General features: G+C 44.1%; 4 protein-coding genes across 10 annotated transcripts; 3 read left to right on the top strand and 1 right to left on the bottom strand.

Annotated features, from left to right (window-relative positions):
• The first annotated feature begins 62,866 nt into the window (after positions 1–62,866).
• trh (thyrotropin-releasing hormone) lies at positions 62,867–67,872 on the top strand. 2 transcript variants are annotated; one of them, XM_036947428.1, is made up of 4 exons: positions 62,867–63,222; positions 65,506–65,708; positions 66,522–67,117; positions 67,459–67,872. In XM_036947428.1, the coding sequence occupies exons 2-3, from the start codon at positions 65,516–65,518 to the stop codon at positions 67,103–67,105; spliced, it is 777 nt and encodes a 258-aa protein (XP_036803323.1). In that variant the 5' UTR covers positions 62,867–63,222; positions 65,506–65,515; the 3' UTR covers positions 67,106–67,117; positions 67,459–67,872. The 2 variants fall into 2 exon arrangements, with proteins under 2 accessions (XP_036803323.1, XP_021422424.2); XM_021566749.2 differs by lacking the exon at positions 62,867–63,222 and adding an exon at positions 65,108–65,256.
• Positions 67,873–69,747: 1,875 nt separating this feature from the next.
• Positions 69,748–73,504, top strand: si:dkey-93l1.9 (Ninjurin domain-containing protein). Of its 2 annotated transcripts, none has more exons than XM_036947431.1 (3): positions 69,748–71,131; positions 72,536–72,779; positions 72,990–73,504. In XM_036947431.1, the coding sequence occupies exons 1-3, from the start codon at positions 71,069–71,071 to the stop codon at positions 73,100–73,102; spliced, it is 420 nt and encodes a 139-aa protein (XP_036803326.1). In that variant the 5' UTR covers positions 69,748–71,068; the 3' UTR covers positions 73,103–73,504. The 2 variants fall into 2 exon arrangements, with proteins under 2 accessions (XP_036803326.1, XP_021422425.2); XM_021566750.2 differs by having other exon boundaries at positions 70,120–71,131; positions 72,906–73,491.
• A 1,115-nt stretch (positions 73,505–74,619) lies between these two features.
• LOC110492434 (rabenosyn-5) lies at positions 74,620–89,382 on the top strand. Of its 5 annotated transcripts, none has more exons than XM_036947429.1 (14): positions 74,622–74,878; positions 75,289–75,405; positions 75,545–75,826; positions 75,952–76,086; positions 76,325–76,425; positions 76,545–76,590; positions 76,745–76,906; positions 77,041–77,312; positions 77,384–77,454; positions 77,566–77,652; positions 85,186–85,288; positions 85,484–85,588; positions 85,751–86,014; positions 86,156–89,382. In XM_036947429.1, exons 3-14 carry the CDS (start codon positions 75,607–75,609, stop codon positions 86,966–86,968), a joined length of 2,379 nt encoding a protein of 792 aa, XP_036803324.1. In that variant the 5' UTR covers positions 74,622–74,878; positions 75,289–75,405; positions 75,545–75,606; the 3' UTR covers positions 86,969–89,382. The 5 variants fall into 5 exon arrangements, with proteins under 5 accessions (XP_021422428.2, XP_036803324.1, XP_036803325.1 ...); XM_036947430.1 differs by having other exon boundaries at positions 75,346–75,405; XM_021566753.2 differs by lacking the exon at positions 75,289–75,405 and having other exon boundaries at positions 74,620–74,878; positions 76,745–76,867.
• mrps25 (mitochondrial ribosomal protein S25) lies at positions 89,381–96,586 on the bottom strand. Its single transcript, XM_021566756.2, has 4 exons — positions 96,344–96,586; positions 90,846–90,952; positions 90,549–90,636; positions 89,381–89,790 (listed from the first exon to the last, which is right to left on the bottom strand). Exons 1-4 carry the CDS (start codon positions 96,475–96,477, stop codon positions 89,601–89,603), a joined length of 519 nt encoding a protein of 172 aa, XP_021422431.1. The 5' UTR covers positions 96,478–96,586; the 3' UTR covers positions 89,381–89,600.
• Positions 96,587–105,291: the final 8,705 nt, after the last annotated feature.

A 105,291-nucleotide genomic window follows, 5' to 3' on the forward strand; every position in this document is an offset into this window, starting at 1 on the left:
CAGCCTATAGGGATGAGGTCAGTGACCTGGCAGTGTGGTGTTAGGGCAACAACCCCTCCCTCACCATCAGGAAGACAAAGGAGCTGATTGTGGACTACAAGAAACGGAGGGCCAAGCACGCCACATAGACGGGGCTGTAGTGGAGTGGGTCGAGAGCTTCAAGTTCCTTGATGTCTACATCACTAAGGAACTATCATGGTCTACACACACCAAAACAGTTGTGAATTAGGCATGACAACACCTCTTCCCCCTCAGGAGGCTGAAAAGATTTGTCATGGGCCCTCAGATCCTCAAAAAGTTCTACAGCTGCACCATTGAGACATACTCACTAACTGCATCACCGCTTGGTATGGCAACTGCTTGGCATCCGACAGAGGGTAGTGTGTACAGCCCAGTACATTGCTGGGGCAGAGTTTCCTGCCATCAATTGAAATAATTTGAAACAGTGTTCTTGTTTTACACTATTTTAGGCGACCTGAAAAAAACACGTTGGCGGTCTGCCCAAGGATTTCAATGGCAGAAAAATCCATAGAAGAATACTGCCTGGAAGGTTTGAAAGATCAGACAGAGAAGATGATAATGTCCTGGTGGAATTTTGTATTGGGTTTGGCCTTCAGTGTCTGTCTGTGGAGTCAGGATCGAGGAGAGGTGTGAGGTGTTCTTCGGAACATCTGCTAAACTTTAGCTGTGACTGCTACTGGAAAATAAGGATCTCATTCAGATTTCGGATGGCACACTATAATAACTATAATACCACCTGCACACTTGCACACTAAATACAGCACTTGTCAGCCATCATCAGTGTTCTCATTGTGGAAGTAATGCTCTCGATGTTGAGCATCTGCTTAAGGCTTGAGCCCCAGTGAATAACTCAGTGAATACATTAGTGATTTATATTCAGCCAAAACAATTCTCTCTTGAATACGGCCTGTTTTGGTAGAGGCACTGATTGATCCAGTTCCTTCATTTGTGTTCTGTTCCCTGAGATGGAGCCCTTTTGGGGGGCTAATTGAAGCTGCGGTGTGGCAGAGGAACAGTGAGACAAAGAGTGGGTCCGATGGTTCCACATCTGGTTCTGTGCTAACAGAATCCCCGCATCACTGCAGTACCAGGCCTTTTGTTGTGGTCAAGTCAGAGAGAAGGTAAGCTGATTTCAGTATAATGGAAACCAGAGGATGGACAATAAGATAGAGATTACAGGGGTAGAGGTGTCCCATATATTGCTTTGTCATTGTACATACAGTACACTCAGAAGATAGGTCCACAAATTCACAAACACACACATGCACACTAGCACACATACCCCCACACACCACAACCTCCTACTTTTGATAATGTACCTCCCAGTAAGTAGAAATTCACTCTTCAATAATATCAATTCAGTTATTAAATGAAATGATGTAATTACTAAAAGGTAACTGTCTCTGAAGACTTATTTACCTGTCAATGACGTATTCTTCCTGTCTTGGCATCATACAGTTATTCCCTTATGCAGAAAGTTCAAATGTCATATTAGAGACGTGCTCTCTGCTTGATGGAAGTGATTGGGTACGTCAGCCATCTCTACCTTCATGACCCCCCCCCCCCCCCCCCCCCCCCCCCCCCCGTTTGACATTCAGAATAGACTGATTAGGGAATGATTACCATTCTTCAGGAGACAAAGGGATACCTATGGGTCTGATGGAGCAAGGTTAGGTTAAGGTTTGCCTCTATGACAGTACAAGTGAGGGACGAAACTCTCTCTACCTTTACCTTTGTATTTGATTCTCACCCCATCTGCAGAGTAATCTTTTTTCCTTAGTTAAACTTCTACTACTCTCTCTGATTCTCTCCCTCTCTCTATTTCTCTCTCTCTTTCTATTTCTCTCTCTATTTCTCTCTCTGTTTCTCTCTCTGTTTCTCTCTCTGTTTCTCTCTGTATTTTTCTCTATTTCTCGCTCTTTGTTTCTAAGTTCAATTTCAATTTAAGGGGCTTTATTGGCATGGGAAACATATATTTACATTACCAAAGCAAGTGAAATAGATAATAAATAAAAGTGAAATTAACAATAACAATTTACAGTAAAAATTACACTCACAAAAGTTCTAAAAGAATAATGACATTTCAAATGTCTTTATACAGTTTTGTAATGATGTACAAATAGTTAAATAAACATAAATATAGGTTGTATTTACAATGGTGTTAGTTCAACACTGGTTTCTCTTTTCTTTTTTCATAAATCTTGCTGCTGTGATTGCACACTGTGATATTTCACCCAATAGATATTGGAGGTTAATCTGTATAATCTGAGGGAAATATGTGTCTCTAATATGTTCATACATTTGGCGGGAGGTTAACACGTTTTTTTTATAATTCTTTCCAATGTGTCAAGTAACTATCTTTTTGTTTTGATTGGGTCTAATTTGTTTTGATTGGGTCAAATTGTGTTGCTGTCCTGGGGCTCTGTGGGGTATGTTTGTGATTGTGACCAGCTTGCTTAGGGGGCTCTACTCCAGGTTCATTTCTCTGTAGGTGAAGGCTTTGTTATGGAAGGTTTGGGAATTGCTTCCTTTTAGAATTTAATGGCTCTTTTCTGGATTTTGATAAGTAGCGGGTATCGGCCTAATTCTGCTCTGCATGCATTATTTGGTGTTTTATGTTGTACACAGAGGATATTTTTTGCAGAATTCTACATGCAGAGTCTTAATTTTGTGTTTGTCCCATTTTGTGAATTCTTTCTTGGTGAGCGGACAAACAGATCTCAACCATAGGTGGGTTCTATAACTGAGTCAAGTATATTTTGGGGGGGAGGAATGTCGAAATGTATGTTCCTTTTGATGAAATAGCTTGTCTCTCAGATCGTTCACAGCTTTGTGGAAGTTACCTGTGGCACTGATGCTTAGGCTGAGGAATGTATAGTTTTTGTGTGCTCTAGGGCAACAGTGTCTAGATATATATATTATATCTATTATATAAGTGGCATTGTTTAAAGTGACTAGTGATACAATTTTTTATTATTAAAATGGCTAGAGGTTTGAGTCAGTATGTTGGCAGCAGCCACTCAATGTTAGTGATGGCTGTTTAACAGTCTGATGGCCTTGAGATAGAAGCTGTTTTCAGTCTCACGATCCCAGCTTTGATTCACATGTACTGACCTCGCCTTCTGGATGACAGCGGGGCGAACAGGCAGTGGCTCGGGTGGTTGTTGTCCTTGATGATCTTTTTGGTCTTCCTGTGACATCGGGTGGTGTAGGTGTCCTGGAGGACAGGTAGTTTGTCCCCGGTGATGCGTTGAGCAGACCTCACTACCATCTGGAGAGCCTTACGGTTGTGGGCGGAGCAGTTGCAATACCAGGTGATGATACAGCCCGACAGGATGCTCTCGATTGCGCATCTGTAAAAGTTTGAGTGGGGTCCACGTCCCGCGCCAGAGCCGCCACCGCAGACAGACGCCCACCCAGACCCTCCCCTATAGGTTCAGGTTTTGTGGACGGGGTACTGTCACGTCATGACCTTAGTTCCTTTATTATGTCTTTGTGTTAGTTTAGTCAGGGCGTGAGTTGGGGTGGGTAGTCTATGTTCTTTTTTCTATGTTGTGTTTATGTGTTTGGCCTGGTATGGTTCTCAATCAGAGGCAGTTGAGGTGCGAGTCGCGTTACATCCAGATTTTGCAGCTCTTTCAGAACATCAGCTATCTGGATTTGGGTGAAGGAGAAGCGGGGGAGGCTTGGACAAGTTGCTGCGGGGGGTGCATAGCTGTTGGCCGGGGTAGGGGTAGCTAGATGGAAAGCAAGGCCAGCCGTAGAAAAATGCTTATTGACATTCTCGATTATTGTGGATTTATCGGTGGTGACAGTGTTTCCTAGCCTCAGTGCAGCAGTGGGCAGCTGGGAGGAGGTGCTTTTATTCTCCATGGACTTTACAGTGTCCCAGAACTTTTTGGAGTTTGTGCTACAGGATGCAAATTTCTGTTTGAATAAGATAGTCTTTGCGTTCCTAACTGACTGTGTATATTGGTTCCTAACTTCCCTGAAAAATTGCATATCACGGGGGCTGTTCGATGCTAATGCAATACGCCACAGGATGTTTTTGTGCTGGACAAGGGCAGTCAAGTCTGTAGTGAACCAAGGGCTATATCTGTTATTAATTCTACATTTTTTGAATGGGGTATGCTTATTTAAGATGGCGAGGAAAGCACTTTTAAAGAATAACCAAACGTCCTCTACTGACGGGATGAGGTCAATATCCTTCCAGGATACCCGGGCCAGGTCGATTAGAAAGGCCTGCTCGCTGAAGTGTTTTAGGGAGCATTTGACAGTGACCACGGACCCATTATGTACGCAGGCAATGAGACAGTGATTGCTGAGATTCTGGTTGAAGACAGCAGAGGTGTATTTAGATGGCAGGTTGGTCAGGATGACATCTATGAGGGTGCCCGTGTTTACAAATTTGGGGTTGTACCTGGTAGGTTCCTTGATAATTTGTGTGAGATTGAGGGCATCTAGCTTAGATTGTAGGATGGGCGTAGTGTTAAGCATATCCCAGTTTAGGTCACCTAACAGTACGAACTCTGGAGATGAATGAGGGGCAATCAATTTTCATATGGAGTCCAGGGCACAACTAGGGGCTGAGGGAGGTCTATTGCAAGCGTAACAGGGAGAGACTTGTTTCTGGAAAAGTGGATTTTTAGAAGTAGAAGCTCGAACTGTTTGGGCACAGACCTGGATAGCAAGACAGAACACTGCAGACTGTCTCTACAGTAGATTGCAACCCGACCCCCTTTGGCAGTTCTATCTTGGCGGAAAATGTTGTAGTTGGGGATGGACATTTCTGAATTTTTGGTGGCCTTCTGAAGCCAGGATTCAGACACGGCTAGGACATCAGGGTTGGTGGAGTGTTCTAAATCAGTGAATAAAACAAACTTAGGGAGGAGGCTTCTGATATTAACATGCATGAAACCAAGGCTTTTACAGTTACAGAAGTCAACAAATGATAGTGCCTGGGGAATAGGTGTGGTACTGGGGTCTACAGGGCCTGGATTAACCTCTACATCACCAGAGGAACAGAGGAGGAGTAGGATAAAGGTATGGCTAAAAGCTATTAGAACTGGTCGTCTAGTGCGTTATGAACAGAGAATAAAAGGAGCAGATTTTTGGGTGTGGTAGGATAGATTCAGGGCATAATGTACAGACAAGGGTATGGTGGGATGTGTTTACAGTGTAGGTAAACCTAGGCGTTGAGTGATGAGAGAGGTTTCGTCTCTGGTGGGACCAGTTAAGCCAGGTAAGGTCTCCACATCTGTTGGGGGTGGGACAAAAGAGCTATCTTAGGCAAGGTGAGCGGGACTGAAGGCTCTACAGAACAATAAAACAATAAGGACTAGCCGAGACAGCTGTAGACAAGGCATGTTAGTTAGCTGGATAGCTCCTGACAGAGGTTCCAGTTATAAGGAATAAAAATAGCAGTTCCATACCACATTGGGTGAGGCCGGGTTACAGGAAAGTATATTTAGTTTGTAGATAGAAAGTGAGATTAAAATGTATATGAGAAAATATTTTTTTAAATGGCTATTTACACGGGATAAGACAAAGACAAACACTACACACGACCGACTGCTACGCCATCTTGGACTGTAACTCTGAGGGCACTGAAGGACGAGGTCAGAAAGCTGAGGTGTGACAGAGAGCAGGACACTCCCCCAGACGGACCACAACCTCAACACCACAATGGGACAGACAACACAGGACCCACCAACTCAACAGACCCACACCCTCCTAAGGGCCCTCAAATGGTAAACACATTCAAGAGGATAAACTTTTTCCCAAACACAAAGTGGCTAAACTCTGGTGCCCAAACATTAGGCATGCCTTGGAGCTTTTGTCAGAGGACAGACTAGGGTCCCTGTAACGGCTGTCTAAGGTAGAAGGAGAGTCGGACCAAAATGCAGCGTGGCTATTGCAATCCATGTTTATTTAATAATAAAGAACCACGAACTTTACCCCCCCCCAAAAAATAAATAAAAAAAATAAAATAAAATAAAAATAAAATAAAAAAATAAAAAATAAAAAAACCAGCCTAAACTGGTGCAAACTGACACTAAGGACAATCACCCACAACAAACTCAAAGAATATGGCTGCCTAAATATGGTTCCCAATCAGAGACAACGATAAACACCTGCCTCTGATTGAGAACCACTCCAGACAGCCATAGACTTTGCTAGATCACCCCACTAGCTACAATCCCAATACATACACACCAAAACCCCAAGACAAAACACACCACAATACAAAAACCCCATGCCACACCCTGGCCTGACCCAATACATGAAGATAAACACAAAATACTTCGACCAGGGTGTGACAGTCCCCCAGCCACATCATAATTCACACGGGCACAAATGACTTGTGGGCCGAGCAGGAAAGGGTGGCAACACTCAAGGGAGTGATTGAAAAAACTTATTCCGCTTTCCCCAAAGCAGAATTGGTTGTCTCCACCCTGCTATCATGAAAATACTTTCACTCTGCCACCATACAGCTGGGGAATGCAAGCATTTCTCCAGTCTGTCTCAAAACCTAATATATACCTGGCCCACCACTCCACCCTGGACTTGAAAAGCCTTTTACGACCAGGTCCACCTCTACAACTTTTGCCATTACCCTGAAGGACATCACGGTCAACCGTAGCCCCAGCATCTCACACAGGAGAAACAGAGAAACGGACACCCCGCCCAGACCAGCAAGACAGCCTCTCTGTTTCTCTCTCTCTCTTTCTCTCTCTCTGTTTCTCTCTCTCTCTGTTTCTCTCTGTTTCTCTCGGTCTCTATTTCTCTCTCTCTCCATTTCTGATTCTCCCTCTCCATATTTCTCTCTGTTTCTCTCTGTGTTTCTGTTCCTTTCTCTCTGTTTTTCTGTTTCTCTCTCTATTTCTCTAGTTAATGTGTTTTGTGATTTAAATAGAGAAGTCTTCTTTCTGAGTCATAGTTACTAAAAGGTAACTGTCTCTGTAGTCTTATTTACCTGTCAATGACATATTCTTCCTGTCTTGGCATCATACAGTTATTCCCTTATGCAGAAAGTTCAAATGTCATATAAGAGATGTGCTCTCTGCTTGATGGAGGTCCTTGGGTACGTTGGCCATCTCTACCTTCATGACATTCAGAATAGACTGATTAGGGAATGATTACCAATGTTCAGGAGACAAAGGGATACATATGGATCTGATGGAGCAAGTGCCGTGGAAATTCATCTATACTGAGAGAGACTTGGACAATTATTTAAACAATCAATCTTTATTTAACATTGATTAATTATTGCAATAATGAAGCTGGTCGACTGCACACACTAAAGTGTGTTGCCGAGAGCTGAACCTTACAGAGGAATCCTGGTTCTTATATAGCTGACACTAAAACTGATTAGTCATGGCTGGTTCCACCCCTCCCATGCAGATTGGGAGGCATCATGAGCCACCTTGGGTTCATCTTGTGGTTATCTGCAGCTGGTGTTGCTTTAATCCCCAACCTGGCTTAGTTTCCCAGATGGCAGGATGATTTGGAACAATGAGGGTTTTGTTCTACTCCTCCAGGCTATCTCTACCTCGGTTACACCTACCACATCTTAGGGAATGCAGTCTTTAGGTTTTATCACCAAGTCAACAGTCAACTCAAGCCTCAGAGGCCCAACTCAGTCACACAGACTCATACTCATCGAAGCTATTTGATGCATAAACAGTATTATAACATAATCTTATAATTTTTCTATCACACAAGGTTACAGTAGGTTAGGGTTTGCCTCTATGACAGTACTGGTGAGTTACGAAACTCTCACTACCTTTACCTTTGCATTTAATTCTCACTCCGTCTGCAGAATCATCTGTTGTTATTTAGTTCTACTTCTACTACTCTCTCTTTTTCTCTTTCTGTCTGTTTCTATCTCTCTCTATTTCTCTCTCTCTGTTTCTATCTCTGTTTTCTCTCTCTGTTTCTCTCTCTCTGTTTCTCTCTCTATGTTTCTCTCTCTCTCTCTGTTTCTCTCTGTTTTTCTCTCTCTTTCTGTTTCTCTCTCTCTTTCTGTTTCTCTCTCAAACTGTTTCTCTCTGTTTCTTTCTCTGTTTCTCTCTCTGTTTCTCTTTCACTGTTTATCTCTTTCTCTCTCTCTTTCTGTTTCTCTCTCTCTGTTTCTCTCTCTATTTCTCTCTCTGTGTTCCTTTCTATGTTTCTCTCTCTGTTTCTTTCTCTCTGTTTCTCTCTCTCTCTCTCTCTCTCTGTTTCCCTCTCTCTATTTCTCTCATTAATTTACTTTGTGATTTAAATAGAGAAGTCTCCTTTCTGAGTCATAGTGGTCTGTAATGTATGAGGGTAGGTAGACAACTAGAGGTAGATACTAAGTGACACACTGTGGTTAGAGTTTAAAGAGGAGTAACTCAGAGCAGAGAGAATTGTTTTTGTTGTGGTCATGTCCAGTGCCCCAGAGCAGACCTCCAGTCAGAGAGATGGATCTCCATGCTCAATCACCAGAGAGCTGCTCGCTGCGGGCACCAGGGAGAATGACTCTTTGTTCCCTATCACAACTCAGACATCACCCTGGTTGAGGGCCCACTGGAGTGAAGAGTTCCATAACTACTTTTTGCAATGCTACAGGTAGTTTACCAAAGTAACCAGAATCTTCAGTCATTTTGGTAATTAACAGACCCAAAAATTATTCATATATAGTATGTTTGTTATATCTGTGTCCATCTTTTCCTCATCGACCATATGATTCAAGAGAAAATATCCAAATTATTAAAAAAAGCATCTAATCAACAATGGCATTATTTTCAACTAACTCTGCAACTCTTCCAACTATTGACATTTTTCACAACTGCCACCAGTTTGATGCCAAAACATTGACAAAAAAATAAGTACTGATATAGTAAAATAAATACAAGTGTGTAAAAAGGATATTTCATGCTGAAACCCTCATTCTAAACATCAATCATATTCACTAAGTTGATGGTTTATATTTAGGATAACATTTTACAGTTTTGTCGTTCTATATACAGTACCAGTCAAAAGTTTGGGCACACCTACTCATTCAAGGGTTTTTCTTTATTTGCACTATTTTCTACATTGTAGAATAATAGTGAAGACATCAAAACTATGAAATAACACATATGGAATCATGTAGTATTCCAAAAAGTGTTAAACAAATAAAAATATATTTTATATTTGAGATTCTTCAAAGTAGCCAACCTTTGCCTTGATATGGCAGCTTTGCACACTCTTGGGATTCTCTCAACCAGCTTCACCTGGAATGCTTTTCCAACAGTCTTGAATGAGTTCCCACATATGCTGAGCACTTGTTGGCTGCTTTTCCTTCACTCTGTGGACGCATTAGACCAAAGGACAGATTTCCACCAGTCTAATGTCAATTGCTCGTGTTTCTTGGGCCAAGCAAGTATCTTCTTCTTATTGGTGTCCTTTAGTAGTGGTTTCTTTGCAGCAATAAAACCATGATGGCCTGATTCACACAGTCTCCTGAGATGTCCTGTTACTTGAACTCCGTGAAGCATTTATTTGGGCTGCAATTTGTGAGGCTGGTAACTCTAATGAACTTATCCTCTGCAGCACAGGTAACTCTGGGTCTTCCTTTCTTGCGCTTGATGGTTTTTGTGACTGCACTTCAAGAAACTTTCAAAGTTCTTGAAATGTTACGTATTGACGGACCTTCATGTCTTAAAGTAATGATGGACTGTCGTTTTTCTTTGCTTATTTGAGCTGTTCTTGCCATAATATGGACTTGATATTTTACCAAATAGGGCTGTCTTCTGTATACCACCCCTACCTTGTCACAACACAACTGATTGGCTCAAACTCATTAAGATGGAAAGAAATTCCACAAATGAACTTTTAATAAGGCACACCTGCATGAAATGCATTCCAGGTGACTACATCATGAAGACTGATTGAGAGAATGCCAAGTGTGCAAAGCTGTCATCAAGGCAATAGTTGGTTACTCTGAAGAATCTAAAATAAAATAAACATATTGTGTCCAAACTTTTGACTGGTACTGTATATATTTTTGATTGCCTTTGTCTTATGTAATTATTCCATATATTTTTACATGTGATAAGGTCACACAGAGGACCATAGATAATTACAGACACCTGTGATCATCTAAAGTACCCAAAAGGGCCACTAGATGTCCTGTGATAGATTACATAAAATCCTTGAAAGATACCAACATTCTGGTAGTTTACTGGTAAACTTAGAATGTTTTTAGTAATATACCCTCCCTTTGCAGCCCTAGCCACAAGACATGAAGATTATTTTCAAAATAATTTAGCAAAATTCACTTCAGTAGCACATCAAAGGAGTCTGACGACAGAGGGAGCTCCCCCATCCTCCCACTCCCTGCTTTGGTGCTCTACTGGAAGTGACCAATATGAATGATTTTCTTTCTGGTTTCCCTCATGCGTGACCAGGGACGGAAGGCACTCTACTCTCTGCTGCTTTGGTGTCCCTTGTTCCCTGTCAGATCCCTGTCAGATGTCCCTGTCACAGACAGGTCTGCTGCTAACAAGATGCCTTCTGCCTGGCCACAGAGTGATGAAGCTGAGAAGCTGACAAACTGACAGTCAGCGTGACTCACCATCATCAACCAGGCACAGCACTGGAACCAACACACACTCCAAATACACGCCCTAAATACACAATCTGAACACACACTCCGAATACGGGGGAAAGGACCACAAGATATGAGTATCATAAATAAAATCTAGTAACAAACTGTGCTAAAATGAGAATAAGATGTATTGTAAACAAAAAAAGTGAAAAGTTAAGCTACAATCTGCATATAAGTGTGAGTGATCGACACATCAACATGTGACTGATATCCACAGTATCCTGGGCCTAATCTACTTGGATTCAATCTGCTCTCTCTCTCTCTACTGCTGTGGGGTGGTTCGTCTCTGCAGGGAGCTGGGTGCAGGAGACACTCCAGTCAGCCTTGATCAAACACAAGTAGGCAGGTTTGTTCTCACTTCCCCTCACTCCCACACAGCTGAGAGCTCTCTGAGAGACAAGGCCAGATGTGGCCAGCACTGATCTCTATCTGAGGGGGTCTGAAATCCTAGATGGGTGTTGTACATTTTCCCCCAAAGTGTTGTTCCGCCTCGGATGTAACGCATGGACTTCTTATAAGATCTGTGGAGAGTATTTTGGGTCCTGACCCTTCTTTGTGATGAAGGCTTGTCTGTAGTATTGATGATGCTGTAGCTACATATGTTCTGGACACAATCTATTACAGTGCTGGTAGTACTGGGTTTATAGTCCAGAAAGTACTGGGTTTATGTGTGATTCAAAACTTGTAAAAGCGGCACATGATTTAAAAAATCTTTAACCGAAGTTATGAGATTTAGCATCGAAATCACAGTGCATCTTGGGTAACTTCCCAAGCAACTTTAATTATATGGGTTTCCTGACGGCAGGAACTGACACCGCTTCCACCACCTTCCTTCCCTATTTACCTGACAGAGTGGGGGGATTTGTCATAGGGAGATGGTGAGAGAGAAGGAGGAAAAGAGAAAATGAGGAGAGTAGGGAGATAATACAGTATGTTGGTATGAGAGTAGGGAGATAATACAGTATGTTGGTATGAGAGTAGGGAGAAAATACAGTATGTTGGTATGAGAGCAGGGAGAAAATACAGTATGTTGGTATGAGATTGGGGAGATAATATATTATGTTTTTATGAGAGTAGGTAGATAATACTATAAGGGCACAAGGCGAGACCCAAATGCAGACACAGGAGGCAAATGGTAGAGCTCCGATATGTATTATAACAAAAGGAGTAGGCAAAGGCAGGTCGGGGACAGGTGAGAGTTCATAAATCAGGTCAGAGTCCAAACAGTACCAGACGGCCTACCAGGCAGTCTCAAGGTCAGGCCAGGCAGGGGTTAGAAGCCAGATCCGAGTCCAAAACAGTACAAATTGATAGGCAGGCTTGTAGTCAGAACAGGCAGAGTGGTCCGGCAGGCGGGTTCGGAGTCAGGACAGGCACGGGTCGAAACAAGGAGGCTGGGAAAAAATAGGAGCAAGGAAAATCGCTGGTTGACTTCGCAAACAAGACAAACCCAGCACCTCTCCTCCAGGCCGTAACCCTTCCAGTCAACCAGGTACTGGAAACCCCTGCCCTGTGGTCGAACACCCAGGCCCACTCCCCCTCCCTGTGTATGCTGGATGGCCATCAATGACACAGGGAGGGGGGGGGGTGGCAGAAGAAGACAAAGGACCGTGAGATGCGGGCTTAATCCTAGACACATGGAAAGTAGTGTGAATAGGTAGGGTACTGGGTAACAAGAGACGGACAGCAGTGGAACTAAGGACTCTAGAGATGGGAAAAGGACCAATGTAATGGAGGGACAGTTTGCATGGACTCTACCTGAAGGGGCAGGTCCTGTGTGGACATCCATACCCTCTGCCCAATGCAGTAGCGGAGAGCTGGAGTCCAACAGCGGTCCCCTTGTTGACGATACCTGGAGTTGGTCTTGAGAAGTGCTACCCGAGCTCTTCTCCAGGTACGTTGACAGCGGCAGATGAACATCTGGGCAGACGGTACGTTGACTTCTGGTTCTTGTTCTGGGAAGTGTGGAGGCTGGCACCCCTTGGAGCACTCAAAAGGGGAGAATCCCATGGCTGAACAGGGAAGAGTGTTCCGGGCATACTCCACCCAGACCAGTTGTCGGCTCCAGGTAGTGGGGTTGGTTGAGATCAGGCATCTTAGCGTGGTCTCCAGGTCCTGGATAGCTCGCTCCGACTGGCCGTTAGATTGGGAATGGAATCCGGAGGATAGGCTGGCCGACGCCCCAGTAATGGTGCAGAACGCCTTCCAGAACTGAGACGAGAACTGAAGACCCCGGTCGGAAACCATATCCACCGGGAGTCCATGGATCCGGAAGACGTGCTGCACCATGAGCTGGGCCGTGTCCTTGGCAGAGGGAAGTTTGGGGAGAGGGATGAAATGAGCGGCCTTTGAGAACCGATCCACCACCGTCAGAATGACAGTGTTGCCATCAGACGGGGGAAACCCAGTGACAAAGTCCAGAGAGATATGGGACCTTGGACAATGTGGCTGAAGAAGGCCAGAAGGAGCTTACCATGGAGTCTCGTTCCGAGCACACACCGTGCACACGGTGACATCAGAAACCATTGTGAGCAACGAGAAACGTTGTCGGAGGAATGTTAGGGTATGGCGGGAACCTGGATGACAGGTCAGTCTGGAGGAATGAGCCCATTCCAGGACCCTGGACCGGACTGGGTTAAGGACAGCCTGTTAGCTGGGCCTTCTTCAGGTCCAGGCTGGGAACGTTGGGCCTTGCGAACCAGGGTCTCATTCCCCCAACCCACTGAAGCTGCAAGGCATGAGGTAGGGAGAATGGTTTCGGAGACCAAGGGTGTAGCAGATGAATTGTAGAGGTGGGAGAGGGCATCAGGCTTCACATTTTTGGACCCTGGCAGGAGGAAATGGTGAAGTTAAATCTTGTAAACAAGAGAGCCCACCGGGCCTGACTGGAGTTAAGGCACTTGGCTGAATGGAGATATTCCAAATTTTTATGGTCGGTCCAGACCAAGAATGACTGTTCTGCTCCTTCCAGCCAGTGCCTCCACTCTTTCAACGCCATCTTGACCACCAGGAGTTCTCGGTTGCCTACGTCGTAGTTCCTCTCTGCAGGATTGAGACAATGGGACAGGAAGGCACAGGGATGAAGCTTTTGGTCCTGGGCAGATCGCTGGGACAGGATGGCCTCCACTCCAACGTCAGAAGCATCAACCTATACCACAAATTGACGGGACGGGTCCAGATGGATGAGGATGGGGTCTGTGGTGAACCGATGCGTCAGGTCCACAAAGGCTCTGTCGACAGCTGGAGACCATGTGAGCGGTACTTTGGGAGAGGTGAGTGCAGAGAGGGGGCCGCCAGGGTACTGTGTTGAATGATGTCTTCCACTCATCTCCTTTGCGTATCCGAACCAGGTGGTAGGCATTCCGAAGGTCCAGATGGGGAAAAATGGTGTCCCCCCTGGAGAGGTTCTAAAGCCGAGGAGAGGAGTGGTAGGGGGTAACGATTCTTAATCATAATGTCATTCAGACCCCGGTAGTCAATGCACGGACGCAGGGTCTTGTCCTTCTTCTCCACAAAGAAAGCCCTGCACCGGCAGGAGATGCAGATGGATGGACGTCTCCAGTAGCCAGAGACTCCTCTATGTATTCCTCCATGGCCTTGGTCTCCAGGCCGGATAGAGAATATAGCCGACCACGAGGTGGTGTAGTGCCAGGGAGGAGATTAATGGCATAATCATAAGGACGTTGCGGGGGAAGAGAAGTAGCACGTGCTTTACTGAAAACTTCCAGGAGGTCATGGTATTCAGTGGGAATGGCAGAGACATCCAAAGCCTTGCTAATGCCCTGAGGAGGACGTCTTGGGGACGGCTGCTTTAAGACAGTGGGAATGGCAAAATTGGCACTCGGAGAGACTTAGATTGGTCTCCCCACAGCAAAAGCACAAAAAAAGGAGTGCGGGTGATGGGAATTAGGGAACTCCCAGTCTGGCTCACCAGAGTACTTGTACCCACTAGAGACAAGGGTTTCCTACCCGGTCAGGTAGCTATATAATGTCCTGCCCCTCCACAGTACAGACAACAGTTTGAACTCAGCCTACGTGAGCATTCCCCAACCGATAACCTAGCTCTTCCCAGTTGCATAAGCTCAGGAGTATCCAACTCACCCGTCATTGATGATTCTCAGGGAACCTCAAGTGTTTTCAGCTCTCCTCGGAAATACACACTTCAGGGATTTCCAGATTCCTTAGGACCATTGCCATCATCAGATGAACGAGTGTTCCCGAGGCCCGACCTCCTCTCACACCGGCGTTCTCGTAGACGGCCATCAATCCTAATTGAAAGGGCGATAAGGGAATCGAGGTACAGTGGTATTTCCCGAGCTGCGAGTTCGTCCTTTATCCCCTCCAACAGTCCATGGAGGAAGGTGTCGAACAGAGCCTCCGGATTCCAGGAACTCTCGGCGCCAATGTGCGAAAATCTACTGCGTAGTCTGCCACAATACGGAAGTTCTGATGTTCCTGCAGTAGTTTTCGAGCTGCCTCCCTCCCGGGCACTGTAGAATCAAAAACCTTCCTCACTTCTGCCATGAATTCCTCCAAGCTCTGGCACACAGTGGTTTGCTGCTCCCACACAGCTGTTGCCAAGGAGAGCATCCTTCCAGACATTACTGTGATTAAATACGCTATCTTTGATCGGTCCGATGGGAATGAAGAGGGCTGGAGTTCGAAGATAAGAGAGCATTGGGAAAGGAATGCCCGGCAGGTACCAGAATCGCCTGCATAACATTCCGGAGGAGGTAAGTGGGGCTCTCGGGGAGCTGGGGTAGGTTGAACCAATCCACCACGAGTAGGGAGGTTACTGGGTGGTTGGGAGGTCTCAGATGTGGCGTGCTGCCTATGAGCTGATTCACTGATTTGCTCTATTATCGCCTTGAACCCTTGATCGTGGCATTCCGTCCTGGAACGAAGCCCTTCCAAAAGGTCACGAAGTAGCTCCTCATGCCTCCCAATGGTGGCTCCCTGCAGGGAGACAACATGATGGAGCTGGTCCAAGTCTGCTGGGTCTGTCAAGGCAAGACCCAAATGCAGACACAGAAGGCAGATGGTAGAGCTCCGATATTTATCATAAAAAGGGAGCAGGCAAAGCCAGGTCGGGGACAGGCGAGAGTTCATAAACCAGATCTCGAGGTCAGACCAGGCAGGGGTCGGAAACCAGATCCGAGTCCAAAACAGTACAAGGGGATAGGCAGGCTTGTAGCCGGGATAGGCAGGCTTGTAGCCAGAACAGGCAGAGTGGTCAGGCAGGCGGGATCGGAGTCAGGACAGGCAAGGGTTGAAACAAGGAGGACTAGAAACAAACACTTGACGCGTCTGACAAACGTGTCAGACGCGTCTGAGGCTGGGATAGGAGCCGTACTGTCTCAGCGCTCGGCTACGTGTAACTATGACGTGGGGGATCGGGAGCTGTTGGCTGTCGTCAAGGCTTTGAAGGCGTGTAGACATTGGCTTGAGGGGGCTAAACACCCTTTTCTCATCTGGACTGACCACCGCAATCAGGAGTACATCCGGGCAGCGAGGAGACTGAACCCTCACCAGGCAAGTGGGGCCATGTGTTTCACCCATTTTGTTTTCACCCTTTCTTACAGACCAGGTTCGCAGAACGTGACGGCAGACGCACTGTCCTAGCTGTATGACACAGAGGAGTGGCCCATGGATCCCAACCCCATACTCCTCGGCCTCATGCCTGGTGGTGCAGGTAGTGTGGGAGCTGGACACGGACATTGAGCAGGCGCTACGTGCAGAGCACACTCCCCTCCAGTGTCCCGCTGGGCATCTGTACGTTCTGTCTGCTGTCCGTGACCGGCTGATATATTGGGCCCACACGTCACCCTCCTCTGGTCATCCAGGCATCGGTCGAAAGGTGCGCTGTCTGAGTGGGAAGTAGTGGTGGCCCACTTTGGCTAAGGACGTGAGGGTTTATGTTTCCTCCTGCTCGGTGTGCACCCAGTTAAAGGCTCCTGGTCACCTGCCCAGAGGCAAGCTCCACAACGTCCTTGGTCGCACCTGTCGGTGGATTTCCTTACCGATCTTCCTCCCTCACTGGGTAACACCACAATCCTGGTTGTTGTGGACCATTTTTCTAAGTCCTGGCGTCTCCTCCATCTGCCCAGTCTCTCTACAGCCCTACAGACTGCGGAGGCCTTGTTTATGCATGTCTTCTGGCACTACGGGGTGCCTGAGGATACAGTGTCTGATCGGGGTCCCCAGTTCACTTCGAGGGTCTGGAGGGCTTTCATGAAATGTCTGGGGGTCTCGATCAGCCTTACCTCTGGTTTTCACCCCGAGAGTAACGGGCAGGTGGAGAGAGTGATCCAGGATGTGGGTAGGTTTCTGAGGTCTTATTGCCAGGACCGGCCGGGGAAGTGGGCGGCGTTAGAGCCCTGGGCAGAGATGGCCCAGAACTCGCTCTGCCACTCCTCCACTAATCTCTCCCATTCCAGTGCGTACTGGGGTACCAGCCGGTTCTGGCGCCTTGGCATCAGAGTCAGATCGAGGCTCCTGCAGTGGACGTGGTCTGTCACCGCAGTGAGGCCCCAATGTTCGCACCGGTGGACCGGGTCTGGCTCTCGAACCGAAACCTCCCCCTCCACCTGCCCTGCCGGAAGCTGGGGCCGTGGTTTGTGGGGCCATTGAAAGTCCTGAGGAGACTGAACGAGGTTAGTTACAGGTTACAGCTTTCCCCCGATTACCGTATTAACCCCTCGTTCCATGTGTTGCTCCTCCGGTGACACAGCCGGTGGTGGCTGGCCCGCTCTAGGAGTCTGAAGTTCCTCTGCCCCCTCTGGTCATTGAGGGGGCCCGGGCATATTCCGTTCGCTCCATACTGGATTCGAGGTGTCGGGCGAGGGGCCTTCAGTACCTCGTGGAGTGGGAGGGATACGGTCCGGAGGAGAGATACTGGGTTCTGGTGGAGAATGTGTTGGACCCTTCAATGCTGCAGGAGTTCCACCGTCTCCGTCCGGATCACCCTGCACCTCGCCCTAAGGATCGTCTCCGATGCCGGTGTCGGCTCGCTGCTGGAGCCGCGCGTCAAGGGGGGGGGGGTACTGTCACAACTTCTGCCGAAGTCGGTTCTTCTCCTTGTTCGGGCGGCGTTCAGCGGTCGACGTCACCGGTCTTCTAGCCATCGCCAATCCACCTATAATTTTCCATTTGTTATGTCTTGTTTTCCCACGCACCTGGTTTACATTCCCTCATTACTTGTTGTGTATATAACCCTCTGATCCCCCCCCATGTCTGTGTGTGAAATTGTTTATTGTCAGGTTGGTACGCTTCCGGCTGGTGTACGCCGGGTTTTGTTATGTACCCATGCTTTGTGGCAGCCGATACTTTGTACTTGGTTGTGTATACCTTGTGCTGCCTCACTTGTTCTTTGGGCATTTGTTTTTTTGTGACGCGGTTGTTTCCTGTTTTAATAATTGCCTGAGTAAAGTCCACTCGTCTCTGCTCTCCTGCGTCTGACTTCCATGCACCAGCTACACCCACCCATTGACAGTATGTTGGTATGAGAGTAGGGAGATAATACAGTATGTTGGTATGAGAGTAGGGAGATAATACAGTATATTGGTATGAGAGTAGGGAGATAATGCAGTATGTTGGTATGAGAGTAGGTATGAGAGCTGAACATTTAAATAAGGAAGAAAAGGAAAATGTGAGACAAGGAGGAGATAACAGTGTATGTGTTTGTGTGTGTGTGTGTGTGTGCATGTGTGTGCGTGCGTGCATGTGTGTGTGTACGTGTGTGTGTGCGTGTGCGTGTGTGGTGTGTGTGTGTGTGAGAGAGAGAGCATGTGTGTGTTAATAGGGCTTGCAGAGGAACAGGCACACAGAGCTCCCAGGCAGCAGCTAGATGTAATATAAATCCACAGAGCCTCCTTCTGTTGTAATCAGCAGTGTGATGGTGCGATCACACCTCCTCTCTAGACCTCACAAACAACTCCTCCTTTTCTCCTCACGTCTCTCCACTCCCTTGTTCCTGTTCCTGTTCCTGTCTCTCTCTCTCTCTCTCTCTCTCTCTCTCTCTCTCTCAATTCAATTCAATTCAATTTAAGGACCTTATTGGCATGGGAAACATTATGGTGGAAAAAATTACAAACTGTCTTGAAGGAGTTCCCACATATGCTGAGCACTTGTTGGCCACTTTTCCTTCACTCTGCGGTCCAATTCATACTAAACAATCTCAATTGGGTTGAGGTCGGGTAATTGTGGAGGCCAGCTCATGCGATGCAGCACTCCATTGGCTGTAAACTTTCAACCAAACGTGTCTGTGCTTCAAAACATTTGTGGCTGCCCTGGCCTGCCATTCACCAGAGTGTCTGCATGTGGCAACCATTCCAGTACCTGCAAACTGAGACAAGGATATCTTTTGGCGATATCGCACAGTGTTTCACCAGTTGGAGTCACCGGGTCCATGGCGGGACTGACGCCGTTAGTTGCATTGTAAGGAGTTTCAGCCCCCCTCTGAATGTTAATGCTTTGTTTCCTGAGACGGTTGCGGTGCTTGCGGAAGTGTCTGAAGGACAAGATAAGTTATTCTTAGCTACAGTATCACATGACTCCAAGGAGGAGGGAAGTTGCTCACTCACAGAGACTGCTGGCACGAAGTCATGAAAAGAATAGTCTATCAGGTTTGCTGATTGTATGTGGCAAGATATCGTAATATCTGCTTGAGTCAGATTCTGCTCCAAGAGGTATTGAAACGTATTTTCCCCAAGGGGTTCTGTCGACACATACTCCTTGTGGATGACTGTGTTGCAGCTAGCGTTAGGAGAAGAAAGTGTGATCAGTGGAGACGGCACGGTTACTTGTGATGACAATTGGTTGTTTTTTGGCGCCTCTGTGCTTCTCTTAGCAGAACTTCTAGAGAGCATTGGTCTACGATTTGATTGTCATTGAACCCTTTGTTACCTTTGTGTCCTGACCCTTTGTGTGGGTTGGGTGCAGGAACGAAGCGATCAGGTTGATTGTAGTGGAGTCGTTTCGCTGGTAACGTTCTTTATAGTTATTTTGACCGTGGTGGTTATTGGTATTGTGGTTTAGTGGTAGATTCCTGTCACGTCCTGATCATAGAAAGCCTGTATTTTCTATGGTAGAGTAGGTCAGGGAGTGACTAGGGGTGTTTAGTCTAGTTTATTATTTCTATGTGGGGTTCTAGGTTTATTTTTCCATGTTGGTGTTTGTGTATGATTCCCAATTAGAGGCAGCTGGTAATCGTTGTCTCTATTTGGGGATCATGTTGCATTTTTTCTAACTGTGGATGATGGGATATTGTCTATGTATAGTTGCCCGTTAGCACTATTGTTAGCTTCGAGTTTCGTTTTGAGATTTATTGTTTTTGTTTTGCTTTGAGCTTCACCTAGTAATAAAAAAATGTGGAACCCAGATCACGCTGCGCTTTGGTCCACTCATTATGACGATCATGACAATACCGTTGTGGTGCGTCCTCTCTCACTGCTCCTATCCCTGATGATGCACCCGCTAACTGGATTGAGTGCTTCTATTCAATATTGAAAACCAAGTTGTCAGGGCTCTTAGCCCGGCTCACTTTTGATGCCACAAAAGCTGTGCTCGTAAGCTCTCTTGAGTTCTGAGATTGGCAAACCAACGTGGACTGTAGGGCCCAAGTAGTTAATGAAGTTGGGATACATGTTCAACAGAAGTATTTGTTTGTATCACGTTTCAGGTAAGACCCAAATGCAGACTGTGTCAAAGTAACAATGTTTATTGCAGCAACAGGGGCAGGCAAACGACAGGTCAAGGCAGGCAGGGGTCGATAATCCAGAGTAGTGGGGTAAAAGTACAGGACGGCAGGCAGGCTCAGGTTCAGGTCAGGCAGAGGTTGGTAATCCAGAGTAATGGGGCAAAAGTACAGGACTGCAGTCAGGCTCAGGGTCAGAGCAGGCAGGAGACGTGAGACATGGGTTTAACTCTGTTTAACTTTGGGCACATGAAAGATGGGATGTATACGAAGGGTACGGGGCAACAGAAGACGAACATCAGAGGGGCTAATCATTTTGGAAATGGGAAACGGGCCGATAAACCGGGGGGAGAGTTTGCGGGATTCCACCCGGATGGGCAGATCGTGACCGTGAATCGGTGTTTGAGGTCCCGGAACATCCAGTCAGCGGCAGAGGTCCACGTCAACGAAACCGTAGTAGAGGTGAGTGCAGACAGGGAGGAAGCCAGGGTGCTGTAACCCCGGACAAAGCGGCAATAAATGTTGGCAAACCCCAGGAAACGTTGCAGCTGCACCCTGGGCATAGGCTGAGGCCAATCCACCACTGCTCTCACCTTCCTAGGATCCATTTGGACACTCCCAGCAGAGAAGATGTAACCCCGAAAGGGGATGGTGGAGCGATGGAACTTGCACTTCTCCGCCTTCACAAACAGCTGATTCTCCAGAAGGCGTTGAAGAACCTTCTGGACGTGGAGCACGTGTTCTTGGGGGGAGCGGGAGAAGACGAGTATGTCATCAATGTAGACAAATATGAACCGGTTCAACATGTCGCGGAGACCATCATTTACCAGAGCCTGGAACACAGCAGTGGTGATGGAGAGGCCAAAAGGCATGACCAGATACTCATAGTGGCCGCCGGCCCCGTTGAAGGTGGACTTCCACTGGTCCCCCTCTCGTATCCGCACCAGGTGGTAGGCGTTCCATAGATCCAGCTTGGAAAACACAGTGGCCCCCTGGAGCGGCTCGAAGGCCAAGGAAATTAGTGGTAGTGGGTAACAGTTATTAATACTAATGTCATTGAATCCCCGGTAGTCAATGCACAGGGTCTTGTCCTTTTTCCACACGAAGAAGAACCCTTCACCAGCGGGAGAGGAAGAGGGATGGAAAAATCCTGCAGCTAGGAAGTCCCCCATGTAGGCCTCCATAGCCTTGGTCTCCAGTCCCAACACAGAATACAGACGTCCCCGGGGCAGTGTGGTGCTAGGGAGAAGGTCAATCCCGCAGTCATAGGGTCTTTGTGGTGGAAGCGAAGTTGCCCGGGCCTTGCTTACCAGTGACTTACCTCCCGGAGGTCCTGGTACTCCGCAGGGAAGGCGGAGAGGTCCAGGGCACCTTCCAAGTCCCCAGGAAGACGTCTCGGGGCAGGTTGCACTAACTTCAGACAATGGGCGTGGCAGAATGGACTCCAGCCCATGATGGCACCCGTAGACCAGTTGATGAGGAGATTGTGTTACTGAGCCAGGAGAATCCCAAAACCCCGGGAATCTGAGGAGACTTGATGAGCAGAAGTTGAATAGTCTCGTTTTGATTCCCTGACACCCGTAGGTTGATGGTAGTGGTATTATGTGTGACCCGCGCCCATCCAGCACTCTAACATCCATGGGAATGGAGCGGGGCTGAGTGGGGATGTTCAGCTCGGAAGCCAGGGTAGTGTCCAAAAAGCTCTCATCGGCCCCAGAGTCAATGAGGACCTGGAGAGACTTAGACTGGTTTCCCCACAGCAAAATTGCATGAAAAGGGATGCAAGAAAGGGAAGCAGAAAGGTTCTCCATATGGCCCACCAAAGTAATCGCTCCTACTGGTGAGCCTAGGCTTTTTAAAGGACAAGAGGACACAAAATGATCAAGAGTTCCGCAATACAGACAACTGTTCATGTTGATCCTGTATTGCCGTTCCGGTAGCGACAGCCCAGCTCTACCTAGTTGCACAGGCTCGGGAATCGCTGACTCGGCCATCTTCTGTGACTCTCAGGGAAGGTCGGGAAGCCTCTGGTTCTCTCGGCAATGGGACCGTCGGGACTTCCGGGATGACTCGGAAACAAAGTGGAATCTCTGGATGTGCGGCGAAATCAAATTTCCTCTCCCTCCGTCGTTCCCATAATTGCCCATCAATACAGATGGTCAACATGATGGGGGAATCGAGATCTGTAGGTAACTCCCGAGCAGCAAGCTCGTCCTTGGCCTCCTCCGAGACACCGTGCAGGAACATATCAAACAGCGCTTCCTGGTTCCAAGCACTCTCCGCTGCCAATGTGCGGAAATCCACTGCATAGTCTGCCACACTGTGTGAATCCTGCCAAAGCTGGATTAGCTTCCCGGCAGCTTCACTCCCAGAGAACGGGGCATAAAAACCTTCTTCACCTCTCCCAAGAACCCCTCCAGACTAACGCATATGGCCGGCTGTTGTTCCCATACAGCAGTAGCCCAGGTGAGAGCCCTCCCGGACATCAGCGTGATGAGGTAGGCTATCTTGGAGCGATCCGAGAGGAAGGAAGAGAGCTGAAGCTCAAAGACGAGGGCACACTGAGCTAGAAATGCCCGACGGGTGCTCGGCTCTCCATTGAAGCGTTCCGAGGGAGGTAAGTGGGGCTCCCGAGAAGTGGAGTGACCGATGAGACAATGCTGCTCACAGCTGAGTTACTGAGGTGCTGTGGGGTTACCACCGTGGTAAGCTGCCTCCCAGACAACCCGCAGAATTGCTCCAGCAAAATGTCCAACTCCCGGTCATGGCGTTCAGCCAACGATTGGACCCCCTTCATAAGGCCACAAAGCAATTCCTTGTGCCTACCGATGGTAACTCCTTGGGTGGAGATGGCGTTGCACAGCTAGCCCGGGTCTGCTGGGTCAGTCATGGCCAGTTTGTACTATCATGTTTCAGGTAAGACCCAAATGCAGACTGTGTCGAAGTAACAATGCTTATTACAGCGACAGGGGAAGGAAAACGACAGGTCAAGGCAGGCAGGGGTCAGGTCAGGCAGAGGTCGGTAATCCAGAGTAGTGGGGCAAAGGTACAGGACTGCAGGCAAGCTTATGGTCAGGGCGGGCAGAAAAGGTCAAAACCGGGATAAACAGGAACAATCAAGAGACAGGAACAGAGGGAAAACGCTGGTAGGCTTGAAGAAACAAAATGAGCTGGCAACAGACAAACAGAGAACACAGGTATAAATAGACAGGGGATAATGGGGAAGATGGGTGACATCTCGAGGGGGTGGAGACAATCACAAAGACAGGTGAAACAGATCATGGTGAGACAGTTTGAATGGTAATAGCTCTTCCATTCCTGTTTCAGTGAGTAGGCCAAAGTAAGCTGAACGAAGCCTATGATAGTATGCTTGTGGCTGTTCATTCAAGAGCTTGTTTGACAGTGTTAGCCAGCGATCTGTCATGTTTGCATTTTATTTTCAAAGACGTGGCAAGTTTTGCGTAGTCGTTTTGCACGTGTAGCTGTTGTTGACAGATGAACCTTGTCAAGTGTCTATTTGATGTTCGCTTAAACAGGTAAAGCCTGTCAGTACGCGTAATGTTTGGGTAGCCATCCAAGGTGTCCTCTATGTCTGCTAAGTACGTCTCAGTGTCGTTTGGCTTCCCTGGAACAGGGTCGAAGGTGTGGAAGTTCTTGACGATTATGTAAAGGCGTGGAGAGGGTTTGCTTCATCCTGTGGGGAAGTATGGGCCGAAAGGAAAAGAGGAGAAGCCAAGCTTTGGCTTTGGTGGCGAGGAGGCACCATATTTTTCTGTGCCAAATGGCCAAAAGGAAAAGACTGTGGGACACCTGAGAGAGGTAAAGTCTGAAACCTTCTGTCGTCTTTACTCCTTTGTGTACCGAGCCCCGGTTGCAAGCTTGTTTGCTTGGTTGGGTGTTCACTCTGTAGGACGTGACTGTTCTGGAGTTAATTTCGGTGATACCTAAGGGTGGTATTCTGCTGCATAGCAGAGTCCACTTGGGCGTTTAGAGTACACATTTTAGAAACATGAGTGTCACACTTGCTCCATTCGGCCTCATACTTATCTGTCATGGTTTGCAGGTAGAGGTCTTGAGTGCGGAGCGAGAGATTCAGTGATGAGATTTCCTCCACTTGCTTAGAGACAATTTTGTCCATATTCCTCACCTGGGTTCTCTCATCATTCATTTGGTCAGTGACTTCAATGAGTTCCTTTGTTTTGTCATCCAACTTGGTCATTGTGTTCATTAACTTTATTGGGATTCGTTCTCTTTCTATTCTAATGAAAACGGTATTGTCCGGTTGAAATATTATTGAATATTTATGATAAAAAGATCCTAAGGTGTAACGATTGTCTGTGGTGGAAGAAGGTGAGGACCAAAGCGCAGCGTGGTAAGTGTTCATATTTTTTATAAAATAACTGAACACTGAACAAAACAATAAATGACAAACGAACAGTCTCGTAAGTTGAATGGAAAAAACACTAAACAGGAAATAATCACCCACAAAACACAGGTGGGAAAAGGCTACCTAAGTATGATTCTCAATCAGAGACAACGAACGACACCTGCCTCTGATTGAGAACCATACCAGGCCAAACACAAAACCACAACATAGAAAAAATAACATAGACTACCCACCCCAACTCACGCCCTGACCAATCTAAAACAAAGACATAACAAAGGAACTAAGGTCAGAACGTGACATAAGGTTTGATTATAAACATCGTTTGACATGTTTCTACGAACTTTAATGGAACTGTTTTTACTTTTTGTCTGGATGTTGGGAGCGCGGTTTGTGCCTTTGGATTACTGAACTAAACGCGCAAACAAAATGGAGGTATTTGGACATAAAGAGAGACTTTATTGAACAAAACAAACATTTATTGCATAACGTGGTGTCGTGTCTCTGGCTATGCCGGATTAAGTGATATGACATGCTATTCTGTAAAATCCTTTCTCCGTAATTAATATTACCTGATTGAGCTAATCATGTAAATGTAATAAACTAGAGAGTCGGGGCACCACAAAATAATATTTATAGAGTTGTTATCTTCCGACTAAACTCTTAACTTTTTATGGCTGCAGGAGCAGTATTGAGTAGCTTGGATGAAAAGGTGCCCATTGTAAACGGCCAGCTCCTCAGTCTCAGTTGCTAATATATGCATATTATTATTAGTATTGGATAGAAAACACTCTAAAGTTTCCAAAACTGTCCAAATATTGTCTGTGAGTATAACAGAACTGATATTGCAGGCGAAACCATGAGGAAAATCAAAACAGGAAGTGGCTTCTATTTTGAAAACTCCATGTTACATAGCCTCCCTTTGCTCCATTTAAAGGGATATGAACCAGATTCCTTTTCCTATTGCATCCTCAAGGTGTCAACAGTCTTCAGACATAGTTTCAGGCTTTTATTTTGAAAAATGAGCCAGAACGATAACATCGCGTCAAGTGGTCACATGAGTTTTGCTCGCGCAACAGAATTTGGACAGCCATTGTTTTCCCCTCTCCTACTGTAGAAGACATTTGCGGTTGATATATATTATCGATTATATATTTTAAAAACAACCTGAGGATTGATTATAAAAACATTTGACATGTTTCTGTGGAAACATACAAACTATTTGGAATTTTCATCTGCGTTGTCGTGACCGCTCTTTCCTGTGGATTTCTGAACATAACGCAACAAACAAACAGAGGTATTTTGGATCTAAAAATAATCTTTATGGAACAAAAGGAACATTTGTTGTGTAACTGGGAGTCTCGTGAGTGAAAACATCCGAAGATTATCAAAGGTAAACAGGTAATTTGATTGCTTTTCTGATTTTAGTGGCCGAGCTACCTAATGCTAAGTGTACTTAATGTTTATCGTGCGATCGATAAACTTACACAAATGCTTGGATTGCTTTCGCTGTAAAGCATAATTTCAAAATCTGACACGACAGGTGGATTAACAAAAGGCTAAGCTGTATTTTCCTATATTGCACTTGTGATTTCATGAATATAAATGTTTATAGTAATATTTATTGTATGTAGCGCTATGCTATTCAGCAATAATATTGTTGATGACACTTATCCCGATATCAGGATTGCAGCCATAACAAGTTAAAGACCTAGTAATATTTTACATCAATATCAGTCAATATTAATCGTCACCTTAATTCAGTCTCATCTGAAAGTTGTAAATTATTGGTTATCTTCACGAATCGTGGCTAACAAGTTGAATCAGCAATAAAAAATTGGGTTTAATTATTTATTTACTAAATACCTAAGTAATCACACAGAATTACATATACAAAGAATGAATCCTACCTTGATTACAAATGACGTCATAAAGGAAAACGTCCCTAGCGGGCGGAACAGATATAACAGCTGGTCACACAAAAGGAAAGGGACTGGGTTTTGAATGAAAGCGCGGGAAGACTGAGGACCAAAGGAATTTGGTCTCTGATCGGACCTTGTAAAGCTATGCTATCGTAAATACAGAATCTCATGCATTTTAAATAACCGCCCATTTGGAAAAGGAAAATGCAATAAATATTTACTCTGAGCAGTGCTTCAATAGGTTGATCGTAGATGGAAGGCAGTGTTGCCCAACAGAGATCTCCCATGTCCTTTTAAGAATATGTCTTGTGGTTGAATGGATACGTTGTTGTACCATCGTGTGTTTGGTAGAGAGATACTTTGTCCGTCCTTTCCTAACCCACGTCTACAGCTGCTGCTGCTCACTCAACGGCTAGGAGGTATCAATTCTTTAGTGAATAAGAGTTCAAAGTTCATACCAAGTTGCCATACTCTGATAACTATAATGTGTAGACTTTCCAAGATACAGTTTATGTCATCCTATCATCAGAAATAACGTCTCAGATGACAACTGATCTGAAATCATATTCCTTAAGTACCAACGCATATTTTCAACTGGTTGGATTACCGAAATATGGTTCTGTTAACCACCCTTTTGATGTTACCCGACTCTCTATGTTAACAAAGGGCTTTCCAAGAGTCACTCTGTAGAGTAGAGCGAGGAAAGGGATTTATGGGGGTCATAAACCTCACCAACATGCCAACGTCATGGCACCGCTAACTAGCTAGCCATTTCACATCGGTTACACTCACCCCCCTTTTGACCTCATCCTTTTCTGCAGCAACCAGTGATCCGGGTCAACAGAATCAATGGAACAGTTTTGCTTCCGTCCATCTCCTCGCCCCTACCTGGGCTCGAACCAGGGACTTTCTGCACACATCAACAACTGACTGACATCCACGAAGCATCGTTACCCATCGCTCCACAAAAGCCGCTGCACTTGCAGGGCAACGGAAACAACTACTTCAAGGTCTCAGAGCAAGTGACGTCGCCTATTGAAACGCTATTAGCGCTCACCCTGCTAACTAGCTAGTCATTTCACACAGGTTACACTCACCCCCTTTTTTACATGTGTGTTTATTGAAACGACCAATGTATTTACCAATTGACCCTGCCCACAACTACAGCAAATGCTGACAAACAACTTCAACTCAAAAGATACACTATATATACAAAAGTACGTGGCACACATTCAAATTAGTGCATTTGGCTATTTCAGCCACACCCGTTGCTGAAAAGTGTATAAAATAGAGCACACAGCCATGCAATCCTCATAGGCAAACATTGGCAATAGAATGACCTTACTGAAGAGCTCAGTGACTTTCAAGGTGGCATCGTCATAGGAGCCACCTTTCAAACAAGTAAGTTCGTCAAATTTCGGCCCTGCTAGAGCTTCTCCGGTCAACTGTAAGTGCTGTTATTCTGAAGTGGAAACATCTAGGAGCAACAATGGCTCAGCTGCGAAGTGGTAGGCCACACAAGCTGACAGAACAGGACCACCGAGTGTTAAAAATTGTCTGTCCTCGGTTGCAACACTCACTACCGAGTTCCAAACTGCCTCTGGAACCAACGTCAGAGGGAGCTTTGTGAAATGGGTTTCCATGGCCAAGCAGCCGTACACAAGCCCAAGATCACCATGCCCAATGCCAAGCATCGGCAGGAGTGGTGTAAAGCTCGCCGCTGTTGGACTCGCTGCCATTAGAGCAGTGGAAACAGGTTCTCTGGAGTGATGAATCACACTTCACCATCTAGCAGACAAATATGGGTTTGTGGATACCAGGAGAACGCTACCTGCCTGAATTCATAGTGCCAAATGTAAAGTTTGGTGGAAGAGGAATAATGGCTTGGGGATGTTTTTTTATGGTTTGGGCTAGGTTCCTTTGTTCCAGTGGAAGGAAATCTTAATGCTACAGCGTACAATGACATTCTAGATCATTATGTGCATCCAACTTTGTGGCAGAAGTAAAATCCATACAGAAATTGTTTGTAGTGATTGGTGTGGAAGAGCTTCAATTGGCCTGCACAGAGCCTTGACCTCAACCCCATCGAAAAACATTTGGAATGATTTGGAACACCGACCAAGTCCCCACAGCAATTTCCCAACATCTAGTGGAAAGCCTTCCCAGAAGAGTGGCTGTTATAGCAACTAAGGCGTGACCAACTCCATATTAATGCCCATGATTTTGGAATGAGATGTTCGTTGAGCAGGTGACCAAATACTTTTGGCCATGTAGTGTACATAGAATTGCAATACATATCGTATTTGCAGCTAAGTATTGTGATAACATTGTATTTTGAGGTCCCTGGCAATTCCCAGCAATAGTAATAATGTGTACCCTCCCCATCCCACTCTCTCCATCCTTCCATCCCTCTTTCCCTCTATCTGTCTCTCAGTCCGTATCTGTTGACTGGTCTGTATTAGGGAGTAACTCATCTCTGAGCTAACACAAGTCTACTGGGCTCAGTTAAGGATCCAAGCCATGAATAAATGAATAAAACAAATGATAATAAGATAGTTAATTTTATTTAGAATGCTCACTGTGTGTGTTTGTGTGTCTGCCATCAGAACGTGCCATTACAATTTTAGCACTTCTTGTGAAATCGCTAATTTAGTCCATCGACCACTGAATTTGCATAGTCTGCATTCATATTTCATATATTAAATGATAATATTAAATGTGTTGGTTCGATAGCACAGTTGAGTAGACACTATGCATAAACCTTCCGGTTTTTGGCAGTGCTTTTCCAATCAGAGTCAGGAGGACAGGAGTGTTGCAGATTAATAATTCTGTCTGCCTGTTTATTTAGATTTCACAGCGCTGGTGTCTCACTGCACAGAGCGTCATATCAAGGTGGCTGTACTGGTACTTTGCCCCAGGGTTTCAATCTTAAATCAGGGCTGCGTATTCCTCTCCTCTACGCCCCTCTCCTTGTCATTATTTATGTAGTAGACTGCTAGTCTGTCTCTGTTTTAACATTTGGGTAGATTGTGCTCTCACTTTTACAATTCATATCATATTTATTTTTACTACCCCAACACAGACACACTGGAGTTATGACCAGAGAACCTGCGTACACACTCTTTCTCTCCCCCTTCTCTCGCTTTCCCTCTCTCCCTCTGTTTCTCTCAAGCAGTGATCATGCTACAAATCCTCCTCCACTTCGGTCACTTTGTAAATCTGTCTCTGTCCATCTATCTCTCGATCCTCCCCCTAGATGTGGGAATGTGATTCAACAGATGTCAGTGTGATTGAAACAATCAATAGAGATTAGTACGACACTCATATCAGCCGTGGTGGTATAGATCTGTACTTCATTAGTCTGATAAAACACATACACTTAAAGTTCTGTCGCTCTGTGCTCCTGTCTCATGTCTTTAATTGTACGAGTGATTAGGTGGCGCAGGTGCTCCCCTGCCGTCAGAGGGAAGGTCAGAGATGTCTTGTGTGTGTGTGTGCGTGCGTGCATGTTTGCAAGTCAGTGAGTGTATGTCCCTGCACAAGTCTGACGTGTCTGGATTGATTAAGACAGAGCCAACGAGTTCAGCCATACCAATGAGCCCAGTGCTGCTCCTCACTCAATCAGAGGAGACATATAATAGACCAATCCTCAGAGGACAGATTACACAGCCGCTAGGCCTGGCTCTCGCTCTAACGCTGGGTGAGAGGGAACATACACACTGGCACAGTCATGCACACACACACACACTTACACACACAAGCACACACAAACTCACACACACACTCACGCACGTACGCATGCACACACACTCAAAGGTCCAGTCCCGCACAGCTTCTTTACCAGAGATTATATGAGTCATGCAGTTAGTTATATGGGCCATACATAAACACAATGGATTGTCTTAACTCCATAACACTTAGTGAGTATTGAGATCTCAAAGTGTGTTACATGTACAGGGATTCTCTGTAGTACTAAACAGTTATAGCTACTCATATGGTCATATATTTGTCGATTTTGATGTGATAACCTGAAGTATTGGGACTCTCAACACATTGTTTCATCAATGGAACATTCATGAGCTCAATGTTTATCTCATCTGTCACTCGTGTATGTACTGCTTGGATCTTGAACAAAGTGAATATGTTTTGAATGAATCTATCACCTGTCTAGTTTATGACTACCTCCTGCAGGTATCTTTAGTGCTATCAATCAACCACACTGATGGAACACCCTCAGTACAATCAACTCTCAGGTTGTCATAGTGAAGCTGCTGATGCACCTATTGCCATGGACCCCTGCCCCCGCCAGAGTTGTGTGAGTAGAGGCTTGTTTGTCGGGTGTCTGGAGTACAGTGTCAGGGATAGGGCAAGGGTCACTGTCACGTATTCCCCCAGTACTGCTGCTGATTTCATGCACCAGCTCCATCATGCACCAGCACTGGAGGTCTACATCACCAGCTTCTAGGAGTCATTGAACTTTTTCATTACGCACATCTGGTTCCCATTCCTCCTGATTAGCAATTGTATATATGTACCCTCTGTTCACCATTGTTTTGTTGGTTATTGTTCCCATGTCCGTTGGTCTGTGAGTACCTGTGCTTTGTTATTTCGACTTACGTGCTGCGTGTATTGTGCACTTGTTAGTGCGGGTCTCACCCGTGTAGTGCATTGCGGGTCTCGTCCTGTGTATTTATTAGAGGTTTTAACTCACATTTTTGTTTGGGTTACATCCCTGTGTTTTTGTATACGTGTTTGTTTTGGACTTCGTCCCCGTGCCTTTTCATGGCATGTTGTATATTTTGCGTGGAGTATTAAACCACCCTATTACAAATTCCTGCGCCTGTCTCCAATCATTTATACAATGTGACAGTCACCCTGCAGCTGTTATTGCTAATTGGTTGTGATGAGTACAGCTCTCTCATACTGTGTCAGAAGTGTTCAAATCATAAATGCATTTCTTAATATGCATTTAGGAAAATTTTATTTTTGGCCACATTTGTCATTACTGTATGCATCCTCATGCATTTCCTTATTCCTCTTTCGTGGCTGGCTACATTATTTTCCACAGTAGTGTAACAGTCAGTATGATTAGAATGGAGAGAATAGAACATAGACATTGGTATAAAGAGGGGGTGAGTTATTGCGGCGGCCATTAGGGTCTACCTGGATGTGGGAGACTTTAACAGAACTCATTAATAAGAGGGAAAGTAGCTGAGACTCAAAGTGGCGTGTCCTATTAGTGGAACTTAAACAGTAGGAGAATCATCGTTTATCCAACGGGGGCTTTGGCCTGGCTATGTGACTGTCAACCTGCCTGCCTGGGGAGACACTCAACGGAGAGAAAACCGCCAAGAAACAAGTATTATTCCTCCACACTGCTAATTTTCCCAGACTCATCCTATTTGCATTAATCAGTTCCAACTAAAGTTGACTTGCTCTTTCACACGGTGTGCAGTGCCATGCAAAAGTATTCATCCCCCTTAGCATTTTTCCTATTTTGTTGCATTGCAACCTGTCATTTAAATTTCATGTAATGGACATACACAAATAGTCCAAATTGGTGAAGTGAAATTTAAAAAAGAACTTGTTTCAAAAAATAAAAAATAAATAAATGGAAAAGTGGTGCGTGCATATGTATTCACCCCCTTTGCTATGAAGCCCCTAAATAAGATCTGGTGCAACAAATTACCTTCAGAAGTCACATAATTAGTTAAATAAAGTCCACCTGTGTGCAATCTAAGTGTCACATGATCTCAGTATATATACGGCTGTTCTGAAAGGCCTCAGAGTCACCACAAAGCAAGGGGCACCACCATGAAGACCAAAGAGCTCTCCAAACAGGCCAGGGACAAAGTTGTGGAGAAGTACAGATCAGGATTGGGTTATAAAAAAATATTCCAAACTTTGAACATCCCACGGAGCACCATTAAATCATTATTAAAAAATAGAAAGAATATGGCACCACAACAAACCTGCCAAGAGAGGCCCGCCCACCAAAACTCACAGACCAGGCAAGGAGGGCATTAATCAGAGAGGCAACAAAGCGACCAAACATAACACTGAAGGAGCTGCAAAGCTCCACAGTGGAGATTGGAGTATCTGTCCATAGAACCACATTAAGCCATACACTCCACAGAGCTGGGCTTTACGGAAGAGTGGTCAGAAAAAAAGCCATTGCTTAAAGAAGAAAATAAGCAAACACATTTGGTGATCGCCAAAAGGCATGTGGGCAACTCCCCAAACATATGGAAGAAGGTACTCTGGTCAGATGTGTCTAAAATGTAGCTTTATGGCCATCAAGGAAAACGTTATGTCTGGCGCAAACCAAACACCTCTCATCACCCCGAGAACATCATCCCCAGTGAAGCATGGTGGTGGCAGCATCATGCTGTGGGGATGTTTTTCCATCGGCAGGAACTGGGAAACTGGTCAGAATTGAAGGAATGATGGATGGCTCTAAATACAGGGAATTTCTTGAGGGAAACCTGTTTCAGTCTTCCAGAAATTTGAGACTGGGTCGGAGGTTCACCTTCCAGCAGGACAATAATCCTAAGCATACGGCTAAAGCAACACTTGAGTAGTTTAAGGGGAAACATTTAAATGTCTTGGAATGGCCTAGTCAAAGCCCAGACCTCAATCCAATTGAGAATCTGTGGTATAACTTAAAGATAGCTGTACACCAGTGGAACCTATCCAACGTGAAGGATCAGGAGCAGTTTTGCCTTGAAGAATGGGTGTGGCTAGATGTGCCAAGCTTATAGAGACATACCCCAAGAGACTTGCAGCTGTAATTGCTGGAAAAGGTGGCTCTACAAAGTATTGACTTTGGGGGGGTTAGTAGTTATGCATTTTTTAATCTTATTTCTTGTTTGTTTGATAATAAAAAATATTTTTCATTTTCAAAGTGGTAGGCATGTTGTGTAAATCAAATGATACAACCCCCCCCCCAAAAAAACAATTTTAATTCCAGGTTGTAAGGCAACAAAATAGGAAAAATGCCAAGGGGGGTGAATACTTTTGCAAACCACTCTATATATACAATGATTTGTTCTCTGAGCTGTGGGGGTTTAGACAGAAATATACAAGATGACACTGATCCAGCTGTTTTTTTTAACTTGTTGTAATTTAAATGTATGAAAAAGGTATTACACTCTCAGAAAAAAAACTAAAATGGTTCATTTTTATTTATTTATTTTTATTTCACCTTTATTTAACCAGGTAGGCCAGTTGAGAACAAGTTCTCATTTACAACTGCGACCTCGTCAGGTTAAAGCAAAGCAGGCGACAAAAACAAGTCAGAGTTAAACATCAGCTATCCCTGTGGAGAACCCTTTGAAGAACCCTTTTGGGTTCGAAGTAGAACCCTTTTGGTTCCAGGTAGAACCTTTTCTGAACCCTTCTTTAAAGGGTACTCCCACAGGGACAGCCGAAGAACCAATTTGGAACCTCTTTTTTTTCTGAGAGTTTAGGCTGTCAGGGCCACTGTGAGTGGTGACGTTTGATGGCATAGGTGTTGGGTATTGGGTGTTGTATAAGGGCTCTGTTTTTAAGGCAATCTCTAATGACGCCCTATTCCCCATATACACTGATTATACCAAACATTAGGAACACCTTCCTAATATTTAGTTGCACACCCCATGCTGGCACGTTGACTCCAATGCTTCCCACAGTTGTGTCAAGTTGGCTGGATGTCCTTCGGGTGATGGACCACTCTTGATACACATGGGAAACTGTTGAGAGTGAAAAACCCAGCAGCATTGCAGTTCTTGACACAAAGAGTTGCGCCTGGCACCTATTACCATACCCAGTTCAAATACACTTTTTTGTCTTGCCCATTCACCCTCTGAATGGCACACAATCCATGTCTCAATTGTCTAATGGGCTAAAAAGTTTAATTTATCCTGTCTCCTCCCCTTCATCTACACTAATTGAAGTGGAGGTAATAAGTGATATCAGTGATATGGATCCTAGCTGTCACCTGGATTCACCTGGTCAATCTATGTCATGGAAAGAGCAGGTGTTCATAATGTTTTCTATACTCAGTGTAGTGCACTACTTTGTACACATTATACATAAAATACACTCTCAGAAGTTGTAGTTAGTACCAAAAAGGGTCATTCAATTTGTCCCTGTAGGGCAGGGGTTCCCAATTATATTCAGTCATGAGACGATTTTTCCTTGAGCAGATGGTCGGGATGCCGGGAACATAGTTATAAATAATTTATACAATGCAAATTTACCACAAGAATCCCAAATTGATATAGTATTGGACAAAAACTGTATAATTTCAAACCTTGATAATATTGGGATAATATGTCACATTTTTTAAATACAGCACAACACAAATACTCAAGAAAAACAATTACATTCTTCAATAAGAAGGTCCCCAATCAATATTTTTAATTTGCCCGAGGGGCACCAGAACATCCTATTGTAATGTATTTTGTAGTTTGTTCCAGCAATGAAGTGCTTTAAAACTAAAAGCAGATTTACCTATTTTAGTGGAGATCTGAGGTACATCAAGAGTTAATCAACCTTGTGAATGGGTTTGGTATCTCATGTTTTTATATTTTACCAGCAAAGTGAGGTAAGTCTGAAGCTTGTGTAGTAGAGCATTGTAAACAAAAATGGAATGATGAAGTGATCTACAGGACTTTAATGAGGACCAGCCAACCTTTTGACACAGGATGCAGTGATGAGTATTACAACTGTCATCTGTGATAAAGCGAAGGACGCTATGGTAGACGGCATCCAAAGGTTTAAGAGTAGTGGTTTCTGCAATCTGGTAAATGGTGTCACTATAGTCAAGAACAGGTATAAAAGTTGACTTAACAATCTGCTTCCTGCTGTTTAGGGAGAGGCAAGATCAAGTTGTCATGACGTTGCCCTCTTTGGGTATAGCAAGCCCCATCCCCCTCTCCCTGCCTCCCCCTTGCCTCCTTCAACTAGGCTGCTGTAGTCAGAGAGAGGTCGTACATTTTCTGAGAAGACCCTGCCACATGGCCACATAGTATAAGAGGCTGAGTAAATTTTCATAGAGCACAAAGGAATTTCTTCCACCTCACAGAACTTGAGGTACGAACAAATGTAATGTTCCGGAGAAAGATTGGTGAAGAATCCAGCTGTGAACTGGTCTGTTTGTTACAATTTGGGGAAGCTCATAGAAGACGGTGTATGGACCATGGACCAAGACGGTGTATATTACCATAACGCTGTTTATATAATAGCCTCAGATATGAGGTTTACATCTAATTGTTGTATACGATGAATGAGTGAATATGATACTGTTTGTAAAATGTGTAATATGATTTTGGACTGTGTTAATGAAGGAAAATACAATTCCCTTTTGATATGAACTAAACCAGAGGACCGCCCCTGAGCCCAGTTAGGGTCAGACATCCTGGGACAGCCCTTTTTCCGAATAAAACCCAACTTTGAGAAATTATCACCAGACCATGTTTTTCTCCATTAGGAGAGGACGAAGGTTGTAGACCATTGCTGAATCTTTTAACCATACCACGTGGTTAAACTCTTAGACTATCGATACCGACAGAATAAGAACAAGTCTTTGATATTAATTACTAGTCTGCAGCTAGGAATTCGATATCATTAAACGCGAAGAACGACAACCGCCGAAGCACCCATACTATAACGAAACGAATGAATGTCACTGAACTATCCACTATAACCACACAGAGAGAGAGAGGGAGAGAGACGGACAATTCTACAAAAGAAACAACTTTTCACCATCGATCAAGGCGACACACTGAGCGTAAATATATATATTGATTGCAATTTTTCCCGAATGAGTGAGCGTTCATGTGCAAAGGATTAGGATTTCAATTGTTATAATTATCACTCTGGGGTGACTTCTTAGTCGACCCCCACTTCCCCTTTTGTTTAACAAGCCGCAATGCCGGTTTAGCCCACTAGGGCACATTCTCCTATCATTTCATGTAACCATATTTACTGTTTGTTTATGCATTTCTGTGAATTAATTAGTTAGTAATAAATAAATAAATGATTTAAGACAATTGATGTATGGATGATTTTTATTTAATTTTACCTTTATTTAACCAGGCAAGTCAGTTACGAACAAATTCTTATTTTCAATGACAGCCTAGGAACAGTGGCAGAACGACAGATTTGTACCTTGTCAGCTCGGGGGTTTGAACTTGCAACCTTCCGGTTACTAGTCCAACGCTCTAACCACTAGGCTACCCTGCCGCCCCATGACTCATAGTGAAGACTGGGCTCGTGCAGATAGCCAACAATTTACGACGTTTGGAATGAGACTAACGTGAGGTAAAGTAAATAATTTATTAATCAGAGGACTATGGATCAGATATCTGAAAGGTTATATATTAGGAAATTATAACCTTGTAATCTGAATATTTTTCCTTGGTGCCCCGACTTCCTAGTTAATTACAGTTACATGATGAATCAGTTGATCGCGTAATACTAATCACAGAGAATCACAGAAAATCTTTGATAAAAACTATGTCTTAAATTTAATGATAGTAAAGACACGACATAGTTCTAAAAAAGAAGGCATTATAAATGGTCCTGTGTGGCTCAGTTGGTAGAGCATGATGCTTGCATCGCCAGGAGTTTGGGTTTGATTCCTGGGAAATCCATATGTAAAATGTATACATGCATGACTAAGTTTCTTTGGACAAATGTGTCTGCTAAATGGCATATATTAAATCTTAGCTTTTTAACTATCTCATCTGTATGTTTTTTCAACATTAAATCTTTGTCAATCCAAATGCAGAGATATTTATAGGCAGGAACTTGATCGATAGGAGAACCATCCAATGAATAAATATGTTGTCCATCTGATTTTTTTTTTGCGCAAATTACAGAACATACCTATATTTAGTCTTCACCGCATTAAGTACAAGTTTTAAAACAACCAGGGCTTTCTGTAAAGTAATACGGTCAGATTGCAGCTCTAACAGCCTGGCCAACAGTTGTGGCTATGGCATACATACAGTGCATTCGGAAAGTATTCAGACCCCTTGACTTTTTCCCCAAAAAATTCTGAAATATCACATTTACATAAGTATTCAGACTCTTTACTCAGTACTTTGTTGAAGGAACTTTGACAGTGATTACAGCCTCAAGTCTTCTTGGGTATGACACTACAAGCTTGGCACACCTGTATTTGAGGAGTTTGCCCCATTCCACTCTGCAGATCCTTTCATGTTCTGTCAGGTTGGATGGAGAGTGTCGCTCCACAGCTATTTTCAGGTCTCTCCAGAGATGTTCGATTGGGTTCAAGTCTAGGCTCTGGCTGGGCCACTCAAGGACATTCAGAGACATGTCCCGAAGCAACTCCTGTGTGCTCAGGGTCATTCGAAGGTGAACCTTCGCCCCAGTCTAAGGTCCTGAACGCTCTGGAGCAGGTTTTCATCAAGGATCTCGCTGTACTTTGCTCCATTCATCTTTCCCTCAATCCTGACTAGTCTCCCAGTCCCTGCCGCTGAAAAACATCCCCACAGGATGATGCTGCCACCACCATGCTTCACCGTAGGGATGGTGCCAGCTTTCCTCCAGAGATGATGCTTGGCATTCAAGCCAAAGAGTTGGTTTCATCAAACCAGTGAATCTTGTTTCTCATAGTCTGAGAGTCGTTTAGGTGTCTTTTGGCAAACTCCAACCGGGCTGTTATGTGCCTTTTAATGAGGAGTGGCTTCCGTCTGGCCCCTCTACCATAAAGGCATGATTGGTGGATGCTGCAGAGATGGTTGTCCTTCTGGAAGGTTCTCCCATCTCCACAGAGGAACTCTGGAGCTCTGTCAGAGTGACCAACAGGTTTTTGGTCTCCCTGACCAAGGCCCTTCTCCCCTGATTGCTCAGTTTGACCAGGCGGCCAGCTCTATTTACCACAGGTGGACTGTAGAAACATTTCAAGGATAATTAATGCAAACCGGATGCACCTGAGCTCAATTTCGAGTCTCATAGCAAAGGGTCTGAATACTTATATAAATATGGTATTTCTGTTTTTCATTTTTAATACATTTGCATATAAATTTGCTTTGTCCTCATTTGTCATTGTGTGTAGATTGATGAGAAAAATAAATATGTAATCAATTTTAGAATAAGACTTTAGCGTAAAACAAAATGTGGAAAAAGTCAAGTGCTCTGAATACTTTCTCAATGCACTGTAACAGAGTCGTCTGCATGCCGATTAATCTTACAAGTTAACAGATAGACCAATATTATTTATATAAATAGTAAAGAGAAAAGGTCCCAATACCGACCCTTGCGGTACACTTTTTGTAATATCTAGGAAACTAGACTTGACACCATCTGATATCACGTATTGACAGATCATTCTCAAACCATTTGCAAGAAGCCTGATTCAGGCCTATTTCAGTCAGCCTCTGAATGAGAATGTAATGGTCAACCAGTTCGAATGCCTTGGAAAGGTCTATAAATAAGGGAGCACAATGGTTTTTATGATCTAAGCAATTTAACACATAATCTAGAACAAGAATACCAGCTAAAATGGTGCTATGTCCACACTGGTGCACATTTAGAATAGAATGAGAAGTTTAAAAAGTTGTTAGCTGAGTGTTGGCCAGGAGTCTAAAACTTTGGAAAAGCAAGATAACTTTGAAATTGGACTGTATTTATTTAAGTCAGAAGGCTCTCCTCCTTTGTGTAGTGGGAGGAGATGCTTTCCAGATTTTAGGGATAACACCAGAAACAATTGTCAAGTAAAATTATAGGTTAATTACTCTGCAATATGTGGGGCAGAGAGCTACAGTACGAAGGAATCAAGTACGAAGTACATTATAGATATAAAATGGTTGAAATGTAAAAAATTAGGAAAACTTGAACAGATTTTTTAATTTGTTACAATAACAAATTATTGGGCTAAAACAAGAAACCCTGTTCCAGTCACAAAACAAACAAACAAACAAAAAACATGCAAAAATAGCTTTCCTTTTTTTTTTGCTACTGGCAAACCTCTTTTTGTAGACCAGGCCGGGTATGAATTCATCGCTGAAAAACAGGAAGAGAAAATAGGTGAGGCAATTCAACTTGTTAGTTTGTGAAATGTGGTAAATAAATCAATGATTAAATTATGAATACATCATGCAAAAATATGTTTTTTTTACTTCATACGTTACTATAGTTCATGTCCATAAAAATGTTACGTCCACGCCTGGGTTTAATGAGTATACAATGTTGCAGATGGGACTGACACTACTAACGATTCTACCTGAAAGGTGCATTTCATACTTCTTGGAGGAATGTATAATATTATACGTGTTACTCTGTGCTTGTTTTGTCTTAATGACTAAGGTTAGGAGAACTAACATAGCAGGTAAGGATTGGATTAAGGTTAGTAGAAGGCTAAGAGTTAGCTAAAATTCTACAGTTGTCTGCAACATGACTCGAACACGCAACCTTTGGACTGCTAGACGGTCTTGGTATTCCGGCCGATCCTCCCTGACCAACCTCCCTAATTTTGATTTTGTATTAAGTAACCAGACTACTATTCCATTTGTAACTTAAAGGGACATTTAAAACGTTTTCAACTTCATATTCATCCTTTCCAGCACCACCATCAGCATACTATTTGAAAATGTTGTTATATTAAGGTGAGGGTGATCAACAACATGCCACTAATCTGAATGATTTTCTTGCGGAATCGGCACAATAGCGGTTGCGGTAGTACAAATAAAGTGATGACCCTGGGTGATGGGTGTCTTAGCATCTCTCCCAATTGAGATATATTGGGATTCACAGCCGCTAGGGGAGTGGCACTTTTCCCACTTTCGTAACAAAAAGTATGGCTATCAACCTCACAATACCTTTCCAATTAATTTTTACTTTAAATATATTCTGCCAATACATACATTTATATTTATGAATCATAAAATAAAATAATCTAATCAATAGGTCTGTAAAGGACACCATATGGAGAGTAGTTCAATGTCACGACTCCTACCGAAGGTCGCTCCCCTTCCTGTTCGGGTGGCACTCGGTGGTCGTCGTTACCGGCCTACTAGCTGCCACTGATCCCTTTTCCCCTTTCTGTTTATTGGTTTCACCTGTTTTTGTGTGTAAGCTGATTAGTCGGGCTATGTTAGCCAGTAGGCCCGCCTGCTCTTTGTGTGGGATTGTTTTGTGTTGCTCTGAGCACGTTCGATGTTGACGTGTTTCGTTCGTGGGTTTTTCTCCGGACTGTTTGAGTCCCCGTGTTTGGGGCATTTGTTTTGTGTGCACCCTGTGTTTCGTGGGGTTGCTTATGTTCACCGTCTGTGCAATAAATAGCACTAAGCTGTACTCTCTGCTTCCTGCGCCTGACTTCGCACCCACTATGCCCAGATCGTTACATTCAAATAGGTTAGTCTATAAAATAGAAGGCAACAGGCCTAATGAGCAGCATTTCATGGCATAGAAGAAAACATGGTGGATAGTGGTAGAGTGGGATGGTTCTTCACAACCATCACAGCAGTTTTATTTAAACTTTATTTAACTAGGCAAGTCAGTTAAGAACAAATTCTTATTTACAATGGCGGCCTATCAAAACGCAAAACGTCTCCTGCGGGGACGGGGGCTGGGATTAAAAATAAAATAAAAATATAGGACAAAACACACATCACGACTGACAACACAACACTACATAAAGACAGACCTAAGACAACAACATAGCAAAGCAGCAACACATGACAACACAGCATGGTAGCAACACAACATGACAACAACATGGTAGCAACACAACATGGCAGCAGCACAACATGGTAGCAGCACAAAACAGGGTACAAACATTATTGGGCACAGACAACAGCACAAAAGGCAAGAAGTTAGAGAAAACAATACATCATGCAAAGCAGCCACAACTGTCAGTAAGTGTCCATGATTGAGTTTGAATGAAGAGATTGAGAACTGCCCAGTTTGAGTGTTTGTTGCAGCTCGGTCCAGTCGCTAGCTGCAGCGAACTGAAAAGATGAGCAACCCAGGGATATGCGTGCTTTGGGGACCTTTAACAGAATGTGACTGGCAGAACGGATATTGTATGTGGAGGATGAGGGCTGCAGTAGATATCTCAGATAGGGGGAAGTGAGGCCTAAGAGGGTTTTATAAATAAGCATCAACCAGTGGGTCTTGCGACATGTATACAGAGATGACCAGTTTACAGAAGAGTATAGAGTGCAGTGATGTGTCCTATAAGGAACATTGGCGGCAAATCTGATGGCCGAATGGTAAAGAACGTCTCGTCGCTCGAGAGCACTCTTACCTGCCAATCTATAAATTACTCCGTAATCTAGCATGGGTAAGATTGTCATCTGAATCAGGGTTAGTTTTGCAGCTGGGGTGAAAGAGGAGTGATTACGATAGAGGAAACCAAGTCTAGATTTAACTTCAGCCTGCAGCTTTGATATGTGCTGAGATAAGGACAGTATACCGTCTAGCCATACTCCCCAATACTTGTATGAGGTGACTACCTCAAGCTCTAAACCCTCAGAGGTAGTAATCACACCTGTGGGGAGAGGGGCATTCTTCTTACCAAACCACATGACCTTTGTTTTGGAGGTGTTCAGAATAAGGCTAAGGGCAGAGAAAGCTTTGTTGTAGAGCATTTAACACAAAATCCAGGGAGGGGACAGCTGAGTATAAGACTGCATCATCTGCATATAAATGGATGAGAGAGCTTCCTACTGCCTGAGCTGTGTTTTTGATGTAAATTGAGAAGAGCATGGAGCCTAGGATCAAGCCTTAGGGTAAATCCTTGGTGACAGGCAGTGGCTGATACAGCAGATGTTCTGACTTTATATACTGCACTCTTTGAGAGAGGTAGTTAGCGAACCAGGCCAAAGACCCCTCAGATACACCAATACTCATTATCCGGCCCACAAGAATGGAATGGTTTACCGTATCAAAAGCTTATGCCAAGTCAATAAAAATAGCAGCAAAATATTGCTTAGAATCAAGGGCAATGGTGACATCATTGAGGACCTTTAAGGTTGCAGTGACACATCCATAACCTGAGTGGAAACCAGATTGCATACCAGAGAGAATACTATAGACATCAAGAAAGCCAGTTAGTTGATTATTGACAAGTTTTTCCAACATTTTTGATAAACAGGGCAAAATAGAAATAGGCCTATAACAGATCTCCCCCAATGGGAACCTCCCCAGAGAGGAGTTTAAGGAGCTCCTTTAGCACCTCGGACTCATGCAGGGGAAAAAGAGGGAGGAGCATCGGAGCTTGTCACATTAGAAAGGGTGGGGGATGAGGAAATGTTGGACGGCAACGAGGCATGGCTGAGTCAAACAGGAATCCTGACTTAATGAAGTGGTGATTAAAAAGCCATGTGCTTCTTGTCAATAACAACCACATCATCAACTTTAAGGGACATGAGCAGCTGTGAGGAAGAGGGTTTTCCAGAACTTCTTGGGGTTAGACCCACAGAGAGAGAACTGCTCCTTAAGTAACTAACTTTGGCCTTCCGGATAGCCTGAGTGTACTTATTTCTCATTTGCCTTAACAAGAGCCAGTCAGCAAGAGTATGCGTGGGCCGAGCATTTCGCCAAATGCTATTCTTGAGGTGGAGTAACTCTGCAAGATCACGGTCAAACCAGGGGCTGAACCTGTAGTTAATTCTCATTTTCTTTACGGGGCCGTGTTTTAAAAACATTTTTAAAAATTATATCACCTTTATTTAACCGGGTAGGCCAGTTGAGAACAAGTTCTCATTTACAACTGCGATCTGGCCAAGATAAAGCAAAGCAGTGCGACAAAAAAAACAACACATGGGATAAATAAACATACAGTCAATAACACAATAGAAAAATCTGTATATAGTGTGTGCAAATTAAGTAGGTAAGGCAATAAATAGGCCAATAGTGGCAAAGAAAAATAGAGGTCCAAGCATCTTCAATAGAGGGGAACAAGCTGATTCTATACCATTTTACAGAGGCCAGTTCATGAAGGAAGGCTTGCTCATTAAAGTTTTTTAGCAAGCGTCTATGACAAATCAGGACAGGTTGTTTCACTGAGCAGCCATTACGAACACAGGCTGTAAAACAGTGATCACTAAGGTCATTAAAGAAAACACCAGACTGATCACTATCAGGGTTATTTGTGAACATCAAGGAGAGTAGCCTTTTCTGAGTGTTTGGAGTCATACCTTGTGGGATTGGTAATAATCTGAGAAAGATTTGGGGAGTCCCATTGCTTTAGGACTTGGTCAGGTGGTTTAAGCATGTCCCAGTTTAGGTCACCTAGCAGGACAAATTCAGACTTAGTGTAAGGGGCCAGGAGAGAGCTTAGGGCAGGTAGGGTACAGGCCGGTGCTGATGGCTGATAACACCCAGCAACAGACAACGAAGAGCTATTTGAAAGTGTAATGCTGAAAACCAGCAAATCAAATCGTTTGGGGACAGACTTGGTGGAGACAATCGAGCACTGAAGGTGATCCTTGGTAAAGATGGCCACTCCCCCACCCACACAGACAGCATGGTGAAGAAGGTGCCTCTTCAACCTCAGGAGGCTGAAGAAATTTGGCTTGTCACCAAAAACACTCACAAACTTTTACAGATGCACAATCGAGAGCATCCTGTCGGGCTGTATCACCGCCTGGTACGGCAACTGCTCCGTCCACAACCGTAAGGCTCTCCAGAGGGTAGTTAGGTCTGCACAACGCATCACTGGGCCAAACTACCTGCCCTCCAGGACAGCTACACCACCCAATGCCACAGGAAGGCCAAAAAGATCATCAAGGACAACAACCACCCGAGCCACTGCCTGTTCACCCCGCTATCATCCAAAAGGTGAGGTCAGTACAGGTGCATCAAAGCTGGGACCGAGAGACTGAAAAACAGCTTCTATCTCAAGGCCATCAGACTGTTAAACAGCCATCACTAACATTTAGTGGCTGCTGCCAACATACTGACTCAAATCTTTAGCCACTTTAATAATAAAAAATTGGTTGTAATAAATGTATCACTAGCCACTTTAAGCAATGGCACTTTATATAATGTTTACATACCCTACATTAGTCATCTCATATGTATATACTGTACTCTATACGATCTACTGCATCTTGCCTATGCCATTCGGCTATCACATCCATATATTTTTACGTATATATTCATTTTTTATTTTTTATTTTTTTTTACCTCTTTTTCTCCCACAACCCAACCTAGCCGCACTGCTTCTTAACACAGCGAGCATCCAACCCGGAAGCCAGCCGCACCAATGTGTCGGAGGAAACACCGTGCACCTGGCAACCCTGGTAGTAGTTGTGAAATTGTTAGATTACTTGTTAGATATTACTGCATGATCGGAACTAGAAGCACGAGCATTTCACTACAATTGCATTAACATCTGCTAACCATCTGTATGTGACAAATAAAATTGGATTTGATTTTGATTTGATTCGGAAGATCTGTCTTGTCGAAAAAGGTTATAACCAGAAAGGTTAACATCAGCATTCAAAGCACTCTTTCTTAACCACGTCTCAGTAATGACCAACACATCTGGATTGGAGCTGTGAACCCACACTTTCAATTGATCCATTTTAAGTGATAAGCTTCTAGTGTTGACGTGCAGAAAGCCCTGGCTTTTACGGGAGCAGAAATCAGTGAAACAGATATCAGAGCACAAGTCAGAATTGGGGCTAGCAACAGTAGATGGGCCAGGGTGTACATGCACATTTCCAGATATCATCAACAGTAATACAATCAAGGCACGGCAGAGGACAGGGAGAGCACTGCAGTGTTGATTTATGACATTTGAATGTGCATTTGATGGCAACGAGATCATATTATACAGCAATTTCATCAGGTAACATGAATACAAAGCCGGCGAGAGGGGGTTAGATTAGGATGGGAGGCCAAAAGTCTGTGTAACCAATAGAGAGTCAGAATCCCGAGTGTGGGAACAAACATAGTATGTCCCACGGTTGGGGAAAAAAGAAAGTAAAGAACCCTTATTGATATGCAATTAACCATTTTGTGAAAATTGTTAAACATATAACCCTCATCTCTGACAAAGAGACTGTAGGGTGTCATTTATTCTACGGTATATTGTTAATCCCAGGCTGTTCTGGGGGTTGATAGGGCCGGGAGGATACAAGTATCGTGATACTCGTTAGTATCGTGGCAAGGAAACAAAGCAGCCCTAATGTTGGAAACAAACATCATTATGTTGTCATCTAGAGTCACATTCATTTATTTTCCAAGCTATAGCACACAATATTTTCAAATCAAATCAAATGTTTTGGTCACATACACATATTTAGCAGATGTTATTGCAGGTGAAGTGAAATGCTTGTGTTTCTAGCTCCAACAGTGCAGTAGTATCTGACAATTGATACAGCAGGTTTTTAAAGGACCAAAGAGTTTGGTCTGCTTTGTGTTTTCATTTTCCCTTTAGGAAAAAATATTGTGATTCTGGTATTGTCACAGGGTGGGATTTGTTCTATTGTGTATTGTTAATCCCAGGCTGATAGGTAGTAATAAACAGTTCAGTCTGTCTGTGTGTGTTTGTGATCAGATTACAAGGGACAGAAAGACAGACATACAGAGATCCTGTGGTGGAGGCCTCTGCCACAGCATAGTTATGAACCCTCTGGAGTGACTCACTGTGAATCTTGATTTGGAGATAACCAAATGGGGATGGGTGTCTGGCTTACCTCCTGCCATCTACCTCATGCTCCCTGTCACTTGGTTCTCCTGTCTCCTCTCTCTTTCCCCCTCTCTCTCTTCTCTTGTTCTCCATCTGTCTCTTCTCTCTTTATCATCCTGATTACTGTCTCTCAATTCCTCTCTTTCCTCTCTTTCTCTCTCTCATCAGTCTAAATGAATTCATTCTTCCCTGACACTTTGTCTTCCTTTTATCTTTTCCCTGAATCGTTCTCAATATGATAGAATTTACCATTTAAGTCTGTGAAAAATGCACATACGTCTTTTTCTCCTCACTCAAGTATATTTCAATATATCTCTGTATTGACACAGTCTGATCTATAGTTGAGTCATTCAATACCGACACAACAGCAATGGAACATCCTTTAGCCACAACACCAAGTTGAATATATTGGTTTGATGCCATATGGGTGAGTAGGGGCTCTCACAAGCCAATCTCATTATTTAAATTAGGATCAATACCATCAGGAAGTGGTCACAGTCCAAAAAAGCACATGTATGCACTCTGGATAAGAGCTCTGCTAAATTACTAAAATGTCAATGTAAAAAATGTCACTGTCACTAGCCATTGCTAACAAATACAATATTTTCTGTCACTCAGGATGTCATACGCCCACTAATTAAAGGCAAATAGCAATAATGGCAATCGAATAGGCTATCTATCATTGTGCAGGGGAATGAGTGAATCTCCCTCTCTCCACTAAATGAGAAACCGCTATATAACCCTACCTTTTAATTGTGAAAAGAAGGCCCTTCCTTTCAGACAATCAGTGGGTTTTTGATGGACATTTGGACTCTGGCTCCACCCACTCTAACTCAGCGTGTTTTTAGTCATCAACAGAAGACAAGTTTGGCTGACGACCAAGTTTTCAGTATTTAGTTTAGAAGTCTTATGCATGCATCTGCAATGTTGGGGCTTTATTTTGTTAGGGACGGTTTATGATGATTACTGCATGCTACTTAAACCTGGTTAGTGTTGGTTATCTTGTTACATATGTAACTTATTTTTTCTCTCCCCAGTTGGTAGCATTGTTTACCTAATGCATATCGTCTAAGTACAGAATTGCCAGTTAATGTGACTATTGCATGGTTTATTTATTATTATTATGAGTATGATGTGCATGTTACTATTATGTAAAGAAAGTGTGTTATTTTTCAAGTAAGTTAGTAGAAGATTCTAGAAGGCATGGTGCGCGCTCGCATGCGCACTTGATTTATGGCCTATTAGATAAGCTCTTTAGCTGGCTGGAGAGAGGTCATTAATCGTGACTGGCAGCAGTAATTAGCCTCTCACTCTCAGCCAAGATGTTGACATCTTATCTGTTGTTTTGTGAATGTGTCTGCAATGGTATTCTTTCTAGGCTATGTAGCCTTCAGTTCCAATTGTATCGCTGCATTATTGCTGTTAATATGAACATATATTCTCCTTTCCTTCTAGAACCACAAGATCTCTTCTGATGGGGCTGTAGTGGAGCAGGTCGAGAGCTTCAAGTTCCTCAATGTCCACATCACACCATTGTGAAGAGGACACAACAACACCTCTTCCCCCTCAGGAGGCTGACCCTCAGATCCTCAAAAAGTTCTACAGCTGCACCATTGAGAGCATCTTGACTAGCTGCATCACTGCTTGGTATGGCAACTGCTTGGCATCCGACCGCAAGGCGCTACAGAGGGTAGTGTGTACGGTCCAGTACATCACTGGGGCCCGAGCTCCCTGCCATTTAGGACCTCTATACCAGGGGGTGTCAGAGGAAGGCCCTAAAAATGGTCAGACTCCAGCCACCCAAGTCAAAGACTGTTCTCTCTGCTACTGTATGGCAAGCGATACCGATGCACCAAGTCTGGAAGCACTGTGTATATACCCAAGTTATTGTTGCTCATTGTGTATTTATTCCTTGTGTTATTATTTTTCTCTCTTCATTGTTGGGAAGGGCCCGTAATTAAGCATTTCACTGTTAGTCTATACCTGTTTATGAAGCATGTGACAAATAACATTTTATTTTTGATGTGTGTGTGCAATTGTGTGGTGGTGACTAAGAGAATAAAACGCTACCATGGTCCTTCGAGACAAATTTTTACTTGGCTTCAGTGAAAATGTTCCAGTACCCAGAAGAAGAGCCATTTCCGTGCCCCAGGATGCAGACATGTTTTCCTGCCCTCCTAAGCCATATAGGGCTACACAAAACTGCCACTTCCCAAAAGATGAGCTGTGAGGCCACACGCACCTCTCTCATCCTACCGTCAACCAGCCCTGAACTAGGTCTCCTCAGTGGTCAGGGAGTGACCACAGCCTCTCCAGTTGGGAGCTGCAAGGAGACTGCGAGGAGCTGCTTTATGAACAGGAATAGCTCAGGAGGGATGTACTCTGGGTCCTCCCTACCCAAGTCACTGCCACAGGAGCACTGTTACCGCCACTACTCTCTTAACCGTCACCACTCTAGGCCCCCCCAGCGAGAGCCATCGTAGTGGGAGCGCCACTGCAGTCGATACTGCCCTAGTCGGCCTGGCTAGTCCCCTAAAAGACATTACTTCAGGCTTCCCTGGCCAGAGTATTCACTACCTCTACGGGACCATTGGTACTTCCACTACATCCAGAGGTGACCCAACTATTCACCAGATCTTCGTCGCTCCAAGCTACCCTGACTGTGCATCTACCAGAGCGTCGGGAACACCACCTCCCCTGAAGTGGTCTCCCGACCGATGTCCCTCTATGTCCCTCTCCCTTCCCTCCCAGTAGGGTCAGAGTTCCCTTCCGTCCCAGTAGGGTCAGAGTTCCCTTCCCTCCCAGTAGGATCGGAGTTCCCTTTCTTACCGGTAGGGTCTGAGTTCCCTTCCTTACAGGTAGGGTCTGAGTTCCCTTCCTTACAGGTAGGGTCTGAGTTCCCTTCCTGACTGGTAGGGTCAGAGTTTCAGTTTCCTGCCTACCTTGCAGGTGTAAAGTGTCCAGGCTTTGAGTGTCCTGCCCCTCAAGTATGTACAGTGTATCCTGCCCCAGCGGTAGGTCTAAAGTGTCCTACTTTCCTGGTAAGTCCAGTCTTCCTGGTAAGTTGTCCACCTCCCGCCCGGTAGGATCTCCATTTCCGCCTGGTAGGATCTCCGTTTCCGGCCGTTGCCCGGCCGTAGTTGCAGGTTCACACTGTTCTGAATTAGACTACCGAACTCCTGCCATAGTGCTAGGCCCCCAATCCTCTACTGTTATACGTCCACAGTTCCCTGTACTAGTGATCCCTAATTATCTGCTTTGCCAGGCCCTAGATATCCTACCCAGCTAGGACCCATGGTTGCTTTGCCGTCAGGTCTGCCGTTTCCTGCCCTGCACAGATCGCAGTCCCCTGTCTTAGCTGGTAGGCAGTAGCCATAGCCTGCCAGGTTTAGGGCCCCCTGCCCTACTAGGCCCAGAATTTGCTGCACTAGGCATGCTGTCTTCAGACATAGTCAGCCTGCAGCCCACCAGGTTTTCAGCCTCCTGTCCTGTTAGCCCACAAGTTACCTATGCTAGTTTCTCAGTCCTCTGCCCTCTTCTGCCCTCAGTTCCAAGCACAAAGTCATCATTCTCCAGCCATGATAGGTCTGCTGTCTCCAGCACTAGTCGGCCCTAAGTACCTAGCCCAGGTGGGTCATCAGGCTCATGCCCGGCTAGGCTCAAAGTTACCAGTTCCTCTAGTAGGCCCGCTCTCCTAGCTATCAGTCAGTTTCCCTCTCAGGTTCAGAGTTGCTTTCCCTGTCATGCCCAAAGTTATCAGCACTAGGCTCCCAGACTAGTTCTAGTTTCGCTGTCTCCAGCCCTAGTCGGCCCACAGTCCACCGTTCCACCAGGCTTCAGATTCTCTGCCCCACTAGGGCAGCATTCTCAGCTTTCTGTTGGTCTGCAGCCCCCAACATCAGTCTGCAAGCAGTTAATTCCCTTAGTTTTATACACCAAACCTCCTGCCCTTCTAGGCTCTGAGTTATCTGCTCCTCTAAGTGTGCAGTCTCTGCCCATAACAAGTTCGCAGCCCACAGACTCAGCCAGCGCCCAGCCGCCTGACCTAGCGCTAAGCTATAAGTTCCCTGCTCAGCTACGTTGACAGCCTCCCACCATACCTGGCTTGCAGTCCTCAGTCTTAGTAGTAGGTTCCAAGACCCCGCCCTGTCAGGCCCTGTGTTTCCTTTTTCATTTGGACTCTGGCTCCGCCCACTCTAACTCTTTATTCTTCCACAGAAGAAGACGCAAGTTTGGCTGGCGAACAAGTTCTTTCCCTGTGTTTATTTTAGAAGTTTTGATTGTGCATCCACAATGTAAATTGGGGTTTATATTGTTGGCGATTGTTTATAATGATTATTGCATGCTATTGTTACATCTGTAAATTATTTATTTTCTCGTCAGGTGGAAGCATTGTTTACCTGTTTAACTAATGCACAGGGTTGGGCAGGTTACTTTCTAAATGTAATCCGTTAGTTACTAGTTACCTGTCCAAAATTGTAATCAGTAACATAACTTTTGGATTACCCAAACTCAGTGACGTAATCTGATTACTTTCCCCAACCAGTTATGCATTAGGGGGCGCTATTAAAATTTTTGGATGAAAAACGTTCCCGTTTTAAACAAGATATTTTGTCACGAAAAGATGCTCGACTATGCATATAATTGACAGCTTTGGAAAGAAAACACTCTGACGTTTCCAAAACTGCAAAGATATTGTCTGTGAGTGCCACAGAACTGATGTTACAGGCGAAACCCTGATAAAAATCCAACCAGGAAGTGCCGCATTTTTTGAAACCGCCTCATGCCAATGACTCCTTATATGGCTGTGAATGAGCTTACGTTTTCCACGTATTCCCCAAGGTGTCTACAGAATTGTGACGTCTTTTTAGGCATTTCCATTGAAGAATAGCCGTAAGGGACCATATATAGCATGTGGTCACATGGTGTTTCTCGCAGAAAATCTTGCGTAAAATACTGAGGTAGCCATTTTTCCAATCGCTTCTTATGAGAAACCAATTGCCTCGACGGATATATTATCGAATATATATGTTAAAAACACCTTGAGGATGGATCCTAAACAACGTTTGCCTGGTTTCTGTCGATATTATGGAGCAAATTTTGAAAAAAGTTTGCCGTTATAGTTGTAGCATTTTCCGGTTGATTTCTCAGCCAAGCATGATGAAGAAACGGGAGCTATTTCGCCTATAAAAATAATATTTTTTGAAAAAAGGAACATTTGCTATCTAACTGGGAGTCTCCTGAGTGAAAGCACCTGAAGTTCTTCAAAGGTAAATGATTTAATTTGGTTGCTTTTCTTATTTTCGTGAAAATGTTGCCTGCTGCCAGCAGAGCCTAGCATAGCATTATGCCATGATAAACTTACACAAATGCTTGTCTAGCGTTGGCTGTAACGCATATTTTGAAAATCTGAGATGGCAGTGTTGTTAACAAAAGGCTAAGCTTGTGTTTGAATATATTTATTTCATTTCATTTGCGATTTTCATGAATAGGAAAAGTTTATAGGGGTATTTATGTCCGCTGCGTTATGCTAATGCATTTGAGGCTATGATTACGATCCCGGATCCGGGATTGCTCGTCGCAAGAGGGCGGCATTAGAAGAAGACACAAATGTATGTTACCAATTGAACGACATCTATTGCAGAATAAATCAATGTTAATGTTTACATAGCTGGCCATATACGGATGTTCAATTGTATTTTATGGGTTGGTTATGTAGGCTTCTTCTAACCCATCACTTTCTACTACATATAATAAAACAATTAAATCATATCTTTACATTAATAACTCCAGTCATCAGAATTCCAGTCCTTCCAATAAATGTTATACCCCTTGATCTTCAAGAATAGAACTTGGAAATATGGAAGTATAGAGTAGCCAAATTGTTTTATCTGAGCATGACCCCAAAACTAAGGACTTATTGGCCAGCCCTACTCTGTTGTTTATGACTGTGTTGTCATGGAGAACTGATTGGGCTCATTGATTTGAGTTAAAAATTAAATGCTGCGCTCATGGAATGGCATGCTTTGAGAACTACTGAAAAGTGCTATTTACATGTGAAAAATGTATGCAAGATGTTGCATTTGCCATAGGCCTGATGTTTACCTTTTTGTTGTTGACACTTCGATATCTTGATAATGTGCAGCTTTTTAAAGGGCAAATTCACAGGTGAAACAATAACAAAAAGGGTCACCCGCCTCTGTTTTAGTAAAAAGCTGAGGGATGGGCCTGGAGAAACGTAACCACTCTCAGATTAATAGCTATGGCTGGGTCTTTCAGCATGACAATGATCCCAAACACAACACCCGGGCAACGAAGGAGTGGCTTCGTAAGAAGCAGTTCAAGGTCCTGGAGTGGCCTAGCCAGTCTCCAGATCTCAACCCCATAGAAAATCTTTGGAGGGAGTTGAAAGTCCGTGTTGCCCAGCAACAGCCCCAAAACATCACTGCTCTAGAGGAGATCTGCATGGAGGAATGGGCCAAAATACCAGCAACAGTGTGTGAAAACCTTGTGAAGACTTTTGACCTCTGTCATTGCCAACAAAGGGTATATAACAAAGTATTGAGATAAACTTTTGTTATTGACCAAATACTTATTTTCCACCATAATTTGCAAATAAATTCATTAAAAATCCTACAATGTGATTTTCTGGATGGATGTAGCAACTACAGATGGCCCCTTTAAGTCTATCAAAAGTGTGCAAGTTTGACCATGTGTCCATTAGGCCTATGGATGATTTTTTTATCAGCATGAATTAGATTGAGCAATAAAGGCCCCACTTTCATTCCATAGGCTGGGATCTGCACTATGCATATGTTGCAAGAGCGCATTTTTTCACTGGCTGTCCACTGGTTTCAAAAACAATGATTGATAGCCAGCTTAAACTTCTTGAATTCAACCATTATTGTGTTCAAATACACATTTAGATTTGTGAAGCCATCCACAACAACCACAATCCGTAAGGCGCAAATAGCTAAATGAGAGTGCAGCAGTGTGATTCACATCAATGCGCTATGTAGATATCAATAATAAGTGATATCTGTATCGCCGTAGACTACACCACTGCTGTCATCCTTACCTCCAAGTGTTTATTCAAGTTGGATAATCTTTGGATGCCAACAGCAGCCGCACCATTGGAAGACATAGCTTAGACTGTAGCCTACAAAAGCCTATTCCTGCTCTTTTCCCGTGATCCATCAAACACATTTGGTGTGTCATCATAGTGTCTCTGACTTGTGGTCAGACTCGCTCAGCTGGAACAAACTTAAATGTGAGCCTTTTTTCAATGGTGATTTGAATGTCCATGAGAAAACAGAGAAGTGAAAACAGAGAAGTGTCAAATACTTTTTTTGCAAACATCCTTTCTGAATTTAAAATTAATCCTCGAAGTAATCATCCAGTGTTTCAAAAGTATCTGTAATCCGATTACAATATTTTAGCTGGTATGTCACGCCCTGGTCTTAGTATTTTGTGTTTTCTTTATTATTTTGGTCAGGCCAGGGTGTGACATGGGTCATTTATGTGGTGTGTTTTGTCTTGGGATTTTAGTAGGTTATGGGATTGTGGTATAGTAGAGTTGTCTAGGTAAGTCTATGGTTGCCTAGAGTGGTTCTCAATCAGAGGCAGGTGTTTATCGTTGTCTCTGATTGGGAACCATATTTAGGCAGCCATATTCTTTGAGTGTTTTGTGGGTGATTGTTCCTGTCTCTGTTTGCACCAGATAAGGCTGTTTAGGTTTTTCACGGTACGTTTATTGTTTTGTATAGTCATTATCTTTATTAAAGATGTATGAAGATAACCACGCTGCATTTTGGTCTGATCCCTGCTACACCTCCTCTTCTAAGGAAGAGGATGAAAACCTTGACATGGTAACAGATTACAGTTACTGTTTTTGTAATCCCTTACGGATTACATGTAATCTGTTACTCCCCTACCCTGCTAATGCATATTGTCTAAGTACAGAATTGAAAGGTAACGTGACTATTGTATGGTTGTATTTATTATTATGAGCATGAGGTGCAAGCTCTTACGTGAAGAAAGTGTGTTATGTTTCACCTAAATTAGAAGAAGATTCTAGATGGCCTGGTGCGCTCTCACATGCGCACTTGATTCGTGGCCTATTAGATAAGATCTTTAGCTGGCTGGAGAGAGGTCATAAACTGTGACTGGCAGCAGTAATTAGCCTCTCTCTGCCAAGATGTTGACATCTTATTTGTAGCTGTGTGAAAATGTGTCTGCAATGATATGCTATCTAGGCTATGTAGTCTACAGTTCCATTTGTATAGCTGCATTATTGCTGTTAATAAGTATATGTACACATTTTCCTTTCCTTATAGAACCACATGATCACTTGTGTGTGTATGCAACTGTGTGGTCGTGACTAAGAGAATAAAACTCTGGACACATCTGCCTTGTAATTGCCGGACAGCCTGTAGCGAATCAGAGCCTTAACAATCAGCATTAAAGAGATGAATGAGTTAAAGTTCATGAGTCAAGCATGGCGCAAAGCGCACAACAACGCAGACTATTTTCTCTATTGTTGCATGTGGGCACAATATATATCCTGAGAGTTTGGGTAGAAGTAAGAGGATGACATTTCCATGCTGTGGTAAATGGCCTGAGGGCATGGTATCTCCAGTATCTCCTTCCTCCCCAGCGAACTCTCTCAGCCGCTGGGCGTGACGACATAAAGAGACAGAGGCTGAGGGAGAGTATCTCAGTTAATGGGAACCCCTCCGGATCCAACTGAGGAGATGGATGTGTCTCAGCCTCCAGGCAGAACCCCTCTCTCTCCTTGCATTCACACATGCACATGTACACACACACATTCACAGACACACACAAACTCTCTTTGTATGCAGATGTGTAATGAATCCCTCAGCGCTAGTCTCTCACGTCACTTATTTACAATGAGGCATGAAAAACTGACCTTTGAAATAATTGGTGAGATATTCAGAGGATTATAATCACCTGGACGCAGTGAGATAAAGGTGAAATCCTGGTAAAAATGCCCTTAGGTGCTTTATTACAAAAATAAAATCCATACGTCCACAGACACGAAGAATTGATGACAGTAGGTGCCAGACATTACTGTAGTATTCACTCTTGTGTTTTTGCAGATGTTACTTTACTATACTAAGCAGTCACTGTAGTGTTTTTGCGGATATGACAGTAGTATACTATAGAATTCACTGTAGTGTTTTTGCGGATATGACAGTAGTATACTATAGAATTCACTGTAGTGTTTTTGCGGATATGACAGTATACTATAGAATTCGCTGTAGTGTTTTTGCGGACATGACAGCAGTATAAAGTAAGTGTGTGTGTGTGTGGGATTGTTGCTATTGGTTTATTTCTGAACAACCATTTTGTGACCATGCTGTCTTGAGGAAATGTTTGGTTTGTGGTCGGTTGTTCTGAATGGTATGTGTCGACTTTGACCATCAGTGAGTTTACTTGTGTGACAATAGTCAAGATGTTTAATATGTAAAGCCACTGCAATTATGTCCTTTTGTTTTGAGTTGGTTTGTTTGGAGAGGCTTTGCTGGTTTGAGGTCCAGGCAGTTTATTGGCAGCGCCCTCCAATAAATAAGGTGACGTCTTTAAGTAAAATATCTATTGTTTACGAAAATGCCGTGGTTAACTGTTTTTCTACCATCAGAAGTACAGAATTGCTTTTCACTGTTTTTGGTCATCTTTTGATCTTGATGAGCTGAATCTCTGTGAAAGCACTGTTGTATTTCAGATAGCCACAGTATCTAGTGGAAGTTCTAAGAATACTTTTTGGTGTATACTTGTACACCAAAAGGTATTCTTAGAACTGGCCTGTCACGAACCTGTGTCTTATGTTCTGGTTGAGGTGTTCCCCTCATTAAACAAGGACTGCTGTAGTTTGGTAGTTGTGCTATTTTAGCTAACCCTTATCGGCAGGTGTTACTACAATGTCATGTCCACGAAAACACTGCAGTAAATAATGCAGTATACTACAGTCATGTCTGCAAAAACACTGCAGTAAATAATGCAGTATACTACAGTCATTTCTGCAAAACCACTGCAGTAAATAATGCAGTATATTAGTCATGTCTGCAAAAACACTGCAGTAAATAATGCAGTATACTACAGTCATGTCTGCAAAAACACTACAGTGAGTACTACGGTAAAGTCTGCAACAAGACTACAGTGTATATAAATATATAAATATAGTAATACTACAGTATTTAGACCTGGGTTCCCCAACTGGCAGCCCGCGGCAGCCCGCGGGTCATTTTATTTTGCCCCCCCCTCCCCCAAGTTTTTGGAACAAAATAGTTTATTTCATTTTTATTGTTGGACATAAAAGACTATAAAAAAATGGGAAATATGTTTCAATGTATTCCCACGCATAAAATAGTGATATATGATCAAATACAAATGTAAGAAAGGTTTGAAATTATTGTTTTAGTCAAATGTTATATCTGTTTGGGCTTCTTGCTGTCAATTTGCAGTCTACAAATGATTTGTTATGTTCCGGCCCCCTGACCATCTGTTCAAGACAAAACATCTGCCCGCGGCTGAATCTACTTGATGATCCCTCAATTAGACCATAGTATATATTCTATAGTATTTTTTTAAATATTGGTTAGCTGTAAATGTGTAAAAAACAATCATTAAAAAAGGACACAACTAGGACCACAACGGAAATAATGTTATTCTCATCAAATTTCTAAATAAATTGTATCTACATTTGTGGTTGTATTATGTTTTAAAATAGTCAAATCAAATCAATCAATCAAGAGATACTACAGTGTGGACAATAGTATTCTACAATAAACTACACAATTCTATAGTAAGCACTACATGATCGAGGGGGATCCTTAGACTAAATCCCTGGCATGACCTTCCCAAGGAGAGCACATAAAAATCAAAACTGCATCGACGCAGCTAGCATTCCAGTCGATCAAAAGATTCTAAAGTAAGCACTACGTGATCGCAGAATACTACAGTGTGTAGTATAGTATTCTACAGTATACTACAACATTCTAAAGTAAGCACTACATCACAGGTGTCAAATTAATTCCATGGAGGGCCGAGTGTCTGCGGGGTTTTGCTCCTCCCTTAAGGTCACTAATTAGTAAAGAACTCCCCTCACCTGGTTGTCTAGGTCTTAACTGAAAGGAAAAACCCAAAACCTGAGGAACACTAGTCCCTCCATGGAATGAGTTTGACACCCCTGCACTACACAACTGAGGAATACTACAGTGCGTAGTATAGTATTCTATAGTATGTAGAATGCTATACTCCATGCTATACTCCATAATTCTAAAGTAAGCACTACATGATCAAGGATACTACAATGTGGAGTATAGCATTCTACAGTATACTACAGAATTCTATAGTAAGTGCTATAGTATTCTATAGTAAACTGTAGTATTTTTATATGTGGGAGATCTCTTTGTTTGAGTACAAGGAAGGTAATCTCCTTGACAACTGACAGGTCAAAGGGTCACGGGGTCATGGCTATGACTGATGCCATGGCTTTGCGTGTACCCGTGTGTTTCTGCAAGACAAGCTTTTATTCCTAGAATCCCAGCACTCAGAAGAACCCTGTTACCGAGTGCCTACCTACAGTACAGTATTAGACATTCCATATGACTCTGTCTGACCTCAGTACAAAACCCCCAAAACATTATAATTTCTTCTCCAAGCAAGTTAAGCAGCCACACTAAATTCACCAAAATCGAATATCTGAATCTTACATCTGCAATGGACTCAGGCGTTGAGAGTGAAAGATCAGCTCAATCTTCCTCTATTACATGTGGTGTCAGACAGTACCTGACTGTGACAGAGGGAGGGAAGGAAAGAGAGAAAGATGAAAGAGATGATGAGTGCGCTGTAGCATGTGGTAGCGGAGTGCCAATCACGTTCTCCGTCTCGAGGAACACACAGCCGCCACTCAGGTTATTGAGGGATAATGGAATTCTCAGAGTCACGCCGCACAGCTTAAGACAGAGATTCAATCTGAAGAGAAATAATGCAAACTTTGTTTTGTTTCTCTCTGTCTGTGTGTTGGGATTCCAGGGCACCCTTGGGTGTGGTGAAAGATGGAGAATTTGTTTGTATATTTGGATCCCCATTAGCTTTAGCAGAAGAAGCAGAAACTCTTCCTGGGGTCAACAAAAAACACAAAACATGACAAGTAACGAAACACTGATACACTGAAAGACAAGGACAGTCACACACATTTTTTTTGAAATACAATAATATACAAACAATACAACAACAACAAAAAATGTGTGTGTGTGTGTGTGTGTGTGTGTGGACCCTCACAGTCCCTGCTGTTCCATGAGATGTGGTTTAATTTTTTAAAGGTAATTTAGCTTTTTGCTTGAGTAATTGGTGATGAAAGGTAGTTCCATGCGATCGTGGCTCTGTGAATTTGTTTTGGACTTGGGGACTGTGAAGAGACCCCAGGTGGCATGTCTTGTGGGGTATGTGTGGGTGTCTGAGCTGTATGTCATTTGATTATGTAGACAATCTGACATTTTCATCACAGTAATATTTCTCATAAAAACTATGTGAGGCAATTCATTTCTCATCAACCCTCAACCAGGAAAGACTGGTATGCATGTTGTTGATGTTAGTTCTGTATGTCCAGTTAAGGGCAAGATGTGCAGCTCTGTTTTGAGTCAGCTGCAGCATTGCCAGGTCTTTCTTTGCTGCACTTGACCATATTACAAGACAGTAATCAATATGGGACAAAACCAGAGCCTTAGCAACTAGTATAGTTTACTTTTATGTCAAAAACACAGAACATGTTTTTATAACAGACATACCCCTCCCCATCTTCAGATCTTCACAACAACTTTGGCAATATGACTTGACCATGATAATTAACCATCCAATGTTATACCTAGGAGCTTCCTCAACTTGCTGAGGTTCAGGTTATAGAGAATGTTTTGAACCAAATACAATGCTTTTAGTTTTAGATGTATTTAAGACCAGTTTATTAATAATCACCCATTCTGACACTGACTGTAACACCTTATTTAGAATTCCAGTGAGCTCTCTGGCTTTGTGTGCTGACATGTAGAGTGTGGAATCACCCGCATACATAATCATTCTAGCTTTGTAAAAATAGAGAAACGTAACGGCCCAAGGCAACACAGCACTTTATATAGCTAATGTTAGAGAAGCTTCCACTGAAGTGAACTATTTGGGTTCTATTGGATAAATAACTCTCCAGCCATAAGATGGCATGGCAGGTGATGTAAAGCCATAGCAAGTTTCTTCAATAACAATTTATGATCAACAACATCAAAGGCTGCACTAAAATCTAACAATACAGCTCCAAATATCATTTTATTATCCATTTATTTTAACCAATCATATGTCATCTGAGTCATTGCAGTACAGTTGAGTGTCCTTCTTTATATGTATCCTGAAAGTCAGTAGTTAACTTGTTCTCTGAAAAATAGCATTGTATTTGGTCAAACACAATTCTTTCCATCAGTTTACTAAAATAGATTAATTCTGCTGCAGGAGAGAGATCAACAGCAAAAGAAATCAGAGTAGTGACTTTGGCCTCCCAGCAACAACCTGGCGAAGAGCCTGACATGTGGGCACAAGCCACAATGCCCCAAAGTAGCACCTAAATATAGGGCTATGATTTTTTTTTAAAGATCTCAGGATTAAATGTTTGTGAAATGAAACACCTCGATCCAGTGAGGAAGTTTAGAGGCACAGTCGAAGCAAACCCTGCTGATTCTCTCACATTTCTCCCATGTTTTCTGTCTCAGAGCCCATACTTTGTGATGCACGCCTGTCCTCTCGCCCCCTGCAGTTCATATAAGGAAATCAGTCAATTTAAATAAATAAATTTGGCCCTAATCTATGGATTTCACATGACTGGGCAGGGGTGCAGCCATGGGTGGGCCTGGGAGGGCATAGGCCCACCCACTGGGGAGCCAGGCCCAGCCAATCAGAATGAGCTTTACCCCACAAAAGGGCTTTATTAGAGACAAAAATACTCCTCAGTTTCATCAGCTACCCGGGTGGCTGGCCTCAGAAGAAGCAGGATGTGAAGGTCCTGGGCTGGCGTGGTCTAAGGTTGTGAGGCCCGTTGGACGTTCTGCCAAATTCTCTAAAACAACATTGGAGGTGGCTTATGATAAAGAAATTAACATTAAATTATCTGGTAACACCTCTGGTGGACATCCCTGCAGTCAGCATGCCAATTGCATACTCTCTCAAAACATAGGACTGTGGCATTGTGTTGTGTGATAAAACTGCACATTTTAAAGTGGCCTTTTATTGTCCCAACCCAGCACAAGGTACACCTGTGTAATGATCATGCTGGTTAATCAGCTTCTTGATATGCCACACCTGTCAGGTGGATGTACTATCTTGGCAGGAGAAAGGAGATGCTCGCTAACAGAGATGTAAACAAATTTGTACACAAGATTTGAGAGAAAAAATATGTTCGTATGGGATCTTTTATTTCAGCTCATGAAACACTTTACATGTTGCATTTATATTTTTGTTCAGTATATATTTTGGTACATGTAACACTTCTTGGAGTGAGGTAGAACTGGTCTCTCATGTGCGTCCAGCCCCCATGGTATTAGACAGGCGTGAGCTGCCTGCAGCCAATGGAAGGATCTGTGGGCCGCATTGACTAGTGAGAGGGAATCAGTGAGGCTGAAGATGTGCTCACTGTAACTCGCTTAGGCTTCACCAGGCACTACATACAGCTGAGAGAGTTATACTTTAATACCCTAACCTCCAATTAGGGCTCCAAGGGTACTTACTACCTTGAACCAACTAGGGTTATCCTATTGGGACAGCTGAAGAACCGTTGGAACCCCTTTTTCTAAAAGTGTACATCTGTTGAACCCCACCGCAATGTAAAATACAAAACCTGTAATTAAAACACAACATTTGACCACTTCTAAAAGCAATAGAGGGATATAGTGTCTTTCTCACAACCTTTGGCTTTAACAGTAAATGACCATTACCCTCTATTAGCCCATCAGTCCATAGTTAGTATGCAGTTGGTGTGTTGGGTTTGACTCAGAGCCTGAAGAGCAACATAGAACAACCAGCCTTCCAGACCCCCTCTGACCTCAGTGTCCAGATATTGCCTCATCACCAGTCCCCCACCCAGCAACCTCCATGACCAGGGCCTGTACCCATCACTCACACTCAGCCACAGTGACCCGTCAGGGCAGTGTCAATGCCAGGTTAGAGGTGGATGTCACATTGTCACTAAATCCACACGCCAGCTCTTCTGTTTATATGTTTATTTTACTTTTTCTCTTTCTGAATCTGTCTGTTTCCATCCTGTCTGTCTCTCAGCAGCTAGTAGCCACCACACAGAGAGACTTCTGACCCTGGCAGCTGTCTGGTCAGTATTTCTTACCTCTGACTGCTTCAGTTGGGCTTCTGTGTTATTTTCCCTCTCGCTCCCTCTTTCTCTCTTGCTCTCACACTCTCCCTCTTAGTTGGATTCCACCTCTGTTTCACTGTTCTCTCACTTACACCCACATATTAGGCTTCGGGAACTTTGGAGACACTTGCCGCCTCTCTTTCTGACTCACCTATCTTTTGATGTGTGTTTCCCTTGCTCTGTTGGGTTCACTTTTGCAAAACTTCTCCTTCTCGTCCTGAGTATTGAGAGAACATTCCAAACAGCCACTGGTGGCATTCTGTTTCTCCATGGGAGAAAACTCTGAAAAACAAGCCCAAACTCTAGCCATTACTGAACCTGTGAGCAGTCAGGGGCTGTATGATTCAGCTTCAAGAGTTAATTAAGTAAAATTATTTCGCCTTGATTATGTCCAACTTCCTACTTTATCATGGGAACGCTTCTCAGATCTGCAAGTGGAAACCAAAACTTTATAAACTTCCTCACGACTGAAAACAATTCATAACAAGGACAGTGGAAAGTAAACAGTGGATGTTGAGGAAGACAAGCATCATTGCAGAGTGTATATTTAAGATGTCCTCTTCGCCAGCATATACTGTAGACCTGCTCTCTAATTGTTATGATTCCCCACTCCTAATAACCCTCCTCCAACCTCCTTTGTATTTGGTCTTATTGATGAGAGGTGAAGGAAGGAAGCGCTTGCCTTAATTATAGTCTAGTGCCTATAAGCATCACACAAGGGAACTCCATTAGGGACAGAGCGCCTCCAGAACAGTGTCATGAAAAAACAACTGCCAAAAAGCATGGCTGTTTAAAATGTGAACTACCCACAACTTTAACACCCAGCAAGTGCACGTAACATGAGGAAAGACCAGACTAGACCTACAGTAACATGAGGGGAACGTGTCACCTATCAGTGAGTCCTTTTTTTCAATGCATACATTGAAATATCTGAATCATAGAGTTGTTAGATATAAAGAGTGCTATAACAACATTTTAGTCATTTAGCAGACAGTCTTATCCAGAGCGACTTACATTAGTGCTGTCACACCCTGATCTGTTTCACCTGTCCTTGTGATTGTCTCCAACCCCTCCAGGTGTCGCTTATTATCCCCGGTGTATATATCCCTGTGTTTCCTGTCTCTCTGTGCCAGTGTTTTTCCTTGCTCCGATTTTTTCCCCAGTCTCTTTTGGTTCTAGTTCTCCTGGTTTCGACGCTTGCCTGTCCTGACTCCGAACCCACCTGCCTGACCACTCTGCCTGTACTGTCTTCAAGCCTGCCTATCCCCTTGTACTGTTTGGACTCGGATTTGGTTACTGAACCCCTGCCTGGCCTGACCTCGAGACGGCCCTTCGTCTGGTACCTTTTTGGACTCTCACCCGGTTTATGACTCTCGCTTGTCCCTGACCTACCTCTTGCTTACCCCTTGGATTAATACATTTCGGGACTCAACTATCTGCTTCCTGTGTCTGGATTTGGGCCTCGCCTTGTGTCCTTATAAGTGCATTCATCATAAGAGGGCTAGGTGAGATGACATATCACAATCGTAACAACAGCGTAGTTATCAGCAAAGTATAGGAAAAGACAAGTGCATACTCTTATCCTACTCCACAGGTAGGTCAGAGGCCACAGAGTTTTCTAGATTCTAATTCTATCCTATTAGAACACATCCACTCCATGTACAGTATTTTACTCATTAGAAGCTCTCCCTCATCTGCTTTTACATAGGCTTCAAATGAGCACAGAATTAATCAAATCACAACTCCACTTTCACCATCTTACAGGGTTAGCGAGCACTGGTCTTCCGTAGGCTAGAAAAACCAACAAACACACGGTTTCTCATCTGCTGTGCTGGGTGCATAACTAATTGGTCCCCATGCAGCATGTAGACCTATGTCTTTACACACTGTGATTACAGTTTGAGGCGCGGAGACGACTGCAGAAGAGGAGGCCTCACAGGTTAGACATGCTCTGGTGTTAATTGTGCTTCTGTCGCTAGCCGTGTCCCTCACAGAAGAGTACTTTAGCAAGTGCCCCAGTCTTAGGTCCTAAGAGTTCTGGAGCAGGTTGTTATCAAGGATCTCTCTATATTTTGCTCTGTTCATCTTTCCCTCGATTCTGACTAGTCTCCCTGCCGCTGAAAAACATCCCCATATCATGATGATGCCACCACCACGCTTCACCGTAGGGATGGTGTCAGGTTTCCTCCAGACGTGGCGCTTGGCATTCAGGCCAAAAAGTTACATCTTGGTTTCATCGGACCAGAGAATCTTATTTCTCATGGTCTGAGTCCTTTAGGTGCCTTTTGGCAAACTCCAAGTGGCCTGCCATTTACTGAGGAGTGGCTTCAGTCTGGCCACTCAACCATAAAGGCCTGATTGGTGGAGTGCTGCAGAGAAGGTTGTCAATTCTGGGGGTTTTTTGCAAACATTCCTAAAAACCTGTTTTCTCTTTGTCATTATGGGGTATTGTGTGTAGATTGATGATTAAAAAAAATACTTAATCAATTTTAGAATAAGGCTGTAACATATCAAACTGTGGAAAACGTCAAGGGGTAAGAATACTTTCTGAAGTCACTGTATGGGTTTCTGAGCTGTGTGTTAGCTGTTTGAACAGAGTGCATAATGTCCCCAGTCCAGCCGCTTCGCAAGTTAGGATAATATTGTTTGCGCTCCTCAAAGATTTCCATCAGGTGTGGGCGGGACCACGAGTGCAGTAATAAATGTGCGCTTGAGGGATGTGGTGAGCTCACATGGCGCATGAGAGGCACCATGTCTCGCACCTGTGACCGCGAGGGGCTGATCTAGAGCCTTCTGGCCATCTATTCTTAATGTGGTTTTCTTCTTATTGACTCACAGCATAGGAGCATAGCTATATTACCATAGGTTTAAATTCGATGAGAATTTAGGAAAATAATGACATGGAGATGGCGCACAACAACGTCCTTTCCAACATGACGCACCAATTAATGTCTATAATTGGAAATAAAATACAGATATAGGGGCTGTAACTAGTAGGTTTATGAATGAATCCAAACATTTTTATAATTGACATTTAGTGTAGGCCTAATCAAAACAAACGACTAAGTAAAGCCACACTCGCAAAATAAGTGAATTAATTTAAATCGGTGTTCTACCAAATTATCGCACTCACATATGATAAGAAGATTTATGAATGAATCCTCTCTTTCAGTTATCATCATCAAGTGCCAATTTCACTCCCTCAGATTAGGCTGGTCGGCCCAGTTGGCGCCCAAGAGAATAACCGGACATCGTCCTCTAGAGGTTATAACTGAATTTAATCCAATTGCGCACGAATTTGTGACATCATTTGAATCCTATGAAAGGAATCCTATGAAATTACTACAACGTGGTTGGCGTGACGATGGTAACCACTGACTATAAATGGCTGGACTTGTTGTATCTGCACATACCTCTAAACTTGGCCTCAATCGGTCTCCAAGCGCTGCAAGAGGTAAAGAACAACCTTTCTAGTTGGTTTGCTCCAATTAGGTTATTGAAGGTGCTGTGAGTGACACTAGCCAGAAAACAAATCTAAGGTAAGTTTGGGTCACTTTAATTCGTATTTTTGTACATGGACGTACTCCCAAAAATGATTTGCAAATATCTATTCCAAAAAGGAATTTCCAGTTTTACTCACCGATATTGAAACGTAGTATGTGCGTAAGATAGAAAACTCAAAATTCGTTATGCAACGCCAAGTCAATGAATTATTATGCAACCTGCATGCTTTTAAAGTAGTATATCTCGACTAATAATGATATATTCTCTTGTTTTCGAACGACTAGCCAAGTTACCATGAAGTCCGCCTGCCTGATCATTCTGGCATCTCTAGTGGTCTGCAACCTGACGTTGGCTCGAGGACAGGGCATCCCCGCTGAGGAGGAGACGGGGGACCGGCAGACTATTGACGATATCATCCTACAGAGAGCCGAGAGCCTCCTGCTCCGCTCCATTCTCAAAAATATAGAGGATGAGGATGGCGCGAACGGTGCTTAATAGTTGCTTTTTGATCTATTTTATGTTTTTGGCAAAGTGGCCGCTTTTGACAAGAGAGCTGTGGTGTTTAGCATGAATTACAAAGCAAAGAAATGGACACAAATGAAGATGTTTTATTGTCACATTCACCAAATGGTGCAGTGAAATGTGCTGTTTTACAGGGTCGGTCATAGTAGTATGGAGCAAATTAGGGTTAAGTGCCTTGCCCATGGGCACATCGACAGATTTAACGACCTTTCGGTTGATTAGCCCAACGACGCTCAACCCGCTAGGCTACCTGCCACCCACTGAACACAAATTCAAGTCATGCATTTTTATGCCTATTTATAGTAACTTTGCACAAAGACAAATCATTCGATTGTATAGTTTCACAAAGACAGATAAACAAAATTATTTCGATTACATGGTATTTATACAGAAATAACCCACCATTTCAAATATGTTTTATTCGTGTTTTGTGCAAGATTAACGTGAATAAATTAATAGATTTTGTTATTTGTTCGGATGAAAATCAATTTGGAGAGGGCAATCTGCAAAGCGCGCGTAAAACGTATCCATTATTTTCCCGCAGTCCTGGCACCAAAGCACACAGTTTAATGGTGGAAGAATGAAAACAGAAAAAATACACTGTATATACAGTTTTACATAGATTATCTCAAATATATTTTTTCGAACTTTCACAGGTAAATGCCATTAACACGGCGTGTGTACAAGTGGAAATGCATGTACGCATGACATTACAAGTGGTGGTAGATTGATATTTTCCGCTGTCCCTAAACTAATAATGTATTAATTGTTTTTACAGAAGGGTTGACCTCTCAGCCAGATTGGCTGGTGAAGCGGCAGCATCCCGGTAAGAGGTACCAGGAGGAGCTGGAAAAAAGGCAACACCCTGGGAAGCGAGAGGAGGACGAGGACGAAGAGTATGGCGAGGTTCAGAAAAGACAGCACCCGGGAAAACGCGAAGACGAATTTGATTCTTTTGTGGAGCTCCAGAGAAGACAGCATCCAGGCAAGCGCTTAATACTGGAGCAGATTACAGAGAACCCCGCATTTCTAAGTGAACTCTCCAAACGTCAACACCCGGGCAAGCGCTACGTGATGTACTACAGTAAGCGCCAGCATCCCGGCAGGCGAGAGGTGGACGACGAGTCAGACGCAGGGGACCTCAAGGAGTTGGAGAAGCGCCAACACCCCGGCAAACGCTACTTGGATAACACGAGCCCGGATTTGGGCGCCAACAGTCCCTGTGACGTGCTGGACCCTGGCTGCAGTAAGGCCAACCTGTTGCTCCAGCTATTAGACAACGTGAACAAGAGTCGCGCGGAGAAGAGACAGCACCCAGGCAAAAGGTCCGCACCTGTCGAGGATTTGACCGAACAGGAGTAACTAGCGGGGCTGGTGGGTGCTGTGTGTGAATGACCGATGTAAAGACTAAAATGTGTAAATTGATATAATGAATGATTTATTATGAATATAGTACGGACCCCTATATCACAGGTAGACTACTGTGTCTCTGGAAAGCTGCTTGTATGACGAATATCCAGAAAACACGCTCAGAAAGCATCTAGATCGAAAAGTTTAAATCAGATATAATTTTTTTTGCGGAAACTTGTTGGTAATTACGCACGCTGATTGTCAGCATTATTAACGCTCATATGGATTTTAAATTGATGAATAGCTGTGTTGGTTGCTGGCCCTATCTTCTTGTAATGAGATGTTCAAACATATTCTTTTTCCAGATGAAGCCCACGTGGGGAAGAAATAAAGACTAAAGCGACGGGATTAGCTATTGGCTCTGCAGTCTGTCTGTATCCAGCTGAGGACGCAGTCTCGGAATCTGCTCTTTTTCTGTCTGACCTTGAATTGAATAGGCTAAGTGTAATTTTCAGAGTTATATAAACCAAATGTGTTATATACGACAAATTGACCTGTAGTTTGTTTTATGATTTAGGCCTAATGCGTTCGTGGTAAAATATAAGTGGATATACCCCTACAAAATAATTTATTGGGTCTCTTCATTACTTTTCTACTTGAATATTCTTGCATGGTATAACAACTGATTAATTGTTGTGCATTTTCTGTTACTTTTGCCTTAAAGCCTATTATGACTCTACAACTCTATACAATAAAACGCATTGGTACAGATGACTGAGGTTTGGTCTACTACAGTATGTTTTTTGTTTGACATTCAGAGAAAGCCTCTATCCTTAGCCTATCAATTTACATGCGATGGTCCATTAAATATTTTAATCCTCTCCGAGGGTTTTCAGGTGCAGTGAGCTAGCCTTCCTGCAAAAATATAGCGACCAACGTGGTCGAACTAACAAAGCAATTACAGCGCAATCGTTAATGAAAGTAAATTGATAGCAGACCGCCTGCTTGTCAGTTACGCTCGCCTCACATTTAATTAGCCTCATTCCATCAATACCTTACCAACACTTTTACCCGCATGCTTTAGTGCGCAGCCCTATGGGACTCCCGAGTCTGTCTAAGGCACTCCATCTCAGTGCAAGATGCGTCACTGCAGACCCTGGTTCGATTCCAGGCTGTATCACAACCGGCCGTCATTGGGAAACTCAAAATATACACTATATATACAAAAGTATGTGGCACGCCTTCAAATTAGTGGATTTGGCTATTTCAGCCACACCCATTGCTGACAGGCGTATAAAATCGAGCACACAGCCATGCAATTACCAGAGACAAACATTGGCAATATAATGACCTTACTGAAGAGCTCAGTGACTTTCAAGGTGGCACCATCATAAGAAGACCATAGGAAGACACCTTTCACACAAGTCAGTTCTTAAAATGTCTGCCCTGCTAGAGCTGCCCCAGTCAACTGTAAGTGGTGTTATTGTGAAGTGGAAACATCAGGATTGCAGAGTGCTGAAACACATAGTGTGAAAAAAAAATTGCTCTTGTGGCTGAATGGAAGTCCCCACAGCAATGTTCCATCATCTAGTGGAAAGCCTTCCCAGAAGAGTGGAGGCTGTTATGGCAACAAAGGTGAGAACAACTCCATATGAATGCCCATGATTTTTGAATGACATGTTCGATGAGCAGATGTCCACATTACTTTGGTCATGTAGTGTACAACTCATCATGACCCACACATAGTTCCTACATTTCAGTCAGATTGCCCCAGAGCTTGTTGCTATATCAAGTCACTTTGACTTTGAAGAGTCAGGCTGTTGAGCAACAGATGCCATCTGTTATTAACTGACAGAAATAGGCCTGAATGAGAGCATTATAGACCCAAAGACTATGCATCCCAGATGAGTGTAATTTACACCAAATATCAGAGGATGGAGTCTAATTTAGTCAAAGAGAATTCAGCAAGCAACACGCTTTATTAAAGACACAAAGAGAGAGAGAGACGGAGAGGGGGGGGGGGGCAGAGAAGGAGAGAGTGGGAGAAGGAGAGAGGCAGAGAGCAAGTGAGAGAGAAAGAGCGAGAGAAATAGAGAGTGGGAGACAGAGAGGGAGAGATAGAGAAAAAGGGATAGAGAGAAAAAGGGATAGAGAGAAAGGGAGAGAGCGAGAAAGAGAGAGTACATTTTTTATTGTTTATTTCACTTGCTTTGGCAATGTAAACATATGTTTCCCATGCCAATAAAGCCCTTGAATTTAATTGAGAGGGAGAGAGAAAGAGGGAGAGAGGTTTATAAAGTGGGAAAGAGATAATAACTATGAAAGTAACCTAGGTTGTTGGTGTCTGGGTGGTAAGAGGAAGTGAAAGGAGTTGCTTCTTCCCTATACACTGAACACTTTATGTGTCACTATTTCCCTCCCTCTTATCCTCTATACTCCCTGAAATGCCTTGATGACAAGTTCATGTTGTGTGGGAGAGAGATGGATTTAGCTTACAAAGACATTTCCAGGGCAATAATATCTTTCATGATGGACCTGCCACTTGTTTATTGTTTTTAAAACCCTCTCTTTTAACAGTGTAGCTAAATAATGATTAATGTTCTCTCTCTCTCTCTGCCCCTCAGCCCCCCCCCCCTCTCAGTCTCTCTCTCTTTGTGTCTTTAATAAAGCTTGTTGCTTGCTGAATTCTCTTTGACTAAATTAGACTAGATCCTCTGACATTTGAGCTAACACTTTTTTTCTCATGTTGTTACTCTAAAAGCACTCCAACTGCCACGCCTGGACCTTAGAGCTTTTTATGTCTCTATTTTGGTTTGGTCAGGGTGTAATTTGGGTGGGCATTCTATGTTATTTTTTCTATGTTTTTGTATTTCTTTGTTTTGGCCAGGTATGGTTCTCAATCAGGGACAGCTGTCTATTGTTGTCTCTGATTGGGAACCATACTTAGGTAGCTTTTTCCCCACATGGTTTTTGTGGGTAGTTATTTTCTGTTTAGTGTTTTGCACCATACAGGACTGTTTCGGTTATTCAATAAAAAGAATGAACACTTACCATGCTGCACTTTGGTCCGATTCCTCTTCTTCAGACGACGAAAACCGTTACACCAACTAGCTGAATCAGACAGCCGATCCCCATAAAGCAACACTGATGACGCATAATACACAACTGCTCCAACAGATGTGCCCATTGCCAATCACATTTATCACAGACATGGCTGAAGTAACACATAAAAAGTACTTATGTACTTCATTACTAACTCTCCTCTCCACCTCACTACTGTAATGATAGGAGTGAATGCCAACACAGCAGCTGTGCCCAACTCTCCTCACCACTCATCATATCTGTCTCGCTGGATACCTGGAAGTGTGTGTGTGCGCACATCTACCCGTATGTGTGTACGTGCGTGTGTGTGTGTGTGTGTGTGTGCGTGCTTGTCAAACATGATCAACATTTTGTTTTGATATCCTACTTTTGTTTGTCTAACGCCACACTAAACGCTTGAAGGTAATGTTTAATGATAACTAAAATAACATCTTGTTCATTCCTGTTTGTCATCCATCTAAAAGATAGAACCTATTGAGACAATGAAACCAGGGGAGCAAGTATTATGTTCTTCATTGAGGGAAAACCCCTCCCACTCCAGAGCTGTGTGTGTACAGTATGTGTGTTTGTATCTGTTTAAGAAAGAGAAAGACCGAAAGAGAGAGCGATTGAGTGTACTGCGTTCGTAAGATTAGACAGTGGGAGGGGTAGTTTTGAATAAGCAAAGCTCACACCCCTGGGAAATACACTCAACATTTTCAGTTTGGCTGCGTGAAGCCGGTGACAAGAAAGGCTACGGCAAACTGCAGATGACGGCTGATCTTTAGTCTACTTGCGAGATGTACGGTAGCCTACCGTGTGTAACGTATGTAACTATTCTAAACTAGTTTTCCTGTGTCGGTTATATCGGTAACCGCAGTTGTCTTGGCCAGCATGGACAGTGAAGCAAGGGCGAATGGGGAGGACATCACTCTCAACAAACTAGACGACATAGAAGTAAGTTAAACATTATAACCTCAAACCCCAGGCTACTATGGCGGGGTTCTAGCAGGGGTCCTAGCAGGGGTCCTAGCAGGGGTCCTAGCAGGGGTCCTAGCACGTTTTTAACTGTGTCATAAGCAACTAAATAGGATGTTGTACATTTTGACTGAACATTCGGATTTGGGCTACAAGGAGATAAGTTGCAGTTATGATGTCCCCGATTTATATTTACTATGTTACGTCTACCCCCGAGTCCAGGTTGTGTTTCCACATCATTTCAATCAATGTGATGACGTTGAATCAACGTGGAAAACTGATTAGATTTGATAAAAAATCATCAACGTATTTAGTCTCTTTTCCACCCAACCTTTAACCTAAATCACATGACATGGTGAATTTCTTGTTGTTAATTTCACGTTGAATTCACATTAGTTGACAACCAAATGTAAATCAAAATTAGATGTTGAACTGACGTCTGTGCCCAGTGGGGAATGTATAACTCCTACTGGTATGGAAACTTCACAAGTATTCCCCCAAGTTATTGTAAAATATCAGACCTACAATGCAATATAATTTACTGCTCGTCGTCTATTAGCTTCATTAAAGAGCATTCATAGCCTATAGTGGAGACATGAAGCGTTCAAACCTTTTGACTACGGAAATCATTTCACTGTCTGGCTCCTCGCCATATTTCTCGCCTCCGCGAAGAGCTGACTATGCCCTTTGTGTTTCGGAGTGTCACACCCACTTGTGACATCTCATATTTACCTTTATCCGTACTTGACATTTCCCAACCCCACCTCCGTGAGAAGATGTGGACACCCGCGTGTGATGTCGTTATAGAACACACCCTTCTGCCATAGAGGAAAGGCAGTGCCTGTAGTTAATCCACTCCATTAGTGTGTTTGAGTGTAGCAGTGTGATGTTGTTCCCCTAGATTATGCACTAAATTGCACACAAGGATCAATTCAAATAGGCCAGGTCAAGAGGGGATGTTAATAATTTGATAATAATAATAATAATAATTCAGTTTATTTAAAAAAAAATGTAATTACAGCTGCATAGCTAATGTTATTATTTGGTGTACAAACACTTTTTCATATCAATATTGTACATACATGTGATTGTAAAAGTTTTGTATATTTTGGTTTGGCCCATCGCGGGTGATCTGTATTTCCGTACCCCCTTAATGTTCTCTTTTGCCTGACCTTCGGCTAGCAAGGTGCCTGAGAGCTAGGACTGCACCCAGGGTTAACATAATGTGTGTTGTCTCTTCGTGTGCAGGGCAAATAAAAATAATTCCACTAGCAGACCTTCAGTTGTGGCAGGGTCCTAATTAAAAGTACACAATGCAGAACGAACCACGCTACATGAGCATGTGTGACCCATAAGCCTGATGGTCTGCCCTCTAACCCACAGGCGAACCTCGACCGTCTTGACCCCTCTGGAAAGGTGTACCGAATGATTAACATGAATCACTATGCCACTAGGAAGAGTGTAGCTCAGAGTATGCTTGATGTGGCTCTACTCATGGCTAACTCATCCCAGCTAAAGACTGTTCTATACATGGAGTCACAGTACAGATTCTACAAACCTCTCATAGTACTGCTGTCCATGTCTATTACGCTACAGGTTGTCGTGGGACTACTGCTGGTCTTTATAGGTATACACTCTGTCACTCATTCACACGCACACACACACACACACACACACACACACACACAATATGGCTATCTGTAAACAGAAAGGTGAACATGTTGAATAAACTTCCTACTCTCTCTCTCTCTAGTGAAGTATGATCTGAATGATGTGAGGAAACACTCAAAGCTGAACATGATGAACAACACAGCAACAGTATTTGTTTTCTTCACAGTCATCATCAACATCTTCATCACTGCGCTAGGCTTTGAGGGTGCTGTGATAGGACTTCCAGAACCCCAATCCTTCCTTCTGACCACTGAACAGAACCAGACCGGAGGCCTCTAGACCACAACCTCAAATCATCCTCAGACAACTGGCAGGTTGTAGAGCACAAGCTTAGCACAATCTGGCCTCAATTTAACCGGAGGCTTGTACAACCTGAACACAACATCAGCAGAAACCTGGAACCTAACCCCCACCTACAGTACTGTCAGTTATCTCTACAGTGACAGGGCAGTGCAGGTGCCAGAGGTCTGCACACTCAAAAACTTCTACAGCTACACCATCGAGAGCATCCTGACCGGTTGCATCCCCGCCTGGTATGGCAACTTCTCAGCATCCGACCATAAGGTGCTACAGAGGGTAGTGCGTACGGCCCAGTACATCACTGGGGCCAAGCTTCCTGCCATCCAGGACCTATATACTAGGCGGTATCAGAGGAAGGCCCAAAAAATTGTCAAAGACTCCAGTCACCCAATTCAGAGACTGTTTTCTCTGCTACCACACGGCAAGCGGTACCGGGGCCAAAAGGCTCCTAAATAGCTGAACAATCAATCAAATGGTCACTCAGACTATTTACATTGACCCCCCCCTTTGTTTTTACATGGCTGCTACTCGCTGTTTATTAACTATGCATAGTCACTTTACCCCTACCTACATGTACAAATTACCTTGACTAATCTGAACCCCCGCACATTGACTCGGTACTGGTATGCCCTGTAAATAGCCTCCTTATTGTTATTTTATTGTGTTACATTTTAGTTTTTGTATCCTGTAAATGGGCCTTTATAAATGTGTTGTTGTTCAGTTGTTTGGGACTCAACAGAACACAACTGCTGTTACCAAATAAACAACTCTGTGAATAAACAGCAGGAATTTCTGGACTGAATACACTACTCTCCCTTGGTCAGAGCAGGAGTGAAAATGAAAAGGCAGTGTGTGTGTGTGTGTACCATGTTACGATCACTCACCAGTTTTTTGTCTGTGCGGCATTGAAGAAGTCCTGGTCTCAGATGGGGTCTGACGGGTAGGACTGCAGAAGGTTGAAGGTTGAGACCTGTGGGCGACTCGTTGGTCATCTTCACCCGATTCTGCAAGAGGGCCATTGGGATCTGACATAGGGAAGAGGGTTACAAATGCACTGTAATGCATGGTGCCTACTCAACACTGGTTCACCAGGCTGGACACAGTTTAGGCTGGACACAGTTTAGGCCTACTGCACCATGCCTTGTGCGAGAGGTATCTGCTGAGCGACAGTCTGAAGTATGGGTGGCAGGTCTCTAGGCTGACGACCTCACAGATCTTCTCCAGGCTGGACATTCTCACTTCTCTCTCTTCCCTCCTCTCTTCCAGTCCACCATGAATATCTATCCTCACAACTCAGTGTTTGTGTGTGTGTGTGTCCAAGAACATGTGCTTCCTCTGATAAATGTCTCTCTTCCTGTTGTAAGACAGGGCAGTCAGAAGTGAAATCCAGGATCCTTGGGACGTCCATACCCTAAACACTAACCCCTACCTAAACCATTTAAATGTAAACTTCAATGGGTTAGGGACGTCCCGAGGTTCCCGGATAGCATGGTCGCAGACCTAGGGTCAGGGTTCCTTTTGGCTTCAACGTGCTTTTTGTCCATTCTCACTTCCCGTCTCGGATGTATGCTAATCACATGACGAGACCATTGACGGTACCACAGTACAGTGTGTGACTAGACCGTTTTATTATAGCTCGGTGGACTAGACTGCTAACTTTTCACCCGCGGAAAGAGCGTTGCAGCTGGAGATTAACAACGAGCTGTCAAATATTCATACATAAACTACACCGTTAGCAGACTTACATTGCGATCTGTAAGTAAATACATCTGTTTTGGATTGTTTGTGTCATTGGAAACGGTGTGCGCTTGGTGCTGGCTAAACGTCAGAACCAGAACTATAGCTATCTCGTTAGCCTTTTGCTAACTTAGTCAGCTAGCTGTTTTTTTTCTATGGTTACTTTATGTGTGTGAATTGTTCAGTAGCCAGCCAGCTGGCTGGTTATATATCTGTCTGTCTGGACTGGCTAGTTCTACTCAAGTGATTTCCCTTCCTACTGACAATGTAAACACAGCCTACTGCTCTCGTTGTTAGCTAGCTAACTTTATTATTTCTAACACGGTATACATTTAGCCATGCATAGGATTTACGTGAGTAGTAAGCGTTCAATGATCAAAGACCGTTATGTCCGTGTCACCTGACTAGTCGTTGCTGGATGATTTTAGGGTTGTCATTCAGTAAACCATGACTTCCATAAACAACGGTCTGGACTTCTTACCTAGGGTGTAATCATTAGTCCAAACAGTGCAACTAAAACGAGAGTTAATATTGGACAAATTCAGGTAGGTCCCTCCCCATTTCGTTCCATGTGCTTCCGTTTAAGAAATGTTTTACAACAGAATCGGCGTAATATGCCCCTGTATGTTATTGTCAGAACCCTTGACCCCCTCTACTGCTTCAAGCTGTCCGTTTCTGCCTCAGGCTTTCTCCTGGTGTATAATGAAGCGGATGAGGGGTGGGCGTCACACCAAGTTGGGCGTGGCATGAGACAGGGACACACCGTGGGTGTCACTGCTACCACCCTGCACCCCCCCATCAACATGGCCTCCAGCTACCTGCCCCCCTTTGAGGGCACAGGGGAGGTGAAGGAGGGCTTCCTGTGCCCGCTTTGCCTGAAGGACCTGCAGTCATTCTACCAGCTGCAGGAGCATTATGAGGAGGAACACTCTGGGGATGACAGACATGTCAGGGGACAGCTCAAGAGTGAGTCTCTTAATGCTTGTCTTTGCATTTAGGTCAGCTAATAATGACCCAAGAGTGAGTCTCATAGCCGGGTAGCCTTGCCCAGTTCATTGAAGTAATCACTACTGTCATCCTGTTGGCTGCAGGTCTAGTCCAGAAGGCTAAGAAAGCCAAAGACAAGCTGCTGAAGAGGGATGGAGAGGACAAGCCAGAGATGGACAGCTATGAGTCCTTCTACTACGGTGGAGTAGACCCCTACATGTGGGAGCCTCAGGAGCTGGGTGAGACTGGGAGCAGTATGCAGAGGGGAAACTGGGAGAAGAGCAAAGTGGTGGGGTGGTAAAGGGCTTTACATCTGCTGCTCAAACAATCCACAGTTAAGAGATTTATTGGTCTGGTCATTGCATGCTACTGAGTCATCTCACCTGAATTGTAACTAAGAGTGTTGTTTTGTTATGGTCTCTAGTTTTAGAGACTGCTTCCATCCAGTCTGATGGTGTCCCCTCTTCTCCTCCGTAGGAGCCACCAGAAGTCATCTGGACTTCTTCAAGAAGCACAGAGCTGCCAGGATCGACCACTACGTCATCGAGGTCAACAAGCTAATTATCAGGCTGGAGAAAGTGAGCACACAAACAATCACAAGTCGTTTCCCCCTTGGGTTTGACGATGTGGGTTTGACACATACAGTAGCAGTTACACACCCTTTCTGACTCACCATGTATCCTGTCTTGTGTTTCAGCTGACCTCATTTGACAGGATGAACATAGATGCAGGCAAGATTAGAGGTGGGTTGAGAGGGGGCCATATTGCAGTATATTTTGTTTTTTCATTATCACATTATACAGGACCCACATTTGTTCTTATTGAGTACAGCTCCTCCCTGTGTGAATTTGAATGTCATTTTCTGTGTGAATCCTGAAAATCCACTCCTCTCTCCAGTGATTGAGAAGTCTGTTGTGTCGTGGGTGAGTGACTCTGATGTCCCGTTCTGTCCCGACTGCGGGAACAAGTTCAACCTCCGGAACAGACGACACCACTGCCGTCTCTGTGGCTCCATCATGTGTAAGAAGTGCATGGAGTTTGTGCCCCTGCCTTTGGCTTGTGAGTACACTGTATACACACTTACACACATACAGCGATATTACACCCATATTTAACCAGAAAATCAACAGTGACATCAGTGTTTCTCAGAATTAGTTAGTTAGTGACTCACCAACCAGTTTTCTTCTCTCCAGACAAGCTGACCAGTGGGACAAGGGAGGCCCTGAGTGTTCCAGGCAGCCCGGGCCAGTCTCAGTCCCCTCCAACAGGGGGTGGTGGGGGCAGCATCAGCGGGATGGGCTCCAGGAGAGGCAGCATCAGCAGCCTGAGCAGTGTCACCTCCATTCTGGAAGAGAAGGACGACGAGAGGATCCGTTGCTGCTGCCACTGCATGGACACCCTGATGAGGAAACAGCAGAAACTGGAGGAGAAGGACCACGTGCCTGACATCGTCAAGCTCTACGAGGTAACACACTGTTGTTCACTGTGTAGTGAGCTTGCTGTCATTCACCATTCATCCTCCTGTTTTCCTTCCAGAGGCTGAGGCTGTGCATGGACAAGGTGGACGAGAGAGCTCCAGAGTACATCAGAATGGCTGAGTCTCTTAAGTAAGACGTAGTCTGTCTGAAATGACACCTCGTTCTCTATATAGTGTGCTACATTTTACGAGAGATGTATGTGGCTGTGGTTCTGTTTGGTCAAACTTTAACTTCTCACAGTGCTGGAGAGACCACCTATAACCTGGACACGGCTGGTGGACTGAGAATGGAAGTCCAGAAATACTACGAACTTATCGATGCACTGAGGTACATACTATATACAGAATGTGTTATGTGTATGTAGGGTTGGCGATATTTGAAGGACACCTCTTCTACGATATGCTACTCTAAATATCACAATATCCTACGCTACCGTTCAAAAGTTTGGGGTCAAAGAAAAGCACATTTTCTGTCCATTAAAATAACATCAAATTGATCAGAAATGCAGTGTAGACATTGATAATGTTGTAAATGACTAAATTGTGTTAGCTGGCTAGCTAACTAGCTAATAAAAGTACTGAGTCAGAGCAAATGTAGCTAGCTAATACAGCCTGATACGAGTGCTGGTGGAGGCTTAAATCAGCATGTTGTTTGTGCAACAGTATCTTCTAAGTCAAAGAGGAATAGGCGAGGCATGAATATGTTGGCTACATGAATAAAGATTTAATGTAGCCAAAGATTATAGGGTCCTCTAGGAAACACTGAACATCACTTTGATTCCTACCCTGTCACTTTAACTCGTCCATGGCATTTTCATTCGTTGTCATGTCAAACAACACTGTATTCAAAGTGTCCACTATTATTTATATTCTAACTATAGAATTGGAATAAACATTCTATTTCCATGATTCCAAAAGTTAATCCAAAAGTGTTTTGATCTAAATCGCAATTGCAACATTTGGTTAAAAATAAGATCTTGTTTTTTTGCCCATATCGTGGCAGTGGAAATGATCTCAAATGAGTGCAGGAAATGTAGAAATTTATGGAAATGCAGGAAATTATTTTAGGTTGAAGTTGAATTGAACAGTATAAAACAATCAGAATGGAGAAAGACCCATTGAAATAATTTAGAATGTATGTGTTGCCAACCTAGGGTCACGCACTGCTCATGAAGCAAATGTAGGGCTTTCATTAATCAAAAACATAAAATACCGTCAACATTTTGAAAAATACCATGATATGATATTTTGGCCATATCGCCCAGCCCTATTATAGTCACATTAAATAACCTTAGTATGGGGATAAAATAAGGCTTAGTTCATTAATTTAGACTTCATTTTCAACATATTGATACAGCCTAACTGATAGCAGTTTTGACTTGTAAAGTTCAAATATAGTATAGTCTTGCAGTTCACGATATATTGACAGTCAAATATCATGATATTCGATTTCATCATACACTATATGACCAAAAGTATGTGGACATCTGCTCGTCGAACATCTCATTCCAAAATCATGGGAATTAATATGAAGTTGGTTCCCCCTTTGCTGCTATAATAGCTTCCACTCTTCTAGGATGGCTTTCTGCTAGATGTTGGGACATTGCTGCAGGGACATTCAGCCACGAGCATTAATGAGGTCGGGCACTGATGTTGGGCGATTAGGCCTGGCTCGCAGTCAGCGTTCCAATTCATCCCAAAGATGTTCGATGGGGTTGAGTTCAGGGCTCTGCACAGGCCAGTCACGTTCTTCCACACCGGTCTTGACAAACCATTTCTTCTTTGTGCACGGTGGCATTGTTTTTCTGAAACAGGAAATGGTCTTCCTCAACTGTTGCCACAAAGTTGGAAGCACAGAATCGTCTAGGGGTGCCCAACCAGTCGATCACGATCTACTGGTTGATCGCGGCATGCTTGCCAGTCGATTGTGAGATGATTATACATCTACTAAAATCCAGCCACACAAATCAATTCCTATAATCTCTTTCTGTATTTACATTCGACAGTCCTTCATTCATAGCAATGTCTGAAAAGTCACGTGATTTACATAAAATATGACCAGTCCCTGCCCACTTATTGACGTATGCCTAGTTAGCGTGGTCAGATGCCGCCCTCCAACGCCAAGTCGAGGTAACAGTGATGCCAGGCAGGCAGGCAGGTAGCTAGCTAGCTAACTTTGTAGTCAGATTCGTTCTTAAATTGTTCTTAAGTTGTGTGGTAGACAGCAGCAATAATGAGTGAAGGGAACGATACAAAAAAACAGAAAACGTATAATTTCCACAAGAATGGGAGGATGATTCTTTTTTTCATCATGTCAAACTCAAAATGTGTGTCTCATCTGCCATAATAGCATCGCTATCCCAAATAAAGGTAACATAGAACAACATTTAAAAAGAGATTTCCCAGCAAAGACTGAATTACGAAGAAGAAAGGTACAAGAACTAAAAAAATCAACGGGCAGTGCAGCAGTCAATTTTCACAAGGCCTGTGACCGAAGGGAAGGCGGCAACCATAGCATCTTATCGTGCGAGTCACGTTCTTGCTAAGCATAAAAAGTTGTTCAAAGTTTGGGAGATCAAGGAAGCATTTATTGAGGCTACAAGACTCTGTTTGGGGATTTTAAGAATAATACTGAATTGATGGCTTCCATCAATGACATTCAGTTGTCTAGAAATACGGTGACAAGATGTGAGGGAATAGTGGAGAATCAACTGAAGAAGGATATTGCCAACTGCGAGTATTATTCCCTCCAGTTTGACGAGTCCACAGATATGGTAGATGTGGCACAGTTATGCATTTTCATCAGAATGTTTTTTGACAACATGAGTACAAAGGAAAAACTACAAACTACTCTCCATTTTGCCACTGAAAGGACATACAAGGGGCAAAGATATTTTTCAAGCTTTTATGGAGTTTGCTAACAAATTCCAACTGCCCTTTTGTAAGCTTGTTTCCATTACTACCGATGGGGCACCCGCTATGGTAGGCTTTCTTAGTTTTCACTGCGTAGTTCATCAGCAAGCTTTGTGCGGGAAGATGTTAAACATGAAAGAGGTGATGGATGTTGCGATTGTGTCTTCTATTCGAGCAAGAACCCTACGGCGGAGTTTATTTCACGCTCACTTAGAAGCGGAGCACACAGAACTGCTGCTGCTCACAGATGTGCCGTGGCTGAGCCGAGGTACATTTTTAGGGAGATTCAGTGAGTTGTTGCCTGAAATCAAGGAGTTTCTCATGGTCTCCAAACATGCAGAATATGCACAGCTAGAGGACACACAGTGCCTCCTGGATTTAGCTTTTCTCACTGACCTAACTTACATGCTTAATGAACTGAATGTAGAGCTGCAAGGAGAAGGCAAACATGCAATCAACATGACCAGCTCTGTGAACACTTTTAAATGCAAACTACAACTGCTCACAAGAAAGCTGCAACGTAAGGACCTGCACTTCTTTCAACACATGCATTCAGAACTTGAATGTCAGGGCAAGGATACAGCACAGTTTGACAGTGCACGTTACGTGGAGCAAGTCCAGAGCATCTTATCTGAGTTTGATAGGCGTTTCACTGATTTGCATCACTTGAGCCTATTGCTACTTATAAACTCAGCAAAAAAAAGAAATGTCTCTTTTTCAGGACCCTGCCTTTCTAATATAATTCGTAGATCTTCATTGTAAAGGGCTTAAACACTGTTTCCCATGCTTGTTCAATGAACCATAAACAATTAATTAACATGCACCTGTGGAACGGCCATTAGACACTAACAGCTTACAGATGGTAGGCAATTAAGGTCACAGATATGAAAACTTAGGACACTAAAGAGACCTTTCTACTGACTCTGGAAAAACACAAAATGAAAGATGCCCAGGCTCACAGCTCATCTGAACCTGCCTTAGGCATGCTGCAAGGAGACGCATAAGACAGGACGGACAGCTGATCGTCCTCTCTGTGGCAGACCACGTGTAACAACACCTGCACAGGACCGGTACATCCGAACATCACACCTGCGGGACAGGTACAGGATGGCAACAACAACTGCACGAGTTACACCTGGAATGCACAATCCCTCCATCAGTGTTCAGACTGTCCGCAATAGGCTGAGATATTGTGGACTGAGGGCTTGTAGGCCTGTTGTAAGGCAGGTCCTCACCAGACAACACCAGCAACAACGTCGCCTATGGGCACAAACCCACCGTCGCTGGACCAGACAGGACTGGCAAAAAGTGCTCTTCACTGACGAGTCGCGGTTTTGTTTCACAAGGGGTGATGGTTGGATTCGCGTTTATTGTCAAAGGAATGAGCGTCACACTGAGGCCTGTACTCTGGAGGGGGATCGATTTGGAGGTGGAGGGTCCGTCATGGTCTGGGGCGGTGTGTCAAAGCTTCATCGGACTGAGCTTGTTGTCATTGCAGGCAATCTCAACGCTGTGCGTTACAGGGAAGACATCCTCCCTCATGTGGTACCCTTCCTGCAGGCTCATCCTGACATGACCCTCCGACATGACAATGCCACCAGCCATACTACTTGTTTTGTGTGTGATTTCCTGTAAGACAGGAATGTCAGTGTTCTGCCATGGCCTGCGAAGAGCCCGGATCTCAATCCCATTGAGCATGTCTGGGACCTGTTGGATCGGAGGGTGAGGGCTCAGGCCATTCTCCCCAGAAATGTCTGGGAACTTCCAGGTGCCTCGGGGGAAGAGTGGGGTAACATCTCACAGCAAGAACTGGCAAATCTGGTGCAATCCATGAGTAGGAGATGCACTACAGTACTTAATGCAGCTGGTGGCCACACCAGATACTGACTGTTACTTTGGATTTTGACCCCTCATTTTGAAATGAGTTGCACTTATTTATGTAAAACATGTTATTGGTCCACATTATATTTGGGTATCAAATAGGTATCATAGCAACAGGTTCATACTCAGTGGTGTGTTGCGTTTCATACATTTTGTTGGTTGGTTTAGAGACTGGTACTGACTGATCTCATCAGGCTGGCAAATGAAAAAGTAGATCTCACGTCAAAGAAGGTTGGGCACACCTGGTCTAGAATGCTGTAGCGTTAAGATTTCCCTTCACTGGAACTAAGGGGCCTAGCCCGAACTAAGAACAACAGCCTCAGACTATTTCCTTCTCCACTAAACTTTACAGTTGGCACTGCATTGGGGCAGACTGTCAGATGGTGAAGCGTGATACATTTCTCCAAAGAACATGTTTTCACTGCTCCAGGGTCCAATGGCGGCAATCTTTACACCACTCCAGCCTACGCATGGCATTGTGCATGGTGATCTTAGGCACTTGGTGGTCCTGTTCTGTGAGCTGTTGTTGCTCCTAGACATTCCCACTTCACAATAACAGCACTTACAGTTGACCAGGGCAGAAATTTGACAAACTGACTTGAAAGTCACTGAACTCTTCAGTAAGGCCATTCTACTGCCAATGTCATTCTACTGTTTGTCTATGGAGATTGCATGGCTGTGTGCTCGATTTTATACACCTGTCAGTAGGGTTGCACATTTTGGGGAATATTCAGAGGTGAAAACTTTCCGTGGGAATATATGGGAATTAACGGAAATATATGCAAATGGTTATTAATACCATTTAAATGTAGATGCTTTTTTGCATTGGGTAGATTTACCATATCATATGGAGACAGAAACATAAACCCTATACCATATCATAAGTAGACATAATTGCAAATTATTTGCCCGGATGGCCAACAATTTTTCAATCTTTGTATTGGTCAGCCTGTTGTGTGTGTGTGTGTGTGTGTTCCCAAACAAGGACCAATTGCGCTCTGAGGTGGCTGATGTTAGTGGCTGATGAGATATGTTGGCACGACTGCCATATTGCAGCTCCATCCCAAAGCCCTTGCTTGGAAGACTGCCAAGAACCTTGCCCTCATCCAGGCCAAGGTGGCGAGACACAGTAGTGATGACACCATAGGCCTTGTTGATCTCTGCACCATACTTAGGGTCCAACATTTACGCTGCGGCGTGTATGGGCTTCAGGTAGAAGTCTTCACGCTTTTTGATGTATTTCAGAACTGCAGTTTCCTCTGTTAGAACAACAGTGAAGTGGGCAGGGCAGTACAGATTTCTTCTCTTACATCTGCAAGCTGAGTCTGAACATCAGACAGGATGGCATTGTCTCTCTCAATCCGTGCAATGGCTACTGCTATAGGTTTCAGGAGTTTCAGGCTGTTTACCACTCTCTCCCAAAATACATCATCCAGGAGGATCCTCTTGATGGGGCTGTCCATATAGGCATACTGTGATATGGCCATTTCTTGGAGAGAGTCCTTCCCCTCCAGGAGACTGTCAAACATGATGACAACAACACTCCAATGGGTTTTGCTGGGCAGCTTCAATGTGGTGCTCTTATTCTTCTCACTTTGCTTGGTGAGGTAGATTGCTACTATAACTTGATGACCCTTCACATACCTAACCATTTCCTTGGCTCTCTTGTAGAGTGTAGTGTATCCATTGTTTTCAGTGCCATGATGTCCTTGAGGAGCAGATTCAGTGCATGAGCAGCACAGTCAATGGGTGTGATGTGAGGGTAGGACTCCTCCACTTTAGACCAAGCAGCTTTCATGTTCGCAGCATTGTCTGTCACCAGTGCAAATACCTTCTGTGGTCCAAGGTCATTGATGACTGCCTTCAGCTCATCTGCAATGTAGAGGCCGGTGTGTCTGTTGTCCCTTGTGTCTGTGCTCTTGTAGAATACTGTTTGAGGGGTGGAGATGATGTAGTTAATTATTCCTTGCCCACGAACATTCGACCACCCATCAGATGATTGCAATACAGTCTGCTTTCTCTATGATTTGCTTGATCTTCACTTGAACTCAGTTGAATTCTGCATCCAGCAAATGAGTAGATAAAGCATGTCTGGTTGGAGGGGTGTATGCTGGGGGAAGAACATTCAGAAATCTCTTCCAATACACATTGCCTGTGAGCATCTGAGGTGAACCAGTTGCATACACAGCTCGAGCAAGACGTTCATCAGCATTTCTCTCACTACGTTCCTCTATTGAGGATTCCAGGAAGACCATGAGCTGTTGCTATCGATAAGGTGTCTGATTCATCATTTTCACCTCGAATAGAAGTAGAGGGACTTTTGTCAGAGGTTGCTTGTTGTGAGCGCTGAGGGAACTTTATGCACTTGGCCAGATGACTCTGCATTTTTGTTGCATTCTTCACATATGATTTGCCACAGTATTTACAAAAGTACACTTTTCCTTCTACATTAGCTGCAGTGAAATGTCTCCACACATCAGATAGTGCCCATGGCATTTTCCTGAAAAAAGGAGTAAAAAAACTAATATAATTCCATGTACAAATAAATAGTTAAGCAGTTAGATTAAACAACTCCTTTGTAAGATAAATGTTTTAAAATGAAACATGTATGGAAACAGGTGAATTAACACTCCTTAGTTAGCAGGCTCAAGAAAGCTAAAACCCACATTGCAGCAAAAACTAACTAGCATAAATTGTTAACAAGTTAGAAAGGAGTTAAAAACACTATGCTGTAGGCTACTATTTACTAGTTAACAAAAAATATGTCATATAAAATATATTCACCCCTGCCAGTATTGTAATCAAAACATACCAGAAAGCATGTAGTCCTTGACTCAGTGTAGTAGTGTGGGCTCAATAGCATCTCATTAGTGTGCAAGAGCTTGAGAATCAGCTGTACATGTGATGGAAGAATGCACAGTGCATGTAGAGGATTGCAATTCCATTGAATTGGGGATAGTTCAACCAAAATATGCCACAAGACCTAGAATTGCCTTATGTGTAGTTTGAATAAAAGTGTCTGCTAAATAACCATATTCTTGTAACATTCTCTATGTATTTCTGTCAGTAAGAGGATCTTAACACTGGGAATGAAGGAGGAGCCACAGCCCCATCCAAAGAATCTCCAGCTGCAGAGGATGGTCAGATACACAGCCACACTGTTTGTCCAGGTGAGACAGAGGGTACACTACTGTACATAAAGAGCAGTTATGGATAAGCTGAATGGTGTGGTGAAGAGTGAATGATTAGTCACTTTCCCCAGAATAATAGCTCAATACAAAACACATTCAAACACCTCCCTTTCTCAACCCTTTTCTCTCTGTTTCTCTCCATCTCTCTCTCCCTATCCCGCCCCCCTCCTGCAGGAGAAGTTACTGGGTCTGATGTCTCTGCCCACTAAGGACAAGTATGAGGAGATGAAGATGAAGCGGAAGCAGGAGCAGGAGAAGAGGCTCGCCCAGGAAAGACTGGTGAGGAGGCTGCTTATTGTTTAAACTAAAGACCCAATAATGATACTCCAAAAAGGATCTGATATGTCTGATACCAGGAAAGCTAAAAGTAACTGCTTTTATAAGTAGTGTATTACATAGTAAAGCTGTCTCTAAAAGCGTACCTTCCTATCTTCTTGCCAGGCTGCCCAGAAGAGAAGGCAGGACTCTGAGAAGAACCGCCCAGCCTCTAGCACCAACGGGGAGCCTCCCCAGGCCCCCAGAGTACTCCGCATGACCAAAGCTGGAGGCTGGCTGCCCTCCTCAGACACCCTCCACACCCACGGGGAGCTGGAAGACCCCATGCTGCAGCAGATCGAGAATATCCGGTCGTTCCTGCGGCAGGCCAAGGCCGCCCATAGACATGACGAGGTGGCCATGCTGGAGGAGAACCTCAGGCAGCTTCAGGTGGGGAAACCTACATAATGTTACAAAATGTAGCTGCGAAATGTACTGCGATTACAATGCAATGGACCGTAACAGGGCTCTGGTCAGATAGTGCACTGTGTAGGGACTAGGGTGTGATTTGTTGAACTGTGTGTTCTCCAGGATGAGTACGACCAGCAGCAGACCCACCTGGCCATCACTCTGTCCCAGAGACTGGCCCAGGAGGAGCTGCAGCACCTGGAGGACAGGGAGAGGGGGAAGATGAAGCACAGGGCTCAGAGCCAAGCCCCAGGATCCACTCAGGCCACATACACCTGGCAGGGCTCACTGAACCTAACTGATACAGGAAGCCTCCATAGGGACGGGGAGGAAGAGAACAAGGAGGAAGAGTTGACCCCTAAAGCAGAGAGGAGCCCCCCGTCCATGAGGGCCTTCCCTGCCCTGACGGACCAGGATGAGGAGTCGCCCCAGTGGCTGGGGGGAGATGTAGAGGGACAGAACAGCGCCTCCTTCAACCCCTTTAAGGAGGAAGACTCCACCACGGTGGAGGAGGATCTGTCCAACCCGTTCTCTGAGGAGATCCAGAAGGAGCACAAGGAGGTAGCTAACGGGAAGAAGGAGTACAACCCGTTTGAGGAGGAAGAGGAGGGCGGGGTGCAAGTGCAGGCTGATGGCGTCACAGGCAACCCTTTCGAAGAGGAGGAGGAGGAGAACGATGAAGGTAACCCTTTTAAAGAGGCTTCTGGGATTACCCTGCCGGGAGCCTCGACCAATCCCTTTGAAGAGGAGGGTGAGGCAGCAATGCCAGACGTTGACCTGATCGAGGAGGAGTTGCTGCTGCAGCAGATCGATAACATTCGGGCGTACATCTTCGACGCCAAGCTCAACGGGAGGCTGGATGAGGTGGAGCTGCTGTCAGAGAACCTGAGAGAGCTGCAGCACACCCTGCAGGAACAGAAGCTTAAGACACACTGACAGAGACACTACCTCTGTCTCTACTTTTCTCATCCTCCATGCCATCACCTGATTCTTACAACAGGGCTGCCCACCCAGGGTGCCCACCTAGAAGCTAATCCGGAGACTCTACAGTAGTTCCCTTTAAAGCTGGGATCCGCAAAAGGCGAAACATCACCACTGGTCGCCCCAGGTGCATTTGTTATTGTTTTTCAAACGGAGGTGATGAGCATCCAGTATCATGATAAAAACAGTTTGTAGGACATACTCTGCTGTTATATCCAGAGGAGGCTGGTGGAGGAAGCTATTGTAATGGCCGGAATGGAATGATTGGAACGGAGTCAAACGTGGTTTCCATATGTTCTGTGTTTGATAACATTCCATTTCAGCAATTACAATGAGCCCATCCTTCTATAGCTCCTCCCACCAGCCTCCACTGGTTCTATCTCATGTGCGATGATGTCCGATGAAAAAAGTGTTTGTTTGAAGTAACGTCTTTTGTTGTTGTAATATCGCAAACAGACATGGCAGTTTCACCGCTAATGATTCAAGCTTTAAATGGCCAATGATCTCATTGATTCTGGGTTGGTTAAGGTCAGTGTTAGGTGGGTTAAAACATTTGTGAAGGAACCACCCACCCCCCATTCCCCTTGGGTATTAGCCCTCTAGACCAAGGGCCGCATCTCAATAGTCTATACTCCCTCTCCTTGTCCCTTTCCTTCATCTGTATTGATGTGAATGAACTGCACAGGTGACAGCACCTAGCATTATTTATTTGCTGATCCTGATCATCCTGCCATGTAAGTGCAGGGTCAATGAGAGGAGACAAGGAGAGAAAGCAAAACTATTCCATTGAGACCCTGCTCAGGGTTATGCAGCCTAGCACTAAAAGGAGATGCATTTATATTCATTTCTTCACTCTTGTACATACTAATAACACTCACACTCTATGAAGGCCTCATTTAGGAGCCCTGTTGTTTTTGTAATTCTATCTGTATGGTAAGAAGAAGCACAAGGGCAGAGTAAGTCATCACTTCCAGACAGTTGTGCACAGTCAGCCACAGGAGGTAGGATCCAAGGGTTCATATTTGGGCAACAGAGGCCTGACATCGTCTGTAGTCCTGCTATTCAATACCGATACCTTATGTAGAACCAGGGTTGCCTTGAAGGTCGCAAAGTTTTTGGAAATGTTATGGTCTTCTTGAACGAAAACGTTCACTCTGAACTGACAGCTGTCGTCGGCACCTGAATACTAAGCATTACTAACTTGTTACTGCTACATTTTGTCTGTCAGATCTTCACATGCATGTTTGAGATTGTATGGGAGTGGAACCCCATTGCCGTTAAGACATCTTTTCTCTGTCATCCCTGGGGGTCCAGTGACCGCTAGAAAGAGAATGTTGAACAAAACATTAAGCCATGGTGAGCGATACCAACAAAAAAACTGTTTTAAAATCCTGCTTTGCTTTCAGGGACTCCTTCTGTTAGCTGGTTATGTCTATTGAATGACTAAGTTGAAGCGCAGGATAGATTCATTTTTTTTGAGTATGCATGATATCACTGAGACGCTTCTGCAGTGGTCCAAAGTAGGCTAGTCTCTCTCCCTGCACTGTGTTCTCCTCCCAACACAGTGGAGACTAATCCTAACCCTGTGTTTTCTCTTTTAGTGCACCAATGATGGCAGGGTCAGAATCTGTCCTGCTCTGAACTTACTTTCTCACCCTGCAAACATCCAGTTTACTTTCTCATATGCCAACTTAACTACAGTGTGTATTTATGCAACTGGTTCAACCAAGTCTCTTAACTGCACTTACCAATTAACACACAACACCGTTGTTGCACTGGAGATGTTTAGGTCTGAGGCACAGGATAATAGGTTACTTTACCCAGAATGCTCCATCTGTCACATCATCAGCCTTCTACTCTGTATTCATAAAGTCTTGGCAAAACTTACATCTAGTTTCCCTCTTTGGATTCTTGATTTCTCATTGGTAATGAAAAAACACTAAACCGATTCAATGCTACCTAGTATTATCACATACTGTGGCAAACTGTTTCCTGTTGTATCCAAGTACTAATTTCCTTGCCTTAAAGTAAACAACAGTACTTGATATTAAGTTGAACTAAAGCAGTATTGTTCGCTGTAGTCTCATGCACACTCAACAGAACTTTGAAACATGCATAATTTATTTGTGGCAAATATTAATGAACTGTTGAGCTTTTTCATAATGTTGCCTGTTTACCTTTGTCACTGGCTCTGTTTACACAGGCAGCTCAATTCAGATTCCCCCCCACTAATTGGTCTTTTGACAAATCACATCAGATCTTTTCAGAGCTGATTGACAAAAGACCAATTATTGAAACATCAGAATTGGGCTGTGTTGAGGCTCCATCACTCAACACTAATTAAAGACATGACCTATGAAAAATTGGAAGGGTGGCATTTTCATTTATTGACATTACAGGATGCGAGTGTGTGTTGCAAATATTATGCATCAACTCCACACATACACACTTGATTTAATTCATCAGTCTCAATTATCCTTATTTACAACCACTGACATAAAATCTAAATATTTCCTTTAATGTACAAAAACAAATCCACAGTATTTCCAGTGAAACATATTTGACATAGTAGTATTGCTGTCCAGTCTCAGTCCTGTGCGGCTGCCATCTGTGCACGGTATTTCCCAGTCATCTCCTTGGGCAGCGGCGTGGTGCCCGGGCAGGGAACCTGGCCCTCCACCTCACAGATACACTCCTTCAGACAGTACTTCTTGGGCCCAAAGTTGGCTGGGTTAGCAGCCTCCATCCTGGCTAAAGCCTCAGCCTGCAGGACCTCACTGTAAAGGGAGAGAATAGACAATGATGAGAAGACAAATTAACCAGTAATATTGTATTATACACTTAGACAAGAGTAACACCTAACCATAAAGGGCTAGTGCATTCAAAAATGTGAGTTTCCTGTGTTGTGTATATTTCCACACCGAGGTTGGAATAATTCTGTGAAATTGTGAAAACGATAATGCCCTTTTAGTGTAAGAGCTGTTTGACAAGACTGCCTGAAATTTCAGCCTGTTTTGGTGGGAGAGTTTCAAACCTCTAAGGTACTTTAATTGTTTCCCAGCAATGATTTGATAACGAGATATTGGACCTTAACATTCCTCTTGACATTAGGCTACTGTCAGCGACATTAACTCGTGGCTTATTTACTGGCATCTAGCCTGAAGACTAGTCTGTTTATGCTTTAGCTTAACCAAATCATTTGTGGTTGTCATGCCAAACAGACTGCTGCAACCCAGGAAGGCCTACACATCTACACTTCTGGGATGTATTCATTAGTCAGATTCTGTTGCAAAATGATTTGCATATGAAAAACAAGAGTTTCTATTGGACAGATGCAGGTAGGTCCCACCCCTTTTCGTTCTGTTCGCTTCCATTTGGTTCCTAGAGTAAACAGTTTGTTGCAAAACGTTTTGTGACAGAACAAACGTTTTGCAAAGGAATTCGACTAATGAATACATCCCTGTTATAGAACCAAATCAAGCAGTGGGCTGTGATGAGAATGGGTATCGGAGATTATGGTACTATCAGTACTTACTCGGTCTTGCCAAGAATAGTCTTGACATGTTGGGTGATTTGTTTATGGTCCTTCCCCTCCACATCCACCAACACCTGCTCTCCATCATCTACATGGAAGAGAGAGATCCTATTAATTTACAAATTATTTTCTAATTCTAAGGATATACCATGTCAGACTTTTTAACAAAACAGGCCTAATAGACTTGATAAAATCACAACCACAGACTTTATGCAGTAATGACAGATGCACAAACATGTAAAATAGAGGCATAGTTAAAGGTTATATCAATCATAGTAAGTACAGAATTGGACTCACCTAGGTAGAACTTTAGGAATGGCGATGGTGTCATGTTCTTAAACATCATAATTTGAACCCAAGGATTTTTGTACTGAATTTGTGGAACATTGAAGAACACAAATTTTCTGCAGAAAAAGAGAAAAGATGCATGGCCAACCAGGCTGTACCAACACACTCATAGATCCTGACCACTGGGTTATAGCTCTGATCCAGGGCATTACGTGCGTCTTGCTAATGCTGAACAACTCGTTGTCGCATGATGGACAGTTTGTACTTTCAGGACAACTGGGAATTCGAAAAGAAACGGGGTCAAGTCATTGACAGCAGTGATCTTCAGGTCGGAATATGGAGTGAGATACATGCCAAAATGTTGAACGTACGTATCATTAGGATCGTAAGAAAATCCATATGTAAATTGTTAGGATCATAAGAAAAGCCATGCATAAAATCTGTGAACATTCAAACGCCATGTTACGATTACGGCCTAACTTGAACAAATCTTGTGCAGCAATTCTGAATTACAATAATGACTTAAGGTTTTGTCAGTTTCATGTCACCAACAAAACAACAACATACACCAAATGGCCTGTGAGGAGTGCTACGCGAACAAGCATAACACAGTATGTGTTAACCCGTAGTAACCAGTAGTATCTACCAGGAATAATTCATCATAACCAGTAGTATCTACCAGGAATAATTCATCATAACCAGTAGTATCTACCAGGAATAATTCATCATAACCAGTAGTATCTACCAGGAATAATTCATCATAACCAGTAGTATCTACCAGGAATAATTCATCATAACCAGTAGTATCTACCAGGAATAATTCATCATAACCAGTAGTATCTACCAGGAATAATTCATCATAACCAGTAGTATCTACCAGGAATAATTCATCATAACCAGTAGTATCTACCAGGAATAATTCATCATAACCAGTAGTATCTACCAGGAATAATTCATCATAACCAGTAGTATCTACCAGGAATAATGAATCATAACCAGTAGTATCTACCAGGAATAATTCATCATAACCAGTAGTATCTACCAGGAATAATTCATCATAACCAGTAGTATCTACCAGGAATAATTCATCATAACCAGTAGTATCTACCAGGAATAATTCATCATAACCAGTAGTATCTACCAGGAATAATTCATCATAACCAGTAGTATCTACCAGGAATAATTCATCATAACCAGTAGTATCTACCAGGAATAATGAATCATAACCAGTAGTATCTACCAGGAATAATTCATCATAACCAGTAGTATCTACCAGGAATAATTCATCATAACCAGTAGTATCTACCAGGAATAATGAATCATAACCAGTAGTATCTACCAGGAATAATTCATCATAACCAGTAGTATCTACCAGGAATAATTCATCATAACCAGTAGTATCTACCAGGAATAATTCATCATAACCAGTAGTATCTACCAGGAATAATGAATCATAACCAGTAGTATCTACCAGGAATAATTCATCATAACCAGTAGTATCTACCAGGAATAATTCATCATAACCAGTAGTATCTACCAGGAATAATTAATCATAACCAGTAGTATCTACCAGGAATAATTCATCATAACCAGTAGTATCTACCAGGAATAATTCATCATAACCAGTAGTATCTACCAGGAATAATTCATCATAACCAGTAGTATCTACCAGGAATAATTCATCATAACCAGTAGTATCTACCAGGAATAATTCATCATAACCAGTAGTATCTATCAGGAATAATTCATCATAACCAGTAGTATCTACCAGGAATAATTCATCATAACCAGTAGTATCTACCAGGAATAATTCATCATAACCAGTAGTATCTACCAGGAATAATGAATCATAACCAGTAGTATCTACCAGGAATAATGCATCATAACCAGTAGTATCTACCAGGAATAATGAATCATAACCAGTAGTATCTACCAGGAATAATTCATCATAACCAGTAGTATCTACCAGGAATAATTCATCATAACCAGTAGTATCTACCAGGAATAATGAATCATAACCAGTAGTATCTACCAGGAATAATGAATCATAACCAGTAGTATCTACCAGGAATAATGAATCATAACCAGTAGTATCTACCAGGAATAATTCATCATAACCAGTAGTATCTACCAGGAATAATTCATCATAACCAGTAGTATCTACCAGGAATAATGAATCATAACCAGTAGTATCTACCAGGAATAATTCATCATAACCAGTAGTATCTACCAGGAATAATTCATCATAACCAGTAGTATCTACCAGGAATAATTCATCATAACCAGTAGTATCTACCAGGAATAATTCATCATAACCAGTAGTATCTACCAGGAATAATTCATCATAACCAGTAGTATCTACCAGGAATAATGAATCATAACCAGTAGTATCTACCAGGAATAATTCATCATAACCAGTAGTATCTACCAGGAATAATTCATCATAACCAGTAGTATCTACCAGGAATAATGAATCATAACCAGTAGTATCTACCAGGAATAATTCATCATAACCAGTAGTATCTACCAGGAATAATTCATCATAACCAGTAGTATCTACCAGGAATAATGAAACAGAATAATAATGGCTGTTTTGTGAATCTATTAATTATGTATGAACTCTTTGAACTCTCAAAATATATTTTTTTTAATCACTCAAAATCTTGCCAAAGCATATTCTGTAGGAGGGGTTAATATGATTTATATGAATCGGGTCATGAACCTATGGACTTTGAAATTAACAAAGGGAGAGGTAGGCAAAGCCTGCCATAAGCTTATTCCCACACTTTACAATAACTCTGTTGCAGTGGTCTTAGGCAGTCTCTGTATAGGCTATTCCCTCCATCCCGACACTGCTGCCCAGTTGAAGCGCTTGTGATCTCCATGCGCCTTCAGAAAAGCACCCCTCACCCTCAGAAAATGCCGTTCTGGAGGCCTATTTGACTACTAGCCAAAAAAAGCGTAGAGCATGCATGACGCGTTCAACGCATCATTCCAACATTTAATTCATCTTCATTCAGTTCAGTCAGGATGTCATCCATTTAGTCATTTGTGAATTGCGATAGGAACTAAATCAAAGAGAATAGAACAGTTTTATCCATTTGTTTAATGAAATCCATGTGAGTATTCAAAATTAGCTAAATTCCCAAGTTCTTTATCCTGCCACTTTAATAACTCAATGTTTAATTTAGGCCTATCCCCCCCCCCCAAAAAAAAAGTCCTTCCAACTTGTAGGCATTGCAACTTAGGCTATCATTTTGGATACTGGTGTCTTGCAGAATAATTGTAGAACTCTGTGTTTTATAACTTTTTATTATAAGGCTCCCCTTAAAAAGAGACCCTAGCTAACAGGCCTCTAAATATAGTCTCTAAATACATTTCAAACAAAATAGTTTGAAGCTGGCTTAACGCTGGGCTGAGGGTGTAAACATTGGCATGGTTGTTGCTGATAGGCTGATAGGGAAAACAGATTTGGCAATAAGAATAGGCTATAGTCAAAACCATTTGGGAACCCTTGGCTATTTCGCTCAGGACAGCCTAAATCATATTAACTTCCTATTTTGCAGCTCAGGTGGTTATTCAAGACAAGGCTCTCCTGTGCCTTTATCATTCTCACACAAGTCATTTGCTGAAGGCCAAGCCTATACTACTTCATCTACTGGTATAATGTCGTTATTGGGGGCGGCAGGGTAGCCTAGTGGTTAGAGTGTTGGACTAGTAACCGGAAGGTTGCATGATCAAACCCCCGAGCTGACAAGGTACAAAACTGTCGTTCTGTCCCTGAACAGGCAGTTAACCCATTGTTCCTAAGCCGTCATTGAAAATAAAAATTTGTTCTTAACTGACTTGCCTGGTTAAATAAAAGGTAAAATAAAAATTGAATGTAGTTCTAAAACAAGCTCTAGACTTTTATTTTGGAAATTAAACTGGGAGCTGCAAAGCAACTGGGCTAGAGGTTTTTACCTTTATTTAACTAGGCAAGTTGCTTGATTGACTAGCTAACTTCGACTAGCTACATTCGGTTCAGAATTATGTAGCTGTGACTAGTAGCCCTAACTATTGCGTAGCTGTGACTAGTAGCTAGGGTTGCAGAATTACAGGAACCTTCAATAAATTACCTGGGTTTTCCAGAAATCCTAGTTGGAGGTTTTCCTGGTTAGAGGGACTCTGATTCTCTATTGGTTTCAGACTTTTGGCCTCCCATCCCTTTCTAACCACCTCTCGCCGGCTTTGTATTCATGTTACCTGATGAAGTTGCTGTACAATATGATCACCTCTCACCTCTGATGCACATTCAGATGTCATAAATCAGCACTGCAGAGCTCTCCCTGTACTATGCCGTGCCTTGATTGTATTACTGTTGAAAGACATTCAAAGACTCAATCACGGACACTCTTACTGACAGTTGTGGCTGCTTTGCGTGATGTATTGTCTCTGTGCTGTTGTCTGTGCCCAACAATGTTTGTACCATGTTTTGTGCTGCTACCATGTTGTTCTCATGTTGTGCTGCTACCATGCTGTGTTGCTGCCTTGCTATGTTGTTGTCTTAAGTCTCTCTTTATGTAGTGTTGTCTCTTGTCGTGATGTGTGTTTTGTCCTATATTTATAGGTTATTTATTTATAATTTTTAAAATCCCAGCCCCTGTCCCCGCAGGTCTTTTGGTATGCCACCATTGTAAATAAGAATTTGTTCTTAACTGACTTGCCTAGTTAAATAAAGGTTAAATAAAATGTAAATAAATTCCCAGAATCAAGCAGGAATAAACAGTAAATCCGGTAACATCCAACCAGGTTTTCTGCAACCTTACTAGTAGCTGTGACTAGTATCCCTAACTATTATGTCGCTGTGACTAGTAAGAAAGAGAGCAACAACCATGCCAATGTTTATACCCTCAGCCCAGCGTTAAGCCAGCTTCAACTTCAGACTCCTTAACTCCAATAGCTTTAGAGCTACGGTATAATTACTGTCCCCTACAGTGAAGGGAGAGAGAAACATAGAGGGAGAGTATTTAAATTCAGTAACTTTAAAGTTTATTCTACGGTTTGAATCACCTCACTTCTTTATACAAATATTGAGACTGATAATACAGGGACTAGTATGAGTATCGGGGGAGGAGAGCTTTGAACTTTAAATTATCCCATCTAGGAGTCGTAACACAGATCTAACTGAACGTTTACGTTTCACGCTTTTTTTTAAACGATAAGTAAATGTAATCTTTTGGCAACTCTCGTTCCATATCAGAAAGTCGGAGTTCTAGAAAGATGCCCGAGTTTTCGACTTGGAATTCAGAGTCGGGTGACCATTTTAAACGATTTTCCCAGTCTGAGCTCGTTTTCCCCCCCGAGTTCCCAGTTGTCTTGGACGCACTGTTAACTCGGCAACTACTGGTTCAATTTCTATTGCATATCTGTACAATTATAACAATGAAACAGAAATATAATTGCTCTCTGCATTGAAAGACTTATCCAAAAACAGCTAGGTTAACTAGCTAGTATAACAAACTGACCTTGCTCCGTCGCTGAGCTGTCCATGTGTGTTGTAATTTACTGTCACAATCTTTACTCTGTTTTTCAATACAACTTCTCCCTTCTGGAGATACTCCAGCGTTCGTCTAATGGGGAATCTTCCTTTCATAGGCATTTTTAGTCTTTATTTCCACGTTATAATTTGGAATTGAAAAGGACTCACAACACTCCAGTTGGGCGCTCTTTGATGACGTATACTATATGCGTAAAGTTTAAGGTCCTTTACTAGTTACCACAGCCACAAAGACATAAACCCTGCCTATTTCTAAACTTTGATTTTAAACCTAACCTTAACCACGCTGCTAACCCTGATCTTAAGACCAAAAGCTAACGTTTGTTTTCATTATTTTTTTTGTGACATAGCCAAACAACTTTGTGGCTGTGATAACTAGTGGAAAATGTATTGTCTTCTTCTTCAGTGGTGTTTAACGGCGGTTGGCAGCCAATGTTTAGGGTGCATTACCGCCACCAACTGTAGGGGGGTTAAAAGGGAAACTCAATATGGTGATCTAAATCAAATCAAATCAAATCAAATTTTATTTGTCACATACACATGGTTAGCAGATGTTAATGCGAGTGTAGCGAAATGCGTGTGCTTCTAGTTCCGACAATGCAGTAATAACAAGTAATCTAACTAACAATTCCAAAACTACTGTCTTGTACACAGTGTAAGGGGATAAAGAATATGTACATAAGGATATATGAATGAGTGATGGTACAGAGCAGCATAGGCAAGATACAGTAGATGGTATCGAGTACAGTATATACATATGAGATGAGTATGTAAACAAAGTGGCATAGTTAAAGTGGCTAGTGATACATGTATTACATAAGGATACAGTCGATGATATAGAGTACAGTATATACGTATGCATATGAGATGAATAATGTAGGGTAAGTAACATTATATAAGGTAGCATTGTTTAAAGTGGCTAGTGATATATTTACATAATTTCCCATCAATTCCCATTATTAAAGTGGCTGGAGTTGAGTCAGCGTGTTGGCAGCAGCCACTCAATGTTAGTGGTGGCTGTTTAACAGTCTGATGTCCTTGAGATAGAAGCTGTTTTTCAGTCTCTCGGTCCCAGCTTTGATGCACCTGTACTGACCTCGCCTTCTGGATGATAGCGGGGTGAACAGGCAGTGGCTCGGGTGGTTGATGTCCTTGATGATCTTTATGGCCTTCCTGTGACATCGGGTGGTATAGGTGTCCTGGAGGGCAGGTAGTTTGCCCCCGGTGATGCGTTGTGCAGACCTCACTACCCTCTGGAGAGCCTTACGGTTGAGGGCGGAGCAGTTGCCGTACCAGGCGGTGATACAGCCCACCAAGATGCTCTCGATTGTGCATCTGTAGAAGTTTGTGAGTGCTTTTGGTGACAAGCCGAATTTCTTCAGCCTCCTGAGGTTGAAGAGGCGCTGCTGCGCCTTCTTCACAATGCTGTCTGTGTGAGTGGACCAATTCAGTTTGTCTGTGATGTGTATGCCGAGGAACTTAAAACTTGCTACCCTCTCCACTACTGTTCCTGTCATGTACTGTCATGTTGTGTCTTGTCTCTGTCCTTTCCCTTCACCCTGTCTCCCTCTGCTGGTCGTTGTTAGGTTACCTTTTCTCCCCCGCTTTCCCCCAGCTGTTCCTTGTCTCCTCTTGACTACCTCGTCACCCCTTCTCCCACCTGTTCCCCTTTTCCCTCTGATTAGTCCCCTATATCTCTCTCTGTTTTTGTTCCTGTCCTTGTCGGATTCTTGTTTGTTGTGTTTCATGCCTGAACCAGACTGTCGTCATGTTTGCTGTAACCTTGTCTTGTCCTGTCGGAATCTGCCGGTCCGTCTGAGCCTACCTATGTTTGGTAATTAAAGAAGCTCTGTTTAAGTTAATTCGCTTTTGGGTCCTCATTCACGCACCGTAACAGAAGAATCCGACCAAGAATGGACCCAGCGACTTCGGATCCTCTCCACTCAGCCGTCGGGATCCAGGGAGCGATGCTAGGCAGACACGAGCAGGAAGTGTCTGCTGCTCGACATGCCGTTGAGACCCTGGCCACCCAAGTCTCCAACCTCACAGAACAGGTTCACCATCTCCGCCTCGATCCACCGGCCACTTCCAGGGCTTTCGAATCTCCGGAGCCCAGAATCAATAACCCGCCGTGTTACTCTGGGGAGCCCACTGAATGCCGCTCGTTCCTCACCCAGTGTGATATTGTGTTTTCTCTCCAGCCCAACACTTACTCCAGGAGCACTGCTCGTGTCGCCTACGTCATATCTCTCCTTATTGGACGGGCTCGTGAGTGGGGCACGGCAATCTGGGAGGCAAGGGCTGAGTGTACTAACCAGTATCAGGACTTTAAGGAGGAGATGATACGGGTTTTTGATCGATCTGTTTTTGGGGAGGAGGCTTCCAGGGCCCTGTCTTCCCTATGTCAAGGCAATCGATCCATAACAGACTACTCTATTGAGTTTCGCACTCTTGCTGTCTCCAGTGGCTGGAACGAGCCGGCCTTGCTCGCTCGTCTTCTGGAGGGTCTCCGCGCAGAGGTAAAGGATGAGATTCTCTCCCGGGAGGTTCCTTCCAGCGTGGATTCCTTGATTGAACTCGCTATTCGCATTGAGCGACGGGTTGATCTTCGTCACCGAGCTCGTGGAAAGGAGCTCGCGCTCTCCGTCGCTCCCCTCTCCGCATCACTACCATCTTCCTCTGCCGGCTCGGGTGCTGAGCCCATGCAGCTGGGAGGTATCCGCATCTCGACTAAGGAGAGGGAACGGAGAATCACCAACCGCCTCTGTCTCTATTGCGGTTCCGCTGGTCATTTTGTCACTTCATGTCCAGTAAAAGGCCAGAGCTCGTCAGTAAGCGGAGGGCTACTGGTGAGCGCTACTACTCCTGTCTCTCCTTCAAGATCCTGCACTACCTTGTCGGTCCATCTACGCTGGACCGGTTCGTCAGCTTCCTGCAGTGCCTTAATAGACTCTGGGGCGGAGGGCTGTTTTATGGACGAGACCTGGGCTCGGGAACATGACATTCCTCTCAGACAGTTAAAGGAGCCCACGGCCTTGTTCGCCCTGGATGGTAGTCCTCTCCCCAGGATTCAGCGTGAGACGCTACCTTTAACCCTCACTGTTTCTGGTAATCATAGTGAAACCATTTCTTTTTTAATTTTTCGTTCACCTTTTACACCTGTTGTTTTGGGCCATCCCTGGCTAGTTTGTCATAATCCTTCCATTAATTGGTCTAGTAATTCTATCCTCTCCTGGAACGTCTCTTGTCATGTGAAATGTTTAATGTCTGCTATCCCTCCTGTTTCCTCTGTCTCTTCTTCACAGGAGGAGCCTGGTGATTTGACAGGGGTGCCGGAGGAATATCACGATCTGCGCACGGTGTTCAGTCGGTCCAGGGCCACCTCTCTTCCTCCACACCGGTCGTATGATTGTAGTATTGATCTCCTTCCGGGAACCACCCCCCCCGGGGTAGACTATACTCTCTGTCGGCTCCCGAACGTAAGGCTCTCGAAGATTATTTGTCTGTAGCTCTTGACGCCGGTACCATAGTCCCCTCCTCCTCTCCCGCCGGAGCGGGGTTTTTTTTTGTCAAGAAGAAGGACGGGTCTCTGCGCCCCTGCATAGATTATCGAGGGCTGAATGACATAACAGTGAAGAATCGTTATCCGCTTCCTCTTATGTCTTCAGCCTTCGAGATCCTGCAGGGAGCCAGGTTTTTCACTAAGTTGGACCTTCGTAACGCTTACCATCTCGTGCGCATCAGGGAGGGGGACGAGTGGAAGACGGCGTTTAACACTCCGTTAGGGCACTTTGAATACCGGGTCCTTCCTTTCGGCCTCGCTAACGCTCCAGCTGTCTTTCAGGCATTAGTCAATGATGTCCTGAGAGACATGCTGAACATCTTTGTTTTCGTTTACCTTGACGATATCCTGATTTTTTCACCGTCACTCCAGATTCATGTTCAGCACGTTCGACGTGTCCTCCAGCGCCTTTTAGAGAATTGTCTTTTTGTGAAGGCTGAGAAGTGCACTTTTCATGCCTCCTCCGTCACATTTCTCGGTTCTGTTATTTCCGCTGAAGGCATTAAGATGGATCCCGCTAAGGTCCAAGCTGTCATTGATTGGCCCGTCCCTAAGTCACGCGTCGAGCTGCAGCGCTTTCTCGGCTTCGCGAACTTCTATCGTCGTTTCATCCGTAATTTCGGTCAGGTGGCAGCTCCTCTCACAGCCCTTACTTCTGTCAAGACGTGCTTTAAGTGGTCCGTTTCCGCCCAGGGAGCTTTTGATCTCCTCAAGAATCGTTTTACATCCGCTCCTATCCTTGTTACACCTGACGTCTCTAGACAGTTCGTTGTCGAGGTTGACGCGTCAGAGGTGGGCGTGGGAGCCATTCTTTCTCAGCGCTCCCTCTCTGACGACAAGGTCCACCCATGCGCGTATTTTTCTCATCGCCTGTCGCCGTCGGAACGTAACTATGATGTGGGTAACCGCGAACTGCTCGCCATCCGGTTAGCCCTAGGCGAATGGCGACAGTGGTTGGAGGGGGCGACCGTTCCTTTTGTCGTTTGGACTGACCATAGGAACCTTGAGTACATCCGTTCTGCCAAACGACTTAATGCGCGTCAGGCGCGTTGGGCGCTGTTTTTCGCTCGTTTCGAGTTCGTGATTTCTTATCGTCCGGGCTCTAAGAACACCAAGCCTGATGCTTTGTCTCGTCTCTTCAGTTCTTCAGTAGCCTCCACTGACCCCGAGGGGATTCTCCCTGAGGGGCGTGTTGTCGGGTTGACTGTCTGGGGAATTGAGAGGCAGGTAAAACAAGCGCTCACTCACACTCCGTCGCCGCGCGCTTGTCCTAGGAACCTTCTTTTCGTTCCCGTTCCTACTCGTCTGGCCATTCTTCAGTGGGCTCACTCTGCCAAGTTAGCCGGCCACCCTGGCGTTCGGGGTACGCTTGCTTCCATTCGCCAGCGTTTTTGGTGGCCCACCCGGGAGCATGACACGCGTCGTTTCGTGGCTGCTTGTTCGGTCTGCGCGCAGACTAAGTCCGGTAACTCTCCTCCTGCCGGCCGTCTCAGGCCGCTTCCTATTCCCTCTCGACCGTGGTCTCACATCGCCTTAGATTTTGTCACCGGACTGCCTTCGTCAGCGGGGAAGACTGTTATTCTTACGGTTGTCGATAGGTTCTCTAAGGCGGCTCATTTCATTCCCCTTGCTAAGCTTCCTTCTGCTAAAGAGACGGCACAAATCATCATCGAGAATGTTTTCAGAATTCATGGCCTTCCGTCAGACGTCGTTTCGGACAGAGGTCCGCAATTCACGTCTCAATTTTGGAGGGAGTTTTGCCGTTTGATTGGGGCTTCCGTCAGTCTCTCTTCCGGCTTTCACCCCCAGTCTAACGGTCAAGCAGAACGGGCCAATCAGACTATTGGTCGCATCTTACGCAGTCTTTCTTTTCGCAACCCTGCGTCTTGGTCAGAACAGCTCCCCTGGGCAGAATACGCCCACAACTCGCTTCCTTCGTCTGCGACCGGGCTATCTCCTTTTCAGAGTAGCCTCGGGTACCAGCCTCCGCTGTTCTCATCTCAGTTTGCCGAGTCCAGCGTCCCCTCCGCTCAGGCTTTTGTCCAACGTTGCGAGCGCACCTGGAAGAGGGTCAGGTCTGCACTTTGCCGTTCTAGGACGCAGACTGTGAGGGCTGCTAATAAGCGTAGAACTAAGAGTCCTAGATATTGTCGCGGTCAGAAAGTTTGGCTCTCCACTCAGAACCTTCCCCTTAAGACGGCTTCTCGCAAGTTGACCCCGCGGTTCATTGGTCCGTTCCGTATTTCTCGGGTCATTAATCCTGTCGCAGTTCGACTTCTTCTTCCGCGATACCTTCGTCGCGTCCACCCGGTCTTCCATGTCTCCTGCATCAAGCCCGTCCTTCGCGCCCCCGCTCGTCTTCCCCCCCCCCCCCCCCCATCCTTGTCGAGGGCGCACCCATCTACAGGGTCCGTAGAATTTTGGACATGCGTCCTCGGGGCCGTGGTCACCAGTACCTCGTAGATTGGGAGGGGTACGGTCCTGAGGAGAGGAGTTGGGTTCCCTCTCGGGACGTGCTGGACCGTGCGCTGATCGAGGATTTCCTCCGTTGCCGCCAGGTTTCCTCCTCGAGTGCGCCAGGAGGCGCTCGGTGAGTGGGGGGGTACTGTCATGTACTGTCATGTTGTGTCTTGTCTCTGTCCTTTCCCTTCACCCTGTCTCCCTCTGCTGGTCGTTGTTAGGTTACCTTTTCTCCCCCGCTTTCCCCCAGCTGTTCCTTGTCTCCTCTTGACTACCTCGTCACCCCTTCTCCCACCTGTTCCCCTTTTCCCTCTGATTAGTCCCCTATATCTCTCTCTGTTTTTGTTCCTGTCCTTGTCGGATACTTGTTTGTTGTGTTTCATGCCTGAACCAGACTGTCGTCATGTTTGCTGTAACCTTGTCTTGTCCTGTCGGAATCTGCCGGTCCGTCTGAGCCTACCTATGTTTGGTAATTAAAGAAGCTCTGTTTAAGTTAATTCGCTTTTGGGTCCTCATTCACGCACCGTAACAGTTCCATCGATGTGGATAGGGGGGTGTTCCCTCTGCTGTTTCCTGAAGTCCACAATCATCTCCTTAGCTTTGTTGACGTTGAGTGTGAGGTTATTTTCCTGACACCACACTCCGAGGGCCCTCACCTCCTCCCTGTAGGCCGTCTCATCGTTGTTGGTAATCAAGCCTAGTCTCTCAAAGCACTTCATGATGACCGATGTGAGTGCTACGGGGCGGTAGTCGTTTAGCTCAGTTACCTTAGCTTTCTTGGGAACAGGAACAATGGTGGCCCTCTTGAAGCATGTGGGAACAGCAGACTGGTATAGGGATTGATTGAATATGTCCGTAAACACACCGGCCAGCTGGTCTGCGCGTGCTCTGAGGGCGCGGCTGGGGATGCCGTCTGGGCCTGCAGCCTTGCGAGGGTTAACACGTTTAAATGTCTTACTCACCTCGGCTGCAGTGAAGGAGAGACCGCATGTTTTCGTTGCAGGCCGTGTCAGTGGCACTGTATTGTCCTCAAAGCGGGCAAAAAAGTTATTTAGTCTGCCTGGGAGCAGGACATCCTGGTCCGTGACTGGGCTGGATTTCTTCCTGTAGTCCGTGATTGACTGTAGACCCTGGCACATGCCTCTTGTGTCTGAGCCGTTGAATTGAGATTTTACTTTGTCTCTGTACTGACGCTTAGCTTGTTTGATAGCCTTGCGGAGGGAATAGCTGCACTGTTTGTATTCGGTCATGTTACCAGACACCTTGCCCTGATTAAAAGCAGTGGTTCGCGCTTTCAGTTTCACGCGAATGCTGCCATCAATCCACGGTTTCTGGTTAGGGAATGTTTTAATCGTTGCTATGGGAACGACATCTTCAACGCACTTTCTAATGAACTCGCACACCGAATCAGCGTATTAGTCAATGTTGTTGTCTGACACAATACGAAACATGTCCAAGTCCACGTGATGGAAGCAGTCTTGGAGTGTGGAGTCAGCTTGGTCGGACCAGCGTTGGACAGACCTCAGCGTAGGAGCCTCTTGTTTTAGTTTCTGTCTGTAGGCAGGGATCAACAAAATGGAGTCGTGGTCAGCTTTTCCGAAAGGGGGGCGGGGCAGGGCCTTATATGCGTCGCGGAAGTTAGAGTAACAATGATCCAAGGTCTTTCCACCCCTGGTTGCGCAATCGATATGCTGATAAAATTTAGGGAGTCTTGTTTTCAGATTAGCCTTGTTAAAATCCCCAGCTACAATGAATGCAGCCTCCGGATAAATGGTTTCCAGTTTGCAAAGAGTCAAATAAAGTTCATTCAGAGCCATCGATGTGTCTGCTTGGGGGGGGATATATACGGCTGTGATTATAATCGAAGATAATTCTCTTGGTAGATAATGTGGTCTACATTTGATTGTGAGGAATTCTAAATCAGGTGAACAGAAGGATTTGAGTTCCTATATGTTTCTTTCATCACACCATGTCACGTTAGCCATAAGGCATACGCCCCCGCCCCTCTTCTTACCAGAAAGATGTTTGTTTCTGTCTGCCCGATGCGTGGTGAAACCCGTTGGCTGCACCGCCTCGGATAGTGTCTCTCCAGTGAGCCACGTTTCCGTGAAGCAAAGAACGTTACAGTCTCTGATGTCCCTCTGGAATGCTACCCTTGCTCGGATTTCATCAACCTTGTTGTCAAGAGACTGGACATTGGCAAGAAGAATGCTAGGGAGTGGTGCACGGTGTGCCCGTCTCCGGAGTCTGACCAAAAGACCGCCTCGTTTCCCTCTTTTTCAGAGTCGTTTTTTTGGGTCGCTGCATGGGATCCGCTCCGTTGTCCTGTTTGTAAGGCAGAACACAGGATCCGCGTCGCGAAAAACATATTCTTGGTCGTACTGATGGTGAGTTGACGCTGATCTTATATTCAGTAGTTCTTCTCGACTGTATGTAATGAAACCTAAGATGACCTGGGGTACTAATGTAAGAAATAACACGTAAAAAACCAAAAAACTGCATAGTTTCCTAGGAATGCGAAGCGAGGCGGCCATCTCTATATTCCAATCCCTAATTTTTTCAATCTTCCATAGCTCCCTCCTCAGGCTCTGGGGCCTGAGAGGGTATCACTGCTTGTGACAGTGCATCATCTAACGCCTACCCTGAAAAATATTTTACTCCCAGGATCTGCTCTGCCGTATCCACAATAATGTCCATCTTCCTAGACTTTCCCTCCAGTTTAGCTGTACCCTTGATCACCATTGCCAAAAAAAATCAACAAAGTCCACCTTCTTTACACTTAACATCGCTGGATCCTGCTGGTGGGGAGCCAACTATGCAGCATGCATTGAAGGCCTATTCAACACTAGGTGTCTTCTTTCCCATCCCAACTTTGCTTCTTTTCCCATTCTTTT

The sequence above is a fragment of the Oncorhynchus mykiss genome, chromosome 16 (assembly GCF_013265735.2).
Source record: "Oncorhynchus mykiss isolate Arlee chromosome 16, USDA_OmykA_1.1, whole genome shotgun sequence".
Taxonomy (NCBI): Eukaryota; Metazoa; Chordata; class Actinopteri; order Salmoniformes; family Salmonidae; genus Oncorhynchus; species Oncorhynchus mykiss.

Coding starts and splice junctions, on each gene's coding strand:
- trh (XM_036947428.1), top strand. CDS start 65,516: ATGAAGTCCGCCTGCCTGATCATTCTGGCATCTCTAGTGGTCTGCAAC. Junction 65,709..66,521: donor GGATGAGGATGGCGCGAACG/GTGCTTAATAGT, acceptor TTGTTTTTACAG/AAGGGTTGACCTCTCAGCCA.
- mrps25 (XM_021566756.2), bottom strand. CDS start 96,477: ATGCCTATGAAAGGAAGATTCCCCATTAGACGAACGCTGGAGTATCTC. Junction 90,953..96,343: donor CAGCTCAGCGACGGAGCAAG/GTCAGTTTGTTA, acceptor CTTTTTCTGCAG/AAAATTTGTGTTCTTCAATG. Junction 89,791..90,548: donor ACTATTCTTGGCAAGACCGA/GTAAGTACTGAT, acceptor CTCCCTTTACAG/TGAGGTCCTGCAGGCTGAGG.
- si:dkey-93l1.9 (XM_021566750.2), top strand. CDS start 71,069: ATGGACAGTGAAGCAAGGGCGAATGGGGAGGACATCACTCTCAACAAA. Junction 71,132..72,535: donor ACAAACTAGACGACATAGAA/GTAAGTTAAACA, acceptor TCTAACCCACAG/GCGAACCTCGACCGTCTTGA. Junction 72,780..72,905: donor ACTACTGCTGGTCTTTATAG/GTATACACTCTG, acceptor CTCTCTCTCTAG/TGAAGTATGATCTGAATGAT.
- LOC110492434 (XM_036947429.1), top strand. CDS start 75,607: ATGAGACAGGGACACACCGTGGGTGTCACTGCTACCACCCTGCACCCC. Junction 76,087..76,324: donor GTGGGAGCCTCAGGAGCTGG/GTGAGACTGGGA, acceptor TCTCCTCCGTAG/GAGCCACCAGAAGTCATCTG. Junction 76,591..76,744: donor AGATGCAGGCAAGATTAGAG/GTGGGTTGAGAG, acceptor TCCTCTCTCCAG/TGATTGAGAAGTCTGTTGTG.